We start from the raw sequence: 144,179 nt of genomic DNA on the forward strand, positions 1-144,179 counted from the left end.
CCTCTGCCATCCTGCTGCTCTGTTTTTCCTAACTGCCCCCAACATGGCTGAGGGATGTGATGAGAGTCCACTCCCCTTCAGTGAGGCTGAAGTGGACATTTTAGCTGGGGGGTGCAGAAGGCTGGCCTGGTTTGTAGTGGGTACCTTGGGTACTTACACCTTATACCAGGTCCAATTATCCCTTATTAGTGAAATATATTAGTGTTCTAGCAGCTTAGGCTGATATAGGTAGCTATAGCATAGCAGCTTAGACTGAACTAGGAGACATGCAAAGCTCATGCAATACCACTTACAGTTACACAGTACGTACATACAAGTAAAGACAATACTCAGTGTTACCAAAAATAAAGGTATTTATTTGGGTGACACAGTACCAAAAATATCTTAGAGACAATACTCCTTCTGGATGTAAGTAGTATACACAATATATACACTAGACACCAACATTAGACCAGTAAATAGTCATAGAGCAATGCAAACAATAGGAAATGCTATAGATTGCAATGGGAGAAAATAGGTCTAGGGGCAATACAAACCATATACTAAGAAAGTGGAATGCAAATCACAAATTCACCCCTAGACAAGTGTAGTGTGTGCAGAATTGCTGGGAGAGTAAGAATACAGTGAAGGTAAGTAAATTACCCCACACCAGAGCCCGGAAAAGCAGGAGTAAAGTACTGCAAGTTTCCTTAGGACACACTACACCTCATGATTGGGATTATGCAGAAACCAACCAAGTCTGCAAACAACAACTGCTGGCTTCCTGGACCTGAAGACCTGCAAAAGAAGGGGACCAAGTCCAGAAGTCAAAAGAATTTCCAGGAAGGACAGGAGCCCCTGCCAACCAGAAGAGGGTGCAACAGAAGAGTCCACGGTTAGTCAAAGACTGCAGGTATGCACCCTAGGAACGTGAAAATGGATGCAGATGTGACTTTGTGTTGGAAGTTACCAGCAAGCCTTGGCTACAACAAAAGTGTGTTTTGCATCAAAATGGCACTGGCTGTACCCAGGAGGGACCTGGAGGCCTCAACTCTGTGTACGGAGGAAGAGGGAGCTTTCAGCACTTTAGAGAGCCCTCAGGATGCCAGGCAGCACCCACAGGAGTCCCAGGACATGGGGACAAAAAAAGGTGCAAAATGCAGTTGATGCAGCACTACAAAGGGAGGTCCCATGCCGCCGGAGAACAACTCAGCGAGTTGAGCGTCACAGGATGGAGTGCTGGGGACCTGGGTCAGGCTGTGCACAGAGGCCTCTGGAGGTGAAGAAACATAGTACAAAGGGGTACCTTCACTCTCAGGGAAGGCAAGGCTTACCTCCTCCAAATTGCATCAGCTGGAACTCAGGACAGGCTATGTTGAAGGGGTCCAACCTCTGTGTCCTTAGGAGCAGGCTTGTCGCTGTGAGAGGAGTTCAAGGGTACGGGTCGTCATCTTAGAAGGTGCCTGCTGGAGCAGGGGAGTGACTCCGTCACCCCACAGGAGATTTCTTCGGTCCTTCTGGTGCAGGATGAAGACAGGGAGTCCTCAGAGGTGCACACTGTGGAAACTGTTGCAGTTGATAGCTGGAGCTGAAGTTGCGGAGGAAAAGTATCCCTTGTGGATACTTTGTTGCTGTTACAGCGGTTCCTGGAGCAGGCTGCGGTTGATCTGAGGTCAAAGGATGATGAAGTAGTTGCAGAGGATTCCTGAAGGAAATTTGCAAGCAGAATCTGCAGGAGAGACCCTAAATAGCCCTTTTCCCACCCCAGTGGCCCTAATAAGCTTTTCCTCACCAATATTGACCTATTTCCTACCCCTTAAACCCCCCGTCCTTCACCTCGGGCCAGGGTGGCCAGATCGCAGCCCAGCACATCAGCCACCCAGTCCACGGCCACTATGGTTTCTGCAGCAACTGCAGGTGTGAGAGGCTCCAAGGATGCACCCGTCAGCCCAGCCAGTGTGCCAGCACCACCTGCCAAGGCCAAGAAGGATCCGCCACCTAGCATGGGCAAGAAGGGGACACCAGCCAGCAAGGGGAAGGAGGCACCACCAGCCAGCAAGGGCAAGAAAAAGACACTAGCTGGCAGAAGCAAGGAGGCACCACCATCTGCCAGGGGCAGGAAGGGGCACACAACACCAGCCATGGCACCTTAGCCGTCAGAGGCTGCAGGTGAAGGCCTGTAGGCTACCACCACCACTGCCAGCACCGCCACCTGCACCGTGGCCAACAGCGCCACCTGCACCACAGCCAGCACTGCCACATGCACCGCCGCCAGCAGCACCACTGCCAGCAGCAGCCCCAGTGGGCAGCCGTCCGAGGCTGCAGGTGAAGGCCTGGAGGTTACCACCACCACTGCCAGCACCACCACGTGCACCGCGGCCAGCACCTCCACATGCTCCATCGCCAGCAGCACCACTGCCAGCAGCAGCAGCCCCAGTGGGCAACCGTCCGAGGCTGCAGGTGAAGGCGTGGAGGTTACCACCACCACTGACAGCACAGCCAACTGCACCGCGGACAGCACCGCCACCTGCAGCGCAACTGGCATCCACTGAGCAGCCATCACCACCGGCGAGCAGTGTGAAGTGGTGACTACACGGGCTGCAGTGCATCCTGGCCCCTGCAACACCTGTCGGTATGACACCCAGGTGAGAGACTGTGACCTTGCCCCATCCAGGATGAAGCACACTGAGTCGTTTCCCTTCAGTGTTTTGTTTCCGCTGTGCTTTTGATGGCATTGGTACCGCCCCGGAAAAGGTGGCAGATAGGGGTGTTGTAATGCTGTGGGCGGTACATTGTCTTCCACCTGGCTGTTGGCGGTTACCGCCGCAGTGTTTGTTGCTACCGCTGTGGTCGTTGGTGTGTTAAAGTGGCTGTTTGTGTTGGTGGTTTCCGTCGTGGTCATGATTCCATTTTTTTTACCGCCAGCCTTTTATCACCGACCACCTGGATTGTAATGAGGGCCAAAATATCCACTAACTGTGCAAATGATGGATTATCACCGTGACGTGTCTCTGTTTTCATGGGATGGATTATGTACCACCTGACCAAAGAGGTGGAAACAGAGAATTAAGGTCACGTCAGAAAGAGGCTGCATGGATTTGTCGTTTACGCTCGGTTGAATTGGGCCATAATACGGATGCTGAATTACATTTTTTGGGGAAAATTTTATTTGTGCTATCTTATACTCAATGTAATAGGAGAAGATGATCTTCACAAGTAGTCATCTGGTCAACATAAATATGCAATAACTGGGGGCTGATGACCATTTAGGTCAATGAGTGTGATTCGAGACTGAGGTTTTATCTCGTATGATAATGATGATCATATAGGTGGGATTATTATAAAAATATGAATGAGTTATAGGTTGAAGATTATTGGCAAGTAATGGTATGAAGAAATAGGAATTTTTGTGAGAAGTAAATGGTTATTGTCAGGATACTTCTATTCGATTTCCTCAGAAGCAGAAGACAACTCCTCAGTCCCGACCCGAGCTACTCACAACGAATATTAATCCTTCGTGCTGAGTACCCCGGAGGGGGAAAGGGGAATGGGATGGTAGAGAGACTGCCACAGAGATGATGAACGCCAGTACTCAGTCTGCCTCTTCACATCTAAGATTGGATACAGCACCTGCAAGAGTCACAGTCGCAATTACTAGGGACATACAACATCAGTTTTTTCACTTTCTACTCTCAACACTTAATTCTCTTTAATTCTATTATTTCTTCACTCACCCTGAGTTCTCTGTAGCCTTGCTTCTCTCTATAAATGATAGCTCTTCTTTAAAAAAAATGCTTATTACTGATTCTAAGAACTTCTCAACCTTTGTTAGAGATTGGTTTTAAGTTGCTATATATATATATATATATATAGTTGGTGATAATGCGTTCTTCAAATCAGCTGATGTTATTTAATTTCTCTTGTCTTATTGTGACTTCTGTCAATACTTGTATTTGTAAATGCTTGTTTATTAAAGTTCGTTTCTCCTTTCTTACTTTGACATTTGTTGATAACTTGTATTTGTAAATGCTTGTTTATTACAGTTAGTTTCTCCTTCCTTACTTCGACATCTGTCGATAACTTGTAGTTGTAAATGCTTGTTTATTTAAGTTCGTTTCTCTTTTAAACTCTGTTTTGGTTTATTACCATTGAATTTGTAAATGCTTATTTGTTAACAGTTCGTTTCTCCTTTAAACTTGGCCTTTGTTTATAACCTTGACATTTGTAGATACTTGCTCTTTTAAAGTTCGTGTTTTCTTTGACTTTAATATCTTAAACAAGAACCTTGTAAACATAAGGTTAATTCATACATTAACTCTGTAGCCTTGCCGACTTCCACGGGAATGGTCTACTATCAAACTCTTTGAATAAACCTTCACTATATTTATCTTTTTTCTGTAAAATAATCTTCAAGTGTAATTTTACCTCACAGGAGTTTCTGCTCTGAAGCGCGCTCTCTCTCCACACAGCTGATTCCTGTCAGACCTCAGTTGAAGTGCAAGGCTTCCAGCTGGAGAGCTCGTAACCTAGCAACCAACCGATTGCAAGACTAGAACTGTAACTAACCTTCAGGACTCACAGCGGCCATCTTGGATCTTCTCTTCTTGATTCTTCCTTTGAAATAAGTGCAAGATTACTCTGCAAACCTTCTTCCAGTTTGGGCTTTGCTGTCTCCACTGAGGATATCTCTTTGCTTTTCTCATGCACTTCTTTGTTTTGACTTGGCATGTTTGTGTGGTCATGACAGTTATATATGATATTTTGATTCTCTTTCCCTAATTTGTTTTGTTATATAAAGTGGCGAATGATTCAACTAGCTGTATTTACAATATTAATGATCTTTAAAGAAATTTGTGAAACCAGAGTGTATAGGAAGATGTTGTATCTTTTTAATAAAGCAGCTGTCGTAAATAATTTTGTTTATAAGGAGGGATAACCCTCAGCACAAATGATTGGGGCCGTCGTCATGGTGGCTCCTTACTCGGAGCGAGGATGTTGGTAGTTTTTAATATATTGGTGCAAGAATGTTTTGACTATTAGTATTGGCGAAACAATCCAGTCAGCTTCGTTTGTGATATCAAAATTCAGGAACGCTTATAAACAGTGAGTTTTTATGAACAGGCTTGTTCTTTATATCCAATTTGACGGTCGCAATTATTGCAGCATCTAGTTAATTATACAATTTTGGCAGGCGCGATTGTTGGACTTATTGATAGTGTCATCAAATGTGTTATGCGCAATGAGAAGTGAATCTAGTTAGTTATGGCGGTGGTAGTAATTTACTTAAGAATACATAGAAAAAGTGAGTTTTGGTGAATGTGTTTACTTTTCAAGGTGGGTGTGAATTTTATCGTAATTACAATTTTCGATACACGTGAATTGCAAACTTGACGTTGGTTCCTGTAAATGCGCTAATATATAATGTTAAGTGAATTTGGTTGGTTTTGTTTGCTACATCTATTATATTTAAGAACATTTGCAATAAGTGACCTTTTAAGAATAGGTTTACTCCTTTCCAATATGGCGCTCGTGAATACTATTGCATTGAGTTAGCCTTAACTTTCGGTATATGCGATTGGTGATCTTCCATGATGGTGCTCTTCTGATTTGACTGGCTACACCGGGGCATAGGACGGCGGGGTATTTAAACTCAGTGTTGCGCATGGTGTTTTTTCGACATATTTCATGCATATGGATACCGCTGCATCACTTAAACTATGGAGGAATAAGACGTATTTATACTATGATTTTGGTACACAACATTATGGTGTCTGGTTATGGCATTTTATGCATATCATGAGAGGTTTGAGTACGTATCAATGCTATACTTGTTATTTGCTTTCCTTACTTCACTCATGCCGATATTTTGTATTTCTCAATTTGTGGGGATCTACGAGATATTTGAATGATAATGGTGTTATATATTATGGGATGCCGAAGTGTGGCACCTTCATTTTTGGAAACGATGAGGAGTTTGATGTTCTATGTGCGGTTTGTCTGTCTCATTCTGCATATGCTGATACTTTGCATTGATTAATTAGTGGAGACTTGTGGGATACTTGAATGATAATGTTGGATTGTTACAAGATGTGTACATCTTATTCGTAATGGCAAATTCTTGAATATGACTTGGAAATGAGGATTGTTTTTTTTATAAATAGGTGATATAAGATTCTTTTCCCTTTATATTAGACTTGTATACTGGAGGTATGAATGATCTAAGAACGGCGATTAAACTAATCAAACTTGAGGCCTTTTGTTTAGGTAGATTTAATGAAATTGCTTTTAACTATGAATTACAAATTGGTAGGTGTATGAGTAGTAGGTGAGTCTTTTTGCTACATATTTATAAGGGTAAATGAATTGTGTTATATTAAGGTTGGGTGTATTTTATAGGATTTAGAAAGGTGATTTTGGGGGGGGCTTTACATACAATATTTTTTAAATATTTTGTAAGCGTATATTTTTTCATATATGTGTTTTTTGGGGGGTATTCTATGATGATATATTTATTTGTATCTGTGTCTCTGCTTGTGGATGTTTTTGTATGTATTATATATATATTGTGCATGTATTATTCCTATGTTTTTTATATGTGTAATTTTTCACACGTAGTTCAAATATTTGGATATGAGTGTTTTTTTATGAATTATTACAGTCCCTTGACAGTTTCTTCTCTTTCAAAGAATGGTATACATTTATGTATTTATTACAACATTGTGGTTTACTGTTTGTTTATATAAATGTGTATTTGTGTGTTTTTCATACTGTCATGTATTATACTGAATGTGTGTCACATGTGCTGTATTACAGCCCTGAAGAAGTCCTATGTGAAAGGACAAAACTGATGTTGTTGTGAATTCATGTATTATTGGACAACTGAGAGGAAAGAAAGAAAAAAGATTAAAAAGAAGATTTGAACAACTATTAATCAAAGAATTGGGCATTCTATTTTATTGGTGGTGGTGCACTACCTTTGTTCTATACTGTATTGTTCCTTTAGTGTTAAAAGGAGTACACCCTGGCAGCAGGCATTGGTTTAAGTGCACACAAGAAGGATAGATTAACAAATTTCTTTTATAATCTAAGATGCTTGGTCCAGTGCGCTGATTTGTAGCCTGCTGCCTCTCTTTGGATGAATACTGCTGACATATAATCCACAGTTTAGGAGCATATGCATTTGCTAAAGTACATTTTAGGTATACTTACTAGTGTCCGACATCTTCCCAGTGTGTGGTGCCTGACCAGATGTCACACCCATACATGTAGCATAGATCTCTGCAGGCTGTGTATATCTGGACAATGTCACAGTGCCTACTATAATATGTGTGTTCGTTGTTTACATTCTAGTTGACAGATATGATACACAACATTTCCTAGTTCATTTCACAGGTTTGGCACTGTTTATATATTCTATGTAATATATCTATAGGTTGACTGATTACAATGAAGGAGTTAGGGCCCTCTCCTGGCCATTTTTACGTACCAGTTTGTGTTGGTGATGGTGATGGTGATGGTGTAGGGGCCTCTGTTCCAGTGTGTGACTGTACTTTGGCTGTATGCAGCAACAAAAGAGAAAGGTCATCAGAATCAACCAGGTTATTTGAATTTGTGCAACCTGTCACATATGTACACAATTACACCTACATGCTAACAGCAGTGGTAAGTTAACATGGGACATTATCTATTGTTATTTACCAATGTTAAATGGATGAGGCAGAAGGAATGGCCCAATCTTTGGGACTGAGGAATTGGAAGTTACCATTGGTACCACAAATGATTCTGGGACTTGTACTGCAATAGACTAAATGAGACACATCAGGGTCTGACTGTAGGAGGCTGGCCTGGCTTATAGTGGGTACCAAGGGTACTTACACTCTGTGCCAGGTCCAGTTATCCCCTATTAGTGTAGAAGAGGTGTTTCTAGCAGCCTAGGCTGATAGAAGGTAGCTATGGCAAAGCAGCTTAGGCTGAACTAGGAGACATCCAAAGCTCCTACAATACAACTTCTATCATATGCACAATATCATAAGAAAACACAATAAACAGAGTTACTAAAAATAAAGGTACTTTATTTTTATGACAATATGCCACAAGTATCTCAATGAGTACCCTCAGTAAGAAGGTAAGTATTATAACCAAGATATACATACACAAACCAAAATTAGGTAAGTAATAGCAAGAAAAGTAATGCAAACAGTGTAGAATTACAATAGGTTGCAATAGGAGCACATAGGGATAGGGGCAACACAAACCATATACTCCGAAAGTGGAATGCGAACCACAAATGGACCCCAGACCTATGTGAGCTTGTAGAGGGTCGCTGGGACTATAGGAAAATAGTGAGGGTTAGAAAAATACCCCACCCCAAGACCCTGAAAAGTAGGAGTAAAGTACACCTACTACCCCCCAGAGAGCACAGAAGTCGTGATAGGGGGATTCTGCAGGAAGAACAAACACCAGCAATGCAACAACAGTGGATTTATAGACCTAAGTACCTGTAAGACAAGGGGACCAAGTCCAACAGTCGCGACATTGTCGAGAGTGGGAAGGAGCCCAGGAAATGCCAGCTGAAGATGCAAGGAAGCTGCCTCTGGTTGGACGAAGCTTAAAGTTCTGCAAGAAAGAAGAGGACTAGGGACTTCTCCTTTGGAAGACGGATGTCCCACGTTAGGATGAAGCTTGCTGCAGTGTTTCTGTGCAGAATGACTACCAACAAGCCTTGCTAGCTGCAAGAGTCACATTAGAGGTTTTTGGGTGCTGCAAGGGCCCAGGAGGGACCAGAATGTCGCCACTTAGGGGAGGAGTCAGAGGGGTTGTCCAGCAATTCGGGGAGCCCTCACAGAAGCAGGCAGCCCCAGCAGAAGTACCCCAACAGGCACTTAGAAAAAGAGTGAACTGGAGTCCACGTGAAGGTACACAAGGGAGTCCCACAACGTCTGATGCCAACTCAGTGAGCTGGGCACTGCAGGACACAGTGCTGGGGACCCAGGCTAGGCTGTGCATTAAGGAAATCCTGGAAGAGTGCACAGGAGCTGGAGCAGCTGCAAATCACGGGGAACACAGCTTTGCAGGCTAGCGTGGGGAATCAAGGACTTACCTCCACCAAACTTGGACTGAAGAGTCACTGGACTGTGGGAGTCACTTGGACACAGTTGCTGTGTGCCAGGGACCACGCTCGTCAGGATGAGAGGGGACCCAGAGGACCGGTGATGCAGTCTTTTGGTGCCTGCGTTAGCAGGGGGAAGGTTCCGTTGACCCACGGGAGATTTCTTCTGAGCTTCTGGTGCAGGGTGAAGGCAGGCTACCCCCAGAGCATCCACCACCTGGAAACAGTCAAGAAAGCCGGCAGGATGAGGCACTACAATGTTGCTGGTAATCGTCTTGCTACTTTGTTGCAGTTTTGCAGGCGTCCTGGAGCAGTCAGCGGTCGATCCTTTGGTAGAAGGTGAAGAGGGAGATGCAGAGGAACTCTGATGAGCTCTTGCATTCGTTATCTGAAGAATTCCCCAAAGCAGAGACCCTGAATAGCCAGAAAAGGAGGTTTGGCTACCAGGTTAGGAGGATGGGCTACCAAGAGAGGTAAGAGCCTTTCAGAAGGAGCCTCTGACGTCACCTGCTGGCACTGGCCACTCAGAGCAGTCCAGTGTGCCAGCAACACCTCTGAATCCAAGATGGCAGAGGTCTGGGGCACACTGGAGGAGCTCTGGGCACCTCCCCTGGGAGGTGCAGGTCAGGGGAGTCTCCAGTTTCACGCCAGAGCAGGACTGGTGGATCCCTGAACCGGTGTAGACTGGCTTATGCAGAGATGGGCAGCATCTGTGCCCATCAAAGCATTTCCAGACACTGGGGGAGGCTACTCCTCCCCAGCCTTTCTCAGCTTTTCCAGAGGGAGAGGGTGTAACACCCTCTCTCTGAGGAAGTCCTTTGTTCTGCCTTCCTGGGCCAGGGCTGCCTGGACCCCAGGGGGCAGAAACCTGTCTGAGGGGTTGGCAGCAGCTGCAGTGAAAACCCCGGAAAGGCAGTTTGGCAGTACCCGGGTTCTGTGCTAGAGACCCCGGGGATCATGGAATTGTCTCCCCAATACCAGAATGGTATTGTGGTGACAATTCCCTAATCTTAGACATGTTACATGGCCATGTTCGGAGTTACCATTGTGAAACTACACGTAGGTAGTGCCCTATGTGTAGGGCACGTGTGTAATGGTGTCCCCGCACTCACAAAGTCCGGGGAATTTGCCCTGAACAATGTGGGGGCACCTTGGCTAGTGCCAGGGTGCCCACACACTTAGTAACTTTGCACCCAACCTTCACCAGGTGAAGGTTAGACATATAGGTGACTTATAAGTTACTTATGTGCAGTGTAAAATGGCTGTGAAATAATATGGACATTATTTCACTCAGGCTGCAGTGGCAGTCCTGTGTAAGAATTGTCTGAGCTCCCTATGGGTGGCAAAACACCCTGGGTACCTCAGTACCATATACAATGGAATTGTATGGGTGTACCAGTATGCCAATGTGAATTGGTAAATTTAGTCACTAGCCTGTTAGTGAGAAATTTGGAAAGCAGAGAGAGCATAACCACTGAGGTTCTGGTTAGCAGAGCCTCAGTGAGACAGTTAGGCACCACACAGGGAACACATATAGGCCACAAACTTATGAGCACTGGGGTCCTGGCTAGCATGATCCCAGTGACACATAACAAACACACTGACAACATAGGGTTTTCACTATGAGCACTGGGCCCTGGCTAGCAGGATCCCAGTGAGACAGTAAAAACACTCAGACGGATACTCACAAACAGGCCATAAGTGGGGATAACAAGGCTAGAAAGAGGCTACTTTCCTGCACTGACTCACTATGCAAATTGCACATACTTAGGACAACATTCATGGCCACATTTGAAAAGTATCACAGCCATTAATCAGTTAGTGTCAGTGTTAGTATCATTACATATTATTGGGGTTGCTTGATGCCGGTATCGAAGGAGTATGGGTCCGTCGGGATTCCTTTGGACAAGACACTGAGATGCCTAGCACTTTGGATACATGAACAACACCTGGTACACACAAATTACCTTGTGAATTTAGAAGCCAATACAAGATTTGATATCCCAAATGGAGGTTAACTCTTACAGACTTTTAGTGACTTTAAAAGAAATTGCGGATTCTTATCTTGAGTAAAAAGCCTTGATAAAGTCCCTCATAGGACGAAACACGTGTCGGCTGAACTTGGTTGAACTTTGCAAGCAATTCCACTGTGGGATGAAAAGTTTTCCGCATCAAGTTATTAGATTGGCTGAATACCGTTCACACAATTGATTTTACTTTCATAAATATGACTGTTCAGGGATAAATTGTTTTTTTGGATTCAATTGTGTAATTTGTTACATTTTCATAATACGGAGTGACCCATTAAGTCATTTGTTAAACTATTCTAGCTCTTTTTGTATATGATTGTGAATTTCATACAGACTACAATGTGTGCTGTGTACATTGATATTTGATAATCAAATAATTATTTTATTTAGATCTGCCACATACCGCATTTATATTGCATATCTAATTATATTATGCACCTTAGCTCATTTTTACATCATAGTTTAGGGGTTTGTGAATACAGTACAATTGATAGCCCATGTAACATATATATGTGTGCTCCATTCTTATCTTTTGTGAGATCATTACATATTACCTGGCACCACATTGAGGACATTACTCACAGGCAGCCATGGATCAGGTGAGGGTCTATGGCGGAGAGGACATCCTTCTCAAGTGGGGTGGGTTGGAGGCGGGGTCTAGTTCATCCCCCTGGAAGTGCTCTGAACAATTCTATCCTGCTGTATTTCTCCTTCGCCCTCATCTTCTCATCCTTCCCCTTCTTTTTAATATCAGTGACAGTCTGTATATCCTCCCCCAGTGCAGTGACTGTAATGCCGCGCTCTGACGTGGCGTCTCTTTCTGTCCTCGCTGGTGGAATGTGCTACCGATATTCCTCCTTGCGTTGCAAACACTTCCTTCTGGTTGTGCTGTTCGCTCCTGTTCTTCGTTCCTGCTTTTTTGCCTTGGGAGATTTTTGCCTGTTCTTTGTTCATGCTTTTGCCTTGGGAGATTTTTGCCTGTTCTTTGTTCCTGCTTTTGCCTTGGGATATTTTTGCCTGTTCCTTTTTTCCTGCCTTTTACCCTGGATATTGCCTTTTTTTGTTTGTTTCCTGTTGTCAAGTCCTGTTTTTTCTTGTTTTCCTTCAGGAGTTCCTGTTAGAGGTTTTTTCCCCAGTGTTGGGGTTTTTTCCCTCTGGGACTCCTTCTGGAGGGTATGGTCTGCTTTGGCGTAGCCTGTCAAGCGGCACCGTGGCTACTAGAAGGGGTCACCCTTATCTGGGGGTATCCAGGACCTGTAGAAGACTTGGTGTATTTGCCAATCCGAAATCCAGAGGTGAGAAGTCCAGCGCAATACGTAACAGTGACAGCCATTGGCAACTGCTGCTGTCATATGGCTGCCTTTTGTGAAGTACTGCTCCTGTAGGGGGGAGACCATGCAGTCGTTTGTAGTTCCTCACTATACATTTAAGGCTCATGGTGGTCTCCTCCTCTGTGTAATTTTACTTTCTCCTGAAAGGTAACATGTCTTCAGCAGACAGGCACATTGTAGTTGTGGAAAACACAGAACCTTGAATGTGTGGTGCTTTTATCTGCTTTTTGGTGCAGAGTTGCAGATGGTATTAATAGTGTGTAGGTTTGTGTGCACTTATAATGTTTCTGGTCCGAGTGCGAAAGATCCCCCGAGTGCGGATGATCCTCCCGGAATGCAGATAATCCACCCGAGTGCGGAAATTCTGCACTCCGTGGATTATCTGCCCGAGTGTGCATAATCCACCACAAGTGTGGAAAATTCGCCAGAGTACAGATATAAAGATACTACTTGTAACTTACTAAATACTGAAAAGTCCTAAACTTAGATTTTTGTTCAAGACTTAGACCAAAAGTCTAAGTTTACCTTTGTGAATCAGGCACTATGAGATAAAAAAAAACAAAAAACTAATATACCTATCCTGAAAGACTATTGACGCAATTACCCTTGTTTACTTGAACTGTTTATCGTTGTTATGGAATAAGGCTCTCAGGAGAAAAAAATTAAGGAACATATTATCCTGCAAGCTCCCTGGATGGTGTAGAGGATTGATAATTTATGGTTAGAATTTAACGTTTAGATTTATAACAACAATGCATGTACTTTGTGAAGATTATTGAGCGATAGTAATATATTTAGCAATACGTTTTTTGCATCTATTCTGTATTTTAATAGCTGAACAGATTCCTTCAGAAGATTCATTTTAAGTCACCTTCTGGAGTAGATTTTATATTTGATGACAAAGGTGATGCACCAGCTCAGTATGACATAGTAAACTGGGTTATCTATCCTAATGGAACCACCAGAAATATCCAAGTTGGCACTTTTGACCCATTGGCTCCCCCTGGTCATCAACTTTTCATCAACAAAAGCTTGATCAGCTGGCACTCTCTGGAGTTCAATCATAATCAGGTCAGTTTGAAACGTTTACTTCCTACATACCTGCACAAGCCGTAACATAAATACAAATTTTGCCATGTTTCATGAAGTCTACTTTCTCAGGACATTGAATTTTGCCTCCAAAGTATTTTAGCCTAAAGTGATAAATTTTTTATGTATTTTATAAAGCGAGTCCTTAGAACAACCTCCCATAAGGTAGATTTAAGTTTGTATGCACAGTGGCAGATTTTGTACTGCTTTGTTTCAGAATTTATACTACGATTTATCGTAAAATATCCGGTTCACCCAGCAAGTATATCACTCAAGTTTTACAGCTGATTGATGCAAGACTAAATCAAAAGAAATTCTACCATTAGTACATCCCCAATTTTTTGGCAGATGGTCCTTCACCAGAAACCTTGAGCTGTTAAGGTTGTAGCCTTAATTAAATTCTAGATCGAATGTTGTAATGTTTTTTTATTATAGACTTCCCCAGTTGCAGCTGCTGCAACAACTAAGGTGATGGAAGAAATTCTTAAATGAATTCAGCCATTAGCAATCCCTTGGGGTGCATAACAGTGCATTATTTTTCACCTATTCTCTGGACAGAGACCAGATAGTGCCTATGTGTTGTTTAAGATAATGGACACCATGTTCACCCGGCCAGATTTCTGCAGCTAAAACTAAAAAAAGAGGTCTAAGTAGACCCAAACTGATCTGTATTGCTTGTGTTTCTGTTTAGGGGAGACCTGGCAGATAGGGATGGATGCAGTGGTGGCTGTCACAAATCTCAAGGGAGGGGTGTAATTAAAATAATAATTTTAAAAAATCATACCTGTTTCCTCCACCACTTGCTGTCTCACTCCTCTTCCTCTCCTGAAGGTGTCCCAGCAGTCCCTGGGACACCAGCACAGGCTCCTCAAACAATCCTGTTGCTGCTCTCATGCCATACCTAGCATGAAAGCAGCACTAGGATTGCTCTGAGTGGCTTGGTCTGTGCAGTTCTCCAACCCAGCTGTGTTACACAGCCAGGTTGGAGAAACCTAAGTGTGCATGTCAGTTTGGCCAGCCTAAGATGTCCGGGCAAACTGACAAGGGCTCTTTGTTCACTCCACTCCACTCCTCCTCCTCCTCCCTCCCATGACCCAGCCCCACCCCTCTCTGCACATGCTAAGCCAGCAGCTGAAAAATAAAATGATAGTAAAATATTGTTTTATTTTTCAGATACTGGCTGTTAGCCAGGGGGGCGATGCTCCTTCGTCATTGCAAAGGAGATGCCCCTGGATGGATGGCTCTTAATGGAGTCATTGCAGTCTGATTTGCATATGGCTGGTCTCTGTCTAGAATAGTATCAGGGTGTGAAACGATCGATGAACTGGAATGGGACCGACAGCGATTGCTTTTGGCTGAGAATAATTTAACAGCTTATTCTTTGTTACCTTTCTTGCCCCGAAGTGTTTTGGCAAATTTTTGCCCCAAGGATTAGATGAAGAGATTAACTCTCTTTCAAGCTCTCTGGCAAACACATTGATGCAGTAGGAATGTTTTGCATACAGTTTCAATATTCACATTTATGTACACTGGTTCACAATGAAAACCAATACTACAAAAGCTGCCTTATATGTGCGAAAAAAAGAAACTTTTTTAATCCTTTTTCATTTCTGACCTTAAACTGATTACTAGCTAATGTATGTTTGTAATGATTATTTCAACATTATTTAGCATTTGAGAAATGTTTGTATTTTACCTGAATTGAAGTGTAGCCCATCTACTGTATGGGGAAATGTGCCTTTGTCTGGATAGCATTTTGATGATTTATCACTGTAGACCTCTAATGGGGATAGGCGGTGGGTACATCATCCCTAAAGACGGTCAGGGGCACCAGAAAAAGAGCTTTGAGCTCTCTATGTTGTTGCGTGAATGAAGAGCTTGTGCAGTCCTGTCGTGGCACACACATTCTTAACTCAAATAGAGCAATTGTTACAGCACAATAAACTGATGTTACAAATGGCTTCCTTTATAGATATGACCCTCTGCTGATCTACACTTTAAAGTTAAGTTTGACCCCCCCCACAACCAAGAATCTGTGTTCTTGTGCATAGGCTTCTCCAGGGTGACAAAGCTGTCATTGTCATGCTCGGTCTGAGTCTACTACACTGCTTTAAACAGCCACAACACCAGAATATCACCTACATTAGCAGCCTATCTGTCTGAACTGTGGGTACCCATCATTGTTTCCATGACCATATTTGTCTCTTCTAAGAAGTTTCAGCCTTTTACAATTCTCTTGTCACTTCCTAAAACTAATCTTTCCTCCTCATCTCTTCTTCACAGACTCCCCCCTCTGTCTGCAGTAAGAGCTGCCCCCCTGGGTACCGGAAGGCTCCCATAGAAGGGAAGCCCATCTGCTGCTTTGACTGTGTGACATGTGCAGAGGGAGAGTTTTCAAACTCCACTGGTGAGTGAAGACTTTATGTATGATACTGTTTGTGAGCCATTAAGGACAAGCGCATTAAGTATAGGAGAGAATCTTTCAGAAGAAGTGTTCATGTTATCTGCCCGGCTGGTTGAGTGTTTGTGTGAGTGCTGACCCACCACAGCAGTTCTTAACTTGGGGCTTGAGGACCTTGGGGTCTGTGAGGCTTACTCATGGAGTCCTCCACTGTTTAGAAAATTACATAATATCAGTATGTCAATCAAGTATAAATACATAATACATATACATAAACAAGCACACTGGACAGCTGAGAATTCTAAAGTGCTCTGTTAATATGGAGGAATTTAAATCTGAGGTTACAAATTAAGTAGGTAACCTTAGATCAATTTAGGAGAGCTGTACAACAAACAACACTTAGAAAAATATTAAGTGGCCTCAATCGAAACACTTGTATACACCACCAAAAGGAGAACATTCATTAGGAACAAAAACAACAAAGTGATGTGCCCGAGTCTAACACACTACTTTAGAAATAAAACAAAAAAGGCAAACATGAAGACTTCGAGATCAGATGAATGTGAAATAAAATTAGAAAAGTGGGAGTTGTTTGTGATATTTTGTCAACTTCATTTGTGGTAGAGAGGATGCCCCATCCATGGTCCAAGTCCTATTTCCTAGTCCCACCCTTGACCGATTATTTCCAGGGTGCTCAATTACAGAGTCTGTGACATTGCTTTACGTATTTCCCTATATCCAGATTCCACCCTTCACATGCAGGAGGCTACAAAAATGTTTTTACCCATCAGAAAGATACTTCAAGATACTTCAAGCTCTGAATACATCATACAGCATGATGTATCGTGCTCATCCCAGAATAAATATGGCGGAGAAAGCCCATATATTTACCGACCCATAATAGGCAATGAAGGTGCTGAAAATCTGTCCTGGCTCCCACTCAGTTAAGGTAGGAGATGGGGCAGCTGTGGAGCACTCTGTGCTGTAGAATAATGAATAATTGATCCTGGAATGTTTTGGTTCTCAATTTCATTTTACATTTGTTTTGGCTGACATAGAAAAAAGATGGGTTCTTGCCTTTATTGTACACACAAACGCTCTAGAATCTTTGCAATGTATCCTGTTTAGACTCTGACTTCAACTGTTGCTCGCACATATTCTTAGGCTCACTGTAGCGACAAAGTGTAGGAGGCTGGACTGGCTTGTAGAGAGTACCAAGGGGTACTTGCACCTTGCACCAGGCCCAGTTATCCCTTATTAGTGTATAGGGTGTCTAGCAGCTTAGGCTGATAGATAATGGTAGCTTAGCAGAGCAGCTCAGGCTGAACTAGGAGACGTGTGAAGCTACTACAGTACCACTTAGTGTCATATGCACAATATCATAAGAAAACACAATACACAGTTATACTAAAAATAAAGGTACTTTATTTTTATGACAATATGCCAAAGTATCTTAGAGTGTACCCTCAGTGAGAGGATAGGAAATATACACAAGATATATATACACAATAGCAAAAATATGCAGTATAGTCTTAGAAAACAGTGCAAACAATGTATAGTTACAATAGGATGCAATGGGGAAACATAGGGATAGGGGCAACACAAACCATATACTCCAAAAGTGGAATGCGAACCACGAATGGACCCCAAACCTATGTGACCTTGTAGAGGGTCACTGGGACTATTAGAAAATAGTGAGAGTTAGCAAAATAACCCTCCCCAAGACCCTGAAAAGTGAGTGCAAAGTGCACTAAAGTTCCCCTAAGGACAAAGTAGTCGTGTTAGAGGAATAATGCAGGAAAGACACAAACCAGCAATGCAACAACTGTGGATTTCCAATCTAGGGTACCTGTGGAACAAGGGGACCAAGTCCAAAAGTCACAAGCAAGTCGTAGATGGGCAGATGCCCAGGAAATGCCAGCTGCGGGTGCAAAGAAGCTTTGACTGGACAGAAGAAGCTGTGGTTTCTGCAGGAACGAAAAGGGCTAGAGACTTCTCCTTTGGTGGAAGGATCCCTCTCGCCTTGAAGAGTCGTGCAGATGTGGTTTCCCGCCGGAAGGACGCCAACAAGCCTTGCTACACGCAAATCGTGCGTTTGGCGTTTTTGGACGCTGCTGGGGCCCAGGAGGGACCAGGAGGTCGCAAATTGGACCTGCAGAGAGAGGGGACGTCGAGCAAGACAAAGAGCCCTCACTGAAGCAGGTAGCTCCCGGAGAAGTGCCAGAAACAGGCACTACGAGGATGCGTGAAATGGTGCTCGCCGAAGTTGCACAAAGGAGTCCCACGTCGCCGGAGACCAACTTAGAAAGTCGTGCAATGCAGGTTAGAGTGCCGTGGACCCAGGCTTGGCTGTGCACAAAGGATTTCCGCCGGAAGTGCACAGGGGCCGGAGTAGCTGCAAAGTCGCGGTTCCCAGCAATGCAGCCCAGCGAGGTGAGGCAAGGACTTACCTCCACCAAACTTGGGCTGAAGAGTCACTGGACTGCGTGGGTCACTTGGACAGAGTCGCTGGATTCGAGGGACCTCGCTCGTCGTGCTGAGAGGAGACCCAAGGGACCGGTGATGCAGCTTTTTGGTGCCTGCGGTTGCAGGGGGAAGATTCCGTCGACCCACGGGAGATTTCTTCGGAGCTTCTGGTGCAGAGAGGAGGCAGGCTACCCCCACAGCATGCACAAGCAGGAAAACAGTCGAGAAGGCGGCAGGATCAGCGTTACAGAGTTGCAGTAGTCGTCTTTGCTACTATGTTGCAGGTTTGCAGGCTTCCAGCGCGGTCAGCAGTCGATTCCTTATCAGAAGGTGAAGAGGGAGATGCAGAGGAACTCGGCTGAGCTCATGCATTCGTTATCTAAAGTTTCCCCAGAGACAGAGACCCTAAATAGCCAGAAAAGAGGGTTTGGCTACCTAGGAGAGAGGAGAGGCTACTAACACCTGAAGGAGCCTATCACAAGGAGTCTCTGACGTCACCTGGTGGCACTGGCCACTCAGAGCAGTCCAGTGTGCCAGCAGCACCTCTGTTTCCAAGATGGCAGAGGTCTGGAGCACACTGGAGGAGCTCTGGACACCTCCCAGGGGAGGTGCAGGTCAGGGGAGTGGTCACTCCCCTTTCCTTTGTCCAGTTTCGCGTCAGAGCAGGGGCTAAGGGGTCCCTGAACCGGTGTAGACTGGCTTATGCAGAATTGGGCACATCTGTGCCCAAGAAAGCATTTCCAGAGGCTGGGGGAGGCTTCTCCTCCCCTGCCTTCACACCATTTTCCAAAGGGAGAGGGTGTCACACCCTCTCTCAGAGGAAGTTCTTTGTTCTGCCATCCTGGGCCAGGCCTAGCTGGACCCCAGGAGGGCAGATGCCTGTCTGAGGGGTTGGCAGCAGCAGCAGCTGCAGTGAAACCCCAGGAAGGGCAGTTTGGCAGTACCAGGGTCTGTGCTACAGACCACTGGGATCATGGAATTGTACCAACAATGCCAGGATGGCATAGAGGGGGCAATTCCATGATCATAGACATGTTACATGGCCATTTTCGGAGTTACCATGGTGAAGCTACATATAGGTAGTGACCTATATGTAGTGCACGCGTGTAATGGTGTCCCCGCACTCACAAAGTTCAGGGAATTGGCTCTGAACAATGTGGGGGCACCTTGGCTAGTGCCAGGGGGCCCTCACACTAAGTAACTTTGCACCTAACCTTTACCAGGTAAAGGTTAGACATATAGGTGACTTATAAGTTACTTAAGTGCAGTGTAAAATGCCTGTGAAATAACGTGGACGTTATTTCGCTCAGGCTGCAGTGGCAGGCCTGTGTAAGAATTGTCAGAGCTCCCTATGGGTGGCAAAAGAAATGCTGCAGCCCATATGGATCTCCTGGAACCCCAATACCCTGGGTACCTCAGTACCATATACTAGGGAATTATAAGGGTGTTCCAGTAAGCCAATGTAAATTGGTAAAAATGGTCACTAGCCTGTTAGTGACAATTTGAAAGTAATGAGAGAGCATAACCACTGAGGTTCTGGTTAGCAGAGCCTCAGTGAGACAGTTAGGCACCACACAGGGAACATGTACATGCACACCTATGAGCACTGGGGCCCTGTGTGACAGGGTCCCAGTGACACATACATATAGGCCACAAACCTATGAGCACTGGGGTCCTGACCAGCAGGATCCCAGTGACACATAACAACCATACTGAAAACATAGTGTTTTCACTATGAGCACTGGGGCCTGGCTATCAGGATCCCAGTGAGACAGTGAAAACAGTGACAAACACCCTGACATACACTCACAAACAGGCCAAAAGTGGGGGTAACAAGGCTAGAAAGAGGCTACTTTCTCACACAACCCCCCCCCCAAACGAAGGACAATAAGGCTAACCTTGGCCAGTTGAGACTTTATTGTCTAAGTGGTGATAAGTAGAGAGTAGCTCTGCAATAGACTGGTTACTCCCTTTATCATCCACTATATGGTTACTTCCCTGTGGGGATGTAAACCACCCTGTTTGAAGTTTTTTAGCTAGGCAACAATGTGAAGATGTATTTTCAGAGTTTCTATCAGTAAGTTTTAGTTTAGAGCAGTGGGAATTGTCCACTGAACCTATTTGTAGTGATGGAAATGCCAGACAGGGATGCTGTCTCAGTAAAGCCATAGCTGGGCAAAATCTTTGTCCATATGGCTGGAAGAGAGAACAGGGATGCTGTTTCTCTTGGGTTGGAGCAGGGCAGGGATGCTGTCCTATCAGCTCCACACTAGGGCAGGGATGCTGTCCTAAGTGTTGTGAGGCAGTGCAGGGTTTCTGCACTAAAGTTTCTCTGGGAGGGTTGGAGGGATGCTCCATGTTAACTAAAATGGTGCTCTTTTTCTCACCAATGTTAGTTATCCCACAGAGAGGTACTTCCACCTCAGGGAGTACAGTTTTGCCAACTGATGATTCCCTTGGAACAGGTGCCACCCCAGGAGAGGTTTCTCCCACCACAGGAATGGTATCCTGAATGGTAGGGTGGTTAGGGGATACTGTGATACCCTTTTTACCTGTTGATGGAGAGGGATCCTGAGTTTTCAGTCCTTCTCTCCTTTGCTCTTTCATTTCAGTAGAAATGAGAGGGAACAATTCCTCAGGGATGCCCAGCATGGCTGCATGGGCATAAAACTCTACATCAGCCCAACCTGAGGCCTCTAGGTCATTACCTAAGAGACAGTCCACAGGTAAGCTAGGTGATACCACCACCTGCTTAGGGCCAGTAACTCCACCCCAACTAAACTGAATTATAGCTAAGGGAAGAAACTTAGTGGAGTTATGGACATCAATAATCTTATACTGTTGTCCAATGATGTGTTGTTCAGGAGGCACTAGGTTTTCAGTCACCAAAGTGAAACTGGCACCTGTGTCCCTGTAGGCCAAGGCCTCAACACCATTTATTGAAACTGTCTGCCTGTACTTATCCATTGTAAGGGGACAAGCAGCCAGTGTGGCAAGGCCAATGCCACTGGGTGTGACAGAAACTGTCTTGGGACTGATTACATCAGTTTCCACTATGGACCCATAAGTGAACCCAACTACACCCTTTGCTTGACTGTTGCCAGCAGTCCCACCACTAGTACCACTACTGCTAGGGGCACTAGAGCTTGATGTATTAGTGGTGGTAGGCTCAGGGGGTTTACCTGGACAGGACTTATCCCCTGGCCTATGGCCTCTGTTTTTACACACAAAGCACCAAGGCTTTTTAATGTGTGCAGGTTGGGAAGAAGAGGAAGAATTTGTTTTATCCCCACCCTCTGAAGAGTGTTTAAGATTTGAAGTGGGATCTTTGGTTTTACCCTTATCCCCATGCTTATCTTGAGATTTTTCACCATCTTTCTTCTTATTGCCATCTTTGTCACCCCCTGTATGAACTTTTCTGTTCACCCTTGTTCTGACCCATTTGTCTGCCTTCTTTCCCAATTCTTGGGGAGAGGTCAGATCAGAGTCTACCAGGTACTGGTGCAACAAATCAGACACACAATTATTAAGTATATGCTCTCTCAGGATTGTGTTATACAGGCTTTCATAATCAGTAACTTTACTGCCATGTAACCACCCCTCCAAGGCCTTCACTGAATGGTCAATGAAATCAACCCAGTCTTGTGAAGACTCCTTTTTAGTCTCTCTGAACTTTATCCTGTACTGTTCAGTGGTTAAGCCATAACCATCCAGGAGTGCATTCTTAAGAACTGTAAAATTATTAGCATCATTTTCGTTCACAGTAAGGAGCCTATCCCTACCTTTTCCACTAAATGATAGCCATAGGATAGCAGCCCACTGCCTTTGAGGGACATCCTGTACAACACAGGCCCTCTCAAGTGCAGCAAACCACTTGTTAATGTCATTCCCCTCCTTATAAGGGGGAACTATCTTGTGCAGATTCCTGGAATCATGCTCTTTTGCAGGATGACTATGGGGAATACTGCTGCTGCCACCATGGGTTTCTAAACCCAACTTCTGTCTTTCCTTCTCTAATTCAAAAGACTGTCTATCCAAATCCAGCTGTTGCTTTTTAAGCTTCAGTCTGGTTTGTTCCACCCTCAACTTATTGAGTTCCCTCTCTAACATTCTGTCATCAGGGTTGGTGGGAGGGACATTTCTAGAAACAGAGCTATGATGGGAATGAACAGAAGGAGACCTGTCCCTTACAGAAGCCAACTTAACAGCTTGGTTTACAGAAACATTACTACCAGTATGGTGAGAATAAATGCTTTTGCTATGATGCGAGACAACACTATTTATTTGGTGTGGCTCATCATCATTACCATCTATGCTAGATTGTCTAGTAATGGGCAGGCTATGAAGTTTCTTTCCTGAATCTTTTCCTGGGGGAGTCCCTGAATCAGATTGGGAACTATTAGGTACTTTTTCAACAGATGGGGCACCTATGGCCTTATCCTGTACTCTAAGCATGTTAATTAACAGTTCCAAGGCAGGATTCTTCCCTACACTCAAACCTCTCTCTATACAGAGACTCCTTGCTCTTTTCCAGCTAAGGTTGTCATATGCAAGTTTGGACAGATCAACACTTTGGCCTGTGGCAGACATTTTTTAGAGAGAGTTAAAGTGATAGAGAAAGAGACAAAAGTTTTCAGAACTTTTTGGAAAGACAGAAAAAAAACTTTTTAAACTTTTAAGAACTTTTTGAAAGTTTAGGAGTACTTTTCAGCACTTAGAAAAGAGTGAAAAGAGGAAATGCAAAACTTTTTAGCTATGTGTATATACACTGACCTTGTTTTGTATATTTTTCTCTTATGAAAAGTACAATGACAAGAGTGGTAAGTAGTCTCAAGCACTTATCCCACCACTGCACAACCAATGAAGGAGGCTGGACTGGCTTGTAGTGAGTACCAAGGGGTACTTGCACCTTGCACCAGGCCCAGTTATCCCTTATTAGTGTATAGGGTGTCTAGCAGCTTAGACTGATAGATAATGGTAGCTTAGAAGAGCAGCTCAGGCTGAACTAGGAGACGTGTGAAGCTACTACAGTACCACTTAGTGTCATATGCACAATATCATAAGAAAACACAATACACAGTTATACTAAAAATAAAGGTACTTTATTTTTATGACAATATGCCAAAGTATCTTAGAGTGTACCCTCAGTGAGAGGATAGGAAATATACACAAGATATATATACACAATAGCAAAAATATGCAGTATAGTCTTAGAAAACAGTGCAAACAATGTATAGTTACAATAGGATGCAATGGGGAAACATAGGGATAGGGGCAACACAAACCATATACTCCAAAAGTGGAATGCGAACCACGAATGGACCCCAAACCTATGTGACCTTGTAGAGGGTCACTGGGACTATTAGAAAATAGTGAGAGTTAGCAAAATAACCCTCCCCAAGACCCTGAAAAGTGAGTGCAAAGTGCACTAAAGTTCCCCTAAGGACAAAGTAGTCGTGTTAGAGGAATAATGCAGGAAAGACACAAACCAGCAATGCAACAACTGTGGATTTCCAATCTAGGGTACCTGTGGAATAAGGGGACCAAGTCCAAAAGTCACAAGCAAGTCGTAGATGGGCAGATGCCCAGGAAATGCCAGCTGTGGGTGCAAAGAAGCTTTGACTGGACAGAAGAAGCTGAGGTTTCTGCAGGAACGAAAAGGGCTAGAGACTTCTGCTTTGGTGGACGGATCCCACTCGCCTTGATGAGTCGTGCAAATGTGTTTTCCCGCCGGAAGGACGCCAACAAGCCTTGCTACACGCAAATCGTGCGTTTGGCGTTTTTGGACGCTGCTGGGGCCCAGGAGCGACCAGGAGGTCGCAAATTTGACCTGAAGAGAGAGTGGACGTCGAGCAAGACAAAGAGCCCTCACTGAAGCAGGTAGCTCCCGGAGAAGTGCCAGAAACAGGCACTACGAGGATGCGTGAAACGGTGCTCGCCGAAGTTGCACAAAGGAGTCCCACGTCGCCGGAGACCAACTTAGAAAGTCGTGCAATGCAGGTTAGAGTGCCGTGGACCCAGGCTTGGCTGTGCACAAAGGATTTCCGCCGGAAGTGCACAGGGGCCGGAGTAGCTGCAAAGTCGCGGTTCCCAGCAATGCAGCCCAGCGAGGTGAGGCAAGGACTTACCTCCACCAAACTTGGGCTGAAGAGTCACTGGACTGTGGGGGTCACTTGGACAGAGTCGCTGGATTCAAGGGACCTCGCTCGTCGTGCTGAGAGGAGACCCAAGGGACCGGTGATGCAGCTTTTTGGTGCCTGCGGTTGCAGGGGGAAGATTCCGTCGACCCACGGGAGATTTCTTCGGAGCTTCTGGTGCAGAGAGGAGGCAGGCTACCCCCACAGCATGCACAAGCAGGAAAACAGTCGAGAAGGCGGCAGGATCAGCGTTACAGAGTTGCAGTAGTCGTCTTTGCTACTATGTTGCAGGTTTGCAGGCTTCCAGCGCGGTCAGCAGTCGATTCCTTATCAGAAGGTGAAGAGGGAGATGCAGAGGAACTCGGCTGAGCTCATGCATTCGTTATCTAAAGTTTCCCCAGAGACAGAGACCCTAAATAGCCAGAAAAGAGGGTTTGGCTACCTAGGAGAGAGGAGAGGCTACTAACACCTGAAGGAGCCTATCACAAGGAGTCTCTGACGTCACCTGGTGGCACTGGCCACTCAGAGCAGTCCAGTGTGCCAGCAGCACCTCTGTTTCCAAGATGGCAGAGGTCTGGAGCACACTGGAGGAGCTCTGGACACCTCCCAGGGGAGGTGCAGGTCAGGGGAGTGGTCACTCCCCTTTCCTTTGTCCAGTTTCGCGCCAGAGCAGGGGCTAAGGGGTCCCTGAACCGGTGTAGACTGGCTTATGCAGAATTGGGCACATCTGTGCCCAAGAAAGCATTTCCAGAGGCTGGGGGAGGCTACTCCTCCCCTGCCTTCACACCATTTTCCAAAGGGAGAGGGTGTCACACCCTCTCTCAGAGGAAGTTCTTTGTTCTGCCATCCTGGGCCAGGCCTGGCTGGACCCCAGGAGGGCAGATGCCTGTCTGAGGGGTTGGCAGCAGCAGCAGCTGCAGTGAAACCCCAGGAAGGGCAGTTTGGCAGTACTAGGGTCTGTGCTACAGACCACTGGGATCATGGAAATGTACCAACAATGCCAGGATGGCATAGAGGGGGCAATTCCATGATCATAGACATGTTACATGGCCATATTCGGAGTTACCATGGTGAAGCTACATATAGGTAGTGACCTATATGTAGTGCACGCGTGTAATGGTGTCCCCGCACTCACAAAGTTCAGGGAATTGGCTCTGAACAATGTGGGGGCACCTTGGCTAGTGCCAGGGGGCCCTCACACTAAGTAACTTTGCACCTAACCTTTACCAGGTAAAGGTTAGACATATAGGTGACTTATAAGTTACTTAAGTGCAGTGTAAAATGGCTGTGAAATAACGTGGACGTTATTTCGCTCAGGCTGCAGTGGCAGGCCTGTGTAAGAATTGTCAGAGCTCCCTATGGGTGGCAAAAGAAATGCTGCAGCCCATAGGGATCTCCTGGAACCCCAATACCCTGGGTACCTCAGTACCATATACTAGGGAATTATAAGGGTGTTCCAGTAAGCCAATGTAAATTGGTAAAAATGGTCACTAGCCTGTTAGTGACAATTTGAAAGTAATGAGAGAGCATAACCACTTAGGTTCTGGTTAGCAGAGCCTCAGTGAGACAGTTAGGCACCACACAGGGAACATGTACATGCACACCTATGAGCACTGGGGCCCTGTGTGACAGGGTCCCAGTGACACATACATATAGGCCACAAACCTATGAGCACTGGGGTCCTGACCAGCAGGATCCCAGTGACACATAACAACCATACTGAAAACATAGTGTTTTCACTATGAGCACTGGGGCCTGGCTATCAGGATCCCAGTGAGACAGTGAAAACAGTGACAAACACCCTGACATACACTCACAAACAGGCCAAAAGTGGGGGTAACAAGGCTAGAAAGAGGCTACTTTCTCACACAAAGTCAATGTGAAGTTTATGCTGTTTCCTTTGCTATAAGATGTGCTGTGCAAATGCCTATTGAAACTGATTACACGGTCTTTGGGTTATGTAGTTTGGGCAGAAAATTAAAGTGCTTTGGGGGTACTGCTTCCTATGTAGATATGGCCACCACTACCCTTTGCATGAATATTGGGCTTGACTCTATATATGACTGTTGTATGTTTGCTTGAATAGAGGAGCAAGTGTGGTATTCCCTGTTAGTTGGGTTTACAGTGTGGGAGAGGGAGAAGCAACATATTAGGGAAACTGGTGGAGAAAGGATATGTTGTTTTATGATGTAAGGGCTGAGCTACTGAGGAAAGTACTAGAGTGGGCAATTGTGCATGAGCAGGTCACATGGGGTTAGTAAATCCAAACTTACACAATTGACTTGGAAAATCTAGACAGAATGTAGTGATTTAGTCTATTTAAAAAGGTATGAGTTCATCTCTCCATGAGTCTGCTAGCATATGTTTAGAGACACAAGGGTCATCTCTTCTTTCAGCTCTCAAGGGGCTGAAAAGGGGTGGATTGTGTGGGTGGTGGACATCCTTTTTGCTCAAGATGGCACCTATGTGATAGCACTGTGAGGGACTGAGGCAGGTGAATGGCCATGATTTCTACTTACAGCCCTAATTATGACAACCCACATTTGTTGGTGACCTTCAATGAGTTGCTACCAATTTCTAATGCAATCCATTATTTTGAAGGGAGGGGGTTTCAATTGTGTCTTGCACGCTGAACTCAATAGAGCTACTGACCCTCCTAGAAAATAATCAGCAAAACTGTTGATCAACATGCTCTCCAGCCACTGTGGGATAACCCAATGCTCCCTGCAATCTTTCAAGATAGTATCTGTAAGGGCTGATCAAGCCTCAGAGTCTCTTGTTTAGGACATATTTATGATTGCTGCGGCTTCTGTACAGTTCAGGACTTGCAAACTCAGTTGGAGATCCCTTCTCATTTCTTTCTTAATTACAGATCTGGGACTACTTTTTGGTGGGCTGTAAGCTAACAACTTTACCTGTCCACTCTGCTGTACATTCATGTTTTTTAAATGCCCAGTGGGAGTTTTTAATTAGCAGTGTATACCATAGTTTTTGTCAATACCAGGTAAATGATAGCTCTCTGCATGGGGATTAATGGAGTATAATTCTAGGACAGACTATCACTCCCTCAGATATTTTGGCAGCATGGGGCATTCTTGAGGGACTTGTGTTCTTAGTTAACTTAAGGACCTACCAATTCAAGACTATAGGTATGCTGTATCATACATCCAGTAGGATTATGTGATGGGCTCAGAATAATATTATGGATAAGACTAAGGGGGTCATTTCAACATTGGCGGTAAAAGGCGCTTACCGCCGTGCAGAAGACCGCCAATACACCGCCGCGGCCGCGGAATTCCGCCACAACCTTTGTGACACACATCTCGGAATCCGCCAAAATTCAGACACCCACACAAGTCCGCCACACCAAAGGTCAGTGTTAAACTGGCGAAAACAAAACATCCACCTCCACGCCAACAGAAACACGCCCATGCTATTACGATCCAAGAATCCACTCTCAAAATACACACAAATCTCCAAAACACCGCCACATTGGACATTTCAAAATACACACACCTGATACACATAGAAGCAACACTCCCACACACCCAACACAATATAAAACACACACCCACATCACCCACAAACCCCTATGACCAAAAAATAGAGACGAAGGCCAGAGAGAGAGCACAGAATAGACAATCTCACCACACAGAGGCACACAACACCATCACCCACACAACATCCACGAACAAAACACCACACACCACTACACATCACTACACTCATCACCACATACACCACCTCACACATCACACACACCACCCCATGGCACGCCAAAGACACCCCCGCTTTTCCGAGGAGGAGCTCAGGGTCATGGTGGAGGAAATCGTACGGGTAGAGCCACAGCTATTTGGATCACAGGTGCAGCACACATCCATAGCCAGGAAGATGGAGCTATGGCGCAGAATAGTCGACAGGGTCAACGCTGTGGGACAGCACCCAAGAAATCGGGAGGACATCAGGAAGAGGTGGAACGACCTACGGGGGGAGGTGCGTTCACCAGTCTCCAGGCACAACATCGCGGTACAGCGGACTGGCGGCGGACCCCCGCCTCCTCCCCCACAACTAACAACATGGGAGGAGCAAGTCTTGACCATCATGCATCCAGAGGGCCTCGGAGGAGTTGGTGGAGGAATGGACACTGGTAAGTCTAATCTTAACTATCATGTCCCCCACCCTACCTGCATGCTATCACACACCCCCACCCTCACCCCCTTACCTATCACTCCAACACATCACTAATGTACTAATAACACAAACCAACCATCCCAACACCAAGCCCTGCATGACACAACTAAGCATGGTCACCCCTCACCAAAGCATGCTCCCTGCCCATACCTAGAACAACCCCCTAACCATCATCACACAAGCCCCCACACAGGAATGCTAGCACTGGGGTACACAAACACCCACCCATTGCACACCATGACACACACACATGCAATAATCATGCTCTTATGCCCCTGCAGAATCACGAAGGACCGTCACCACACCGAAGGGTCCAGACATCTCCACTCCACCCACAGAAGAGGCCCACAGTGACGATAGCAGCTCTGCCCTACTGGAGCCTGATGACCAGCCCGAACCATCGTCGGCCTCGGGACAGTCGGTTCCCCTTGCACAGGCACAGCCCAACACTGACCTTCCACCCTCTGGTAACACCAGTACAGCACCCACCCAGCGGGCCCAAACCTCCGTACCCAGGACAGGTCAATCAGCTGTGTGTCCACCACTACAGGGAACCCAGGATAACCCACCACCCCAACAACAACAGGGACCTGGGGGCAGTGGTAGTGGGCACACGGTCCAGGGGACGGAGGCACAGGAACACAGGGGAACTGGGAGGGCTGCTGTGCGACAGGGGGCGGACAGGCCAAGGGAACCCACTCTCCACGAGGCCCTCTCCTCCATCGTGGGAGCATACCACCACTCCCAGGAGACGATGGCGACGGTCCTGGTCAAGTTTCAGGAGACCCAGCGCCTGAAGGAGGAACAGTATTTGGGCTTCAGGGAGGAGCTCAGGACCATCAGCTCCGCCTTGGGCACCATCGTAGGGGTGCTGAAGGACATACAGCAGACCTTGAGGGACACCACGGCACTCCAAGGGGCCCCTGACACTAGCCAGGACGATGAACTGCCCACCACCTCCGCCGGCGCTAGTGGACAGGACGCCCCGCCACCTGACCACCACACCAGCACCCCACCCCCTATAGACGGACAACCACCACGCAAATGGTCCCTGAGATCCAGGAACAGGACAGAGCAAGATGGAAAGACCCCCGCCAGGAAATGAGACCACCCTGATTGTCCCCCCACGTCCCACTTTGTTACCCTGTCCATACTTAAACTGCCCCAGCTCCACTTCCTATGCCCATATGGGCAGTGCACCTGTGAGACTAATAGACTGGACTCTGCCATGGACATTCCTCCACCATCACCCATCACCATTTTACAACCCCCCTCCATTTTTGAGCACTTAAATAAACACCCTTGAACCACAAAACATTCTGGAGTCAGTCTATGATTTTGTAAAAAGTATTATCAATGACAGTGTCAAAATGCTTTTTTAGTTGTTAAGGCAACATACCAATGTCACACATCACAAGTCCTTGAAGGATGCATGCAGATGAAACACGTTGGTAACCACACCTGTGAGACCGTAATGGAAAGGAACAACTCAGTTACCAAATAATCCCTTTAAATTACACACAGGATAGAGTAAGACGTGTGACAGTGAATGTAATGTTGAAAAGGAAATTCTTCTCACCTGTGTGTCACTGGAAATATTGCTGTATGACTGACTCCCTGTTGTCGTTGTCTTCTTCCTCAGCTTCCTCCTCATCACTGTCCACAGGATCCACAGGCTCCACAGCTGCCACAACACCGTCATCTGGACCATCCTCCTGCAGAAAAGGCACCTGGCGTTGCAAAGCAAGATTGTGAAGCATCGAGCAGGCGATGATGATCTGGCACACCTTCTTCGGTGAGTAGAATAGGGAACCACCTGTCATATGGAGGCACCTGAACCTGGCCTTCAGGAGGCCGAAGGTGCGTTCGATCACCCTCCTAGTCCGCCCATGGGCCTCATTGTAGCGTTCCTCTGCCCTGGTCCTGGGATTCCTCACTGGGGTCAATAGCCAGAAAAGGTTGGGGTAACCAGAGTCCCCTAATAGCCACACACGGTGCCTCTGGAGTTGACCCATCATATCAGGGATGTTGCTACTCCGCAGGATGTAGGCATCATGCACAGAGCCAGGGAACATAGCATTTACCTGGGAGATGTACTGGTCTGCCAAACAGACCATCTGTACATTCATGGAATGATAACTCTTCCGGTTCCTGTACACCTGTTCACTCCTGTGGGGCGGGGGGGCAGAGCTACATGGGTCCCATCAATAGCACCTATGAATTTGGGGATATGTGTAGGAGGCTGGCCTGGTTTGTAGTGGGTACCAAGGGGTACTTACACTCTGCACCAGGTCCAGTTATCCCTTATTAGTGTAGAAGAGGTGTTCTAGCAGCTTAGGCTGATAGAAAAGGTAGCTTAGCAGAGCAGCTTAGGCTGAACTAGGAGACATGCAAAGCTCCCACTATACCACTGGTGCCATATGCACAATATCATAAGAAAATACAATACACAGATATACTAAAAATAAAGGTACTTTATTTTTATGACAACATGCCAAAAGTATCTCAGATAGGGAGCCCTCACAGAAGCAGGCAGCACCCACAGAAGTGCTGGAACAGGCACTATGAAGAAGAGTGAACCGGAGCTCACCCGAAGTCACAGAAGGAGATCCCACGACTCCGGAAGACAACTCAGGAGGTTGTGCACTGCAGGTTAAAGTGCCGGGGACCCAGGCTTGGCTGTGCACAAAGGAAATCCTGGAAGAGTGCACAGGAGCCGGAGCAGCTGCAAATCATGCGGTACCCAGCAATGCAGTCTAGCGTGGGGAGGCAAGGACTTACCTCCACCAAACTTGGACTGAAGAGTCACTGGACTGTGGGAGTCACTTGGACAGAGTTGCTGAGTTCCAGGGACCACACTCGTCGGCACAAACAGAGTATAAATATGCCCCTAAGTCTCTTCCTACAACTAGTTGTAACTGTTGTCCAAACCTTACCAGCTCACTAGCAGTACCTCACCAGAAACACAATAGTAAAAAGTGATTTGTAGCAGTCGCTTACGCATGGACTCAAAGTAAGATATCTCAGGGTTGTCATGGTTAAACGGAAATTACCCTTTTCTCACAGATGTATTATGTCTCATACAAACAAAGACAATAACACAGATGCAGTGAAGTTATAATAGTTTTTATTTAACATAACTGCCATTTGCGATAAGTTGCATGAAATGCAATGATTAGGATAATGAATATACCAAGCAACAGTATTGTGAAGAAGAGAGTCATGGTTATAAAGACCCCCACCATTTTTGCAATATATGAAAGAAATAGATATATATATATGTACAAGATGGAATATGCCCTAATACCCTAATGGGAATAGGCCTAACCTCCTACCTAAAGGAGAGCTGGGTTTACTAAACCTAATCTGCCAAAGCAAGGTCCATGAGAGGAGCCCCCAACCCTCGCTACCTTGGAATGAGGTCTCTATCTCAGACTCCGTAGGGACACGAAGACTGGGTCAGCGTCAAGACGACTGCAGCATCGGTATCAGCGATGGTGGCGATGCCCTCTGGTCGGAATCCCTCTGATTATCTGTCTAAAGTGTGATGTATTTATACAGATCTACAAGGTCCCCTGACGTAGGTGTAATTCAAAACAATAGATAACAGGCATGCTTGGGACGGCAATTAATATCAACAATCCCTTGAAAGTATAGAGAGGGAAAATCCCTAAGTGTGAACATCTACTGTTTGTTTGTCTTTCGTGCTTGATCTTGACGCCTTGGCGCAGTGACACTGATAATAAGACTCATAACAAGTGGCCTAACTATAAACAAGGCCGCCATCTTAAAGGAAAAAATAATTAAATGGACTAAGACAGAGCAAGCTAAGTAGGTTAAAAGTCACTAGGTGACGGGGGCATGAGTTTACAAGCCTACGGCTAAGCTAACCCCTGTTATCCCGTTAAAACAAACTAGGATTCACTACACCCTCCCCATTGCCGTAACAGGTATGATGAAGGCACATGAACCCAAAAGCTAAAAAAGCTGCTTCTGAACTAAAAACCATAGGTAAAACAAAAAATACAAGCTAATAAATGTAGCTAATAACAAAAACAAAAATAATTGCTGTGTGTTAAAATACGTTAAAAAATACATACAGAGATGTTAATATCAATTATGACAAGTACAGCAAACGTTTAGTATAATTGCATATTTTGGAACCGGGAAATGGTAAGCAAATTCATCGAATTATGTGTTATACGCAGGATCTTGAAAAATGTCATTGAAGTCACCTGGCAAGGACCTCAAAAATGAGTCAACATCGTCCGAAGTGAAATCTATTGCTGGACGGACAAACGGATCCACAGAGCAGAAGTGAGCCACATTAACCGGTGTATCGATATTCGCTGCAGTGTCCTCATCCATGTTAGATCTTATAACAGAAGGCTCATAGGTGACTTCACGGAGCAACCTCAATCTCAATGGGCATGACCGTGTATGAACCCTCATCGGGGACATCAGCAGTTCGTGGTCCACAGGAGATGTTGGTGCAACAGCGAGACAGACCATAGGCAGATGTTCAAAGAAACACCATATGCAGCGGAAGACCGGTTGTACACACCAGAGTAGAGGCCGGAATGACAACGACCAGTCAAACTCCAGTTCCACCAGCAAAGGTGTACCGAAGATCCGAACCATGCGCTCACGGCACAGCGGGGTTGATGGGAGCGGCTCCATTGCTCTGTGTTGCTGGAAAAAAACAACCACCGCGAATCAGAAGAAATAGCAGTAGTAGTCCGCCAATTAAAGCCAAAATAATTGGAAAGCCACCAAACACACTGGAAAAGAGAGAATGGATGGCTGATGGGATGACTCCGAAGATAGTCTGGAAGATGGACACAAAACCAGACCCGACAGCCTTAAAGAAATGAACAATCCCAGTGGTGCTCGAAGCATTGAATATTCTGGATACCAGCTCTCCAAAGTGTTTGGGGAAATCGGTATTTAAAAGGGATTGTATCTCGGCTGATGATCTCGCAATCTGGAGAGCATACCTCTCTTATGCGGATGTCAAGGCGACCTGTTTCTGAAACAATAGCGCCTTCAGTCTACTCAACTTGTCATAGTTCACATTAATAGTATCTATGTGGGGCCACATTACAGATACTTTTATGTCTTGTGTGGGGGGAAACAAAACATGTCCACAACACGTAACGACCTTCGTGACTGAGATTGCGTAGGCAATTCCAGGTCGTAAGCCGCAACAGCTTTCATTGTTCAGTAGAACATAACTTCCATTGGAAAGTACATGAAAGACTGGACGAATCAAGGGGACGGGAGTACCCTTCAGAAAACAGGCCAAATTCGCGACCCCCGCATTGCAAAGACCGTGAAGAGACACCTGTTTGCATATCATAGAATGACGAACAGCAGTCTCACATTCACTTCCGCTAAGAAAGACCTCCTGTTCACCGTTCAGACATTTATAGTCAAAGGGCAACTCCCACTCTTCCTTAATAAAGCTATCTCCTAGCTGTTCATATCGTCCCACTGCAAGATGTTTCAGGCAGCTCGAGAAACGAAAGGTCGAAATCGGTAAATTAATAATGCCGTGTAAGAGCCAGATAGTTGAAGGACTCTCTGCTACCGTAAAGGGCAACTTATCCAACTTTTCTACTTGAAGCAGGGTGAACCGAGCCTCCCTTTTAGCTATTGTCTCTTGTTCCCTGGAAAAATTAAAAGTAGTGAATAGTTCACTCCCATTAATGTACTTCCATGGAATGTGGCCATTTTTCAGTGTCTGTAATGTCCAACCCAGCTGCATGATGGAAGGTAGCTGTGTTTGCCCATGATATAACCGGGACAAGTCAGTCTGAGTGATATAAATTGCAGACGACACTATATTTGATAGTGAATAAATCCTGTTGGACAGCGTGTTCATGCCATTGTCGACAACAGTTAATGTTTTTTCCAAATTCTCCTTATCTAGTTGCCTTAAACGTGCAGCAGCCTCAATCTGGGAAAGTTTCCAAATTTCATTGTACATAGCATATAAAAAACATTTCGAGCGTTGTTTACTACGACCTAATAGGAAATCCTGTAGGTCTACACTGTCATAAAGAGTGTTTAGGTGTTGCTTAACCGTTGTTAAAGTGTTTGTCTGCACCCATTGCTGGCACAGCTTACCCACACTGTATGTTGCAATTATACCTGTATGTTGACCTGAGAGAAAGCGAGGGTCAGGCCTGTGAATGGAAAAAAACCCTGAAGAGTTCAAAAAACACCTTTGACACTCATCAGTGTCGGTGGGCCATACCAACCACCCGCCAGGACGGGAAAGTGAAGAATTATAGGTACCATCCTTAACCATTGCATCTAGCTTGTCTTCTGAGACATTAAGAAAGTGTTGCCAATCTTTAAATTTAGTCGGAGTAGGGATACTGGGCGTGCTCAGCTCCTTAATTTTTGCTAACCCCAGACAAGATGTCTGCTCAATATTGTCATTTAAGAAAATCATTTGCACAGGAATCAGGCATGCTCGAAACAAAGCCTCCCTACCCTGTATTTGCCAATCCTGTGTCCCCCATACACTTTTCAAGTCAATAGTATCTTTCCAATATTCGTAACTCTCAAGCAAGTGCCGGAAAACAAAGCGATCTGAATAAATCAAATTTCGTATCTGTTAGCAAAAGTTTTCTAATTTGTGCCGGAGGTATTTTAAAATAATACAACTCTGCTTTCTTTGTATCATGCCCAGAAAAGTATGTAAATTTATCGCTGTAATACTTTGGACTCCCCACCTGTGGTGTTTAACAGTGTTCCCATTGTGTGTAGTTCAAGAGAGGCCTATATCTAGTTGCACGGTGTAGGTAGTAATGTCCCCAATTGTTATAGCAGAACATTTCCCCATAATTCATTGTATAATCATATACATCATCACTTCCAAAAGCGGAATAGTCCTTCATTTCAGCTAGCATCGAATCAACTGTTTGGACATCCCAATCATCAGAGACAACATTAGGTGTAATAACATCAGACATTGAAATTTTGAACACGTATGGTATTTGAATTATCTCTGTAGGCCCGTATATATCGAACGGAACTTTGTCCCACACAATCCCATCAGTTATCGGAATAGCTGTAATATTGACAGGGGACAAATCACGTCGGACCTTATGTGAAGAATGATGTGGTGTTAAAATTTCTTCAACAGGCTCCACAGAGGAGCGATCAGCAATATAGTGACCATTGATTAGTAAAAAGAAAACAGTCACAAAACCAATCTTTAAAAATAATGCAATAAATGTCAAACAGAACCATAGATAGTTCCATGGGTAGATCAAATAGTTATTTTTAAGCCATCGATACAGTTTGCTACTTCTCGAGAGTTTGTCAGTCTCAGTTGAGGATGAATCCGAAGAAAAATCATCAATGTCTACGAAATAGCCAGAGGAAGTCTCTGCAAACACAGGACCTGCTGCATTCTGATCCACCGCTCGTGGAGGGTCTTGATAGACAACATCATTAGTCGTGGAAGTGTTCGTGTAAAATACTGCCAAATCTTGAAGCGGGGTGGTCACTGAAGTTGTGACTGGAACTAGCAAAAGTTCATGTTCCGCCCTCCCCATGGTTGATGAAGTGTCTGGAACAGCAGTGGACATAGTTGCATAGTCAGTAGCAGAGATGTTCATCCTACTATGTAGAGGGATGTCCTGTTGGGTAGTGTAGGAGGCTGGACTGGCTTGTAGTGAGTACCAAGGGGTACTTGCACCTTGCACCAGGCCCAGTTATCCCTTATTAGTGTATAGGGTGTCTAGCAGCTTAGGCTGATAGATAATGGTAGCTTAGCACAGCAGCTTAGGCTGAACTAGGAGACGTGTGAAGCTACTACAGTACCACAAGTGTCACTTGCACAATACCATAAGAAAACACAATACACAGTTATACTAAAAATAAAGGTACTTTATTTTTATGACAATATGTCACAGTATCTCAGAGTGTACCCTCAGAGTGAGGATAGCAAATATACACAAGTTATATGTACACAGTACTAAAAATATGCAGTATAGTCTTAGAAAACAGTGCAAACAATGTATAGTTACAATAGGATGCAATGGAGACACATAGGGATAGGGGCTGAAGAACCAGAACCTTATGGGCCTGGCGGCGCAGGGTACGCCTGAAATCTCCTTGGATTCACCTGCCTCAACTAACAGAGACACGGGACACTCTGTCAGGCGTAAAAGATCAGATTTTATTAGCTGCAGCTAGTACAGTTGTCCAAGAAGTACACAAGGTATGTTCTCAGGAGACTGCCACTTTACTTTGTGGCGCACAATCTTATATACCGTATAAAAACCATTTATTAACTACATACACTCCCAGAACACATAGAAAGGAGCCAGTAAGAATAATGTAAAGATAGAACAGAGCCAATAGAAATGTCGGAAAACAAGACAGCACCAATAGAAGGAATTGGAAAACAAAGTATCAAGTGACTTAAGGTTGCCTCCCCTCCAGCTGTGTTTGTCACCCCTCCCTTGAACTAATTCATTAACCGATCCACAACGAAGTTGCATGTGGTGCGATAAGTTTGTGTGCGTTTGGAGGACAGTTGTGAAATGAGAGAATACTAGCAAAGGACAGCGAAGGCCAGATGATAAGATAAGATCGGCGGAGAATAGTGTGAGCCTACAGATAGTTGAAACAAGGATTAGAAAACCAAACAGGGATTAGTGTCTCAGTCAGACCTTAATACCAGCCTTGTAAAGATAGAGGCAGAAGGCTGTTTTGAACACCATGTTGCAGAATAAGCAGAAAAGGCAGAATGGACTTCGTTCGCTGTGCTGCCTGAGTGAAGGCAACATAAAATGGCGGCGGGCCACAAAATGGCGGGTCGATACGATCGTATTAAAAATCGAATTTCCTCAGACCCTCCTTTTGCCAGAACTCAGGCAAGATACACAAACTCATGTTAATCTGAGTCGATGTCTATGGCCATGAGGTCATCAAGCTGTTGCTGTACCATCATTTTGATATTCTCTGCTCTTTGTGACTTGGGTTTGGGAATACATGCAGTAGCACATAGGTTGCAGATGGCAGGACCGCAGTGCATACAAAGACAACAAGAGAATATAAAAGCTAAAATTACTCCAAAGAATGTCAATACCTTCCAACCCCATTTGGACAGTAATCCCCAAAACCACTCTGAAAAGGACCAATCTCCTTCGTCCTGATGAATCGACTCGGAGATTATGTGTAACTTAGAGATAGCTTGGTATACTGTCGGAGCGTCATTAGGTATGAAAATACAGCAACTTGATCTGATCAATTTGCATACTCCACCACGGTCCGCAAGAACAAAGTCTAAGGCAACACGGTTCTGCAAGGTCATAAGACGATCAGCCTGTAGTTCAGCTGTAATGTTACTTAAAGCTCCTACAGTGATGTCTATGGTGGTTTCTACGACACGAACCAATTGCCTTATATTTCTGCTGTTGGCCATTGGACCCCAGAAGGGAAGAAATCCTTTGAGGAAATCTCCTCCCTCTTGTCCTGCTGTGTCTTTCGAATCCACAATCCCTCTGCCATATCTATTTTTATGATGGTTCGCAGGAGCGGTGTATGTAGGGGGAAGAAGAAAGGCTATATAACAAGTACCAGAGAAATCAGCTGGCAACCATGTATAAGCCCTATCGTGGCAAACGAAGTATGTACCTTGAGATGGTACTAACGGCGGTGAATTCAGGGCTGAATAAACATATGTATGGGAACATAAACTTTCTCTTTGTCCGGTGTTTGGAGTTCTACCATTTATTTGCAGACAGAAATTTCCTTGTTGGGGTATGACCCGTATCGGAGGAGATTTTCCTTGCTTAACCTTATCATTGAGGCTGGAAATGTAATTAGTTATGTTCCAATTGGTATATGCTTTTCTTTCATCTATGGAAGCTTCACTTTTTTCCATGATTTTAGCCATAGCTACCATTCCCTTTATCAATAAACTATGACTGAAATCTGAACCAACACTATGTGAACTGACAGGTTGTTTAATTTTACTTTGATATGCATTATTGAAAATGACAAAATAAGCCCAAGCGGAACCTTCATAGGAGAATGGAAGAACTAAATATGGCATTCCTTTTTCTACCGTATGTGGTATGAGTCCACACACCCAACAGTCAGTTGTATTGATCACTAACTGATGTTGATGTAATAACTGGACGAAGGAATTGTTAAAGTATTCAGTTCTTCTGATGAGTACATTGGACTAGTCATTTTCTGTCCTAGAGTGAGGTATACACCAGAAGGTGAACAATATATCGTAGCATGCATTCTTTTTAATAGATCTAAACCCAACAGATTTTCACCACAACCATTCGTCAGAAGAAGCGGAGCTTCTAAATCATAAGGGCCTATTGAAACAGGCAAAGGGAAAGAAACTGGATTGCGAACAGGGGCGCCAGAAAATCCTACAGATACATTCGTTAAGCCAGACAAAGGTGCGCCAGGGAGTTTAGAATGAATGATAGAGCTTCTCATGGCACCAGTATCTAAAAGAAATGGCTCTGAAACACCCATTGTAGTGACATTAACATAAGGTCCATTCTGATCCACTGGAATTGACGTAACCCCCTTACTTTGTCCATGGCTGTCCTATTCAAAATGAAGACTTTCATTCCCTCCTTCAATATACTGATCCTCACTGTAATACTGTGTAGACCTAACATTTTGCTGGTCAAAGTAATTTCCGGAATTTGGAGGAACAAAAGAACGCTGCTCTTGGGTTAACACACCTCGACCTCTACCTCTATTTGCTGACTGAGGACCACCACGACCTCGTGAAGCAGATGTTGCTCCATTACGCTGCAACAATGCCGGACAACTGTTCTTAAAATGACCTTCCTCCCTACAATAAGCACATTGATTGGGACCTAGCAAAGGTCTTTGAATGAATGGTTCAGGCTTTTGATACAACCTCTGAAACTGCGGAGGCTGTTGAAACTGAGGCTGAACATAACGAGGAGGATAAGCCTGTTGCAAGAGAACTTTAGTTTTTAATTCTTTCGTCTTTTTCTCTTGTTTTTCCCTTTCTTCTTTGTCTCTATTTTCATAATATTGTGCAGTAGCCAATATCTGGGCGGAAGAAGAAACTGCCCATGAACTCTCGGAGTCTTTTAGCTTGTGTGATAGTTCAGGAAGCAAGTTATATACGAACTTATCCACAAATAATCGCTGTCCCCCTTCTGTAGCCATATCTTGACCACTGTGATCAATGAATGTCTCCTCGAATCGGGTAAAGAAATCGGAAACACTTTCATCTTTCTTTTGTTTACATGCTGCTAGCTTATCCCAATTAACTCTCAAAGCAGGCATCATTGTTTTCATTAATGTAATAATCCTACCAGGGAGTTCTGAGATCAAAGCGTCGGGCTTTGCACCACCTACTTGACCTCTATCTGCGGCAATAATAGCGTTCCAATCGCCGCCTAATTCTTGAGCGTGATCCTCTCTACGAATTTTAGCCCATATTGTCTGTGGAACTACATTTCCCATCAACATGTCAATATCTGCTAGATTCATAGTACATGCATCAACTGTTTGCGACAACTCTTTATAGTAACCAGCAGGATTTTTGCGTGGATCTGGGAGTGACTGTTTAAGTGCTAAAACTTCAGACCTTTTCCAGGGGACATGTACCCATATGCGCTGAAAATGCTCAGGAATAGCTGGATTAGCACCTGCTGCTGCAACTTCTTCCTTCCATATTGGAGAAACCTCTCTCATGGGATAGTTTTTCAGTGCTGTCCTAACTGAAGGATCAGAATCAGGAAAAGTCTGTGAGAACAATAGGGATCTGAAAGAAATAAGTGTTCTGACAGCGTTTTCAACCTTAGGACCCACAATAAGTCCTTTGTCAAAGTCAGCCTGAACATCTAACAGATCCTGTGGGACCGAACCCAAATTCATATCCTCCCATTCTTTAGCGAGAGTATCGCACATAACTTTAAAAACATATCTCTGCGTAGGTGCATTCCATTGCAGAAAGGTGGACATAATATCAGACGTACTATATTGAGGACCCTTCTTGATCCATCTACAAGCAAGTGAGTCCAATTTTTCTCGCTCTTCGGAGTCTGGGAATTGACTACGAGACTGTCTTCGAGAAAAAGCTGGAGACACATTTAAAGCTTCAAAGAAAGGTGATAAGAGACCAGAGACAGTATCTGCAAATCGCTTACGCATAGATGGAGAATTTGACATAAGGATAGGGGACAAGGTATTAGGTGAATTAACTAAAGGAGCATTAGGAATTGCCAAAGGAGCAGAAGGCAAAGGAGTTAAAGGCAAAGCTGGCATAGGCAATACTTGAGGAGGCAAATGTGGAAAAGCTGGAGCAGGCGGAAGCACAACTGGCGGCTGAACAGGCTGTAACATCGGGGGTGCATTAGCACCTTGTACATAGGGCGGAGGCAATTTCAATAAGTGGGACATTAAGGGATCTTCCTCAAAATCTTTTCTCTTATCAAGGGAAGAGATAGGCAACGTCGGATAGCATTTATCTATTGCCATTCGATGCTGTCTGTCTGAAATTTCCATTGCATTATCTATTTCATCATCTTTGAATTGCTGAGCAGCCTGTATAATCGTCATTCCCTGTGTTTTCCTATCTCGTTTCGCTTGTTTAATTTCTCTCTGTTTGGCTTCCTTACGCCAAAGGCGAAAAGAGTCAAACATTGCCGGCCGGGCTTTTCTTTTAAATAACGTTGCTTCTAAATTATCTAGCACATCAGTTTCGAAACTACCATTTTCTGGCCATTTTAAAACACCATCTTTCTTTGTATATCGGGTCCATGTCTTATTAAAGGCAATAGGACCAACACCATGTTTAGAATAGAGCTCATATGTGGGAGTTCCAACCGAAGGAATCGGACAGGAGTCCTCAAGCTGGGAGTCCCTATTACAACCAAAGCAACAAAGTTTTCCAAACTTAGTCAGACCAGACATCTCACGATTTTTACTGGCTGTTCACAAACATCAAGGGGGTAAAACTTTCAGTTTACACAGCACAAATGCACTTACCCCTCGGCTTTGGCCACTGCAATGGCCAAATCTAAGGACCTAAGGACAAAACAAAGACCAAAATTTGTGGGCGCGACCCACCAAATACTTAACTAAGGATGTCTTCTTACACCAACAGAGGCCCGTCTATTGTCTCGCTTTACCATACATCATCAAAGAAAGGGCCAAGGCAGGGCGGCAGTCAGGGCAGCAGTCGTCAGTAGCCGTCAGGAAGGAGTAACCGCGCTGAAAAAGACCTTCGGACCACTTCGACATACAGGGGTCGCTTGACGTGGCTCGCGATTCCTCCAGAATTTTCTTGCGGGGTTCCTCACGACCTTCAGGCAGAACCGGTACCGCTGAAGCCGCCCCACGTTGGGCGCCAGTTGAAGAACCAGAACCTTATGGGCCTGGCGGCGCAGGGTACGCCTGAAATCTCCTTGGATTCACCTGCCTCAACTAACAGAGACACGGGACACTCTGTCAGGCGTAAAAGATCAGATTTTATTAGCTGCAGCTAGTACAGTTGTCCAAGAAGTACACAAGGTATGTTCTCAGGAGACTGCCACTTTACTTTGTGGCGCACAATCTTATATACCGTATAAAAACCATTTATTAACTACATACACTCCCAGAACACATAGAAAGGAGCCAGTAAGAATAATGTAAAGATAGAACAGAGCCAATAGAAATGTCGGAAAACAAGACAGCACCAATAGAAGGAATTGGAAAACAAAGTATCAAGTGACTTAAGGTTGCCTCCCCTCCAGCTGTGTTTGTCACCCCTCCCTTGAACTAATTCATTAACCGATCCACAACGAAGTTGCATGTGGTGCGATAAGTTTGTGTGCGTTTGGAGGACAGTTGTGAAATGAGAGAATACTAGCAAAGGACAGCGAAGGCCAGACGATAAGATAAGATCGGCGGAGAATAGTGAGCCTACAGATAGTTGAAACAAGGATTAGAAAACCAAACAGGGATTAGTGTCTCGGTCAGACCTTAATACCAGCCTTGTAAAGATAGAGGCAGAAGGCTGTTTTGAACACCATGTTGCAGAATAAGCAGAAAAGGCAGAATGGACTTCGTTCGCTGTGCTGCCTGAGTGAAGGCAACATAAAATGGCGGCGGGCCACAAAATGGCGGGTCGATACGATCGTATTAAAAATCGAATTTCCTCAGGGCAACACAAACCATATACTACAAAAGTGGAATGCGAACCACGAATGGACCCCAAACCTATGTGACCTTGTAGAGGGTCGTTGGGACTATTAGAAAATAGTGAGAGTTAGAAAATGAGCCCTCCCCAAGACCCTGAAAAGTGAGTGCAAAGTGCGCTAAAATTCCCCAGAAGACAAAGAAGTCGTAATAGAGGAATAATGCAGGAAAGACACAAACCAACAATGCAACAACTGTGGATTTCCAATCTAATGTACGTGTGGAACAAGGGGACCAAGTCCAAAAGTCACAAGCAAGTCGGAGATGGGCAAATGCCCAGGAAATGCCAGCTGCGGGTGCAAAGAAGCTTCGACTGGACAGAAGAAGCAAAGGTTTCTGCAGGAACAAAAAGGGCTAGAGACTTCCCCTTTGGTGGACGGATCCCTCTTGCCTTGGAGAGTCGTGCAGAAGTGTTTTCTTGCCAAAAGGACGCCAACAAGCCTTGCTAGCTGCAAATGGTGCGGTTAGCGTTTTTGGACACTGCTGAGGCCCAGGAGGGACCAGGAGGTCGCAAATTGGACCTGGAGAGAGAGGGGACGTCGATCAAGACAAGAAGCCCTCTCTGAAGCAGGTAGCACCCGGAGAAGTGCCATAAACAGGCACTACGAGGATGCGTGAAACGGTGTTAACCGAAGTTGCACAAAGGAGTCCCACGTCGCCGGAGACCAACTTAGAAAGTCGTGCAATGCAGGTTAGAGTGCCGTGGACCCAGGCTTGGCTGTGAACAAAGGATTTCCGCCAGAAGTGCACAGGGGCCGGAGAAGTTGCAAAAGTCGCGGTTACCAACAATGCAGTCTGGAGTGGGGAGGCAAGGATTTACCTCCACCAAACTTGGACTGAAGAGTCACTGGACTGTGGCAGTCACTTGGACAGAGTTGCAGGATTCAAGGGACCTCGCTCGTCGTGCTGAGAGGAAACCCAAGGGACCAGTAATGCAGCATTTTGGTGCCTTCGGTTGCAGGGGGAAGATTCCGTCGACCCACAGGAGATTTCCTCGGAGCTTCTGGTGCAGAGAGGAGGCAGGCTACCCCCACAGCATGCACAAGCAGGAAAACAGTCGAGAAGGCGGCAGGATCAGCGTTACAGAGTTGCAGTAGTCGTCTTTGCTACTATGTTGCAGGTTTGCAGGCTTCCAGCGCGGTCAGCAGTCGATTCCTTATCAGAAGGTGAAGAGAGAGATGCAGAGGAACTCGGATGAGCTCTTGCATTCGTTATCTAAAGTTTCCCCAGAGACAGAGACCCTAAATAGCCAGAAAAGAGGGTTTGGCTACCTAGGAGAGAGGATAGGCTACTAACACCTGAAGGAGCCTATCACAAGGAGTCTCTGACGTCACCTGGTGGCACTGGCCACTCAGAGCAGTCCAGTGTGCCAGCAGCACCTCTGTTTCCAAGATGGCAGAGGTCTGGAGCACACTGGAGGAGCTCTGGACACCTCCCAGGGGAGGTGCAGGTCAGGGGAGTGGTCACTCCCCTTTCCTTTGTCCAGTTTCGCGCCAGAGCAGGGGCTAAGGGGTCCCTGAACCGGTGTAGACTGGCTTATGCAGAATTGGGCACATCTGTGCCCAAGAAAGCATTTCCAGAGGCTGGGGGAGGCTACTCCTCCCCTGCCTTCACACCATTTTCCAAAGGGAGAGGGTGTAACACCCTCTCTCAGAGGAAGTCCTTTGTTATGCCATCCTGGGACAAGCCTGGCTTGACCCCAGGGGGGCAGAAACCTGTCTGAGGGGTTGGCAGCAGCAGCAGCTGCAGTGAAACCCCAGGAAAGGCAGTTTGGCAGTGCCAGGGTCTGTGCTACAGACCACTGGGGTCATGGAATTGTCCCAATAATGCCAGGATGGCATAGAGGGGGCCATTCTATGATCCTAGACATGTTACATGGCCATATTCGGAGTTACCATTGTGAAGCTACATATAGGTAGTGACCTATATGTAGTGCATGCGTGTAATGGTATCCCCGCACTCACAAAGTTCAGGGAATTGGCTTTGAACAATGTGGGGGCACCTTGGCTAGTGCCAGGGTGCCCTCACACTTAGTAACTTTGCACCTAACCTTTACCAGGTAAAGGTTAGACATATAGGTGACTTATAAGTTACCTAAGTGCAGTGTAAAATGGCTGTGAAATAACGTGGACGTTATTTCACTCAGGCTGCAGTGGCAGGCCTGTGTAAGAGTTGTCAGAGCTCCCTATGGGTGGCAAAAGAAATGCTGCAGCCCATAGGGATCTCCTGGAACCCCAATACCCTGGGTACTTTAGTACCATATACTAGGGAATTATAAGGGTGTTCCAGTAAGCCAATGTAAATTGGTAAAATTGGTCACTAGCCTGTTAGTGACAATTTAGAAAGAAATGAGAGAGCATAACCACTGAGGTTCTGATTAGCAGAGCCTCAGTGAGACAGTTAGTCACTACACAGGTAACACATACAGGCACACTTATGAGCACTGGGGCCCTGGTGAACAGGGTCCCAGTGACACATACAACTAAAACAACATATATACAGTGAAAAATGGGGGTAACATGCCAGGCAAGATGGTACTTTCCTACACAACCCCCCCCCCAAACGAAGGACAATAAGACTAGCCATGACCTGATGAGTCTTCATTGTCTAAGTGGAAATATCTGGAGAGTCCATCTGCATTGGAGTGGCTACTCCCAGGTGTATTATTCCACTGTATAGTCCATTCCCTGTAGGGATAAGGACCACCTCAACAATTTAGGATTTTCACCTTTCATTTGTTTTAGCCAAAGTAGAGGTTTGTGGTCTGTCTGAACAATGAAGTGAGTGCCAAATAGGTATGGCCTCAACTTCTTCAGTGCCCAGACCACAGCAAAGGCCTCCCTCTCTATGGCAGACCAACGCTTTTCTCTAGGGGTCAACCTCCTACTAATAAAAGCAACAGGTTGATCCTGGCCCTCAGAATTAAGTTGTGATAGGACTGCCCCTACTCCTAATTCAGATGCATCAGTTTGGACATAGAATTTTTTAGAGTAACAAGGGCTTTTCAGGACAGGTGCAGAGCACATGGCCTGCTTCTGCTCCTCAAAAGCTTTCTGACAGTTTGCTGTCCATAATACCTTTTTAGGCATCTTTTTGGAAGTGAGGTCATTAAGAGGGGCTGCAATGGAGCCATAGTTCTTAATGAACCTCCTGTAATACCCAGTGAGGACTAGGAAGGCTCTCACCTGAGTCTGTGTGGTAGGGGGAACCCAATCAATAATTGTTTGGATTTTCCCCTGTAGTGGTGCAATCTGTTCCCCACCAACAAGGTGTCCCAGATAAACCACCTTACCCTGCCCTATCTGGTACTTTGAAGCCTTGATAGTGAGGCCTGCCTTCTGCAGGGCCTCCAAAACTTTCCATAGGTGGACCAGGTGATCATCCCAGCTGGAGCTAAAGACAGCTATATTGTCCAAATATGCTGCACTGAAAGCTTCCAGCCCTTGCAGGACTGTGTTCACCAACCTCTGAAAAGTGGCAGGTGCATTTTTCAAACCAAAAGGCATTACAGTGAACTGGTAATGTCCTCCAATGGTTGAAAATGCAGTCTAAGGTTTAGCATCTTCTGACAATTTGATCTGCCAATACCCTGCAGTCAAATCAAAAGTGCTTAGATACTTGGCAGATGCCAGTGTATCTATGAGCTCATCTGCCCTGGGTATAGGGTGAGCATCAGTTTTGGTTACAAGATTGAGACCTCTATAGTCTACACAAAACCGCATTTCCTTCTTTCTATCTTTGGAATGGGGTTTTGGTACAAGTACCACAGGAGAAGCCCATGGACTTTCAGAGTGCTCAACCACTCCTAGTTCCAACATTTTCTGGACCTCTTGCTTTATGCAGTCCCTGACATGGTCAGGCTGCCTATAGATCTTACTTTTGACAGGCAAGCTGTCTCCAGTATCTATAGTGTGCTCACACCACGAAGTGGTACCTGGCACAATAGAGAAGAGTTCAGAGAATTGATCTAGGAGATTTATGCAATTATCTTTCTGCTCAGCAGTAAGACAATCAGCCAAAACTACACCTTCCACAAGAGCATCTTGTTCTGTGGAAGAGAAGAGATCAGGTAGAGGATCACTGTCTTCTTCCTGTCTCTCATCAGTTGCCATGAGCAGGGTGAGATCAGCCCTGTCATAGTAGGGTTTCAGGCGGTGCACATGGAGCACCCTAAGGGGACTCCTTGCAGTGCCTAAGTCAACCAAATAGGTGACTTCACCCTTTTTCTCAACAATTGTGTGGGGACCACTCCATTTATCTTGGAGTGCTCTTGGGGCCACAGGCTCCAAGACCCACACTTTCTGTCCTGGTTGGTACTGCACCAAAACAGCCTTCTGATCATGCCATTGCTTCTGGAGCTCTTGGCTGGCCTGAAGGTTCTTACTGGCCTTTTTCATGTACTCAGCCATCCTTGATCTGAGGCCAAGTACATAATCCACAATATCCTGTTTAGGAGCTTTTAAAGGTTGTTCCCAACCCTCCTTTACAAGTGTGAGTGGACCCCTAACAGGCTGTCCAAAAAGAAGTTCAAAGGGGCTAAAGCCCACTCCTTTCTGGGGTACCTCCCTGTAGGCAAAAAGGAGGCATGGTAGAAGGATATCCCATCTCCTGCGGAGTTTTTCAGGGAGACCCATAATCATGCCTTTGAGAGTTTTGTTAAATCTCTCAACCAGTCCATTTGTTTGTGGATGATAGGGTGTGGTGAACTTGTAAGTTACCCCACACTCCTTCCACATGGCCTTTAAGTATGCAGACATGAAATTGCTTCCTCTGTCTGATACTACTTCCTTTGGGAAGCCCACCCTGGAAAATATTCCCAGGAGGGCCTTTGCCACTGCAGGAGCTGTAGTGGTCCTTAAAGGAATAGCTTCAGGATATCTTGTGGCATGGTCCACTACCACCAAGATTAATCTATTGCCTGAAGCAGTAGGAGGGTCAAGGGGGCCAACTATGTCAACCCCTACCCTTTCAAAGGGAACCCCAACCACAGGCAGTGGAATAAGGGGTGCCTTTGGAGTGCCACCTGTCTTGCCACTGGCTTGACAGGTTTCACAGGACTTACAAAAATCTTTTGTGTCCTCAGACATCCTAGGCCAATGAAACAAAGGAACAAGCCTGTCCCAAGTTTTCATTTGTCCTAGGTGCCCAGCTAGGGGAATGTCATGTGCCAGTGTTAGGAGGAACTTTCTGTACTCATGAGGAATCACTAATCTCCTGTTAGCTCCAGGTTTAGGATCCCTATGCTCAGTGTACAAGAGGTTGTCCTCCCAGTAAACTCTGTGAGAGTCACTGACATCCCCATTAGCCTGTTTGACAGCTTGCTGTCTCAGACCCTCTAATGTGGGACAGTTTTGCTGTGCCACACTCAGCTCCTCTCTGGCAGGCCCCCCTTCACCCAAAAGTTCAGCAGTGTCTGCTTGAAGCTCCTCTGGTGTAGGTTCTGCACAGGGAGGGAATTCTTCTTCCTCAGAATTAGAATCCACTGTAGAGGGAGGGATAGTAGGAAGTGGTTTGCTTCTACTAGCCCTAGCTTTAGGGAGCACTTGGTCCATTGTTCCAGGATCCAAGCTTCCCTGTCCTTTTTGCTTTTTGGCCTGAGCCCTTGTCAAAGCAAAAATATGCCCTGGAATGCCCAGCATTGCTGCATGAGCCTCCAACTCCACATCTGACCAAGCTGATGTCTCCAAATAATTTCCTAGTAGACAGTCTACAGGTAAATCTGTGGCTACCACAACTTTCTTTGGACCAGTAACCCCCCCCCAGTTGAGATTAACAACAGCCATGGGGTGGCTAAGTGTGTTGTTGTGAGCATCGGTTACTTGGTACTGGTGACCAAGTAGGTGTTGTTCAGGGTGGACCAGTTTCTCTATGACCATAGTCACACTGGCACCAGTGTCCCTGTAGGCCTGAACCTCAACACCATTTATTAGGGGTAGCTGCCTGTACTTATCCATATTAAGGGGACAAGCAGCTAAGGTGGTTAATCAATAGCCCCCTCAGAGACTAACACAGCCTCTGTGGCCTCCCTAACAAGGCCAACCCCAACTAAGTTACCAATAGTGAGCCCAGCTACTCCCTTGGATTGGCTATTAGTAGGTTTGCTCCCACCACCACTGCTATTAGTAGGGACACTAGTTGTAGCAGTAGGGGTTGTAGTGGTAGGAGGCTTGGTGCTTTTCTTTGGACAACTGGAATCTGTTGCCCAATGGCCTTTTACTTTACAAAAATAGCACCATGGTTTCTTTTCCTTGTTCTGATTAACGGAGGATTTGGACCCACCAACCCCACCAGAGTGTTTTTGTGGGCCTGATGAAGACTCATTTTTAGATTTGTCCCCACCCTTGTCTGAAGACTTACCATCCTTCTTTTTGTTGCCATCTTTGTCACCCCCTGTATGAACTTTTCTGTTCACCCTTGTTCTGACCCATTTGTCTGCCTTCTTTCCCAATTCTTGGGGAGAGGTCAGATCAGAGTCCACCAAGTACTGGTGCAACAAATCAGACACACAATTATTAAGAATATGCTCTCTCAGGATCAAGTTATACAGGCTTTCAAAGTCAGTAACCTTACTGCCATTTAACCACCCCTCCAAGGCCTTCACTGAATGGTCAATGAAATCAACCCAGTCTTGTGAAGACTCCTTTTTGGTCTCTCTGAACTTTATCCTGTATTGTTCAGTGGTTAAGCCATAACCATCCAGGAGTGCATTCTTAAGAACTTGGAAATTATTGGCATCACTTTCTTTCACAGTAAGGAGCCTATCCCTACCTTTTCCACTAAATGATAGCCATAGGATAGCAGCCCACTGCCTTTGAGGGACATCCTGTACAACACAGGCCCTCTCAAGTGCAGCAAACCACTTGTTAATGTCATCCCCCTCCTTATAAGGGGGAACTATCTTGTGCAGATTCCTGGAATCATGCTCTTTTACAGGATGACTATGGGGAATACTGCTGCTGCCACCATGGGTTTCTAAACCCAACTTCTGTCTTTCCCTCTCTATTTCTAAAGACTGTCTATCCAAATCCAGCTGTTGCTTTTTAAGCTTCAGTCTGGTTTGTTCCACCCTCAACTTATTGAGTTCCCTCTCTAACAATCTGTCATCAGGGCTGGTGGGAGGGACATTTCTAGATACAGAGGTATGATGGGAATGAACAGAAGGAGACCTGTCCCTTACAGAGGCCACCCTAACAGCTTGGCTGACAGTGTAATGTGAGAGCACATCATCTGTATGATGTGACTCCACCTCAGTACCAACTATGCTAGACTGTCTAGTAATGGGAAGGCTAAGAAGTTTCTTTCCTGAACCTTTTCCTGGGGGAGTCCCTGGATCAGATTGAGAACCATTAGCTACTTTTTCAACAGATGGGGCACTTATAACCTTATCTTGTTCTCTAAGCATGTTAATTAACAGTTCTAAGGAAGGATTCTTCCCTACACTCAAACCTCTCTCTATGCAGAGACTCCTTGCTCCTTTCCAGCTAAGGTGATCATATGCAAGTTTGGACAGATCAACATTTTGGCCTGTGTCAGACATTTTTAGAGAGAGTTAAAGTGATAGAAAAAGAGAAAAAAAGCTTTCAGAACTTTTTAGAAAGACAGAAAAAAAACTTTTTAAACTTTTAAGAACTTTTTGAAAGTTTAGAAGTACTTTTCAGCACTTTAGAAAAGAGTGAAAAGAGGAAATGCAAAACTTTTCAGCTATGTGTACACACACTGAACTTGTTTTGTATATTTTTCTCTTATGAAAAGTACAATGACAAGAGTGGTAAGTAGTCTCAAAGCACTTATCCCACCACTGCACAACCAATGTAGGAGGCTGGACTGGCTTGTAGTGAGTACCAAGGGGTACTTGCACCTTGCACCAGGCCCAGTTATCCCTTATTAGTGTATAGGGTGTCTAGCAGCTTAGGCTGATAGATAATGGTAGCTTAGCAGAGCAGCTTAGGCTGAACTAGGAGACGTGTGAAGCTACTACAGTACCACAAGTGTCACTTGCACAATACCATAAGAAAACACAATACACAGTTATACTAAAAATAAAGGTACTTTATTTTTATGACAATATGTCACAGTATCTCAGAGTGTACCATCAGAGTGAGGATAGCAAATATACACAAGTTATATGTACACAGTACAAAATATATGCAGTATAGTCTTAGAAAACAGTGCAAACAATGTATAGTTACAATAGGATGCAATGGAGACACATAGGGATAGGGGCAACACAAACCATATACTACAAAAGTGGAATGCGAACCACGAATGGACCCCAAACCTATGTGACCTTGTAGAGGGTCGTTGGGACTATTAGAAAATAGTAAGAGTTAGAAAATTAGCCCTCCCCAAGACCCTGAAAAGTGAGTGCAAAGTGAACTAAAATTCCCCAGAAGACAAAGAAGTCGTAATAGAGGAATAATGCAGGAAAGACACAAACCAACAATGCAACAACTGTGGATTTCCAATCTAAGGTACCTGTGGAACAAGGGGACCAAGTCCAAAAGTCACAAGCAAGTCGGAGATGGGCAAATGCCCAGGAAATGCCAGCTGCGGGTGCAAAGAAGCTTCGACTGGACAGAAGAAGCAAAGGTTTCTGCAGGAACAAAAAGGGCTAGAGACTTCCCCTTTGGTGGACGGATCCCTCTTGCCTTGTAAAGTCGTGCAGAAGTGTTTTCCCGCCGAAAGGACGCTAACAAGCCTTCCTAGCTGCAAATCGTGCGGTTAGCGTTTTTGGTCGCTGCTGAGGCCCAGGAGGGACCAGGAGGTCGCAAATTGGACCTGGAGAGAGAGGGGACGTCGAGGAAGAGAAGGAGTCCTCTCTAAAGCAGGTAGCACCCGGAGAAGTGCCAGAAACAGGCACTACAAGGATGCGTGAAACGGTGCTCGCCGAAGTTGCACAAAGGAGTCCCACGTCGCCGGAGACCAACTTAGAAAGTCGTGCAATGCAGGTTAGAGTGTCGTGGACCCAGGCTTGGCTGTGCACAAAGGATTTCTGCCGGAAGTGCACAGGGGCCGGAGAAGTTGCAAAAGTCGCGGTTACCAACAATGCAGTCTGGAGTGGGGAGGCAAGGACTTACCTCCACCAAACTTGGACTGAAGAGTCACTGGACTGTGGCAGTCACTTGGACAGAGTTGCTGGATTCAAGGGACCTCGCTCGTCGTGCTGAGAGGAGACCCAAGGGACCGGTAATGCAGCTTTTTGGTGCCTGCGGTTGCAGGGGGAAGATTCCGTCGACCCACGGGAGATTTCTTCGGAGCTTCTGGTGCAGAGAGGAGGCAGGCTACCCCCACAGCATGCACAAGCAGGAAAACAGTCGAGAAGGCGGCAGGATCAGCGTTACAGAGTTGCAGTAGTCGTCTTTGCTACTATGTTGTAGGTTTGCAGGCTTCCAGCGCGGTCAGCAGTCGATTCCTTATCAGAAGGTGAAGAGAGAGATGCAGAGGAACTCGGATGAGCTCTTGCATTCGTTATCTAAAGTTTCCCCAGAGACAGAGACCCTAAATAGCCAGAAAAGAGGGTTTGGCTACCTAGGAGAGAGGATAGGCTACTAACACCTGAATGAGCCTATCACAAGGAGTCTCTGACGTCACCTGGTGCACTGGCCACTCAGAGCAGTCCAGTGTGCCAGCAGCACCTCTGTTTCCAAGATGGCAGAGGTCTGGAGCACACTGGAGGAGCTCTGGACACCTCCCAGGGGAGGTGCAGGTCAGGGGAGTGGTCACTCCCCTTTCCTTTGTCCAGTTTCGCGCCAGAGCAGGGGCTAAGGGGTCCCTGAACCGGTGTAGACTGGCTTATGCAGAATTGGGCACATCTGTGCCCAAGAAAGCATTTCCAGAGGCTGGGGGAGGCTCATCCTCCCCTGCCTTCACACCATTTTCCAAAGGGAGAGGGTGTAACACCCTCTCTCAGAGGAAGTCCTTTGTTCTGCCATCCTGGGACAAGCCTGGCTTGACCCCAGGGGGGCAGAAACCTGTCTGAGGGGTTGGCAGCAGCAGCAGCTGCAGTGAAACCCCAGGAAAGGCAGTTTGGCAGTGCCAGGGTCTGTCCTACAGACCACTGGGGTCATGGAATTGTCCCAATAATGCCAGGATGGCATAGAGGGGGCCATTCTATGATCTTAGACATGTTACATGGCCATATTCGGAGTTACCATTGTGAAGCTACATATAGGTAGTGACCTATATGTAGTGCACGCGTGTAATGGTATCCCCGCACTCACAAAGTTCAGCGAATTGGCTCTGAACAATGTGGGGGCACCTTGGCTAGTGCCAGGGTGCCCTCACACTTAGTAACTTTGCACCTAACCTTTACCAGGTAAAGGTTAGACATATAGGTGACTTATAAGTTACCTAAGTGCAGTGTAAAATGGCTGTGAAATAACGTGGACGTTATTTCACTCAGGCTGCAGTGGCAGGCCTGTGTAAGAGTTGTCAGAGCTCCCTATGGGTGGCAAAAGAAATGCTGCAGCCCATAGGGATCTCCTGGAACCCCAATACCCTGGGTACCTTAGTACCATATACTAGGGAATTATAAGGGTTTTCCAGTAAGCCAATGTAAATTGGTAAAATTGGTCACTAGCCTGTTAGTGACAATTTAGAAAGAAATGAGAGAGCATAACCACTGAGGTTCTGATTAGCAGAGCCTCAGTGAGACAGTTAGTCACTACACAGGTAACACATTCAGGCACACTTATGAGCACTGGGGCCCTGGTGAACAGGGTCCCAGTGACACATACAACTAAAACAACATATATACAGTGACAAATGGGGGTAACATGCCAGGCAAGATGGTACTTTCCTACAGGTAGTAAGAGGGGATTGGTAACCACCCAAGGGACCTCCTGGTCTACTGTGAAGAATCGGCCACATGGTGTAATTTGACATCATCAATGAAGATGAATCTATTCGATTTAGAACCAGACAATGGTGGAAGGATGACAGTCCTGGTGCCTTTTATTCCCAAGACCGGTACAGGTGCTCTGTATGATGGACCAAACTCTTTTTTCACAGTGATCTTCTCACGAACCAGATCCCCAATGTTAGGAATCCAGCCAGTCGAATTTTTCGCCAATTCCCTTATTCCTAAGGTGGCAGCACTTGCAGATGATTTATCATCACAAAATTGTTGAAGCTCCTGTAAAACAGTGAGACGTTCTTTTATGTCAAATGGTGTTTCTGCTGCCACCATACCAGGGGCATCAAGATCAGGGGCATACATAGGTATCCCAAAGAGAACCTCATATGGAGACCTTCCCCCCAAGGACCGTCTTGGCAGATTATTTAGTGCTCTCTGGACCCCATATAGGTGATGTAACCAACTGCGGCCTGAACCTAATACTCGAGCTGTTAAGGACTGCTTTAGATCACGATTCCGCCTCTCCACAACTGCATTTCCCTCGGGATGGTATGGTGAGGAGTAATGGAGTTCAACACCCATCGTTCTCATGGTATCCCTGAAAGCTTTAGAGGCAAATGCAGGGCCCTGGTCCGAATGGAATGCTGCAACCACATATGTACCGATAAAGATCAGCAAATCTTTTACAACAGTCCGGGCGTCAGCCGACCGCTGTGGCCATACCCACAGGAATCTAGAACAGGAATCCACAGCCACTAAAATGTATTTGTATGCACCATCAGGCTGTAAGGGACCACAATGGTCCAGGTACACACATTGGAGTGGTTTGTCTGACACTAAGAGGGATGTCTGCGGAGGGCGTTTGACATTTGAGCCCTTAATCTGCTGACAAATGTCACAGCAAAGGACATACTGTTTAGTCCGTCTGCATAGACCAGGCCACCAGTATCGTTGTTGTAGAATTGTTATAGTGGCCTGTATACCAGCATGTGCAGAAGCGACACCCTCGTGTGCGGCTGTAATCAGCTCTAATCTCTGGTCTTCATTGGGGATTACTCGATAACCTACCCCAGGAATCGTTGCATAACCAACATTCTGTGCACTGATATGGTAAGCATAGTTCGCAGGGTATCCTTTCGGAAGGGTCTTGCCTGCAGCCGAAGCTTTAACGGCAATCAGTATTTCATTATCCAACCTCGACCGAGAACGAGTCACTGAAGCCACAGAAGCCATAGCTACTGATGCTTTGGCTGCTTCATCAGCCAAGGTATTGCCGGCAACGTGTATTCCTACACGTTGGTGTCCTAATGTATGAACTACATGGACACATGGTAGCTTCTCCTTAAGATCAGCCACCCTTCCCCACAACACTTTGTGTTTAATGGTGTTCCCTTTAGAGTCTCTAAACCCGTTCAGTTTCCAATGATTGAGATAATCATTGTATGACTGGACGCAGTAATATGAATCACAGACTATCAAAGTCTGGGTTCCTGGCTCAGTATGTTCGAGCGCTAGAAGAAGAGCCTTAAGTTCGGCCAACTGGGCTGTGCAGTCCCCTAAGGTCTGCGTGTAGGTATTGTGAGGATGTAAAACTCCGTCTTCCATCACCCCACACACGGCTGCGCAAGCCGCCGAGTATTGATGTTTAGTACCTACAGCCGGTTGTGCCGACCCGTCAGTATAAATGATGGTATTATAACTATCTATTGGCAAGATATGTAGAGGAGCGGGGTACTCCTGTTGATACTGGAGAAAGTCTTGTGTCTGAATGTAGGAGGCTGGCCTGGTTTGTAGTGGGTACCAAGGGGTACTTACACTCTGCACCAGGTCCAGGTATCCCTTATTAGTGTAGAAGAGGTGTCTAGAGCTTAGGCTGATAGAAAAGGTAGCTTAGCAGAGCAGCTTAGGTTGAACTAGGAGACGTGTGAAGCTCCTACTATACCACTGGTGTCATATGCACAATATGATAAGAAAACACAATACACAGATATACTAAAAATAAAGGTACTTTATTTTTATGACAATATGCCAAAAGTATCTCAGTGAGTACCCTCAGTATGAGGATAGCAAATATACACATGATATATGTACACAGCACCAAAAATATGCAGTAATATCAATAGAAAGCAATGCAAGCAATGTACAGTCACAATAGATTGCAATGAGGGCACATAGGGATAGGGGCAACACAAACCATATACTCTAGAAGTGGAATGCGAACCACGAATGGACCCCAAACCTATGTGACCTTGTAGAGGGGTCGCTGGGACTGTAAGAAAACAGTGAGGGTTAGAAAAATAGCCCACCCCAAGACCCTGAAAAGTGGGTGCAAAGTGCACCTAAGTTCCCCAGAGAGCACAGAAGTTGTGATAGGGGAATTCTGCAAGGAAGACCAACACCAGCAATGCAACAACGATGGATTTCCAGACGAGAGTACCTGTGGAACAAGGGGACCAAGTCCAAAAGTCACGATCACGTCGGGAGTGGGCAGATGCCCAGGAAATGCCAGCTGTGGGTGCAAAGAAGCTGCCACCAGGGGGTAGAAGCTGTGGATTCTGCAAGAACGAAAAGGGCTAGAAACTTCCCCTTTGGAGGACAGATGTCGCACGTTGTGAAGAAGCTTGCAGAGGTATGTCCGTACAGAAAGGCCGCAAACAAGCCTTGCTAGCTGCAAGGGTTGTGGTTAGGGTTTCTGGATGCTGCTGTGGCCCAGGAGGGACCAGGATGTCGTCAATTGCGTGAGGAGACAGAGGGGGCATCCAGCAAGACAAAGAGCCCACTCAGAAGCAAGCACTACCCGAAGAAGTGCCAGAACAGGCACCATGAAGTGGAGTGAACCGGAGCTCACCCGAAGTCACAAAGGAAGGTCCCATGACGCCGGAGGACAACTCAGGAGGTGATGCACTACAGGTTAGAGTGTCGGGGACCCAGGCTTGGCTGTGCACAAAGGAAATCCTGGAAGAGTGCACAGGAGCCGGAGCAGCTGCAAATCACGCGGTACCCAGCAATGCAGTCTAGCGTGGGGAGGCAAGGACTTACCCCCACCAAACTTGGACTGGAGAGTCACTGGACTGTGGGAGTCACTTGGACAGAGTTGCTGAGTTCCAGGGACCTCGCTCGTCGTGCTGAGAGGAGACCCAGAGGACCGGTAATGCAGTCTTTTGGTGCCTGCGGTTGCAGGGGGAAGATTCCGTTGACCCACGGGAGATTTCTTCGGAGCATCTAGTGCAGAGAGGAGCCAGACTACCCCCACAGCATGCACCACCAGGAAAATAGTCGAGAAGGCGGCTGGATCAGCGTTACAAGGTCGCAGTAGTCGTCTTTGCTACTTTGTTGCAGTTTTGCAGGCTTCCAGAGCAGTCAGCGGTCGATTCCTTGGCAGAAGGTGAAGAGAGAGATGCAGAGGAACTCTGATGAGCTCTTGCATTCATTATCTAAAGAATTCCCCAAAGCAGAGACCCTAAATAGCCAGAAAAGGAGGTTTGGCTACTTAGGAGAGATGATAGTGTAGCAACTCCTGGAGGAGCCTATCAGAAGGAGTCTCTGACGTCACCTGCTGGCCCTGGCCACTCAGAGCAGTCCAGTGTGCCAGCAGCACCTCTGTTTCCAAGATGGCAGAGGTCTGGAGCACACTGGAGGAGCTCTGGGCACCTCCCCTGGGAGGTGCAGGTCAGGGGAGTGGTCACTCCCCTTTCCTTTGTCCAGTTTCGCGCCAGAGCAGGGCTGGGGGATCCCTGAACTGGTGTAGACTGGCTTATGCAGAGATGGGCACCATGTGTGCCCATCAAAGCATTTCCAGAGGCTGGGGGAGGCTACTCCTCCCCAGCCCTGACACCTTTTTCCAAAGGGAGAGGGTGTAACACCCTCTCTCTGAGGAAGTCCTTTGTTCTGCCTTCCTGGGCCAAGCCTGGCTGGACCCCAGGAGGGCAGAAACCTGTCTGAGGGGTTGGCAGCAGCAGCAGCTTCAGTGAAACCCCGGGAAAGGTAGTTTGGCAGTACCCGGGTCTGTGCTAGAGACTCGGGGATCATGGAATTGTCTCCCCAATGCCAGAATGGCATTGGGGTGACAATTCCATGATCTTAGACATGTTACATGGCCATGTTCGGAGTTACCATTGTGACGCTATACATATGTTGTGACATATGTATAGTGCACGCGTGTAATGATGTCCCCGCACTCACAAAGTTCAGGGAATTGGCTCTGAACAATGTGGGGGCACCTTGGCTAGTGCCAGGGTGCCCACACACTAAGTAACTTAGCACCCAACCTTTACCAGGTAAAGGTTAGACATATAGGTGACTTATAAGTTACTTAAGTGCAGTGGTAAATGGCTGTGAAATAACGTGGATGTTATTTCACTCAGGCTGCAATGGCAGGCCTATGTAAGAATTATAATAGCTCCCTATGGGTGGCAAAAGAAATGCTGCAGCCCATAGGGATCTCCTGGAACCCCAATACCCTGTGTACCTCAGTACCACATACTAGGGAATTATAAGGGTGTTCCAGTATGCCAATGTAAATTGGTGAAATAGGTCACTAGCCTGTTAGTGACAATTTGGAAAGAAATGAGAGAGCATAACCACTGAGGTTCTGGATAGCAGAGCCTCAGTGAGACATTTAGTCATAACACAGGTAACACATACAGGGCACACTTATGAGCACTGGGGCCCTGGCTGGCAGGGTCCCAGTGACACATACAACTAAAACAACATATATACAGTGAAATATGGGGGTAACATGCCAGGCAAGATGGTACTTTCCTACACTGAAGTCTTGGGTCAAACACATAATCAACATCAGTGGCGGTCAGAGACGTTGCCCATTGAATCCAACGTGGATGTAATGCCTTAGCGTTTGGAACGCTCCCTTTAGTGACAGCCACTAGGGCCGGCACCGGGGAGACAACAATAATGCGTTTCCCCTGGGCAAGTAGCCTCTCCTTTATGACGGCCATCTGAACTGCTGTCAGAATCTTTTCTGTAGGTGCAAAACGTTTTTCAGCATTGGAGTGCAAGTGTGATTTGTATGCTATCGGCACTGTGTCACCCTCATTAAAGGTGACGTAAGTAAACCCAAGGGCACCAGCAATAATTCTGATGACCAAATTTGCTTTATTGTCACGTGTATATAAGTGTCTAGCTTCTAGCATGTCCCGTTATATGTCCCTAAGAATGTGTGTGTGTTCAATCGTCCATCGTCTGCTAGAAAAGTTGGGCTGAATTAAGTCATAAAGTGGCTTGATGCGTTTTGCATAATCTGGAATGTATGTTCTGCCAAAATTAGAAAAACCCAGTAATTACTGTAATTTCTTAAGTGTGTTCGGTGGCTGTAGCTGAGCACACTTTTCTAGGAAGTGCGGGGCTAGACTCTTCCCCTCGTTTGATAGCTCATATCCCAGGAACAAAACACTAAGAAAGGCTATCTTGCTTTTTTTAAAATTAAATTTATAACCAAATTCTGCCAATCCCAAAATGATCCGATGGACCCTCGCAAGATGAATGTCGAGGGCGTCATCAGTGAGATAGATATCATCTACATAGGACAATGCATCGGAATCAAGCTCGTGCAAAATCAATGTCACATGGGCTGAAAACAGTCCTGGGCTATTTTTATAGCCTTGGGGTAAACGACAAAAGCGTTTCTGTAAGCCAAATGAAAATGCACTTAGGTCCCGACTTTCATGTGCTAAATTCTGGCAGAAAAACCCATTAGATATATCCAATGTAGTTTTATATTTTTTACGCACTATATTGTTTATCAGTGCTGTGCTGTGTGAATTTTGTATAGCATATGTGCGAGTATGACTATTTAAGTGTCTATAATGAACCACTATTCTATATGAATGATCTGGTTTCGCAACGGGAAATAATGGATTATTCATTGCCGATGTACAGGGCTCAATCACTCCCTGGTACTCAAGTTGTGACAGTATCTCCGTCACCGGAGGTTTTGCTTCATGTTTAACAGGGTATTGTGGTTGCAGGTGGGGCGTAGACCTAACTGGAATAACATGACACGGTGAGTCCTTGTCCCAACCTACATGATTACGGTATAATGCAGGTGCCTGCGCTAAAGCCCATTCAAGAGCATAGGCTTTTTTGACTGCCTCCGGAACAAGATCGGAAAAAGAAGGCAAAATGACATCTTCCCCATGTGGGAGCTTGCGGACATGTTCAGGTGGCCAGTCTCTCTCGGCCAACAGGATATCACTAGTAAGTTCATCCCAAAATATCACACTAATAATGCGTTCCACGTCTCCCTCTATCTGAATTGTTAAATCATAAACCCGATCGGGTGGTGTAGGAAAGCACCATCTTTCCTGCCATGTTACCCCCATATTTCACTGTATATATGTTGTTTTAGTTGTATGTGTCACTGGGACCCTGTCAGCCAGGGCCCCAGTGCTCATAAGTGTGCCCTGTATGTGTTACCTGTGTTATGACTAACTGTCTCACTGAGGCTCTGCTATTCAGAACCTCAGTGGTTATGCTCTCCCATTTCTTTCCAAATTGTCATTAACAGGCTAGTGACCAATTTCACCAATTTACATTGGCATACTGGAACACCCTTATAATTCCCTAGTATATGGTACTGAGGTACCCAGGGTATTGGGGTTCCAGGAGATCCCTATCGGCTGCAGCATTTCTTGTGCCACCCATAGGGAGATCTGACAATTCTTACACAGGCCTGCCAGTGCAGCCTGAGTGAAATAACGTCCACGTTATTTCACAGCCATTTACCACTGCACTTAAGTAACTTATAAGTCACCTATATGTCTAACCTTTACCTGGTAAAGGTTGGGTGCTAAGTTATTTAGTGTGTGGGCACCCTGGCACTAGCCAAGGTGCTCCCACATTGTTCAGGGCAAATTCCCCGGACTTTGTGAGTGCAGGGACACCATTACACGCGTGCACTATACATATGTCACAACATATGTATAGCGTCACAATGGTAACTCCGAACATGGCCATGTAACATGTCTAGGATCATGGAATTGTCACCCCAATGCCATTCTGGCATTGGGGAGACAATTCCATGATCCCCCGAGTCTCTAGCTCAGACCCGGGTACTGCCAAACTACCTTTCCCGGGGTTTCACTGCAGCTGCTGCCAACCCCTCAGACAGGTTTCTGCCCTCCTGGGGTCCAGCCAGGCATGGCCCAGGAAGGCAGAACAAAGGACTTCCTCAGAGAGAGGGTGTTACACCCTCTACCTTTGGAAAAAGGTGTCAGGGCTGGGGAGGAGTAGCCTCCCCCAGCCTCTGGAAATGCTTTGATGGGCACAGATGGTGCCCATCTCTGCATAAGCCAGTCTGCACCGGTTCAGGGATCCCTCAGCCCTGGTCTGGCGCGAAACTGGACAAAGGAAAGGGGAGTGACTACTCCCCTGACCTGCACCTCCCCTGGGAGGTGCCCAGAGCTCCTCCAGTGTGCTCCAGACCTCTGTCATCTTGGAAACAGAGGTGCTGCTGGTACACTGGACTGCTCTGAGTGGCCAGTGCCAGCAGGTGACGTCAGAGACTCCTTCTGATAGGCTCCTTTAGCTGTTGCTAGCCTATCCTCTCTCCTAGGTAGCCAAACCTCCTTTTCTGGCTATTTAGGGTCTCTGCTTTGGGGAATTCCTTAGATAACGAATGCAAGAGCTCATCTGAGTTCCTCTGCATCTCTCTCTTCACCTTCTGTCAAGGAATCGACTGCTGACCGCGCTGGAAGCCTGCAAAACTGCCACAAAGTAGCAAAGACGACCACTGCGACCTTGTAACGCTGATCCTGCCACCTTCTCGACTGTTTTCCTGGTGATGCATGCTGTGGGGGTAGTCTGCCTCCTCTCTGCACTAGAAGCTCCGAAGAAATCTCCTGTGGGTCGACGAAATCTTCCCCCTGCAACCGCAGGCACCAAAGAACTGCATCACCGTGACAAGCGAGGTCCCTTGAACTCAGCAACTCTGTCCAAGTGACTCCCACAGTCCAGTGACTCTTCAGTCCAAGTTTGGTGGAGGTAAGTCCTTGCCTCCCCACGCTAGACTGCATTGCTGGGAACTGCGTGTTTTGCAGCTACTCCGGCTCCTGTGCACTCTCCGAGGATTTCCTTTGTGCACAGCCAAGCCTGGGTCCCCGGCACTCTAACCTGCATTGCACAACCTCCTGAGTTGTCCTCCGGCGTCGTGGGACTCTCTTGTGCAACTTCGGGTGAGCACCGATTCACTCCACTTCATAGTGCCTTTTCCGGCACTTCTGCGGGTGCTACTTGCTTCAGAGTGCACTCTTTGTCTTGCTGGGCACTCCCTCTGTCTTCTCACGCAATTGGCGACATCCTGGTCCCTCCTGGGCCACAGCAGCATCCAAAAACCCTAACTGCGAGCTTTGCAACTAGCAAGGCTTGTTTGCGGTCTTTCTGCAAGAAACCACTTCTGCACGACTCTTCACGATGTGGGACATCCATCCTCCAAAGGGGAAGTTTCTAGCCCTTGTCGTTCTTGCAGAATCCTCAGCTTCTACCATCCGGTGGCAGCATTTTTGCACCCACAGCTGGCATTTCCTGGGCATCTGCCCACTCCTGACTTGATCGTGACTTTTGGACTTGGTCCCCTTGTTCCACAGGTACCCTCATCTGGAAATCCATCATTGTTGCATTGCTGGTGTTGGTCTTTCCTGCAGAATTCCCCTATCACGACTTCTGTGCTCATTGGGGAACTTAGGTGCACTTTGCACCCACTTTTCAGGGTCTTGGGGTGGGCAATTTTTCTAACCCTCACTGTTTCCTTACAGTCCCAGCAACCCTCTACAAGGTCACATAGGTTTGGGGTCCATTTGTGGTTCGCATTCCACTTCTAGAGTATATGGTTTGTGTTGCTCCTCTCCCTATGTGCCCCCATTGCATTCTATTGTGACTATACATTGTTTGCACTGTTTTCTATTGCTATTACTGCATATTTTGGTATTGTGTACATATATCTTGTGTATATTTGCTATCCTCATACTGAGGGTACTCACTGAGATACTTTTGGCATATTGTCATAAACATAAAGTACCTTTATTTTTAGTATATCTGTGTATTGTGTTTTCTTATGATATTGTGCATATGACACTAGTGGTACTGTAGGAGCTTCACTCGTCTCCTAGTTCAGCCTAAGCTGCTCTGCAAAGCTACCTTTTCTATCAGCCTAAGCTGCTAGACACCCCTCTACACTAATAAGGGATACCTGGGCCTGGTGCAAGGTGTAAGTACCCCTTGGTACTCACTACAAGCCAGTCCAGCCTCTTACAGGTGGGAGAACGCGGCCATCCGCTGTCTCAACCGCGATGTAATCGCTAGTTGCTGTTGCATCCAGATGATCTTTCAGACTCTGGCGACATATCGTGACCTCTGCCGCACTGTCCAACAGAGTCACGGCCCACTTCATGTTCCTCAACTGTGTTCTCAATACTACTGGCATTTTTAACAGTCATTGCTGCCACTTTCTTCTTTTTAAATTGTGTTTTTTGCTGAGAAGTCTTTTCTTCTGTTTCAATGGTAGACTGTGGCGAGTCTTTTTTCTCTTTCACGCATTCCGGACGTCGATCTTGACGGCCCCCTCTCTTGCTACGTTTATCCGGTGCGTCCTGAAAGGAACGAGAAGGATGTGAATCAGTATATCTGTCTGGAGTTCTCATGGTATCCCTATTTCTGAGATTATGGGGGTCATTCAGACCTTGGCGGACGGCGGAGGCCGTCTGCCAAGGTACCGCCGACAAATGACCGCACCGCGGTCAAAAGACCGCGGCGGCCATTCAAACATTTCCGCTGGGCCGGCGGGCGCTCTCCAAAAGAGCGCCCGCCGGCCCAGCGGAAATGCCCCTGCAACGTGGACGCCGGCTCAGAATTGAGCCGGCGTAGTTGCAGGGGTGCGACGGGTGCAGTTGCACCCGTCGCGTATTTCAGTGTCTGCAAAGCAGACACTGAAATACTTTGTGGGGCCCTCTTACGGGGGCCCCTGCAGTGCCCATGCCATTGGCATGGGCACTGCAGGGGCCCCCAGGGGCCCCCGGCACCCCCTACCGCCATCCTGTTCATGGCGGGTTTCCCGCCATGAACAGGATGGCGGTAGGGGGTGTCTGAATCCCCATGGCGGCGGAGCGCGCTCCGCCGCCATGGAGGATTCAATGGGGCAGCGGTAAACCGGCGGGAGACCGCCGGTTTACCCTTTCTGACCGCGGCTGAACCGCTGCGGTCAGAATGCCCTTGGGAGCACCGCCAGCCTGTTGGCGGTGCTCCCGTGGTCGGTGACCCTGGCGGTCACCGGCCGCCAGGGTCAGAATGACCCCCTATATCTCCTTTCGGAGTACTCCGGATGTGGAGAATAAGCTCTTTTATTTCTCCTGTCTTTAAAATATTTTTGTTTGTCCCAGCGCTTTTTAGAGCCCTCTTGTGCCTGCTTTGTACCTTTCTTATGGGTAGTACCAATTTTTTAGGTTTGGCACGTCCGCAATTTCATTTGTGTGAAATGTGTGTGTTCTTTGGTCAGCCTCAGGAAAGGTGACCCAACTGTAAAAAGTCCTGTTTGGTATGCTTCAGTCGCTTCTATAATCATAGTAACATCCCCGCCCTCTTCCGTAAGGCCATGCGCTAATAAATGTTGTGTAAGTGCATGTCTAGCATTTGCAGGAATGTCTATGGAATCAGCCATAGCTGTTTAGAGAAACGGAACACCAAAAACATGGGAATTTTTCCTTTTTATGAGTTCGAGCTCGAACAACCTACATCTTAATTAGGTGTTACCTGTTCAGCTGAGAAGAATTCTCCCAAAGACCACGGACGTCTCCGTATAATGGTACTTAGGGTACCTGTTGTCTGTGAGACAGTGATAGTCAGGGTATCCGTAAAATTAGTGCCTAAACACCATAGTTGGTGGCGCCATGTCGTAGTTTGGACTCTTGCTCTGAGCAAGACTGCTGGTCTCAGGATGACAGTACTTTCGTTTGTAGGTGACTAAGGGGGTCATTCCAACCCTGGCGGTCGGTGTTAAACCTGCGGCCAAACCGCAAACAGGCTGGCGGGGAAAAAAATGGAATTCCGACCCTGTCGGAAACCGCCAACAGAGACCGCCACATTACCACACTGCCCGCCACGGCGGCACAAACAAACAGCGCGGCGGTCACCGCCAACAGACAGGCGGGAGACAATGTACCGCCCACTGTATCACAACCTACCAATCCGCCACCTTTTCTGGGGCGGTAGCCCCGCCGATAAAAACACGGCGGAAACAGCCATTTTGAAGGGAAAACGCTCACCTCCATAAAGCCCACGAGGAATCAGGACAGCATGGAATCCGAACTCCACATACTCCCAGCGATTGTGTTCCTAGTCCTCTACCAGGAGCACGAACGCCGGCGCAGAAGACAACGGTGAGTACTGCACCTACGACACAGGGGAGGGGGGAGGAGAAAATATTACGGGTACACACATACGCGACACACCCACCCTCACCCTCACCCATACAACACACACATCAATGCGTAGCAACACATCAGAGTGACACCCCCCAAACCCCCCTGAAGAATGCAAACACAAAAGAAAATGATTATGAAGATTGGAATATACTGTATTACTGGCAAAAAATATAAATACACATCAAAAACTGTTATATACATAAATGTACAAGTCTGAGCATTGTAGCATGTATTGTCCGTGGACCACTGGGCCCAAATCACATGGGCAAATCCCACACAAGATACCTGACTCCAATGGAGACAACACTGCAGGGGCATCAGATAGCAAAACTACAGGCACCTCAGGGGGAAGGGAAGGGGGGCACCTCAGCCAGATGAGTGCACGACGCCAGATCCACGAGGGGCCTCCATGGCCACTGTTCAATCCTGGGGAGTGCAAAGCCACAGTCTCTCAAGTCTCTCCAGTGGGTGGTTTGCCCACTGTTCAATCCTGGGGAGTGCAAAGCCACAGTCTCTCAAGTCTATACAGTGGGTGGTTTGCCCACTGTTAAATCCTGAGAGTGCAACGCCACAGTCTCTCAAGTCTATCCAGTGGGTGGGTTGCCCACTGGTCAATCCTGGGGAGTGCAAAGCCACAGTCTGGATACAAGTGGATAACAGTCTCCACTGGTTCTGGAGGGGGCCTGGTGCCCAGACTGCTTCGTGCAGCCCTGCCCGACTAAGATGCGGGACAGCCCCTGCCGCTCATGGTTCAGCGGTGCTTGAGACGGCGGTGCCCAGTTCAGCGGTGCTTGAGACGGCGGTGCCCAGTTCAGCGGTGCTTGAGACGGCGGTGCCCAGTTCAGCGGTGCTTGAGACGGCGGTGCCCAGTTCAGCAGTGCTTGAGATGAAGGGCCCAGTTCAGCGGTGCTTGAGACGGCGGTGCCCAGTTCAGCGGTGCTTGAGATGAAGGGCCCAGTGCAGCGGTGCTTGAGACGGCGGTGCCCAGTGCAGCGGTGCTTGAGACGGCGGTGCCCAGTTCAGCGGTGCTTGACATGAAGGGCCCAGTGGAGCAGTGCTTGAGACGGCGGTGCCCTGTCCAGCGGTGCTTGAGACGGCGGTGCCCAGTTCAGCGGTGCTTGAGATGAAGGGCCCAGTTCAGAGGTGCTTGAGACGGCGGTGCCCAGTTCAGCGGTGCTTGAGACGGCGGTGCCCAATTCAGCGGATCTGGCCATGGCGTGGAGCTCATTTGCCACCTGTCCTGTGGCTGGTGGAGCCTTCCTGCCCACCTGTCCTGTGGCTGGCGGAGCCTTCCTGCCCATCTGTCCTGTGGCTGGCGGAGCCCTCCTGGGCTGCCGTGCCGGGCCTGTTGGTGGCCTCCTGCCCACCTGGGATGGGGCTGGCGGGGCCCTCCTGGCCAGCTGGGCTTATGGCGGTGTTGTCGGGCGTGCTGCCCTTCCCAGCCTTCCCTGATCGCCTGTGGCCCTTCCCCACCTTGGGCGGTGTGCCAGCTGTCTCCACACTTCCTGCCGGAGCCATGGTAGGGGTTTTTGTGCCTGGTGTTTTCACCCTCTCGCGCCAGCCACGGCCTATCTTTGATTGTTTCTCCGGGGTGGGCTGCCGTGCCTTGGCTCCGTACTGAACTGGGTGCCCTGGAGGGTGGGGGACTCCATAGTCCATGGCAGACTGTCATGACAGGGCCCGGTTTTGTCGTGGCTGAGGTGCTGACTGGAGTCCTATGACATGGACGGGGTGGGGGAGTTGGTGGAAAGAGGTTAAGTTTGGACAGGAAAAGCTTTTTAGGAGCAGTGGGACGGGTAGGTGTAGTGGGTATGGGAGAGGAGGAAGAGGATGTGGTTGTAGGAGTTTGAAGTCTGGTGTCTTTGGGTGCAGGTGCTTGGGCTGGAGGCTGTTGTGAGGTGGATGGCTGTTGGGTGGGTGGCTGCCTGCGTTTGTGTATCTTGGAAGAGGGGGTCACAGACACACTGGGAGAGAACACAGGGGACGGGTAAATGGCAGTGGAGGTGGTGACTGCACGTGTGCGGGGGGTTCTGGTGTGTGTGCTGGTGATGGGCGTAGTGGCTGAAGATGTTGTGCATGCAGGTGTGAGTGGAGACGTGACTGGGAGGGAGGAGAGAGACGAGCAGGAGGGGGACACAGTGGAGGCAGTGGGTGTTGGTATGTCTGTATGTGGATGTTGCTTGTGTGAATGCCTGTGTGATGTGTGGTGCTTATGTCTGGCTGAGCTTCCCTTGGGTGTTGAGGTGTGGGCAGGCTGGTCTGATGGTGTGTCTGGGATAGGCAGAGGTACAGATGATAGGATATGGGTGGAGGAAGTTGAAGGGGGGAGGCTAGAGACAGGGACAATGGCTGCCATCAGTGCTGAGGCCAGAGTGTTGAACGATCGCTGAAGGGCAGCCTGACCAGAATGAATGCCCTCCAGGTATGCATTACTCTGGTGCACCTCTCTTTCGACACCCTGGATGGGATTCAAAATGGTAGACTGCCCAACAGTGAGCGTCCTCAGGAGGTCAATGACCTCCTCACTGAGGGCAGCAGGGGTGACTGGGGCAGGGCCTGAGGTGCCTGGGGCGAAGGAGATGCCCACCTTCCTGGGTGAGCGGGCACGGGGCAAACGCTGAGGGGCTGCTGGGAGGGCGGTGCTGGTGCGCTGGGTGGCGGCTGTACCTGTTGTTGCGGGGGGCACAGATGTTGCCGCCACCACAAGGGTGTTCCCTTCAGAGGACGAGTCCGTGTCACTTATGTCTGCCCGAGTCCCTGCTGCGGAGCTCCCCTCGCCCTCCGTCCCACTGGTGAATTCTGAGCCCATTGCATGGCCCTCCATGGCCATGTGGGATGCAGCTCCCTCGTGCTCTGATGCCACTTCTCCTCCGCCTGATGATGCTAATGCACACATGAACAGGAAGACCACAAAAAAAGGGTGGGGGGAGAAAATAAAGACATGTTGAGTGCATGCATTGGAGACACCGTTGGCGGACAGGACAGACACAGAAGCCCCCTGCACTACGCCGCGCACTTGGGGTCGACTACTCAATCCGTGGGACATGGCCTACAAGCCTATGGACGAAATCTGCACACATAGATGACACAGGGCCATGAATAGCTGTACTTGGCACCCTACAGAGGTGGGGGCGGCGGCACAGGGCCATGCCTTACGGAGGGGCCTAGCCTACAGAAATCGCCCTGGCCTAGGGATACCCACAGCCCTCCTCCCCCACCCAGACACCTCCACTGCGCGCAAAGTCACCAGAATGAGAGTGTACACACCCGCTTGTGTCTGCTGTGATGTCCTCACGCGCCCATCCAAATCGGGGTAGGCCACCGCCAGGATCCGGGACATCAGGGGGGTCAAAGTCCGACTGGCACCCATCCCACGTTGGGAGCCCATCCCCAGCTGAGCCTCCGCCGTCTTCCTGCTCCAGCGTCGGATGTCCTCCCGTCTCTTCCGGCAGTGGATGCCCCGTCTGTGGTGGACCCCCAGGGTCCGGACGTCCTTGGCGATGGCACGCCAAATATCGATCTTCTGGTGGCCGCTGACCTATGTGAAATGTACAGGGGGAGAAAAAGAGTCATCACCTTCTGCACCCTCAATGTGAGTGGCCCACCATCCCTACCCTTGCCATGTGGCACATGCTCTCATCCGTCGTTTGATGCATGCCTCAATCGCTTCCCTCGCCACCATCTTTCATCCACCCCACTCAACACAGGCATTGGCCACAAAGCATGGTCCCAGTGTACTTACCTGTTGGTCTGGAGGACCGTAGAGTAGCGCATACTGGGGGAGGACCCCATCCACAAGTTTCTCCAATTCCTGAGCAGTGAAGGCAGGGGCCCTTTCCCCAGTCGCATGAGCCATTGTCTCTTCCAGACCGAGGTCACAGCAGCACTTGCAGTGTAGGTCCTCTCCTGTCGAAGATCAGCTATCGAGTGATTAAGCAGATAGAAAATGGCGGTCACGCCCGTGGCGGTGCGTACCGCAACCGCCGGCGCACATCGTCATTGGCTCCTGAGACCCATAGGGTTCAATGTTAACCAATGCTGCTTAGCGCCGCGGTCTTCGACCGCCTACCGCCACGGTGTGCCATGCCAGCGCAGTTACTTCACATCCCATTGTCACACTTCACAGGTCAGGCAGCCGCCATTTCAGGGGCCCACATGGCTTTCTTTCTACTGCGTCACACATACCTAGGCCTTGCATCAACACTCATACAAGCCATTCAATGGATTGAGAATCTTGTTATGTGCAAGCTGTGGTTACGTACCTGTGGGTTGATTGACTCTGTGCTCGCTGTTGTCCTTCATAGGCACCGTCCGCTGGGACATGCGAGGAGATGGAGGAATCTTCCCGTGTACAGACCGCTGGTGGACCTGTCGACAATGGAGGAAAGACATGTCATACTGACATACAGGCTTGACCGAGCCACTATTCATGAACAGTGTGCCCAGCTGGAGCCAGACCTGATGTCATCAATCCGCCAACCCACAGGGATCCCCCCTCTAGTGCAGGTGCTGTCAGTACTCCATTTCTTTGCAAGTGGGTCATTTCAAACAACAGTGGCCATATCATCAGGGATGTCCCAGCCTATGTTTTCCAAGGTGTTGTCCAGAGTGTTGTCTGCCCTGCTGAAACACATGCTACTGAGGTGGAACATTTGCCTACAGTGAAGGGTGATTTCAATGCCCTTGGACATATCCCCAACATCATAGGTGCCATTGATTGGACCCATGTGGCTTTAGTACCCCCCAGCAGGAGTGAACAGGTGTACAGAAACAGGAAGAGTTATCATTCGATGAATGTACAGATGGTGTGTTTGGCAGACCAGTACATCTCCCATGTAAATGCCAAGTTCCCTGTCTCAGTGCATGACACGTACATCATGCGGAATAGCAGCATCCCTTACGTGATGGGTCAACTCCAGAGGCACCGTGTGTGGCTAATTGGTGACTCTGGTTACCCCAACCTGTCATGGCTACTGACCCCGGTGAGGAATCCCAGGACAAGGGCAGAGGAACGCTACAATGAGGCCCATGGGCGAACTAGGAGGGGGATCGAGCGAACCTTCAGCCTCCTGAAGGCCAGGTTCCGCTGCCTCCATATGACAGGTGGATCCCTATTGTAATCACCAAAGAAGGTGTGCCAGATCATCGTGGCCTGCTGTATGCTTCACAACCTGGCTATGCGACGCCAGGTGCCTTTTCTGCAGGAGGATGGTCCAGATGGTGGTGTTGTAGCAGCTGTGGAGCCTGTGGAGAGTGAAGACGAGGAAGCCGAAGAGGACGATATAGACAACAGGAACACAGTAATACAGCAGTATTTTCAATGACACACAGGTAAGATTACAACCGGGCATATTACATATACTTAACCACTACTACCTCTCTACTGTCTGACCTTTTCCCCCAGTGTATGGTAACTGAGTTGTGACTTTCCCTTCTGATTTCAGAGATGTGGGCCCCACTGCGTGACATCTGCTTTGTTTCCCCATGGACTACAGCTGTGTGACAGTGGTATGTTGGCATCACAATGTAAATATGCATTTTTGGCACGGTAATGTCTAATACATTTGTACAAACTCACAGCCAGACTCCTGATTGTTTTGTGCAATAACTGTGTTTATTTCAGTGCTCTATATTGGTGGGTGGTTGCAAATCGGTGAGGGGTGATGGTGAAGGATTGTCCATGGCAGAGTCCAGACTATTAGTATCACAGGTGCATTGTCCAAATGCCTGTGGAAAGTGGAGCATGGGCAGTATAAGGATGGACAGGGTGTCAATGTGGGACAGTGGGATGACAATCAGGGAGGTATCCTTTCCTGGCGGGGGTCTTGGCATCTTACTCTGTCTTCTTCCTGGATCTCAAGGCCCGCTTGCGGGGTGGTTCTCCTTCTGCAGGGGGTGGGGTGCTGGTGGCCTGTTGGTCCTGTGGCAGGGCCTCCTGTCCACTAGCGCCGGCAGAGGTGGTAGGCAGTTCTTTGTCCATGCTAGTGTCAGGGGCCCTTTGTGGTGCCACAGTGTCCCGCAATGTGGTGACTACCTGATTCAGAGCCCCTACAATGGTGGCCAGGGCGGAACTGATGTTTCGTAGTTCCTCTTTGAACCCCAAATACTGTTCCTCCTGCAGAAGCTGGATCTCCTGAAACCTGGCCAGGACCGTCGCCATAGTCTCCTGGGAGTGGTGGTTGCCTCCCATGATGGAGGAGAGGGCCTCGTGGAGAGTGGGTTCCCTGGGCCTGTCCCCCCCCGTCGCACAGCAGCCCTCCCAGTTCCCCTGTTTCCCTGGGCCTCTGTCCCCTGGACTGTGTGCCCACTACCACTGCCCCCAGGTCCCTGTTGTTGTTGGGGTGGTGGGTTAACCTGGGTGCCCTGTAGTGGTGGACACACCTCTGATTGACATGTCCTGGGGACAGAGGGAAGGGCCCGCTGGGTGGGTGCTGTGCTGGTGTTCCCAGAGGGGGGAAGGTCTTCTATGGGCTGTGGCTGTCTGAGGGGAACCGACTGTCCCGAGGTCCCCGATGGGCCGGGCTGGTCATCTAGATCCAGGTCGACAGAGGTGCTGTCCTCACTGTGGGCCTCTTCTGTGGGTGGAGTGGACATTTGTGGACCCTCCTGCGCGGTGACGTGGCGTTCGGGTCCTGCAGGGGTATAAAAGTATGGTTATTGCATCTGTGTGTGCCATAGCGTGTAATGGGTGGGTGCCCGTGTACCCCAGTGCTGGCATTCCCGTATGGGGGCTTTTGTGACGGTGGTTTGGGGGGGATGGGTATGTGCAGTGGGCATGCTTTGGTGATGGGTGTCCATGCTTTGTGGTCGCATGCAGGGCTTGGGGTTGGGATGGGTGGGGTGTGATGGTGAGACATTTGCAAGGAGTAGGATGTGATGGGGGTGAGGGTGAGGGTGGGGGTATGAGTTGGAATGCTGGTGGGGTGGGGGGGGTGAAGTAGTGAAGATTTGACTTACCAAAGTCCATTCCTCCAGATACTCCTGCGAGGCCCTCAGGATGCAGGATCGGCAAGACTTGCTCCTCCCATGTTGTAAATTCTGGGGGAGGAGGTGGGGGTCCGCCGCCAGTCCGCTGCACCGCGATGTTGTGCCTGGATACCATTGAACGCACCTTCCCCCGTAGGTCGTTCAACCGCTTCCTGATGTCGTCCCTATTTCTTGGGTGCTGTCCCACAGCGTTGACCCTATCTACTATTCTGCTCCATAGCTACATCTTCCTGGCAATGGTGGTGTGCTGCACCTGTGTCCCGAAGAGCTGTGGCTCTACCCGTACAATTTTCTCCACCATCATCCTCCGAGAACCTGGGATGTCTTTGTGGTGCCATGGGGTGGTGTGGGTGATGTGTGGGGTGGATTGTGTGGTGATGTGTATTGGTGTGTTGTGTGAAGTGCGTGGTAATATTGCTGGGTGAAAGTAAAATGCGCGTCTGGGTGCTCGTTCTCTTTTTCTCTGTGCGTGGTCCCGATTCTGTAGGAGTGGGGGGTTGTGGGTGATGTGAGTGTGTGTTTTATATTGTATTGGGTGTGTGGGAGTGGTGTTTGTATGTGTATCAGGTGTGTGTATTTCGAATTGTCCAATGTCGCTGTGTTTTGTAAATGTGTTTGTATTTTGAGCGCTGCGGTGTGTACCGCCAATAGAATACCGCGGTTGAAAGACCACCGCGTGGATTCGTGTGTCGTGATAGTGTGGGCGTATTTCTGTTGGCGTGACGGTGGAGGTTTGGTCATCGCCAGTTTCTCGCTGCCCTTTGGTGTGGCGGGCTTTTGTGGATGTCTGTATTTTGGCGGTTTGCCTGTTGTGGGTCAGAATGACCGTGGTGGTTTACCGCGGCCGCGACGGTATGTTGGTGGTCTTCTGACAGCGGTAAGAGGCTTTTACCGCCAAGGTTGGAATGACCACCTAAGTCTCTTCCTACAACTAGTTGTAACTGTTGTCCAAACCTTACTGGCTCACTAGCAGTACCTCACCAGAAACACAATAGTAAAAGGTGATTTGTAGCAGTCGCTTACGCATGGACTCAAAGTAAGATATCTCAGGGTTGTCGTGGTTAAACGGAAATTACCCTTTTCTCACACATGTGTTATGTCTCATACAAACAAAGGCAATAACACAGATGCAGTGAAGTTATAATAGTTTTTATTTAACATAACTGCCATTTGCGATAAGTTGCAAGAACTGCAATGATTAGGATAATGAATATACCAAGCAACAGTATTGTGAAGAAGAGAGTCATGGTTATAAAGACCCCCACCATTTTTGCAATATATGAAAGAAATAGATATATATATATATGTACGAGATGGAATATGCCCTAATACCCTAATGAGAATAGGCCTAACCTCCTTCCTAAAGGAGAGCTGGGTTTACTAAACCTAATCTGCCAAAGCAAGGTCCGTGAGAGGAGCCCCCAACCCTTGTTACCTTGGAATGAGGTCTCTATCTCAGACTCCGTAGGGACACGAAGACTGGGCCAGCGTCAAGATGACTGCAGCATCGGTATCAGCGATGGTGGCGATGCCCTCTGGTCGGACTCCCTCTGATTATCTGTCTAAAGTGTGATGTATTTATACAGATCTACAAGGTCCCCTGACATAGGTGTAATTCAAAACAATAGATAACAGGCATGCTTGGGACGGCAATTAATATCAACAATCCCTCGAAAGTATAGAGAGGGAAAATCCCTAAGTGTGAACATCTACTGTTTGTTTGTCTTTCGTGCTTGATCTTGACGCCTTGGCGCAGTGACACTGATAATAAGACTCATAACAAGTGGCCTAACTATAAACAAGGCCGCCATCTTAAAGGAAATAAATAATTAAATGGACTAAGACAGAGCAAGCTAAGTAGGTTAAAAGTCACTAGGTGACGGGGGCATGAGTTTACAAGCCTACGGCTAAGCTAACTCCTGTTATCCCGCTAAAACAAACTAGGATTCACTTCACTATCAGAAGGGGTCTCTGACGTCACCTGCTGGCACTTGGCACTCAGAGCAGTCCAGTGTGCCAGCAGCACCTCTGTTTCTAAGATGGCAGAGGTCTGGAGCACACTGGAGGAGCTCTGGGCACCTCCCCTGGGAGGTGCAGGTCAGGGGAGTGGTCACTCCCCTTTCCTTTGTCCAGTTTCACGCCAGAGCAGGGCTGGGGGATCCCTGAACCGGTGTAGACTGGCATATGCAGAGATGGGCACCATCTGTGCCCATCAAAGCATTTCCAAAGGCTGGGGGAAGCTACTCCTCCCCAGCCCTGACACCTTTTTCCAAAGGGAGAGGGTGTAACACCCTCTCTCTGAGGAAGTCCTTTGTTCTGCCTTCCTGGGCCAAGCCTGGCTGGACCCCAGGAGGGCAGAAACCTGTCTGAGGGGTTGGCAGCTGCAGTGAAACCCCGGGAAAGGTAGTTTCGCAGTACCCGGGTCTGTGCTAGAGATTCAGGGGATCATGGAATTGTCAATTCCATGATCTTAGACATGTTACATGGCCATGTTCGGAGTTACCATTGTGACGCTATACATAGGTAGTGACCTATGTATAGTGCACGCGTGTAATGGTGTCCCCGCACTTACAAAGTCCGGGGAATTTGCCCTGAACGATGTGGGGGCACCTTGGCTAGTGCCAGGGTGCCCACACACTAAGTAACTTAGCACCCAACCTTTACCAGGTAAAGGTTAGACATATAGGTGACTTATAAGTTACTTAAGTGCAGTGGTAAATGGCTGTGAAATAACGTGGATGTTATTTCTCTCAGGCTGCAGTGGCAGGCCTGTGTAAGAATTGTCAGAGCTCCCTATGGGTGGCAAAAGAAATGCTGCAGCCCATAGGGATCTCCTGGAACCCCAGTACCTGGGGCACCTCAGTACCATATACTAGGGAATTATAAGGGTGTTCCAGTATGCCAATGTGAATTGGTCAAATTGGTCACTAGCCTGTTAGTGACAAATTGGAAAGCAAAGAGAGAGCATAACCACTGAGGTTCTGGTTAGCAGAGCCTCAGTGAGACAGTTAGTCATCACACAGGGAACACATACAGGGAACACTTATGAGCACTGGGGCCCTGGCTGGCAGGGTCCCAGTGACACATACAACTACAACAACATATATACAGTGAAATATGGGGGTAACATGCCAGGCAAGATGCTACTTTCCTACTATATGTTCAAGGGCACAGAAGTCACCTTTCACTGTAGCCAAATCTTCCACCTCAGGGAAAATGATGTATCTCCTTACGTGTTTCAGCAGGGCAGACAACACTCTGGACAGCACGTTGGAAAACATAGGCTGGGACATCCCTGATGCTATGGCCACTGTTGTCTGAAAAGCCCACTAGCAAGGAAATGGAGCACTGACAGCACCTTCACGTCAGGGGGGATTCCAGTGGGATGGCGGATTGGTGACATCAGGTCTGGCTCCAACTGGGTACATAGTGCCAGTGATGATCAATTGGCGCTCCTCCATTGTCAACAGGTCCACCAGCAGTCGGTACACCAAAGGATTCCGCCATCTTCTCAATTGTCCCAGCTGACGGCGCCTAGGAAGGATAACAGCGAGGATTGAGTCAACTTTTTCCCAGGTATGTACCCACAGTTACACAGAACACGACACCAAACACAAAACCCTTCCTGTATGTGTGTTAAGTGTAGGCCTAGCTATGTGTGACGCAGAAGTAAATGGAGCCATGTGGGCCCCTGAAATGGCGGCTGCCTGACCTCTAAACTGGGACAATGGGATTGTGGGGTAACTGCGTTGCCGTTGCACACCGTCGCTGTAGGCGGTCGTAGACCGCGGCACAATGCTGCATTGGTCCCAGGAGCCAATGAGGAAGTGCGCCGGCGGTGATGATACGCACCGCCGCGGACGTCACCGCCATTTTCTATCAGTTCAATAACTAGATACCTGATCTTCGACAGGAGAGGACCTACACTGCAAGTGTTGCTGTGACCTCGGTCTGGAAGCGACGATGGCTGCTGCGTCTGGGGAAAGGGCCCCTGCCTTCACTGCTCAGGAGTTGGAGAAACTGGTAGACGGGGTCCCCCCCCAGTACACGCTACTCTACGGTCCTCCAGACCAACAGGTAATTACACTGGGAGCACGTTGTATGGGCTAGGCCTGTGTGGAGACGGCTGGTTGGAAGAGGGAAGGGGGCAGAGTTCAGGGAACATTAATGCATGTGAATGAATGTGCCACATGGCTAGGATAGGGAGGGGGGCCACGCACATTGACGTTGCGGTTGCTAATGACTTCTCTTCTTCCCTTGTGCATGTCATGTAGGTCAGCGCCCACCAGAAGAAGGACATTTGGCGTACCATCGCCAAGGACGTCCGGACCCTGGGGGTCCACCAGAGACGGGGCACCCACTGCCGGAAAAGATGGGAGGACATTCGCCGCTGGAGCAAGAAGACGGTGGAGGCTCAGCTGGGGATGGCCTCCCAACGTGGGAGGGGTGCCCGTCGCCCCATGACCCCCATGATGTTCAGGATCCTGGCGCTGGCCTACCCTGAGGTGGATGGGCGCTTGAGGGCATCACAGCAGACACAAGGGGGTGAGTACAACATCATTCTGCGGACTTTGCGCGTAGTGGAGGGGTCTGGGTGGGGGAGGAGGCCTGTGGGTGTACCTAGGCCAGGCAGAAATAGGTAGACTAGGCCCCTCTGTAATGCAGGCCATGTGGCACCCTACCCCACAGCAGTAGAGTGCCAAGTACAGGTATAGATGCCCCTGTGGAATCCATGTGTGCAGATGTCCACCATAGCCATGTAGGCCAGATCACAGGAATTGCATCTGTAGAGGCCAGAAGCACGGCGTAGTGCAGGGGGCTGCTGTGTCTGTAGTGTCCGCCAACGGACGCGGTATGCCATGCACTCAACCTGTCTTTCTTCTGTTTCCCCCCTCCCTTTTTGTGCTCTCCCTGTTCTTTTGTGCAGCAGCATCATCAAGCGGAGGTACAGTGGCACTGGAGAACGAGGGAGCTGCATCCCACATGGCCATGGAGGGCAACACCACGGACTCTGAATGCACCAGTGGGATGGAGGGGAGCTTCATGTCGGCCACCGGATCACCAACCAGCGACACGGACTCGGCCGCCGATGGGAGCTCCCTTGTGGTGGCGGCACCATATGTGCGCCTCACTTCTACAGGTACAGCCGCCACCTCCCCTACCAGCACTGCCCTCCCAGCAGCCCCTCAGCGTTCGCCCCGTGCCCGGTCACACAGGAGGGTGGGCATCACCTTCGCCCCAGGCACCTCAGGCCCTGCCCCAGTCACCCCTGCTGCCCTCAGTGAGGAGGCCATTGACCTCCTCAGGTCACTCACTGTTGGGCAGTCTACCATTGTGAATGCCATCCAGGGTGTGGAAAGGGAGTTGCAACATGGTAATGCATTCCTGGAGGGCATTCATTCTGGTCAGGCTGTCCTTCAGTGAACCCTGCAATCTCTGGCCTCAGCACTGATGGCAGCCATTGTCCCTGTGTCTAGCCTCGCCCCTCCAACCTCCTCCACCCAGACCCATTCCCCTGTACCCCAGCCTATCCCAAACACACCATCAGACCAGCATGCACACACCTCAACACACAAAAGTAGCTTAGGCAAACATAGGCACCACACAACCCACAGGCACACACGCAAGCATCACCCACTTGCAGACACAGCAACATCCACTGCCTCCACTGTGTACCCCTCCTCGTCGTCTCCCTCCTCCCTCCCAGTGTCGTCTAGACTCTCACCTGCATGCACTACATCTACAGGCACTAGGACTTGCAGCAGAACACCCAGCACCACACCCCGCTCACCTGCACTCACCACCTCCACTCCCATTTACACGTCCCCTGTGTCCTCTCCCAGTGTGTCTGTGACGCCCCCTCCCAAAGTACACAAACGCGGGCACCCACACACCCAACATCCATCCACCTCACGACAGCCTCCAGTACCTGCACCTGCACCCAAAACACCTAAAGTGACACCTCCTACAACCACCTCCTCTTCCTCCACTCCCAGACCCCCTCCAACTACCCATCCCAGTGTTCGTCAGAAACTGTCCCTGTGTAAAGTTTACCTTTTTGCCCCCCCCCCTCCAATTCATCAGTCCCGTCGTAGCGCCTCAGCCAAAAAGCCTACAATACCAGTGGTGCCTGTTCAAGGTGTGTGGAGTGCACCGGCCACCAGGGCAGGCAGTGTGACCCGGAGCCAAGGCACTGGCAGCCCACCCCCTGTAAAGGCTCTGAAATTGGAAAGTGGCCGACGGGACCCTGTGAAGACTCCTGGAGGCAAAACAACTCACACGGGTTCCAGGGGGATTGCAGAGTCAGCTGTGACTCCACCAAAGGTGGGGAAGGGCCAGAGGAAGTCGGCACAGCCTAGTGTGAGCAGCACGGCGGAGAAGGGCGGCATCCTTCCCGGCGGTCGGGACGCCACCGCCAGCACTGTCGTCACTGGTCAGGAGACCACCGCCGGAGTCATTGCCCAGGAGGGCCCAAGTATTGTCACTGGTCAGGAGACCACCACCACCGCAGGAGTCAGTGCCCAGGAGGGCCCAAGTGTCGTCACTGGTCAGGAGAACACCGCCGGAGTCATTGCCCAGGAGGGCCAAAGTATCGTCACTGGTCAGGAGACCACCGCCACCGCCGGAGTCAGTGCCCAGGAGGGTGCAAGTATCGTCACTGGTCAGGAGACCACCGCCGGAGTCAGTGCCCAGGAGGGCCCAAGTATCGTCACTGGTCAGGAGACCACCGCCACCGCCTGAGTCATTGCCCAGGAGGGCCCAAGTATCGTCACTGGTCAGGAGACCACCGGAGTCAGTGCCCAGGAGGGCCCAAGTATCGTCACTGGTCAGGAGACCACCGCCACCGCCGGAGTCATTGCCCAGGAGGGCCCAAGTATCGTCACTGGTCAGGAGACCACCGCCGGAGTCATTGCCCAGGAGGGCCCAAGTATCGTCACTGGTCAGGAGACCACCACCACCGCCGGAGTCATTGCCCAGGAGGGCCCAGGTATCGCCACTGGTCAGGAGACCACCGCCGGAGTCATTCCCCAGGAGGGCCCAATTATCATCACTGGTCAGGAGACCACCGCCGGAGTCAGTGCCCAGGAGGGCCCCGGCTGCCACAGCCCCGCTGGGCAATGAGGGAACGTCATGCCACACACCAATGCACAGTCCAGAGAACGTCATGCCACACACCAATGCCCAGTCCAGAACCGGCATGATAAAGCACCGCTGAACAGTCCAGAACCGCCATGGCAAAGCACCGCTGAATAGTCCAGAACCGCCATGGCAAAGCACCGCTGAACAGTCCAGAACCGCCATGGCAAAGCACCACTGAACAGTCCAGAACCGCCATGGCAAAGCACAGCTGAACAGTCCAGAACCGCCATGGCAAAGCACCGCTGAACAGTCCAGAATCGCCATGGCAAAGCACCGCTTAACAGTCCAGAACCGCCATGGCAAAGCACCGCTGAACAGTCCAGAACCGCCATGGCAAAGCACCGCTGAACAGTCCAGAACCGCCATGGCAAAGCACCGCTGAACAGGGCATGCACCGGAGAAGAATGAAAAGTCCGCCACATCAAGCATCGTTATCCCATGTGCAGGTGGGACAGTGACGGGACAGGAACTTCCACGGGGAAACTAATCCAGTCTGGGCACCAGTCCCCCTCCAGAACCAGTGGAGGCTGTTATCTATTTTGGAAACTGTGACTTTGCATGAAATAGTGGGCAAACCACCCACTGTAGAGACTTGAGAGACTGTGGCTTTGCACTCCCCAGGATGGAACAGTGGGCAAGCCACCCACTTGTTAGACTTGAAAGACTGTGGCTTTGCACTCCCCAGGATGGTACAGTGGGCAACCCACCCACTGTAGAGACTTGAGAGACTGTGGCTTTGCACTCCCCAGGATGGTTCAGTGGGCAACCCACCCACTGTAGAGACTTGAGAGACTGTGGCTTTGCACTCCCCAGGATGGTACAGTGGGCAACCCACCCACTGTATAGACTTGAGAGACTGTGGCTTTGCACTCCCCAGGATGGTACAGTGGGCAAGACACCCACTGTAGAGACTTGAGAGACTGTGGCTTTGCACTCCCCAGGATACATCAATGGGCATGGAGCCCCGTCGTGGATCTGGCTTTGCACTCCTCCGGCTGAGGTGCTCCCCCTTCCCTTCCCCCTGAGGTGCCTGTAGTATTTTTATCTGATGCCCCGGCAGTGTTCTCTCCGTGTGTGGACAGGTATCTTTTGTGGGCCTCGCCCATGCATTTTTAGACTAGTGGTGCACGGTCATTTATATGTGCATATCTGCACTACTTCTCAGAATGTATATACTTTTGTATGATTTTCTAATATATCTGTATATTTTTGAGACATGTACATTGATACATTACAATGTTTGGACTGATTTCGTTTTGTCTTTGCATTCTTCCGGGGGGTTGTGGGTTGTTACTGTATTTTTGTGAATGCATTGGTGTGTGTGTTGTAATATGCGAGGGTGGGGTGGGGGTGTTGAGTGTGTGTCCCCCTAACTTTTGCCTCCCCCCTCCCCTATGTCATAGGTGCAGTACTCAACGTTGTCGTCACTGGCGCAGGCGTTGCTCTTCGTAGATGAGTAGGAATACAAGGGCCGGTAGGATTTGGAGTTCCGGCTCCATGGAGTCCTCCTTCCTCGTGGGATGTGTTCAGGTGAGCGTTTTCCCATTGCAGTAACTGTTTCCGCCGTGTTTTTATCTACGGTGAATCCGCCCCGGAAAAGGGGCGGATTGGCAGGTTGTGATACTATGGGCGGTACATTGTCTTCCGCCTGTCTGTTGGCGGTGAGCGCTGCGCTGCTTGTCTGTACCGCCGTGGCGGGCGGTGTGTTAAAGTGGCTGTCTTTGTTGGCGGTTTCCGCCAGGGTCATAATTCCCTTTTTTTGTCCATGGGCCTGTTTGCGGTATTACCGCACCTTTAACACCGTCCGCCAGGGTTGTAATGACCCCCTAAATGCTCTAAATGTGGATTCCCAGCAGCAGATTTAGTACATATGTTCACATCATGTCCTAAATGATTTGGGCCAAAATGAGTCTTCTGACTAGGCTATGTTTTAGAGAGGATGTGCACTTCACTAATAAGGAAATAATTATGTTGGGATTCAGAGTCTGAGCAGATGTGAGTTCCAGTAGGTTGTTCTCTACTGTTATTATAACAACCAGGGTTTGTATCGGTTTGTACCGCCTCCTGCGGTTGGTGAGTGATGGGCAACTCTTAAGCGGGTTTATGAGCTTGAACTAGCTTTAGCTAAATCAAGGGGTATACCAGCAAGTATAAAATTTAGTCATATTTGGTCCAGTTTTAATTGGTGGCTCCAGTTGGTGTCGCAGGTGCAATTCCTAAGTTATAATGTAAATATTGTATTAGACAGCTTTATGTCTTTTTTGTGTTTTTTTCCCTCTGTGGTGTATTTATTTTAATGTTTTGGCTTTCAAATGTAATTTTTTGATGCTCAATTGTTTCTTTGCAAAAAAAGAACTAAAAAGCTGCTTGACGCAATTGCCATCACAATTTTCTGTTTGGCTGAAGGTGCATTCCCATTCAAAACATTAAAAGCATCAGCTGTAGGCATATCTTCAGATGCTACTTATAGCATCTTCCCCAGTCTGGGTACCTGCCAATGAATAGCCACACACGGAGCAATGTGTTACACATCTTCAATCTTCAATGTGTAACCACAAACTCAACAATCTAAACCTGCATTCACTGCACCACATTCTAACACTTATGTCATCATGCTACGGAGTCCTTTCAGATCCAAAAAGGTTCCATTATACATTCTCACAAGACACAACATCTTTCTCTTTGTTGAATATTTTTTTTTTGAATTTTCACAAGATATACACATCATAAATCTTCAAAGAGTCTTCTTGGTTCATTTATGACTCATCCAGATTGTGTCTTTAGACTTGGAAATCAATAATCAGAGTGTCCATGAACTACTTTGGTGATGTTGGAATAAAGGCAGTCTGGGTTTCACCAAGGGCTCTCTCTGATCCAGTCTCTACATTGACATTAATGTCTGACGAGCGTTGAGCTACATGTTTGAAGTGCAATGAATGTCGTATGAGAGATTTTCCTGGACCTTGGGCAGTCACCATGTCCCCTTTGGTGGTTACAGCTTGGAATGGCTCAGCATCAAAAAGGAGTATCAGATTTACATTGCCACAAGCACTTGATCTCCTCACTTGAAAACAATGTTCTTTGCATGTCATTTCCTGTTTATGATTCAAGTCTGTTGTGCATATCTCTACATCATTAATGGATCTACTGTTGGTCCTCTGAGGTAACTTGGTCTTCAAGACTCTGCTGAACATCAACGTTGTAGGGCTTTCACCTGTGGTTGAGGGATTGCGCCACTTTATAACCCTTTGCGCTACATTATACCTGCACCACTCATAATGTATGCAAAGGGGGCGTTCCTCCATTAGGGGGGGCAAACAAATGGCGCAAAGAAATCTAAAAGGAGGCCTGCCACTGTTTTCAATTGGCCTCAATGGGCTTTGTAGGATTATCATCAACATTTTTTATGCTAATCCTGCAAAGTTCGGAACTAGTATTAAAATGTTTGACGCTAGTTCCCCTAACTACCGCCATGGTATGGCACATCTTAGATATGGCGCACACATGGTGGCGTTAGGAGGGCACAAGAAAAGTTAAGCTGCACTGGGTGCAACACCACTTTTCTTAAATCATGGCCTAAGGGCCACATGTACAAAGGTTTTTTCTTGTTGCAAACGGCCCGATTCACAGAATGCGGCGAGAAAAAAGCATTTTGCGATGTACAGACCCTTTTATGCGATTCGGTTATCTATTTACTGAATCGCAAAAATGCTTTGCGAGTCGCAATTAGGAAGGGGCGTTCACTTCTTAATTGCGAGCCGCAGTGCAATGTAGGATTGTTTTGTGACCGTGAATGCGGTCACAAAACAATCGCAGTTAGCACCAATTTCAAATTGGTGCTAATCCATTCACGAAGGGGTCCCAATGGGACCCCTTCCCCTTTGTGAATGGTAACAAAATTAGTTTTTCAGAGCAGACAATGGTCCCACGGACCACTACCTGCTCTGAAAAAAGAAAACTTTTCATTTTTGTTTTTGGAATGCATCCTGTTTTCCTTTAAGGAAAATGAACTGCATTTAAAAAAAACTGCTTTATTTAAAAGCAGTCACAGTCATGGTGGTCTGCTGTCTTCAGAAGGCCACCATCCCTGTGAGTGCAGCCATTCCCAATGGGGTCGCAAATTGCGAACTACCTCATTAATATGAATGAGGTAGGTCATTTGCGACTCCATTGGGAATCACAAACAGTGTGAAGTACACTGTTGTACATATATGTTAGAACGGACATCCTTAGGGTGGTCACCCCTAACTTTTTGCCTGCCTCCCTCTTCTTTCTGGACACTGTTTTTGCTGGTTTTAGGACTGCTAACCAGTGCTAAAGCGAATATGCTCTCTCCCTTAAAACATGGTGACATTGGTTTATACCCAATTAGCATATTTAATCTACTTGTAAGTCCCTAGTAAAGTGCACTACATGTGCCCAGGGCCTATAGATTAAATGCAACTTGTGGGCCTGCAGCATTGATTGTGCCACCCACCTAAGTAGCCCTCTAACCAGGCCTCAGGCCTGCCATTGCAAGGCCTTTGTGTGCAGTTTCACTGTCACTTCGACTTGGCATTTAAAAGTACTTGCCGAGCCCTAAACTCCCCTTTTTCTACATATGTCACCCCTAAGGTAGGCCCTAGGTAATCCATAAGGCAGAGCAGGGTGCTATGCAGGTAAAAGGCAGGACATGTACCTGAGTAGTTTAAAGGGCCTGGTAGTTAAAACTCCAGGCCTGCTGTGAGGCCTGCTCCTTTCATAGGCTAACATTACGGCTACCATCATAGACTGTCTGAGTGGTAGCTTCTGATCTGAAAGGAGTAACCGGGTCATATTTAGTATGACCAGAATGGTAATACAAAATCCTGCTGACTGGTGAAGTTGGATTTAATATTACTGTTTAAGAAATGCCATTTTTAGAAAGTGAGCATTTCTCTGCACTTAAATCCTCTGACCCAAACACCAACTTCCGAGGGACCCTCGTCTGAACGCCCCCAACAACAATTCAGCGACTCCATCACCGACATCATCAGCATGCAGGCTCGCGCATCCATTGACTACATACTCCTCTGGGACTTATACTTCCACTTTGAGAACACCAACAACAACACTGCCACCCTGCTCGACAACCTCTCCAACCTCGGCCTTAAACAGTTTGTCACAACACTGACCCACTCCTCAGGACACACACTCAACCCTATTTTCTCCACCAGCAATCACGTCTCCTTCAGCCACACCACCGAACTCAACTGGACAGATCACCGCTGCATCCATTTCTCCTTCAAGACACCCACAACACACCACCACCCACAACGGATCCCCCACCACATTTGGAACAAGGTCACCGAAGACCAAATTATCGTGACCCTCTCCCAGAACCCACCCATCGACACCACCAACACTGATGCAGCTGCCTGAAACTTCAGGCAATGGGTCGACACCTGTGCCAATACTCTCGCCCCAATCAAGAATCCTTCCAACAGATGCACCGACAGAAAGGCCTTCTGGTTTACCGCCGACCTCCACAAATCTAAGCAATCCTGTTGAATACTCGAAAGAAAGTGGGGCCAAGATCAGACTCTGGACAACCACACAGCCTTCATAAACGCCATCCGCAGACACCACCAACTCACCCGAGCCACCAAGAGAACCGTCTTCAAAGACCGAATCAACAACAGCACACACAGCCACAAGGAGCTCTTCAACGTCGTGAAGGAACTCTCAGCCCCATCTCCAACGTCAACAACATCCCGCCATCCCAAGACCTCTGCGACTCCCTAGCCTCCTACTTCCACCGCAAGATTTCAGACATCAACGACAGCTTCAACACTCAGACTCCCCCGGCAACCACCAACACCACTGACTCACCCCCAACCAACCTCATGCTCTCCTAGACCCCCGCCAACAACAACGACACCATCGAAATCATGAACACCATCCACTCTGGCTCTCCATCTGACCCCTGCCCTCACCACATCCTCAGAAAAGCAAGCTCTGTCATCACACTCCAACTACAGAAGATCATCAGCTCCTTCGAGTCTGCCACATTCCCGGAGAGCTGAAAACACATCAAGATCAACACCCTCCTCAAAAAACCCAAGGCGGACCCAAAGGACCACAAGAACTTCCGGCCTCTCTCCCTGCTCCCCTTCCCGGCAAAAGTCATTGAGAAGGCTGTCAACAGACAAGTAACCTGCTTCCTCGAGGAAAACTGCACCCTGGACCCTTACCAATCCGGATTCCTCAGCAACCACAGTACCGAAACCGCCCTCAGCGCCACCACCGACGACATCAGAACCATACTGGACAATGGCAAAACCGCGGACCTCATCTTCCTGGACCTCTCGGCCGTGTTCAACACCGTCTGCCACCACACCCTATGCTCACACCTCAGCAATGCAGGAATCCGCAAAAGAGCCCTGGACTGGGTCACCTCCTTTCTCACCAGCAGAACCCAGAGAGTCCGCCTCCCCCCATTCTGCTCTGAGGCCACCGAAAACATCTGCGGCGTACTCCAGGATTCGTCCCTCAGCCCGACCCTCTTCAACGTTTACATGGCCCCACTCGCTAACATCGCCCGATCCCACAACCTCAACATCATCTCATACACCGATGACACCCAGCTGATCCTCTCCCTCACCAAGGACTCCGCCAAGACCTACCTCCACGAAGGAATGAAGGCCATCGCCGAATGGATGAAGAGCAGCTTCCTAAAACTCAATTCCAACAAGATGGAAGTCCTCATCTTCGGCTCCACCGCCTCCGCATGGGATGACTCCTGGTGGCCTCCCACTCTCAGAGCCACTCTGACTCTCACCGACCATGCACACAACCTAGGTTCATCTTGGACTCCTCATTATCCATGACCCAGCAAGTGAATGTCATCTCCTCTTCCTGCTTCAACACCCTCCGCATGCTCTGAAAGATCTACAAATGAATACCCACCAAAACCAGAAGAACAGACACCCAAGCCCTCATAAGCAGCAAACTGGACCACGGCAATGCCCTGTACGCAGGTACCACGGACAAATTCCAGAAGAGGCTGAAATGCATCCAGAACGCCTCCTCATGCCTCATCCTGGACATCCCCTGCCACTGCCACATCACAGACCACCTGAGAAACCTGCGCTGGCTCCCAGTCAACAAGAGAATCACCTTCAAACTCCTCACCCATGATCATAAAGCACTGCACAACACCGGACCAGAATTTCTAAACAAACTGCAATGGACAAGAATACCTAAATAGATGGCTCTCCTTCTACACCCTGACCCGGCATCTCCATTCCGCCGACCTTGCCCTCGCAACTGTCCCACGAGTCTGCAGAACTACAACTGGAGGTAGATCATTCTTTCATCTCACTGCCATAACGTGAAACACTCTTCCCACCCACCTGAGCCAGACCAAAGACCTGCTTGCCTTCAGGAAACTTTACAAGATCTGGCTGATCAAGCAGTAGCAGCACCTCCCCCCTTCTCCCACCCCTCCTCAGCACCTTGAGACCCTCATGGGCAAGAAGTGTACTTTACAAATTCCTGATTGATTGATTGATTGATTGTGCCTTATAATCCACGTCTGGATGGTTAGTTGACAGCTCCCTTGTGCATTCCACTCAGAAAAACCTCAAACGCAGGATGCTCAGTCACACTTGCACACAACTGCATATTGAATGGGTCTTCCTGGGCTGGGAGGGTGGAGGGCCTGACACTTATATGTCAAAGGACAGTAGCCTGCCCTTCACAAAGGACTGCCATACCCACAACTGGGACCCTGGCAGACAGGGTGGAACTGAAAGGGGACCTTGTACACTTCTAAGCCATTCTTTGAGGTCGCCCCCCACTTCAAAGGCACATTTGGGTATTTAAGCAGGGTCTCCGACCCTACCAACTCAGACACTTCTGGACAAGATACCACTGAATTAGAAATCCTGAACCAGAACCTGCAACCTGCCCAGAGGATCTGCCTGGCTGCCAAAAGGACTCACCTGACTGCTTTTCTGCAAATTACTGCTGCCCTGCCTATCCTGAGAAGTGCTCTCCAAGGGTTTGGATAGAGCTTGACTCCTGTTCCCTGAAGTCTCACCTGACGCACAGCCTGCAAGAAGCGACGCACAGCCTGCACTGCGCTGAAAAATTTACTGCACGCTGAACCGGAACAATGCAGCCCGACTTTGCCGAGAAGATTGACGCAACGGCAGTGTTGCGACCGAAAATTCGATGCACGCCCCACTGGATCGACACAAAGCCGAACCGGAACGATGCAGCCTGACTTCCTGAGAGGAATCAATGCAATGCATGCCGTGCTGCAAAAATGTCCACACATTGCCCACAGGATCAACTCAGCCCCTGTGACTTCGTCCTGCAAGTGCTGGATTTGAATGCATCGTCCCAGGGGCGTCCGAAAACCCTGCAACCCGAAAAGGATCCAACTCTGCATGCTGGAAATCAACACAAAGTCTTCACTGCATGAAAAATAAACGAAGCATCATCTTTGTGCGGCCCGAGAAATCGAAGCACACCTCCCCGTTATCCACACATCCCCTCCTCTGCGGTCCCTTGCGGGGAATTTGAATGCAAACCAGATACTTTGTGCTTGCAAGAGACACTTGTTGCTTTTTAAGAGACCAAAGACACTTTATATAATTTTTACAGTGATATTTCAACGTATAATTATTGCATCTTGATTGTTTTGACCTGCATCTTATCAGATAAATATTATATATTTTTCTGAACACTGTGTGGTGTATTTTTTTGGTGTTATACTGTGCATGACTTATTCCACAAATACTTTACACATTGCCTTCTAAGTTAAGCCTGAGTGCTCAGTGTCAAGTTACCAGAGGGTGGGCACAGGATAATTTGGATTGTGTGTGACTTACCCTGACTAGAGTGAGGGTCCTTGCTTGGACAGGGGGTAACCTAACTACAAACCAAAGACCCCATTTCTAACAATATAGTTTTGGGGCTCGCAATTTGCGACTCACAAATTATTTGCAAAACTCGGGGTCGTACATCTGGCCCTTAGTCTATAGTACTGAAACAGAGCAATGTGTTCAGAAAAGGTTGTAATGCACCTGCAATTCTCTTTGAGTTTCAAATGATTATCCACTTTAAGTCAAGGCGAGAGAAGACATTTGCACCTTTCAATTGGGTTATTATATCAGCAATCTATGGACCAGGATGTAGTTCTTTTTCAATTGCCTTGTTCGTTTGATGTATATCCACGGAGATGCGTACAGCTCCCTCACTGTCCTTTTTAGGCACCTCCACTATGGGAGAAACGTATGACGTCGGGCAAGTAGAACACTCAATAGTATCAAGCTTCTATAATCGTTTGGGTTCTATTTAACAGCTTCTTGTAAATTAAATGCAATTCTTCTGTGTCTCTGAGCAACAGGTCCAACATCTTCATTGATATGCATTTGTTCACAGTCTTAAGGTTTCCTAACTCATGAAATAATGAAGGGAACTGACTCACCATTTTGTGATGAGCACTCATAATGTATTTCACCAATATCAGACACATGCCAGTAGCCATGCCTAAACTGAGTAGACAGGCATTTGTTACTGTACCATCAAGTATGTGAATGAGCATGTTTGTGTTTTTTGTGTTTCACAGTCGCTATGAAAGAATCTTTACGTTTTAGAGGCGTTGATGCAGCCCATGTGTACACTTTTGTTTTCAGTGGTGTCATATGGTAATCGCGATAGTTCATTATATTTCTCCTCAGGCATAATATTTGGTGATTCACCAATGTTAACGATAATAGGTAATGCACAACTATTTATTTTCAGTCTAATCTTTGGACAATGTTTGAATGACTTGGGTGCTTTCTCATGTCGACTCTTCTTTTATTGGTATTTCTCTTCGCATGCAGCTAGACCAACATGTGCATGTTTCTAAGAGGTAAACATTGACATTGCACAATCATGTTCTTCACTTCTACATGATAGTGACAAACATTTGACGATGATTTAGATACTGATCAACTTAGTTTGGTGTTGATTTGTCTCAACTGGTGTGGTCGCTTGGCCTTGTGGGTGCATGCTGAATGTCGATTCTAGAATGTTTGGTCGGCCATTTTGTCTTGTCACCGTGAAGCACTTACTTTTTCCTTCGCCTTGCAAACTGTCACAAAATGGTTCTATTAACCACAACTTTTGCATATCTGTCCGATGGTGGGAAATTTACTTTCGTGTGGAAACAGCAATCTACATCTGAGGCAATTTCTTTTTCCATGGAGACATCACCTTGTGTCCTTCAGCTTTGAGTTTTTGCTATCTTTTCATGTTCTTGACTGAATCACTTTGGGTACCTCAGGCCTCCATGACAGCATCTTGTTGATCACCATGCTCTCCTGCTCGGGCACCCTTGAGAACTCACTTCAGACTAAGAGTTTCCCTCAGCATTTGCTGTCTCAATGAATGTGACAGGCATCCATCAATAACTCTGAAACACATTGCTTCTTTATCATTAAATTCATTATAACTGCAGTGTTTTATAAGTGTATCTAGTTTCTCAACAAATGTATCTATGGTTTCACCAACCCTTTGCTGTTCTTGACTGAAAATGTACCTCTTGCAATCTACATTCTGCACTGGATTGAATCTGAGATTCAAGGCTTCTTTGGTTTGACAGTACATACCTGTTTCAGCTTTGGGCATTTTCTTTCTGATTCCTTTTATACCATCACCATCAAGATGTATGAGGTACTTGATAATCTTTTTGTTATCTGTTTCTTCTAGTGCATCAATTAAATCATCAAATGTCTCTTTTCTTTTTGGTGGTATCGAAAGGTGTGATAGTTTCAGTAAGGCGGCAGCATTGTAACTGTTCACAGGATTGGCTGACTCTGCAACTGGCGATCTGAAGGGCTGCACTTGTTGGTCTTGGTGAATTGGTTCATGCATACAATCTCTGAGGCCCCATGATGTGCTGGCCTCTGGATTGCCTTTGACAGTCTGTGGAACTGTAGCCTCTTTCTCGGTCTTCATTGGATCTCTTCACTTTCTGGAGACTTCTCTAGTTGTGCTAAATTGCCATCTAGCAGCTTTGGAAATGTGCTGCTTCAAGTGTGCGGCAACTCCATAAGCACAACCCTGTGCTTTTTCTTGGGCCACCTTGCTCGCCCCTGAGTTCGTTAAGCTCTTCTTTTCGAGGCTTAGGTAAATATAACTACAATATGCTTCATTATCAATTGTTCTGTCAGCTAGCACTCTTTTCTGTATCAGTTTGTGACTGCCTTCAGTGGTATCACTCCATGCACTTGTAGCTTTATATTGTGTTGTAGCACAGTACCTTTCTGTATAACCTTGCTTGTAGTTTCTTGGCCACTGATGCCTAGACTTCTCAACCATCAGTTTGGCCCTTGATGAAGCCACATGTGGCACGCACGAGCAGCCTGCTTTGGCCACAGCAAACTCTCCAGGAGAGCACTGTTGATCTTCATGTTAGGTATCCCTTGTCTTGTGGTCAGTTGTAACGTCCTCCCCAGCCTGGGTACCTGCTTATTAATACCCATACACAGAGCTGTGTATTACATGTCTTTATTTTTCAGCGTGAAACAGCAAGCTCAACATTCTAAACATGCTTTCACGACACCACGTTCCAACACTTTCAACATTGTGCTAAGGAGTCCTTCAGGATCTAAAAAGGCTCCATCATACATACTTGCATGGCATGAAATTCCCTTCTGGAAACTGCATGTCAAAGCAAGTTGAAGCATCAGGGGTGTGTGTGTGTGTGTGTGTGTGTGTTTATGAATCACCCGGAGAGGACTAGATGGTGCAGCAAGCCTTGAGGCGAAAAGTGAACGATTGACCGCAGCAGCCTTCACATACTGAAGAAGTGCACATTTTATGCAGGTTATGGTTATGGGTCTGGTCCCGTCTTTTAAATATCTTTGCAACCCTCATGCAATGTATGTGTTCCTGTGAGTAAGGTCCAGATAAGTTCTCAATAAATTAATCCATGCTCATTCCTTCGTAGCTTGGCTGTGAGCATACAGGCTTAACTTAGAATACTGACATGTAAAGCATTTAAAAACACTCGTATAGTAAATAGGTAAGAAAAAACTCACAATAAAACACCAATGTTTAACAATAGGGAATAGTTGTATGATTGAAATGACACCAAAACTACGAAAATCCAATGTAGGGAACTGGAGATATGAATTTCTAAAGATTAAAAATAAAACTAGCACTCAGAAGCAAATAGAACTCAAAGGGTTAAAAAAAGGTTGCACCGTACAGGGACAAAGTTCAGAGTTCAGGCCACGCATGATGTAGCACTTTTACACTTACTTCCAGAAGTATTCCTTAATGTAGGAAAGTTGTCCAGAGCACCAGTCAAGGGTTCAGAAGCTCTGGTTTGCCTTTTGGGATCTGGGACTGCAATTGCCACAATGGACCTGGTCAATCCAAGTAAAATCCAGGTGAAGCTTGTTAGCTGAAGTTGTCCTTGTTGTTGATGTTGCAGGTAGCCCTTCTGAAATGGTTCTACCTATTTTTGATCAGGGAAATCACTCCTTATTCCTTAAGACAGGCAAAGTCCTTTTGTTGTGAAGCCTTGTGAGTGCAGCAGGTTTGGTAATTTTGAGTGCAATCCATTTTTGTGCAGTCCAAGGGTCCAGCAGGACAATCCTTCTACAGATGTTTCATTTGGGTTTTTGACGATCTATAACAACAGTCAAGGGTTCAGAAGCTCTGATTTTCATCTTGGTGTTTTGGACTATAATTCCTAATATGCACCTGGTCAAATCTTTTAAAGTCAGGGTGGAGCTGGTCAGCTGGACTTGTCTTGATAGAGTTGAAGCTGGTGATTTATTGAAGCTCTTTTATACATATTGGTCTCAGGAAGTCCACTCCTTAATCCCTTTGAAGCCAGGCAAAGTCCTCTTTTATGAAGCCCAAATTGTGTAGCAGGTGCAGTCCTCATGAGCGCAGTCTCCTTCAGGTGCAGACTAAGAGTTCAGTAGGGCAGTCCTTCTTCTCTTGGTATTTCCAGGAAAGGATCTGAGTTGCGGGAAGCTCTCACATATTTTTCCAGGTTTCTGGGCTGGCAGGCAGGGGCACCACTGATTGAGCTGTCACATTGTGCGATGACCACTTTCTTAGAAGTGTGGCACATTTTTGTTCCAGAAAGCACTGTTTCACACAAATTCAAAATGGAGAAAATCTCTCCTGGAGGTTCAGGTCTGGCTAGGCTCACCCACACGAATGGCTAACTTTCCCTTCACTCCCCTTTCAGACCCTCTCCTAATTGAATTACAGGGGCTCCCACCTGCCTGGAGGTGCAGGACATCAAGGATGGATTTGGTTTCTGTCCTAACTGTCGTTCTCCCTTTGAAGACCAGTTTGGCTACCCTTCCTGTCCTTGCATCTGCAGGCAGTAAGTCTCTTCCTACCAGATGTTGTCTCAGCCAAGGCAAATTCACACCTCAACTAAACAGCTCAGCCTATCCAGGGCTGACCAATCAGATGAGGCTGCTGCAGGGCTTATTTTAGGTAATTTTAGGAAAGTGTTCTCAAACTCTTTCCATGTAATAGTTTAATGAAACCAACCTTAGCAAGTTTTGTAGTTCTTTTAACTATTATTCTGACACTTTGAATCACTGCCCTAGTTTATTCTATTCAAAAGAAAAGATAGACTTTGATAAAGTTTAATAATGCGTTAACATGTTAGACTATGGAGCTAGCAGTGCTACAATGGTAAAAAATGAAATTGGCAGTTTTTCCCTCAAAAGGGCAAATAAAACATCTCTTATAATGTCCCTGCTTATAATCACAATGCACCCTACACTTGGGGCACTTAGGTAGACCTTAGGGTTGACATACGTAACTTTGGAAGTAGTTTAAATTCAAAAGTTGAATTTGGACACATTTTTATTTTAAAAGCAGCTTGCAAGGCAGGGCTGGCTTTTAAAATGACAGTAGGCACCACAGCAGTGCATATATAAGTTAATTCAATATACTGGGCCTCTAAATCCACATACCTCTATACAGAAAGATCCGAGATACAGGTGTCCTTATCTGTCATTAGACACTATCTTTTTTATTGATGATGAACTGTAAGGGAAATGAGTGGAGCTGAGGACTATAGATTTGCCAAAACTGGCATATTGTGTAAGTTAATGGAACTAAAAGGGTCTTGTCCACAAAGAAGGGCTTTAAAAACTCTACTTCATTGTGCTACTCTTAGATTTTCAGGAGTACATTTCAGTGTGAAATTTACCCATCTTCAACAAACACAGAGTGGAAAAGCTGTATGAATAAATAAGGTAAGAATGTGCATGTTACTTTTCACTTTTAACATTGAACATTTTACATTTAATTTATTTTTTATGTTTATGTTAATTTATGTTTTTCCTCATTCACTTGAAAATGGGAAGGTTCCTGTAGGAACTTTTTGACATGGTAACCCCCACTTTTTCTTCACTGATAGTCAATTGGTAGTGTAATGGGTCTCTGATTACCAGGCCCCAGTGCCAGTGCTCGTTCCTAAAAACAAGGCAAATCTCAATTGTAAACTAATTGGCAAGGACATTAGCTCCCCTGTACCTCCCTAGTAAACACTTCGGGGGTCATTAGCCGCCAAGCGGTAGCCGCCGTGCGGCCGCCAATGTGACCGCACTCCCGCGGACCCCATTACGACATCCCCGCTGGGACAGCAGGCGCAAATCAAGTTTAAGCCCGCCGGCCCAGCGGGGATGAGGCTGCAACATAGGAGCCGGCTCCTAATGGAGCCGGCGGTGTTGCGGCCGTGCGACGGGTGCAGTTGCACCCGTCGCGCTTTTCACTGTCTGCTATGCAGACAGTGAAAAGCTGCCTGGGGCCCTGTTAGGGGGCCCCTGCACTGCCCATGCCAGTGGCATGGGCAGTGGAGGGACCCCCAGTGGCCCCAGGACACCCCTTACCGCCAGCCTCTTCCTGGCGGTGCAAACCGCCAGAAACAGGCTGGCGGTAGGGGGGTCATAATCCCCTGGGCAGCGCTGCTTGCAGCGCTGCCCTGGCGGATTATAACCGCCGGGGCTAAAACGGCGGAAAACCGCCGGCCCCGGCAGTGCGACCGCCGCGCTACCGCTGCGGTCGTAATAAGGATCTCCGTACCGCCAGCCTGTTGGCGGTACGGACGCAACATTACCCCTGGCGGTCTCCGACCGCCAGGGTCGTAATGACCCCCTTCATGTTCTATCTGTGAGTCACCCCTATAGCAAGCCTTAGAGTCCTAAGGCAGTGTGAATCATAGCACCTGTGAGGGCACAATTGCATGAGCAGATACACTCCTGCAATGCCTTGTTCCATTGATACGCATTGCAAGTGTTCAGGAAGCCATGTTGAGACCATGTACTGGGCACTTGTCATTATGAGATACCCAGCTACATGATGGGTTCACTGAAGATTCTGGTGTTTGTTATGAAACATCTCGGCTTAATAAATCCATACTGATGCCAGTATCAGGTTTATTGTGACATGTATCCAGAGGAAACCTTAGAGGTACCCCTCAAAACAAAGTCCTGTAGTGTGCTGGGTGACTGGTATAATCCTGCCTGCCACCACAGGCAGCTTTCTGACCTCCAGCATGGGACTGTCAACACTTTTAGAGGCCAGAAACAATGCCTGCTCTGCAGAAGGTGTTATCACCTCTTCCAGCATGGTGGCAAGAAATATAGCATTTCTGTGCCAGAGGCTTCAACTGAAGACATGGCTTTTTTAAACCACCTCACCGGAATACGCTACACTCCCTCCCCAAGCACCTTGAGACCTTACTTGGTGAGTAGCTGCACTTTACAAGCAATGATTGATTGATTGACACCTAAGGTTGACCACCTGAAGTGGATAGTCGAGAAAGGGTTTCAACATCTTTTTTTTGGTGAAACTGGGAAAACTGGATCAGATTTATGCCCAGGACCCATAGGGGGTACAGTCATTCCATGGAGCAAGTAGCCTAATTGCTCCTACCATTCACTCCCCTAAATGCCCTTATAATTGGTATTTAGGGTCCCCCTGACACCAGCGAATCAAATAAATCAATCTGGAAACAAAAGAAGGACAAAGAAGTGTGGTCACCATGAAAACTGAAGACCTGCAATGGACTTGGTGCCAAACCATGCCTTGCTGCTGGAACCTCGACAATTGCACTGACCCAACTTGTCTAAAAGCTGTGCATCCTCCCAAATCCTTGGAGAACCGGCCACCTCTTCACCAGCCAGCTAGCATCTCCCTTGGGGAGCAGGAGCCCTCACCCTGCATCTGCAGGCACCTACCGCTTCTGTCCGGTGTAGGAAAGTACCATCTTGCCTGGCATGTTACCTCCATATTTCACTGTATATATGTTGTTTTAGTTGTATGTGTCACTGGGACCCTGTCAGCCAGGGCCCCAGTGCTCATAAGTGTGCCCTGTATGTGTTACCTGTGTGATGACTAACTGTCTCACTGAGCCTCTGCTAACCAGAACCTCAGTGGTTATGCTCTCTCTTTGCTTTCCAAATTGTCACTAACAGGCTAGTGACCAATTTCACCAATTCACATTGGCATACTGGAACACCCTTATAATTCCCTAGTACATGGTACTGAGGTACCCAGGGTATTGGGGTTCCAGGAGATCCCTATGGGCTGCAGCATTTCTTTTGCCACCCATAGGGAGCTCTGACAATTCTTACACAGGCCTGCCACTGCAGCCTGAGTGAAATAATGTCTACGTTATTTCACAGCCATTTACCACTGCACTTAAGTAACTTATAAGTCACCTATATGTCTAACCTTTACCTGGTAAAGGTTGGGTGCTAAGTTACTTAGTGTGTGGACACCCTGGCACTAGCCAAGGTGCCCCCACATTGTTCAGGGCAAATTCCCCAGACTTTGTGAGTGCGGGACACCATTACACGCGTGCACTATACATATGTCACTACATATGTATAGCGTCACAATGGTAACTCCGAACATGGCCATGTAATATGTCTAAGATCATGGAATTGTCATCCCAATGCCATTCTGGCATTGGGGAGACAATTCCATGATCCCCTGAGTCTCAAGCACAGACCCGGGTACTGCCAAACTACCTTTCCCGGGGTTTCACTGCAGCTGCTGCCAACCCCTCAGACAGGTTTCTGCCTCCTGGGGTCCAGTCAGGCTTGGTCCAGGAAGGCAGAACAAAGGACTTCCTCAGAGAGAGGGTGTTACACCCTCTCCCTTTGGAAAAGCGTGTCAGGGCTGGGGAGGAGTAGCCTCCCCCAGCCTCTGGAAATGCTTTGATGGGCACAGATGGTGCCCATCTATGCATAAGCCAGTCTACACCGGTTCAGGAATCCCCCAGCCCTGCTCTGGCGCGAAACTGGACAAAGGAAAGGGGAGTGACCACTCCCCTGACCTGCACCTCCCCTGGGAGGTGCCCAGTGCTTCTCCAGTGTACTCCAGACATCTGCCAACTTGGAAACAGAGGTGCTGACTGGCACACTGGACTACTCTGAGTGGCCAGGGCCAGCAGGTGACGTCAGAGACTCCTTCTGATAGGCTCTTACCTGTGTTGCTGACCTATCCTCCTTCCTAAGTAGCCAAACCTCCTTTTCTGGCTATTTACGGTCTCTGCTTTGGGGAATTCTCTAGATAAAGAATGCAAGAGCTCATCTACATCTCTCTCTTCACCTTCTGCCAAGGAATCGACCGCTGACTGCTCTGGACGCCTGCAAAACTGCAACAAAGTAGCAAAGACAACTACTGCAGCCTTGTATCGCTGATCCTGCGGCCTTCTCAACTGTTTTCCTGGTGGTGCATGCTGTGGGGGTAGTCTGCCTCCTCTCTGCACTAGAAACTCCGAAGAAATCTCCCTAGACATATAGGTGACTTATAAGTTACTTAAGTGCAGTGGTAAATTGCTGTGAAATAACATGGACGTTATTTCACTCAGGCTGCAGTGGCAGACCTGTGTAAGAATTGTCAGAGCTCCCTATGGGTGGCAAAAGAAATGCTACAGCCCATAGGGATCTCCTGGAACCCCAATACCCTGGGTACCTCAGTACCATATACTAGGGAATTATAAGGGTGTTCCAGTATGCCAATGTGAATTGGTGAAATTGGTCACTAGCCTGTTAGTGACAATTTGGAAAGCAAAGAGAGAGCATAACCACTGAGGTTCTGGTTAGCAGAGGCTCAGTGAGACAGTTAGTCATCACACAGGTAACACATACAGGGCACACTTATGAGCACTGGGGCCCTGGCTGGCAGGGTCCTAGTGACACATACAACTAAAACAACATATATACAGTGAAATATGGGGGTAACATGCCAGGCAAGATGGTACTTTCCTACACAACCCCCCCAAATGAAGGACAATAAGACTAGCCATGACCTGATGAGTCTTAATTGTCTAAGTGGAAATATCTGGAGAGTCCATCTGCATTGGATTGGGTACTCCCAGGTCTATGTTCCACTGTATAGTCCATTCCCTGTAGAGATATGGACCACCTCAACAATTTAGGGTTTTCACCTTTCATTTGTTTTAGCCAAGGTAGATGTTTGTGGTCTGTCTGAACAATGAAGTGAGTGCCAAACAGGTATGGCCTCAACTTCTTCAGTGCCCAGACCACAGCAAGGGCCTCCCTCTCTAGGGCAGACCAACGCTTTTCTATAGGGATCAACCTCCTGCTGATAAAAGCAACAGGTTGATCCTGGCCCTCAGAATTAAGTTGTGATAAGACTGCCCCTACCCCTAATTCAGATGCATCAGTTTGGACAATTAATTTTTTGGGGTAACTGGGGCTTTTCAGGACAGGTGCAGAGCACATGGCCTGCTTCAGCTCTTCAAAAGCTTTTTGACAATTAGCTGTCCACAATACCTTTTTAGGCATTTTCTTTGAAGTGAGGTCATTAAGAGGGGCTGCTATGGAGCCATAGTTCTTTATGAACCTCATGTAGTACCCAGTGAGTCCTAAAAAGGCTCTCACCTGAGTCTGAGTTGTAGGGGGAACCCAATCTATGATAGTTTGGATTTTCCCCTGAAGTGGTGCAATCTGTTCTCCACCTACCAGGTGTCCCAGATAAACCACTTTCCCCTGCCCTATCTGGCACTTTGAAGCCTTGATAGTGAGGCCTGCCTTTTCCAGGGCCTCCAAAACTTTCCACAGGTGGACCAGGTGATCATCCCAGGTGGAGCTAAAGACAGCTATATCATCTAGATATGCTGCACTAAAAGCCTCCAACCCTTGCAGGACTGTATTCACCAACCTCTGAAAAGTGGCAGGTGCATTTTTCAAACCAAAAGGCATTACTGTGAATTGGTAGTGCCCTCCAATGGTTGAAAATGCAGTTTTTGCTTTAGCATCCTCTGATAACTTGATCTGCCAATACCCTGCAGTCAAATCAAAGGTGCTTAGATACTTGGTAGATGCCAGTGTATCTATTAGCTCATCTGCCCTGGGTATAGGGTGAGCATCAGTTTTGGTTACCTGGTTGAGACCTCTGTAGTCTACACAAAATCTAATTTCCCTTTTCCCATCTTTGGAATGAGGCTTTGGTACAAGTACCACAGGAGAGGCCCATGGACTTTCAGAGTGCTCAACCACTCCCAGTTCAAGCATTTTCTGAACTTCTTGTTTTATGCAGTCCCTGACATGGTCAGGCTGCCTATAGATCTTACTTTTGACAGGCAAGCTGTCTCCAGTATCTATAGTGTGCTCACACCAAAAAGTGGTGCCTGGCACAGTAGAAAAGAGTTCAGAAAACTGACCCAGGAGATTTATGCAGTGGTCTTTCTGCTCAGCAGTAAGACAATCTACCAAAACTACACCTTCCACTAGAGCATCTTGTTCTGTGGAAGAGAAGAGATCAGGGAGAGGGTCACTCTCTTCTTCCTTTTCCTTCATCTGTTGCCATGAGCAGGGTGAGATCAGCCCTGTCATAGTAGGGTTTCAGGTGATTGACATGGAGCACCCTAAGGGGACTCCTGGCATTGCCCAAGTCAACCAAGTAGGTGACTTCTCCCTTTTTCTCAACAAGAATGTGGGGACCACTCCATTTGTCTTGAAGTGCTCTTGGGGCCACAGGCTCCAAGACCCACACTTTCTGCCCTGGTTGGTACTGAATCAGAACAGACTTCTGGTCATGCCATTGCTTTTGGAGCTCTTGGCTGGCCTGAATGTTTTTACTGGCCTTTTTCATGTACTCAGCCATTCTGGATCTTAGGCCAAGTACATAGTCCACTATGTCTTGCTTAGGAGCTTTTAAAGGTTGTTCCCAACCCTCCTTTACAAGTGTTAGAGGACCTCTTACAGGGTGTCCAAATAGAAGTTCAAAGGGGCTGAAGCCCACTCCTTTTTGGGGTACCTCCCTGTAAGCAAAAAGGAGGCAAGGTAATAGGACATCCCATCTCCTCCGGAGTTTTTCAGGGAGTCCCATTATCATTCCTTTGAGAGTTTTGTTAAACCTCTCAACCGGTCCATTTGTTTGTGGATGATAAGGTGTGGTGAATTTGTATGTTACACCACATTCCTTCCACATGGCCTTTAAGTAAGCAGACATACAGTTGCCACCTCTGTCTGATACCACCTCTTTTGGGAAGCCCACCCTGGAAAAGATTCCCAGGAGGGCTTTTGCCACTGCAGGAGCTGTAGTGGTCCTTAGAGGAATTGCTTCAGGATATCTGGTGGCATGGTCCACTACCATCAAAATAAACCTATTGCCTGAAGCAATAGGAGGGTCAAGGGGGCCAACTATGTCAACCCCTACCCTTTCAAAGGGAACCCCAACCACAGGCAGTGGAATAAGGGGTGCCTTTGGGGTGCCATCTGTTTTGCCACAGGCTTGACAGGTGACACAGGATTTACAAAATTCCTTTGTGTCCTCTCACATTCTAGGCCAATGAAACAAGGGAACAAGCCTGTCCCAAGTTTTAATTTGTCCCAAATGTCCAGCCAAAGGAATGTTGTTGTCTAGAGTTAGGAGGAACTCTCTGTATTGCAAGGGAATGACCACTCTCCTGGCTGCTCCAGGTTTAGTGTCCCTTGTCTCAGTATACAAGAGGTTGTCCTCCCAGTACACTCTGTGAGAGTCACTGACATCCCCATTTTGCTGTTTGACAGCTTGCTGTCTTTGACCCTCTAGTGTGGGACAGGTCTGATGTGCCACACTCAGCTCCTCCCTGGCAGCCCCCCCCCACCCAAAAGCTCAGCAGTGTCTGCTTCCAGCTCCTCTGGTGAAGGTTCTGCACAGGGTGGAAATTCTTCTTCCTCAGAAGTTGAATCCACTGTAGAGGGAGGGATAGTAGGTAGTGATTTACCTTTACGAACCCTAACTTTAGGGAGCACTTGGTCCATTGTTCCAGGATCCAAGTCACCCTGTCATTTTTGCTTTTTGGCCTGAGCCCTTGTCAAAGCAAAAATATGCCCAGGAATGCCCAGCATTGCTGCATGAGCCTTCAACTCCACTTCTGCCCAAGCTGATGTCTCTAAATCGTTCCCTAGTAGACAGTCTACAGGTAAATCTGAGGCAACCACAACTTTCTTTGGACCAGTAACCCCCCCCCCAATTTGAGATTCACAACAGCCATGAGGTGGCTACGAGTGTTGTTATGAGCATCAGTTACTTGGTACTGGTGACAAAGTAGGTGTTGTTCAGGGTGGACCAGTTTCTCTATTACCATGGTAACACTGGCACCTGTGTCCCTGTAGGCCTGAACCTCAACACCATTTATTAGGGGAAGCTGCTTGCACTTATCCATATTAAGGGGACAAGCAACCAAGTGGCCAAATCAATGGCACCTTCAGAGACTAAAACAGCCTCTGTGGTCTCCCTAACAAGACCAACCCCAACTAAATTGCCAAAAGTGAGCCCAGCTACTCCCTTGGATTGGCTATTAGTAGGTTTGCTCCCACCACCACTGCTATTACTAGGGGCACCAAGTGTAGCAGTAGGGGTTGTGCTAGTGGGAGGCTTGGTGCTTTTCTTTGGACAACTGGCATCAGTTGTCCAATGGCCTTTTACTTTACATAAATAGCACCATGGTTTCTTTACTTGATTAGAAGAGGATTTGGACCCACCACCCCCACCAGAGTGTTTTTGTGGGCCTGATGAAGACTCATTTTTAGATTTGTCCCCACCCTTGTCTGAAGACTTACCATCCTTCTTCTTGCCGTCCTTGTCACCACCTGTATTAACTTTTCTGTTCACTCTTGTTCTGACCCATGTGTCTGCCTTCTTTCCCAATTCTTGGGGAGAGGTCAGATCTGAGTCCACTAGATATTGGTGCAACAATTCAGACACACAGTTATTAAGAATATGCTCTCTCAGGATTAAGTTATACAGGCTTTCATAGTCAGAAACTTTACTGCCATGTAACCACCCCTCCAAGGCCTTCACTGAATGGTCAACAACGTCTACCCAGTCTTGTGAAGACTCCTTTTTGGTTTCTCTGAAGTTGATCCTGTACTGTTCAGTGGTTAAGCCATAACCATCTAGGAATGCATTCTTAAGAACTGTAAAATTATTGGCATCACTTTCCTTCACAGTAAGGAGCCTATCCCTACCCTTTCCACTGAAAGATAGCCATAGGATAGCAGCCCACTGCCTTTGAGGGACCCCCTGTACAACACAGGCCCTCTCAAGTGCAGCAAACCACTTGTTAATGTCATCCCCCTCCTTGTAAAGGGGAACTATCTTGTGCAGATTCGTAGAATCATGCTCTTTTACAGGATTACTATCTGTAATACTGCTGCTGCCACCATGGGGTCCAAACCCCAACCTCTGCCTTTCTTTTTGTAAGTCAAATTCTTCCCTGTCTAGATCCAGCTGTTGCTTTTTAAGCTTCAGCCTGGACTCTTCCACTCTCAATCTATTGAGTTCCCTTTCTAACACTCTGTCATCAGGGTGGGTGGGTTGGGCATGCTTAGACACAGAAGAATGGTGTGAATGGACAGAGGGAGACCTGTCCGCAACAGATGGTGTAGAGGCTGGACTGGCTTGTAGTGAGTACCAAGGGGTACTTACACCTTGCACCAGGCCCAGGTATCCCTTATTAGTGTATAGGGTGTCTAGCAGCTTAGGCTGATAGATAATGGTAGCTTGGCAGAGCAGCTTAGGCTGAACTAGGAGACGTGTGAAGCTAGTACAGTACCACAAGTGTCACTTGCACAATATCATAAGAAAACACAATACACAGTTGTACTAAAAATAAAGGTACTTTATTTTTATGACAATATGCCAAAGTATCTCAGAGTGTACCCTCAGAGTGAGGATAGCAAATATACACAAGTTATATGTACACAGTACTAAAAATATGCAGTATAGTCTTAGAAAACAGTGCAAACATTGTATAGTTGCAATAGGATGCAATGGGGACACATAGGGGTAGGGGCAACACAAACCATATACTCCAAAAGTGGAATGCGAACCACGAATGGACCCCAAACCTATGTGACCTTGTAGAGGGTCGCTGGGACTATTAGAAAATAGTGAGGGTTAGAAAAATAGCCCACCCCAAGACCCTGAAAAGTGAGTGCAAAGTGCACTAAAGTTCCCCCAAGGACATAGAAGTCGTGATAGAGGAATAATGCAGGAAAGACACAAACCAACAATGCAACAATGATGGATTTCCAATCTAGGGTACCTGTGGAACAAGGGGACCAAGTCTAAAGATGCCCAGGAAATGCCAGCTGTGGGTGCAAAGAAGCTTCTACTGGACAGAAGAAGCTGAGGTTTCTGCAGGAACGAAAAGGGCTAGAGATTTCCCCTTTAGTGGACGGATTCCTCTCGCCGTGGAACGTCATACAGAAGTGTTTTCCCGCCAAAAGAACGCCAACAAGCCTTGCTAGCTGCAAATCATATGGTTGGCGTTTTTGGACGCTGCTGTGGCCCAGGAGGGACCAGGAGGTTGCAAATTGGACCAGGAGGTAGAGGAGACGTCGAGCAAGACAAGGAGCCCTCTTAGCAGCAGGTAGCTCCCGCAGAAGTGCCAGAAACAGGCACTACGAGGATGCGTGAAACGGTGCTCACCCGAAGTTACACAAAGGAGTCCCACTTCACCAGAGACCAACTTAGAAAGTCGTGCAATGCAGGTTAGAGTGCCGTGGACCCAGGCTTGGCTGTGCACAAAGGATTTCCGCCAGAAGTGCACAGGGGCCGGAGAAGTTGCAAAAGTCACGGTTACCAACAATGCAGTCTGGCGTGGGGAGGCAAGGACTTACCTCCACCAAACTTGGACTGAAGAGTCACTGGACTGTGGGAGTCACTTGGACAGAGTTGCTGGATTCAAGGGACCTCGCTCGTTGTGCTGAGAGGAGACCCAAGGGACAGGTAATGCAGCTTTTTGGTGCCTGCGGTTGCATGGGGAAGATTCCGTCGACCCACGGGAGATTTCTTCGGAGCTTCTAGTGCAGAGAGGAGGCAGACTACCCCCACAGCATGCACCACCAGGAAAACAGTCGAGAAGGCGGCAGGATCAGCGTTACAGAGTTGCAGTAGTCGTCTTTGCTACTATGTTGCAGTTTTGCAGGCTTCCAGCGCGGTCAGCAGTCGATTCCTTGGCAGAAGGTGAAGAGAGAGATGCAGAGGAACTCTGATGAGCTCTTGCATTCGTTATCTAAAGTTTCCCCAGAGACAGAGACCCTAAATAGCCAGAAAAGAGGGTTTGGCTACATAGGAGAGAGGATAGGCTAGCAACACCTGAAGGAGCCTATCAGAAGGAGTCTCTGACGTCACCTAGTGGCACTGGCCACTCAGAGCAGTCCAGTGTGCCAGCAGCCCCTCTGTTTCCAAGATGGCAGAGGTCTGGAGCACACTGGAGGAGCTCTGGACACCTCCCATGGGAGGTGCAGGTCAGGGGAGTGGTCACTCCCCTTTCCTTTGTCCAGTTTCGCGCCAGAGCAGGGCTAAGGGGTCCCTGAACCGGTGTAGACTGGCTTATGCAGAAATGGGCACCAAATGTGCCCATGAAAACATTTCCAGAGGCTGGGGAAGGCTACTCCTCCCCTGCCTTCACACCATTTTCCAAAGGGAGAGGGTGTAACACCCTCTCTCAGAGGAAGTCCTTTGTTCTGCCATCCTGGGACAAGCCTGGCTTGACCCCAGGGGGGCAGAAACCTGTCTGAGGGGTTGGCAGCAGCAGCAGCTGCAGTGAAACCCCAGGAAAGGCAGTTTGGCAGTACCAGGGTCTGTGCTACAGACCACTGGGATCATGGGATTGTGCCAACTATGCCAGGATGGCATAGAGGGGGCAATTCCATGATCATAGACATGTTAAATGGCCATATTCGGAGTTACCATTGTGAAGCTACATATAGGTAGTGACCTATATGTAGTGCACGCGTGTAATGGTGTCCCCGCACTCACAAAGTCCGGGGAATTGGCCCTGAACAATGTGGGGGCACCTTGGCTAGTGCCAGGGTGCCCTCACACTAATTAACTTTGCACCTAACCTTTACCAGGTAAAGGTTAGACATATAGGTGACTTATAAGTTACTTAAGTGCAGTGAAAATGGCTGTGAAATAATGTGTGCATTATTTCACTCAGGCTGCAGTGGCAGGCCTGTGTAAGAATTGTCAGAGCTCCCTATGGGTGGCAAAAGAAATGCTGCAGCCCATAGGGATCTCCTGGAACCCCAATACCCTGGGTACCTCAGTACCATATACTAGGGAATTATAAGGGTGTTCCAGTATGCCAATTTAAATTGGTGAAATTGGTCACTAGCCTGTTAGTGACAATTTGTACAGAGAGAGCATAACCACTGAGGTTCTGGTTAGCAGAGCCTCAGTGAGACAGTTAGGCACCACACAGGGAACACATACCTATAGGCCACAAACTTATGAGTACTGGGGTCCTGACTAGCAGGGTCCCAGTGACACATAACAAACATACTGAAAACATAGGGTTTTCACTATGAGCACTGGGCCCTGGCTAGCAGGATCCCAGTGAGACAGTGAAAACACCCTGACATACACTCACAAACAGGCCAAAAGTGGGGGTAACAAGGCTAGAAAGAGGCTACTTTCTCACAGATGGCACTCTAACATCCTGGCCTAAAGGAGTAATCTCACTACTGTGATGAGAACTCACATCAGTACCAGCCCTGCTAGGTGGCCTGCTCCCAGGGGAGGTGCAGGTCAGGGGAGTGGTCACTCCCCTTTCCTTTGTCCAGTTTCACAACAGAGCAGGGCTGAGGGATCCCTGAACCGATGCAGACTGGCTTATGCAGAGATGGGCACCATCTGTGCGCATCAAAGCATTTCCAGAGGGTGGGGGAGGCTACTCCTTTTTCCAAAGGGAGAGGGTGTAACACCCTCTCTCTGATGAAGTCCTTTGTTCTGCCTTCCTGGGCCATGCCTGGCTGGACCCCAGGAGGGCAGAAACCTGTCTGAGGGGTTGGCAGCAGCAGCAGCTGCAGTGAAACCCCGGGAAAGGTAGTTTGGCAGTACCCGGGTCTGAGCTAGAGACTCGGGGGATCATGGAATTGTCTCCCCAATGCCAGAATGGCATTGGGGTGACAATTCCATGATCCTAGACATGTTACATGGCCATGTTCGGAGTTACCATTGTGACGCTATACATATGTCGTGACATATGTATAGTGCACGCGTGTAATGGTGTCCCCGAACTCACAAAGTCCGGGGAATTTTCCCTGAACAATGTGGGAGGACCTTGGCTAGTGCCAGGGTGTCCACACACTAAGTAACTTAGCACACTACCTTTCCAGGTAAAGGTTAGACATATAGGTGATTTATAAGTTACTTAAGTGCAGTGGTAAATGGCTGTGAAATAACGTGGACGTTATTTTACTCAGGCTGCACTGTCAGGCCTGTGTAAGAATTGTCAGATCTCCCTATGGGTGGCACAAGAAATACTGCAGCCCATAGGGATCTCCTGGAACCCCAATACCCTGGGTACCTCAGTACCATATACTAGGGAATTATAAGGGTGTTCCAGTATGCCAATGTGAATTGGTGAAATTGGTCACTAGCCTGTTAGTGACAATTTGTAAAGAGAGAGCATAACCACTGAGGTTCTGGTTAGCAGACCCTCAGTGAGACAGTTAGGCATCACACAGGGAACACATACCTATAGGTCACAAACTTATGAGCACTGGGGTCCTGGCTAGCAGGGTCCCAGTGACACATAACAAACATACTGAAAACATAGGGTTTTCACTATGAGCACTGGGCCCTGGCTGGCAGGATCCCAGTGAGACAGTGAAAACACCCTGACATACACTCACAAACAGGCCAAAAGTGGGGGTAACAAGGCTAGAAAGAGGCTACTTTCTCACACAACCCCCCCCCCCTCAAACGAAGGACAATGAGGCTAACCTTGGCCAGTTGAGACTTTATTGTCTAAGTGGTGATAAGTATAGAGTAGCTCTGGAATAGACTGGTTACTCCCTTTATCATCCACTATATGGTTACCTCCCTGTGGGGATGTAAACCACCCTGTTTGAAGTTTTTTAGCTAAGCAACAATGTGAAGATGTATTTTTCAAAGTTTCTATCAGTAGGTTTTAGTTTAGAGCAGTGGGAATTATCTACTGAACCTATTTCTAGTGTTGAGAATGCCAGACAGGGATGCTGTCTCAGAAAAGCCATAGCTGGGCAAAAACTTTGTCCATATGGCTGGAAGAGAGAACAGGGATGCTGTTTCTCTTGAGTTGGAGCAGGGCAGGGATGCTGTCCTATGAGCTCCACACTAGGGCAGGGATGCTGTCCTAAGTGTTGTGAGGCAGTGCAGAGTTTCTGCACTAAAGTTTCTTTGGGAGGGTTGGAGGGATGCTCCATGTTAACTAAAATGGTGCTCTTTTTCTCACCAATGTTATTGGTACTTTCACCTCAGGGAGTACAGCTATGCCAGCTGATGATTCCCTTGGAACAGGTGCCACCCTATGAGAGGTTTCTCCCACCACAGGAATGGTATCCTGAATGGCAGAGTGGTTAGGGGATACTGTGATTCCCTTTTTACCTGTTGTTGGAGAGGGATTCTGAGTTTTCAGGCCTTCTCTCCTTTGCTTTTTCATTTCAGTAGAAATGAGAGGGAACAATTCCTCTGGGATGCCCAGCATGGCTGCATGGGCATAAAACTCTACATCAGCCCAACCTGAGGCCTCTAGGTCATTACCTAAGAGACAGTCTACCGGTAAGCTAGGTGATACTACCACCTGCTTAGGGCCAGTAACCCCACCCCAACTAAACTGAATTATAGCTAATGGAAGAAACTTAGGGGAGTTATGGACATCAATAATTTTATACTGTTGTCCAATGATGTGTTGTTCAGGAGGCACTAGGTTTTCAGTCACCAAAGTGATACTGGCACCTGTGTCCCTGTAGGCCAAGGCCTCAACACCATTTATTGAAACTGTCTGCCTGTACTTATCCATTGTAAGGGGACAAGCAGCCAGTGTGGCAATGCCAATGCCACTAGGTGTGACAGAAACTGTCTTGGGACTGATTACCCCAGTTTCTATGATGGACCCATAAGTGAACCCAACTACACCCTTTGCTTGACTGTTGCCAGCAGTCCCACCACTAGTACCACTACTGCTAGGGGCATTAGAGATTGATGTATTAGTGGTGGTAGGCTCAGGGGGTTTACCTGGACAGGACTTATCCCCTGGCCTATGGCCTCTGTTTTTACACACAAAGCACCAAGGCTTTTTAAATTGTGTAGGTTGTGAAGAAGAGGAAGAATTTGTTTTATCCCCACCCCCTGAAGAGTGTTTAAGATTTGAAGAAGGATCTTTGGTTTTACCCCTATCCCCATGCTTATCTTGAGATTTTTCACCATCTTTCTTCTTGCCATCCTACTTTCTCACACTTCCTAAGTAGCCAAACCTCCTTTTCTGGCTATTTAGGGTCTCTGCTTTGAGGAATTCTTTAGATAAGGAATGCAAGAGCTCATCAGAGTTCCTCTGCATCTCTCTCTTCACCTTCTGCCAAGGAATCGACCGCTGACTGCTCTGGACGCCTGCAAAACCGCAACAAAGTAGCAAAGACGACTACTGCAACCTTGTATTGCTGATCCTGCGGCCTTCTCGACTGTTTTCCTGTTGGTGCATGCTGTGGGAGTAGTCTGCCTCCTCTCTGCACTAGAAGCTCCAAAGAAATCTCCTGTGGCTCGACGGAATCTTCCCCCTGCAACCGCAGGCACCAAAAGACTGCATCACCGGTCCTCTGGGTCCCCTCTCAGCACAACGAGCGTGGTCCCTTGAACTCAGCAACTCTGTCCAAGTGACTTCCACAGTCCAGTGACTCTTCAGTCCAAGTTAGGTGGAGGTAATTCCTTGCCTCCCCATGCTAGACTGCATTGCTGGGTACCGCGTGATTTGCAGCTGCTCCGCCTCCTGTGCACTCTTCCAGGATTTCCTTTGTGCACAGCCAAGCCTGGGTCCTCCACACTCTAACCTGCAGTGCACGACCTCCTGAGTTGTCCTCCGGCGTCGTGGGACCTTCTTTTGTGACTTCGTGTGAGCTCCGGTTCACTCTTCTTCGTAGTGCCTGTTCCGGCACTTCTGCGGGTGCTGCTTGCTTGTGAGTGGGCTCCTTGTCTTGCTGGGCACCCCCTCTGTCTCCTCACGCAATTGGCGATATCCTGGTCCCTTCTGGGCCACAGCAGCATCCAAAAACCCTAACTGTGACCCTTGCAGCTAGCAAGCCTTGTTTGCGGTCTTTCTGCATGGAAACACCTCTGCAAGCTTCTTCACGACAATTGACATGTGTACGTGCACACAGCTAATGTAGATCTTATCATTAGGATGTAGACTTATTTATCACTAACAGTATTTTTGAACAGTTAAGTGAGCAAACACCTGTTGTGAGCCTGATCCTAAAAAGTAAATGTTTCTGTAAACGTTTTATGCAAACTCAAATGGCACTTGTGCCAGAGGATGTGCAGCTTTTGCTTAATGCATGTTATTTTTTCCACGCACCCTCAGTCACACCTTATTTTTTTATTGATTCCATTAACAGTGGCAAAAGTAACTTTAGTTTATGTGAATATCATGTGCACACTCAAAGACTTTTCCACGCCTGGGAGTTCCTGGAGATATTACAATTATTTACCATTATATATCACTTTGTCCTTTAATAAGAAACTATTGTTATAGAGCAGGCAGTGACAATGTTATGATACTATTACCATTTCAATCATAAATGAGACAAATGTTTTTTCTTTTAGACATGGAAAACTGCCTGAAATGCTCAGATGACCAGCAGCCCAATAAGAGGAAGGACGGCTGCATCCAGAAGGAAGTGGTTTATCTTTCCTATAATGATAGCCTTGGTGTGAGTTTAGTCTCCATATCAATTTGTTGTTCCATAATCACAGCTGGAGTGTTGGGAATCTTTCGAAGATACCGGGACACGCCAATAGTCAAAGCTAATAACCGAGATCTCAGCTACACCCTCCTTGTATCTCTAATGTTAGCCTTTCTCTGCTCCCTCCTTTTCACTGGACGCCCTACGCCATTGAACTGTTTGACCCAACAAGGTGCATTTGGGATTATTTTTACTGTTGCTGTCTCTTGTATACTGGCAAAAACCATCACTGTTGTCATTGCCTTCAATGCCACAAAGCCAGGAAGCAGGTTAGGCAGATGGCTGGGACCTCGGGTATCTGCCTCTGTGGTCATCTTGTGCACAATGGGTGAAGTACTAATTTGTGCCACTTGGCTGCTCACCTCTCCACCTTATCCAGACACTGACACACAGTCTGAAACTGGCAAGGTGATCCTGCTGTGTGCCCAGGGTTCTACCGCTGCCTTCTACAGTATGATTGGTTACATGGCCCTGTTGGCCTTTATAAGCTTCACTGTTGCCTTCCTAGCCAGGAACCTGCCTGATAGATTCAACGAGGCCAAACTCATCACATTCAGCATGCTAGTGTTCTGCGCTGTCTGGGTGTTCTTCATCCCAGCCTACCTCAGCACCAGAGGCAGGAATATGGTGGCCGTGGAGATCTTTGCTATGTTGGCTTCTGGTGCTGGTTTGCTTGGCTGTATATTCATTCCCAAGTGCTACATCATTCTGCTCAGGCCCAATTTAAAAACAAGAATCTCTAGTGGATAGGAGCAATGTATAGCCAGAAACATAGTTTCAAAGAAGTGTTCTTAGCTCTTTAAAATACTATGTACAACAATGTATGAGTTTATATACAGACTGAATGTTACGAGCCCCATAAGTTAAACAATTGATATGTTTTGAAAGAGTCCTGCAAAATTCATTTCAAATTCTTTAATGTACTTTCAAACTATTTTGTTAGGTCACTATCAAAATGTTTGATTCCCACTGTCCATACATTTAGGACCTGGCTTAATCTAAAACAGAATATTATGATCCTGCAGTGCATATGGCTTGTAGTTTACAGTGGAGGTTGAGATGTGGTAACTCCACCCCCACTACTAGCAAATCACACACTGATCACACAAAAATAAGCTAGTGTGCATGTTGCCTGATTATGGAATGTCCAGCCAGTGAGGGAAGATGATGGTGTGGTGGCTCTGAGACCCTCCAGTTTATTCTGGCAGTATCCCTGTTTTTCCATTCCTGAATGTTAGGATGTTCCCAAGATTACCCTCATCTACTGTATACATGTGGCATGCCAAGAGGAAATCCCAAGAAACCGTTAGAAATGGCATGTTGCTTCTGAGATATTGTGAGTTTAATTAGATATTTTAGATTTATAGGTGATGTGTTCAAATACTTTTTGTATTTGCTGGTTCTTTTCATTGACATTCTCCATTTTCCTTCACTGTACTTCAAGAATTGTAATTTCTGTTTCCTGAATTGTTGCATCCAATCTGACCATCCCTGTGGGAGACTTAGAGGTGTTGTGAGGCTGAGAGGACACCTGCTGTAAAGGCTCCATAAGTTGAACTGTTTCACAGACAACAGATGGTCCAAGTGTAGAGTAGCACAGTTCTGACTGGAAGGAGTCTAGGTTAAAGTTATTTTGGGGTCTAATGAAAAAAGAAATTGATAAAAAAACAAAGCACTTAACTTCAGGGACATTTCTTTAGAGGAACGTGACAGATCTGGTAGATTCCAACCCTGTACAGAAATTTATCTTCATACTATGTAACTCTTTCATTTTTTGTTTCTGTAAAACCAATCCAAAGATATAAACCGTCACACCAGGACGATGACTCGCACATAAGAGCATATTTAAGTGCCCCTAGCTCCATTCTAACGCCACATTAGCGTAATTGTTTTATGCTAATGTGGCGTTAGAAGGCCAAAAACGCCGTGCCATATTTGCAAAGTGGTGCAATGAATGCATTGCGCCACTTCGTAACCTTTTATGCTACATTATCCCTGCTCCAGGTATAATGTATGTAAAGGGGGCATTCCCCGGTTAGGGGGGCGGAAAAAATCGCGCAAGGACATTTAATAGATGGGGAACATCCTGAACAACGAGGTGTAAACCACTACTTGCCTGAACCACTACTGCTAAACAACTAAAAGTCTCTACAATGAAGTAATAAACAACTATTGTCTAAACAACGATTTTGCCTGAATAACGATTGCCTGACCACCGAATTTTAAGTTAAGTTTTTCTTTTTTTTAATGGTTTATTAGTTGTTTATATATATATATATATATATATATATATATATATATGTTGTTTAGAATTTTCCGCTAATGTTAAAAAGGCCTTTTCCATGTGCCATATTTACAAAGTGGTGCAAAGCATGCATTGCACCACTTTGTAACCCCTTGTGCCACTTTATGTCTGTGCCAGGCATAATGTATGCAAGAGGGCGTTCCCACACAGGGAGGGCCTAAAAAAATGGTGCAGTGAAATCTACAAGATCATAATGCAACCTTTTTTCCGTCATTTTTAACTTCTGCTTGTGGCAAGCGTTAAAGTGATGGTCCCATAGTAATCTTTGCTTTGATGCACTAGCTCCATAACTTATGGTGCTAATAGAGGAAAGCACCACAATAGCGTCATGAATTATGATGGTATTAAGGAAACAACTGTCAAGGTGTGCCATATTGTAAATACGGCACAGCCATGGTGTCATAGGTGGGGCGGGGATGACTCAAGAAAAGTGGCACATCCGGACGGATGCGCCACCTTCTTGTAAATCTGGGCCAAGGTCTTTAACTGACAAGAACTGTTGTTGAGTAAATGCATGAAACACATAGCATTTGTGTGGGTTTTGTTATAATCAAGTTTGTGATAAAATACATAGGTCATTCTCTGTTTGGACTGGTTGGAGCCTCCTATTTATGTTATTACTGTAGGTGGTGATATAAACAACCACCATGTTTTCCTGGTGTTCCACAGAGGCTAAAAACACTGGCTCATGCCATGAGATGTTACAAAATAGAAATAACATCCTCATGAAGAAGGATGCAAATATATTATGGGTCCTGCAAGAAAATCAAGGAAAATATTACCGAAAGAAAATAACTTGTTGTACTAAAGGATATTCTTTACTGTTGATTCTTTGCTTGAACCATGCTCAAAAGCACTTCTAAAGGCGGGGTGGTGAGGAAACCAGCTTTATTATTGCAAGCATGAAAAATAATTTTGCAGAATTGAGACTGTGCTCTGTCATACTCAATGTCATAATAGTGCAGTGCAAAGTAGTGCTGTGTAGCTCAGGTAGCAAATAGATTGAACATGAGGCTTAGGAACATACTGCCTTTGCACTGCTTTCTACTGATGTGGGTCATCAAATAAAATAAATTGTCACTGATACTAAATTTAGAGTTCATATTAACATGAAGACTTGTGTTTCATCTAAGAACAAGACTGCACAATGTCTCCTCTTCCATGGAAGGGGGAGGAGGTAGAAAGAATGCAGGTAACTGAAATGTTTAGTGAAAGGTAGATCTCAAGCAGCAACCACAATCTTTGTGAGGGGGAACCACAAAAGTCAGTAAATTAACCTATGCTTAACCCTCTGGCAGCTTGGCACAAAATCAGTCAGGGTTTCCTTAGAGGCACTGTGTTAAATATTTATGCAGGACACAACCAGTAACAAAGTGAAAACACGGATCAAAAAGCCAATTTAGAAAAATATAAAAAAAAATTAATAAATTAAATAAAGCCAAAAAAGACTAAATTGAATCAGTAGAAGCAGAGCTTTGCGTTTTTAAAGTTTTAAGTTAGAAATAGAGCCAAAAAGAACATAGTGCCAACCACATGTATCAGTTCACACAAGACTTGGGCAAAGTCAAAAGTTAAGGCTGACCGTGATTGAGCGCAGTTCAGACACATGAGGTGGAATGGACCTAGTCTGGGCTTACGTTCGAACTTACAAGAATTTCCAAAGACAAATTTCCAGTAAATTAACAATCAGCTGGCAAGGTAGTGGCGGTGTCTGAGGAGGAGGCTGCGTCGTCGGCAAACTGCTGTGCCAAGTCACTTTTTTGGAAGTTGAAAATCTCTAGTGAGACTAAGCTTAAGGCTATCGCTGATGAGGACTCCATGAAACTGAATACCCATCCCAAGAGGAACCACTGAACAGGATTTGTTGCTGCAGAAAAGAACATAGCAGGAATTCCCGGAAAGTCAGGTTTACTATTGATGCAATCCTTCTGAATCCACGAGCAGGTAGGTCCTGATCACAGGCCAGTTATCACACCACTTTTTAGTGGAAAATATTCTGAGTACCAAGTTTTGCTGTTTGTGCTGATTGGGCACTTTTAGCATCACTGTAGGAGGCTGGACTGGCTTGTAGTGAGTACCAAGGGGTACTTGCACCTTGCACCAGGCCCAGTTATCCCTTATTAGTGTATAGGGTGTCTAGCAGCTTAGGCTGATAGATAATGGTAGCTTAGCAGAGCAGCTTAGGCTGAACTAGGAGACGTGTGAAGCTACTACAGTACCACTTAGTGTCATATGCACAATATCATAAGAAAACACAATACACAGTTATACTAAAAATAAAGGTACTTTATTTTTATGACAATATGCCAAAGTATCTTAGAGTGTACCCTCAGTGAGAGGATAGGAAATATACACAAGATATATATACACAATAGCAAAAATATGCAGTATAGTCTTAGAAAACAGTGCAAACAATGTATAGTTACAATAGGATGCAATGGGGAAACATAGGGATAGGGGCAACACAAACCATATACTCCAAAAGTGGAATGCGAACCACGAATGGACCCCAAACCTATGTGACCTTGTAGAGGGTCGCTGGGACTATTAGAAAATAGTGAGAGTTAGCAAAATAACCCTCCCCAAGACCCTGAAAAGTGAGTGCAAAGTGCACTAAAGATCCCCTAAGGACAAAATAGTCGTGTTAGAGGGAAAATGCAAGGAAAACACAAATCAGCAATGCAACAACGATGGATTCCTGACTGAGGGTACCTGTGGAACAAGGGGACCAAGTCCAAAAGTCACAAGCAACTCGGAGATGGGCAGATGCCCAAGAAATGCCAGCGGTTGGTGCAAAGAAGCTCTTACTAGTCTGAAGAACTGTGAATACTGCAGGAACGACAACGGCTAGAGACTTCCCCTTTGGAGGATGGATCCCCCACGCCTTGGAGAGTCGTGCAGAAGTGTTTTCCCGCCGGATGGACGCCAACAAGCCTTGCTACACGCAAATCGTGCGTTTGGCGTTTTTGGACGCTGCTGGGGCCCAGGAGGGACCAGGAGGTCGCAAATTGGACCTGCAGAGAGAGGGAACGTCGAGCAAGACAAAGAGCCCTCACTGAAGCAGGTAGCACCCGGAGAAGTGCCAGAAACCGGCACTACGAGGATGCGTGAAACGGTGCTCGCCGAAGTTGCACAAAGGAGTCCCACGTCGCCGGAGACCAACTTAGAAAGTCGTGCAATGCAGGTTAGAGTGCCGTGGACCCAGGCTTGGCTGTGCACGAAGGATTTCCGCCGGAAGTGCACAGGGGCCGGAGTAGCTTGCAAAGTCGCGGTTCCCAGCAATGCAGCCCAGCGAGGTGAGGCAAGGACTTACCTCCACCAAACTTGGGCTGAAGAGTCACTGGACTGTGGGGGTCACTTGGACGGTGTCGCTGGATTCGAGGGACCTCGCTCGTCGTGCTGAGAGGAGACCCAAGGGACCGGTAATGCAGCTTTTTGGTGCCTGCGGTTGCAGGGGGAAGATTCCGTCGACCCACGGGAGATTTCTTCGGAGCTTCTGGTGCAGAGAGGAGGCAGGCTACCCCCACAGCATGCACAAGCAGGAAAACAGTCGAGAAGGCGGCAGGATCAGCGTTACAGAGTTGCAGTAGTCGTCTTTGCTACTATGTTGCAGGTTTGCAGGCTTCCAGCGCGGTCAGCGGTCGTTTCCTTATCAGAAGGTGAAGAGAGAGATGCAGAGGAACTCGGCTGAGCTCATGCATTCGTTATCTGAAGTTTCCCCAGAGACAGAGACCCTAAATAGCCAGAAAAGAGGGTTTGGCTACCTAGGAGAGAGGAAAGGCTACTAACACCTGAAGGAGCCTATCACAAGGAGTCTCTGACGTCACCTGGTGGCACTGGCCACTCAGAGCAGTCCAGTGTGCCAGCAGCACCTCTGTTTCCAAGATGGCAGAGGTCTGGAGCACACTGGAGGAGCTCTGGACACCTCCCAGGGGAGGTGCAGGTCAGGGGAGTGGTCACTCCCCTTTCCTTTGTCCAGTTTCGCGCCAGAGCAGGGGCTAAGGGGTCCCTGAACCGGTGTAGACTGGCTTATGCAGAATTGGGCACCTCTGTGCCCAACAAAGCATTTCCAGAGGCTGGGGGAGGCTACTCCTCCCCTGCCTTCACACCATTTTCCAAAGGGAGAGGGTGTCACACCCTCTCTCAGAGGAAGTTCTTTGTTCTGCCATCCTGGGCCAGGCCTGGCTGGACCCCAGGAGGGCAGCTGCCTGTCTGAGGGGTTGGCAGCAGCAGCAGCTGCAGTGAAACCCCAGGAAGGGCAGTTTGGCAGTACCAGGGTCTGTGCTACAGACCACTGGGATCATGGGATTGTGCCAACTATGCCAGGATGGTATAGAGGGGGCAATTCCATGATCATAGACATGTTACATGGCCATATTCGGAGTTACCATGGTGAAGCTACATATAGGTAGTGACCTATATGTAGTGCACGCGTGTAATGGTGTCCCCGCACTCACAAAGTTCAGGGAATTGGCTCTGAACAATGTGGGGGCACCTTGGCTAGTGCCAGGGTGCCCTCACACTAAGTAACTTTGCACCTAACCTTTACCAGGTAAAGGTTAGACATATAGGTGACTTATAAGTTACTTAAGTGCAGTGTAAAATGGCTGTGAAATAACGTGGACGTTATTTCACTCAGGCTGCAGTGGCAGGCCTGTGTAAGAATTGTCAGAGCTCCCTATGGGTGGCAAAAGAAATGCTGCAGCCCATAGGGATCTCCTGGAACCCCAATACCCTGGGTACCTCAGTACCATATACTAGGGAATTATAAGGGTGTTCCAGTAAGCCAATGTAAATTGGTAAAATTGGTCACTAGCCTGTTAGTGACAATTTGAAAGTAATGAGAGAGCATAACCACTGAGGTTCTGGTTAGCAGAGCCTCAGTGAGACAGTTAGGCACCACACAGGGAACATATACATGCACACCTATGAGCACTGGGGCCCTGTGTGACAGGGTCCCAGTGACACATACATATAGGCCACAAACCTATGAGCACTGGGGTCCTGACCAGCAGGATCCCAGTGACACATAACAAACATACTGAAAACATAGTGTTTTCACTATGAGCACTGAGGCCTGGCTATCAGGATCTCAGTGAGACAGTGAAAACAGTGACAAACACCCTGACATACACTCACAAACAGGCCAAAAGTGGGGGTAACAAGGCTAGAAAGAGGCTACCTTCTCACACAACCCCCCCCCAAACGAAGGACAATAAGGCTAACCTTGGCCAGTTGAGACTTTATTGTCTAAGTGGTGATAAGTAGAGAGTAGCTCTGCAATAGACTGGTTACTCCCTTTATCATCCACTATATGGTTACTTCCCTGTGGGGATGTAAACCACCCTGTTTGAAGTTTTTTAGCTAAGCAACAATGTGAAGATGTATTTTCAGAGTTTCTATCAGTAAGTTTTAGTTTAGAGCAGTGGGAATTGTCCACTGAACCTATTTGTAGTGATGGAAATGCCAGACAGGGATGCTGTCTCAGAAAAGCCATAGCTGGGCAAAAACTTTGTCCATATGGCTGGAAGAGAGAACAGGGATGCTGTTTCTCTTGGGTTGGAGCAGGGCAGGGATGCTGTCCTATCAGCTCCACACTAGGGCAGGGATGCTGTCCTAAGTGTTGTGAGGCAGTGCAGAGTTTCTGCACTAAAGTTTCTCTGGGAGGGTTGGAGGGATGCTCCATGTTAACTAAAATGGTGCTCTTTTTCTCACCAATGTTAGTTATCCCACAGAGAGGTACTTCCACCTCAGGGAGTACAGTTTTGCCAACTGATGATTCCCTTGGAACAGGTGCCACCCCAGGAGAGGTTTCTCCCACCACAGGAATGGTATCCTGAATGGTAGGGTGGTTAGGGGATACTGTGATACCCTTTTTACCTGTTGATGGAGAGGGTTCCTGAGTTTTCAGGCCTTCTCTCCTTTGCTTTTTCATTTCAGTAGAAATGAGAGGGAACAATTCCTCAGGGATGCCCAGCATGGCTGCATGGGCATAAAACTCTACATCAGCCCAACCTGAGGCCTCTAGGTCATTACCTAAGAGACAGTCTACAGGTAAGCTAGGTGATACCACCACCTGCTTAGGGCCAGTAACTCCACCCCAACTAAACTGAATTATAGCTAAGGGAAGAAACTTAGTGGAGTTATGGACATCAATAATCTTATACTGTTGTCCAATGATGTGTTGTTCAGGAGGCACTAGGTTTTCAGTCACCAAAGTGAAACTGGCACCTGTGTCCCTGTAGGCCAAGGCCTCAACACCATTTATTGAAACTGTCTGCCTGTACTTATCCATTGTAAGGGGACAAGCAGCCAGTGTGGCAAGGCCAATGCCACTAGGTGTGACAGAAACTGTCTTGGGACTGATGACATCAGTTTCCACTATGGACCCATAAGTGAACCCAACTACACCCTTTGCTTGACTGTTGCCAGCAGTCCCACCACTAGTACCACTACTGCTAGGGGCACTAGAGCTTGATGTATTAGTGGTGGTAGGCTCAGGGGGTTTACCTGGACAGGACTTATCCCCTGGCCTATGGCCTCTATTTTTACACACAAAGCACCAAGGCTTTTTAATGTGTGCAGGTTGGGAAGAAGAGGAAGAATTTGTTTTATCCCCACCCTCTGAAGAGTGTTTAAGATTTGAAGTGGGATCTTTGGTTTTACCCTTATCCCCATGCTTATCTTGAGATTTTTCACCATCTTTCTTCTTATTGCCATCTTTGTCACCCCCTGTATGAACTTTTCTGTTCACCCTTGTTCTGACCCATTTGTCTGCCTTCTTTCCCAATTCTTGGGGAGAGGTCAGATCAGAGTCTACCAGGTACTGGTGCAACAAATCAGACACACAATTATTAAGTATATGCTCTCTCAGGATTGTGTTATACAGGCTTTCATAATCAGTAACTTTACTGCCATGTAACCACCCCTCCAAGGCCTTCACTGAATGGTCAATGAAATCAACCCAGTCTTGTGAAGACTCCTTTTTGGTCTCTCTGAACTTTATCCTGTACTGTTCAGTGGTTAAGCCATAACCATCCAGGAGTGCATTCTTAAGAACTGTAAAATTATTGGCATCACTTTCTTTCACAGTAAGGAGTCTATCCCTACCCTTTCCACTAAATGATAGCCATAGGATAGCAGCCCACTGCTTTTGAGGGACATCCTGTACAGCACAGGCCCTCTCAAGTGCAGCAAACCACTTGTTAATGTCATCCCCCTCCTTATAAGGGGGAACTATCTTGTGCAGATTCCTGGAATCATGCTCTTTTGCAGGATGACTATGGGGAATACTGCTGCTGCCACCATGGGTATCTAAACCCAACTTCTGTCTTTCCTTCTCTAATTCTAAAGACTGTCTATCCAAATCCAGCTGTTGCTTCTTGAGCTTCAGTCTGGTTTGTTCCACTCTCAATCTATTGAGCTCCCTTTCTAACAATCTGTCATCAGGGTGGGTGGGAGGGACATTTCTAGATACAGAGGTATGATGGGAATGAACAGAAGGAGACCTGTCCCTTACAGAGGGCACCCTAACAGCTTGGCTACCAGTATAATGTGAGAGCACCCCATTAGTATGGTGTGATTCAACCTCTGTACCAACTATGCTAGACTGTCTAGTAATGGGCAGGCTGAGAAGTTTCTTTCCTGAACCTTTTCCTGGGGGAGTCCCTGGATCAGATTGAGAACCATTAGCTACTTTTTCTACAGATTGGGCACTTATGGCCTTATCCTGTACTCTAAGCATATTAATTAACAGTTCTAAGGAAGGATTCTTCCCTACACTCAAACCTCTCTCTATGCAGAGACTCCTTGCTCCTTTCCAGCTAAGGTGATCATATGCAAGTTTGGACAGTTCAACTTTTTGGCCTGTGCCAGACATTTTTAGAGAGAGTTAAAGTGATAGATAAAGAGAAAAAAAAGTTTTCAGAACTTTTTGGAAAGACAGAAAAACTTTTTAAACTTTTAAGAACTTTTTGAAAGTTTAGAAGTACTTTTCAGCACTTAGAAAAGAGTGAAAAGAGGAAATGCAAAACTTTTTGGCTATGTGTATATACACTGACCTTGTTTTGTATATTTTTCTCTTATGAAAAGTACAATGACAAGAGTGGTAAGTAGTCTCAAAGCACTTATCCCACCACTGCACAACCAATGTAGGAGGCTGGACTGGCTTGTAGTGAGTACCAAGGGGTACTTGCACCTTGCACCAGGCCCAGTTATCCCTTATTAGTGTATAGGGTGTCTAGCAGCTTAGGCTGATAGATAATGGTAGCTTAGCAGAGCAGCTTAGGCTGAACTAGGAGACGTGTGAAGCTACTACAGTACCACTTAGTGTCATATGCACAATATCATAAGAAAACACAATACACAGTTATACTAAAAATAAAGGTACTTTATTTTTATGACAATATGCCAAAGTATCTTAGAGTGTACCCTCAGTGAGAGGATAGGAAATATACACAAGATATATATACACAATAGCAAAAATATGCAGTATAGTCTTAGAAAACAGTGCAAACAATGTATAGTTACAATAGGATGCAATGGGGAAACATAGGGATAGGGGCAACACAAACCATATACTCCAAAAGTGGAATGCGAACCACGAATGGACCCCAAACCTATGTGACCTTGTAGAGGGTCGCTGGGACTATTAGAAAATAGTGAGAGTTAGCAAAATAACCCTCCCCAAGACCCTGAAAAGTGAGTGCAAAGTGCACTAAAGATCCCCTAAGGACAAAATAGTCGTGTTAGAGGGAAAATGCAAGGAAAACACAAATCAGCAATGCAACAACGATGGATTCCTGACTGAGGGTACCTGTGGAACAAGGGGACCAAGTCCAAAAGTCACAAGCAACTCGGAGATGGGCAGATGCCCAAGAAATGCCAGCGGTTGGTGCAAAGAAGCTCTTACTAGGCTGAAGAACTGTGAATACTGCAGGAACGACAACGGCTAGAGACTTCCCCTTTGGAGGATGGATCCCCCACGCCTTGGAGAGTCGTGCAGAAGTGTTTTCCCGCCGGATGGACGCCAACAAGCCTTGCTACACGCAAATCGTGCGTTTGGCGTTTTTGGACGCTGCTGGGGCCCAGGAGGGACCAGGAGGTTGCAAATTGGACCTGCAGAGAGAGAGAACGTCGAGCAAGACAAAGAGCCCTCACTGAAGCAGGTAGCACCCGGAGAAGTGCCAGAAACCGGCACTACGAGGATGCGTGAAACGGTGCTCGCCGAAGTTGCACAAAGGAGTCCCACGTCGCCGGAGACCAACTTAGAAAGTCGTGCAATGCAGGTTAGAGTGCCGTGGACCCAGGCTTGGCTGTGCACGAAGGATTTCCGCCGGAAGTGCACAGGGGCCGGAGTAGCTTGCAAAGTCGCGGTTCCCAGCAATGCAGCCCAGCGAGGTGAGGCAAGGACTTACCTCCACCAAACTTGGGCTGAAGAGTCACTGGACTGTGGGGGTCACTTGGACGGTGTCGCTGGATTCGAGGGACCTCGCTCGTCGTGCTGAGAGGAGACCCAAGGGACCGGTAATGCAGCTTTTTGGTGCCTGCGGTTGCAGGGGGAAGATTCCGTCGACCCACGGGAGATTTCTTCGGAGCTTCTGGTGCAGAGAGGAGGCAGGCTACCCCCACAGCATGCACAAGCAGGAAAACAGTCGAGAAGGCGGCAGGATCAGCGTTACAGAGTTGCAGTAGTCGTCTTTGCTACTATGTTGCAGGTTTGCAGGCTTCCAGCGCGGTCAGCGGTCGTTTCCTTATCAGAAGGTGAAGAGAGAGATGCAGAGGAACTCGGCTGAGCTCATGCATTCGTTATCTGAAGTTTCCCCAGAGACAGAGACCCTAAATAGCCAGAAAAGAGGGTTTGGCTACCTAGGAGAGAGGAAAGGCTACTAACACCTGAAGGAGCCTATCACAAGGAGTCTCTGACGTCACCTGGTGGCACTGGCCACTCAGAGCAGTCCAGTGTGCCAGCAGCACCTCTGTTTCCAAGATGGCAGAGGTCTGGAGCACACTGGAGGAGCTCTTGACACCTCCCAGGGGAGGTGCAGGTCAGGGGAGTGGTCACTCCCCTTTCCTTTGTCCAGTTTCGCGCCAGAGCAGGGGCTAAGGGGTCCCTGAACCGGTGTAGACTGGCTTATGCAGAATTGGGCACCTCTGTGCCCAACAAAGCATTTCCAGAGGCTGGGGGAGGCTACTCCTCCCCTGCCTTCACACCATTTTCCAAAGGGAGAGGGTGTCACACCCTCTCTCAGAGGAAGTTCTTTGTTCTGCCATCCTGGGCCAGGCCTGGCTGGACCCCAGGAGGGCAGCTGCCTGTCTGAGGGGTTGGCAGCAGCAGCAGCTGCAGTGAAACCCCAGGAAGGGCAGTTTGGCAGTACCAGGGTCTGTGCTACAGACCACTGGGATCATGGGATTGTGCCAACTATGCCAGGATGGTATAGAGGGGGCAATTCCATGATCATAGACATGTTACATGGCCATATTCGGAGTTACCATGGTGAAGCTACATATAGGTAGTGACCTATATGTAGTGCACGCGTGTAATGGTGTCCCCGCACTCACAAAGTTCAGGGAATTGGCTCTGAACAATGTGGGGGCACCTTGGCTAGTGCCAGGGTGCCCTCACACTAAGTAACTTTGCACCTAACCTTTACCAGGTAAAGGTTAGACATATAGGTGACTTATAAGTTACTTAAGTGCAGTGTAAAATGGCTGTGAAATAACGTGGACGTTATTTCACTCAGGCTGCAGTGGCAGGCCTGTGTAAGAATTGTCAGAGCTCCCTATGGGTGGCAAAAGAAATGCTGCAGCCCATAGGGATCTCCTGGAACCCCAATACCCTGGGTACCTCAGTACCATATACTAGGGAATTATAAGGGTGTTCCAGTAAGCCAATGTAAATTGGTAAAATTGGTCACTAGCCTGTTAGTGACAATTTGAAAGTAATGAGAGAGCATAACCACTGAGGTTCTGGTTAGCAGAGCCTCAGTGAGACAGTTAGGCACCACACAGGGAACATATACATGCACACCTATGAGCACTGGGGCCCTGTGTGACAGGGTCCCAGTGACACATACATATAGGCCACAAACCTATGAGCACTGGGGTCCTGACCAGCAGGATCCCAGTGACACATAACAAACATACTGAAAACATAGTGTTTTCACTATGAGCACTGAGGCCTGGCTATCAGGATCTCAGTGAGACAGTGAAAACAGTGACAAACACCCTGACATACACTCACAAACAGGCCAAAAGTGGGGGTAACAAGGCTAGAAAGAGGCTACCTTCTCACAATCACTCCACTGGGTGGTGTGACTTCAGGCAGTCTCCAGATGCAGGGTTCACGTTGTTGGAGCTTTTTGTAACACTGCAGCTCAGAACAGGAGGCCAGGCAACTAGCCCTTGGAGTCACTCTGATAGCCCTGAGACCAAGCAGCAAGGCAAGCCTCAAGCAGCAAATCAGTCCTCTGAAGGTAAAAGACAGGGTTCAAGCAGCAAGGCTGTTCTCTGAGGTACAAAGCAGGGCTCCGGCAGCAGGGCAGTCCTCAGAAACACAAGGCAGTCCTTCTGGGAGTCCTCCGCAGGTCCAGGAGTGCAATGAAGAGCTAGTTTGAGGGTCACATTGTTGTGTAGCCATTTTAGTTATAGCTCCATGCACGTTAGTTTAACACACTAGGCCGCTGTGCACTTTGACCTTGATATATTTTATTCGGCTTCGCATTATCATTTTTACAATAACCAGTTTTACGGTCTTGTTTTATTTTCATCTATCTAACTGTTTTGCTTAGCCCAGCACTGTGTTCTCAAACAAGACATTCTTGATCACTTTATGCTTCAGTCAAGGTCACAGTTTGGTACATTGCCATTGAACGTGGTAGAAAATACACATCCTTACATAGGGACATCAGCTGTGTTATTATAAAAACACTTCCTAGTCCCATTACACGTTAAGAGGGAGATTCCAGCCAGGGAACCACGACTGTATGCTGATCGCTGAATGCTTTGCTGCAGATACTAACGCAGGCTTCAGGCCTTTGCTCAGGTATGAGGGTTGATGTCCTCCCGGGGGAACCTGAAAGGCAGAACTAGAGCTTAACATGCTGTGCTCAGATTATGACTTAGACAGGAAATAGTCCATAGGTTCTAGTGACAATATGATTGCGTTATTCTTATGCTTCACTCTCATCGTCACCATTTTAATATTGTCATGTTGTGTCGTCCTGGTTATTGCAGCTCACGCTTTGCTATATATATATGATGCAGTTGTTTTATTAAACCAGTCTTTAAAACGTATACTGCTTTTTATTGTCATTTATATATGAGACCGAATTGTGAATGAGAGAACCGGATGCGACCTGAGTGACCACGACTTCCCTGAGAAGTACAATATGTCATGCGCTCGGCTGCCCAATCATAACTACCTCTTGGGAGAGATGAGGCACTGCTAGTTGCGGGAGCAAAACCCGGATTTAGAGCAACAAGTGTCACCCATAGTGGGTTAGACTCAGTCTCTCACACCGTGGACGATCTTGCTGCTCAAAATCCAATAGTCTCATTAGAATAATGAGAGCCTATGCGACATGGTGCCGCCAACGTTTGGTCAGGCTCTAATTTTCGGCTCCTCCGGAGTATCTCAGTCTCATTATATATGATGACACCTCAATGCCATATGCGGAGACGTCCGTGGTGCTGAGGATTTCCACCACAGCTGTGTAGGTAATCCTACTACAACTGGTGGTTGTTCAAGCTTGAACTTTAAAAGGGAACCCCATTTCGGTGTGCCTTCTATGAACTCATAGTGTTACTATCATGGCGAATCCCCAACGTGTACAAATAGCTGTTAACATGAGACAACCTCTCACAGCACACTTACTAGCAAATGGCCTAACGGCCCAGGGAGGTCGCGTCACATTTGTGGTGGACGCCCATGCAGCTTATAGAACAGAACGTTTTTACTCTTGGGTCATATTTCCAGCAGTTGATGGGAACACAAATACATTTCATCAATATAAACCTGCGAACGCGCCTGGACAATACAGAGCGCACGCATATTTAGAGATACCTCTATCTTATCAAGAACATAATAATTGGCTTGATGGCTCGCTACCCCATACAATATTACCAGTAAATTTAGGTCAACTAAGTAATGACGGTCCTACCTGGCCTTTATTTGCCACCTATACACCACATCCTGCGGTTGGAAATTTAGAAGTAGCAGAGGTTCGTTGCTTATATATTGAATTAATAGCAATATATAGACGATTAGTACAATTCGTGATGCAAACATTAAATACAAACCCAGCTCGTGCTGCTCCAGCTCATCCACATGCAGTAACGCCAGGTATAAATCCTGCAACTGTACATTCCATTGTGGGTAAAGTACCCGCCAAACGAGAGGAAACTCCGTTTTGGTTAGAGCAGAAAATTAATACGCTGGAGGCTTCCCCATACGGGACCTCAGGATAAACATAGAATATTAACAATGTGTTTGCCCTTCGGGATGGTCCCTACAATAGAAAACTGTAATACATGTGGCACGGTATTTGCCGCGCTTTACACAACCGCACATGGCACACCGACACTAGCAAATATACCGTAAGTGCTGAAACAAATTCAAGATGAATATGGGGCTGCCCCGGCCCAATATTTGGGGATGCAATTGATGGGCAATTTTGCCACAGTGTCCTCAATCATTTTAAGTAACCTTAAAGGGGAAGCAGTCGCACTTGCAGTGCACATGCGGCTTCGTGATGTTCCACAACGAGATCGAGAACGAGAGCAGCCTAAAATAATAGCGGAGATCTATTCAAGTATCGGTCGAGATAGCCTAGGTGCCATACCACACAAACCTCAATTTCAGGGTAAATCAAATTATGATACCCCCAAGCAAGCACCTGATGTTATTAAGAAACGGTGGGATAAAAAGCAACAAACGCCTAAGAAAGAAAGGGGAGAATCTCCGCGTATGGAGACCCCACAGAATAGGTATAATCTCAGAAATAGAGATAATATCAAAACGCCTAATCAATATACTGATACACACCAATCTCGTTCCTTTCAGGACTCATCGGAAAAGAGAAATGAGAGAGGTGGGCGATCAGAGCAAAGAACAGAGTACGTTTAACCGAGACAGGAATCACAACGCACTTCAGAGGTTTCTGTTAAAATGGAAGAGAAACCCGCCCAACAAAAACAACAATTTAAAAAGAAAAAAGTGGCAGCGGTCGCAGTCCGACATGCTACACAGGAAGAGGGTCCTCTTGAAGAACAAGAATTGGGCTCTATCCTTGCTAGACAGCGCAGCAGAGGTCACAATATTTCACCGGAATCTTCTACGCATCTGGAGGTGAAAGCAACTGATGACTTTATAGAAGTAGAAACAGCAAACTTGCGTGTCTTCAAGCCTGATAGGGTATACAAAGTAACGCTACAGTTAGAAGGAGACATTGAACGCACAAGAGACGCAATCTTTTGGGACTGCATAGTAAAAGTATATGATGTCTTGTAGGCCGAACAAGATTGGCCGCCTGACTTTGTCTGTACCTGCCCATATGGAGAACATGTCATTGAGCCTTCCTTCTCGCCCCTTGTTCCAGAGGAACTAGCTGAATCCTATTCTATTGAATGGGCTCTAGCACACCTGCATTATACAGAAATCACGTAGGATGGGATAAGGAATCCCCTTACCATGTAATTCCCATTAAAAGTGAACCTCAGCCACAACCGCAGTATCCTATAAAACATGAAGCAAAAGCACCAGTGAGAGAAATACTCACGCAATTAGAGTACCAGGGTGTGATTGAACCCTGTGTCTCACCAATGAATAACCCTTTATTCCCCGTAGCTAAACCAGACCATTCGTACAGAATAGCCTTTGACTACAGACATTTGAATAGTCATACACGTACCTATGCTATCCAAAACTCACATGGCACAGCACTAATGAGCAACTTAGTGCGTAAAAAATACAAAACAACACTAGACATTTCCAATGGGTTTTTCTGCCAGAATATAGCACCTGAGAGTAGAGACTTAAGAAGTTTTAGCGCACTAGGCTCCCAGAAAAAAATCTGTTGTTGACCTCAGGGGTATAAGAACAGCCCAGGACTGTTTGCGGCTTGTGTCACTGCTATTTTGCACGAGATCGACCCCGAAGCATTGTCCTATGTAGATGATATATATCTCATGGATGATGAACTACTAAATTTAAAACGGGTAGTCCGCATTTTTGTAGGGTTTGCCGAATTTGGCTACAAATTTAACTTCAGAAAAATAAAAATAGCCTTCCTCAGCGTCCCCTTTTCTAGGATATGAGCTGTCAAGTGAAGGGAAGAGCCTAGCGCCACAATTCTTAGAAAAGTGCGCACAGTTACAACCACTGAATATGATTAAAAATACTAAAGGATTTCCTAACAAATATCATTATCATATGGGAAGTATGCTGAACGCTGAAGTTAAGATACCAGTTGTAGGTGTACGAGACATCCCTAACAAAGACATAAGACCCCAATTGATTAAAGCAGCGCATGAAGGGGTGGCATCTGCACATGCTGGTGTGGCGGCTACCATTTCGATCTTGCAGGCCCATTATTGGTGGCCAGGTCTCTACAAAGAGACTAAGCAGTATGTCCTTTGTTGTGACATCTGTCAACAAATCAAAGTTTCCACTGCCAAGCGCCCACCACAAACACCCCTTTTAATTTCAAACAAACCATTACAATGTGTGTATTTGGGCGACTGTGGTCCCCTATCACCTAATAGTGCATACAAATATATATTAGTTGCTGTTGATCCATGCTCCGGATTTGTATGGATGTGGAAACAATGCTCGGCTGACGCTCGGACTGTTATTAAAGATTTGTGAGTCTTTCTCGGTACAAATGCAGTTGCGGCCTTCCATTCGGACCAGGGCCCTCCATTCGCCTCAAGGGCATTCAGGGACACCATGGCTTCGTTGGGGGTCCCACTCCAGTAATCGTCTCCTTTTCATCCTGAGGGAAATAGTGTCATGGAGCGATTAAACCACGATTTAAAGCAATCCTTAACAGCCAGAGTCTTAGGTACAGGTCGTAGTTGGCTTAATCACCTGTATGGAGTCCAGAGAGCACTAAATAACCTGCCTAGAAGGTCCCTGGGGGGTCGTACTTCATATGAGTGCCTGTTCGGAACTCGAATGTATGTTTTGGATCTTGATGGTCCTGGCGTGGAGGCAGCAGAAACACCTTTTGTCATAAATTAAGGTTTCACTGTCTTACAGGAATTGCAACAGTTCTGTGACGATAATTCTTCTAAAAGTGCCACCTCCACAGGAATTAAGGATGTGCCTGTAACATCTACCGGCTGGATTCCCAGAGTTGGGGATCTTGTACGTGAAAAAGTCGCTGTGAAAACGGTATTTGGCCCTTCTTATCGAGCACCAGTCCCTGTACTAGGGACACACAGTACCAGAACTGTTATTCTACCACCGTTGGCAGGTGCCAAAGAAAATTGTTTTGTCTCTATTTACAATGTCAAACTACACCATGTGGCCGTTCCTACACAGCTGACAAAGAGGAACATCCAGTAGTTCCCAAATCCCTCTCACTACTGGCGAAGAAGGTCCTCTACAAGTTGTTTACACCATCACCGACGCCTATTCGAGCTTTGGGAGGGTGGAAGATGATCTTGCATTAGTTCCACTAACTTCAACTAACTTAGAATCATTTGACCAAGTCAACTCGACTTCAAGCCAAACGGATGGTGCTGTCTATAGTGTGCCACCACAGGAAACACCGACTCCACCACTGACAACGGCTCCGCCATTTGCACAAACTGCCTCTGGTTATTTTGACGACTTCAACAATGATTTCTCAGACTCATTCACCTCTTCGACAGATGATTTGTCAAGTGCACGTAAGCTAACAAACTGGCTTAAAGAAACATATTTTATTTTTCCATGAAATTATCTATGGCTCTCTTTGACTGCCCTAGCCTTTCTCCTTTGGATTGGTTTTGTCATTACCTTTTTCTTATTAATACATGGTCATTTTCTTCCTGAGTGATCAACAGTTGAACTGGTGGAGGAGGTTTTGAAACCACATTTTTCATCACAAAGTCCGCAGAGACTTATCCTTTGTGAACATTTCCGCAGTACCAATTCCTGATGGGATTGTTTGGGACAAAGTAATGTTTGATATATATGGTCCCACGGAAATTATTCATGTACCGTATGTGTTCAAATTATCAATGAATGTTATAGTGATACCAGGCATTGTATCTGATGACTGGGATGTGAAAACAGTTGATTCTATGATGACTGAATTGCAATATTATACTGTCTTTGAAAACGATGATGTTTACCAATTTAAAGAAAATTATGGTGATAAGTTTTGCTATAATTACTATGGGCACCATTTCATACATAGAGCGAGCAGTCCCAAAACTGTATTTAATTACACGCAATGGGAACATTGTTCAACTCCACCGCAAGGGAGTTCTAAAACATGTTCTGAAAAGTTTGCATATTTTTCTGGACATAATCAAAAGAATGCTGAGTCATATTATTTTAAGGTACCACCTACTAAGAAAATACACATGTTATTGACCAATACGAAATTTATATATTCAGAATACTTTGTTTCCCGGCTATCAATAGAAGGCTATGATTATTGGTCCAAATCAATTGATCTGAAAAGTGTCTGGGGAACAAACAATTGGCAAATTAAGGGAAAAGAAACATTGTTTAGAGCATGTCTTATTCCTGTTCAAATGATCTTTTTAAATGAAACAGTGCAACAAACAAGTTGTTTAGGCTTAGCAACATTCATGGAATTAAACATGCCCAGTATAGCTGCCTCCGCAAAGTTTTACAAATGGCAAAAATATACGAATGCAACTGAAGATGAGCTCAATGAGTGGGTCCAGAATGGCACGTTTAATGCTTCACTGACACGTCCAGGTGGGTGGTTATTGTGGGCAATGGATACTAATGGGTGTCATCAACGTTTTATTAACTCCTCTGGGGGTTTAAGGACGAGTAGGCCAGACCCTCGCTATATGTCCCCAGAACATGCAGATATCATTACAACATATAGGGTAGGAAAATTATGCCAACCGTGGATAAAATCATCCTCACTGAATGCGGTTAGAGAACACCTCAATCTCCTGTCTAACTCTACTGACTTACAAGATTTCTTGTCAGGCCCTAGAACACCTCGTAAGAAGCGTTTTTTATAGGCAGTATATAATGAGATTTGGAAACTTTCCCAACAAGATGCTGCTGCCCGGTTAAGGCAAATAGACCAGGAAAATGTAAAAAAGGCATTAGCTGTTGTTTATAATGGGATTAACACCTTGTCCGTCCGAATATATATAATTAACAACATTGTCTCTTCTGCTATAGACATTATACAATCTGATATGTTTTCCTTATATCATGGACAGAGTCAGATCAGGTCCATTATGCAGTTGGGTTGGACGCTTCAAATATTGAAGGCAGGTCGCGTTCCATGGCAGCACGTCAGTGCAAGGGAGATATTTTCTTCCTTTAATCTAACTCGACAACAACAACTAATGGCTAAGAAAGAAGCGACTTATGTCATGCTTAACATTGAGAAATTAGAAAAGTTGCCTTTTACTGTGGCCGAAATACCATTAGCTGAGTGGTTAATAAATGGGGTTATTAATCTGCCTATTTCCACACTACAATTCACCTCTTGTTTAAAGCACATTCCGGTAGGCAGATATGAAAAGCTGGGAGATAGTTACATCCATGAGGTGTGGGAGCTTCCCTTCTTGTACAAATGCTTCAATGGCATGAAAGAGGTCTTTCTTAGCGGTAGTGAATGCGAGACTTCAGTCAGCCATTCGATGAGTAGCATTTAATTCACAGGTCCTAGGTACATAGAGTACCACTTTATTAGAGAGTTATACACGCATTTAATGAGTAAAGCCAATAAAAATGAATTACAACAAAACAATTAGGTGAGAAGTCAAAAGGCTGACAGGTCTAACATACCCTCATAGCTCGTTTTACCCTTAGAGGCTGATTTAAGGGCCCCTAGTGCCTCCTTGTGCAACATTGATGCTGATGTGACCCACTGAGGCCAAAATCGCCTCACCAAATTTACAAGGTGGCAACATTTTGAGGCTAGTTCCTGTTAAAAATGGGGTCTCGGGTTGGCAGTCAGTTTGCACTCTATATAAGCAGGGACCTTCACTCTAGTCAGGGAAATGGACAAACACACTTAGATAACTCCCACTCACCCCCTTCGCAGCTTGGCACAAGCAGTCAGGCTTATCTCAGCAGCAATGTGTAAAGTATTTGTACCAATACACACAGTAGTACCGTGAAAACACTCCAAAATTAACACCACACTAGTTTAGAAAAATTGGTAATATTTATCTAAATCAAACAATACCAAAACACCAAAAATCCAACATACACAAGTCAAGATATGAATTTTCAAAAGAGTAAGGGGGTCATTCCGACCCTGGCGGTCATGGACCGCCAGGGCCGGGGACCGCGGATGCACTGCCAACAGGCTGGCGGTGCATCCAGGCCAATTCTGACCGCGGCGGTAAAGCCGCGTTCAGAAAAGGGAAACCGGCGGTTTCCCGCCGGTTTTCCCCTGGCCTGAGGAATCCTCCATGGCGGCGCTTCAGGCAGCGCCGCCATGGGGATTCCGACCCCCTTCCCGCCAGCCTGGTTCTGGCGGTTTTGACCGTCAGAACCTGGCTGGCGGGAACGGGTGTCTTGGGGCCCCTGGGGGCCCCACAAAGATTTTCAGTGCCTGCATAGCAGACACTGAAAATCTCGACGGGTGCAACTGCACCCGTCGCACCCTTTCCACTCCGCCGGCTCCATTCGGAGCCGGCATCCTCGTGGAAGGGGGTTTCCCGCTGGGCGGGCGGCCTTCTGTCGGTCGCCCGCCCGCCCAGCGGGAAACACAGAATTACTGCGGCGGTCTTTTGACCGCGCGGCGGTATTCTGACGGCGGGACTTTGGCGGGCGGAAAGTCAGAATGACCCCCTAAGAGTCTTACTTCAGGGAAAACAATAGAAACTGTGATTTTACACAAAGTACCTGGTTTGCGCAAGAAATAAAGCTGCATGGGTAATCATGCATCAGAAAAGTCAGTGATAGGTTGATTCCTTACTCGCAAGTGAGGCCATGCGTCATGTCTTCTCTAGTTGGGTAGGCAATGCGCTGTTTTTCTCCCTCGTGAGAGAGCGATGCATCGATTTCCGGACAAGGCATCTCAGATCTGTGCAGAGAAATCCGGTTGCATGGTGTTACAAAACCACGCTGCATGGGGGTTGCGTCATTATCATCAGCCATAAGCAGGTGTTGTGCTGTTTCTTCAGCCACGATTTGTCGATCTCCCAGCCATGGTGTAGGAGGAGCGTCGATTTTAGCCATTAAGCGGGTGGCGCGTCGTTTATCAAGCACATTGCAGATGGTGCGTCAAAAATTTCCCTGTATGGCGTTCTATGCATGGATTTCAGCTCTTGTTCTGCCAACTTCACCTTTCAAGGGTCCAGGGAGTGAATAGGGCACCACTTGGCAGTGCAAGAGTCTCAGCAGCGAGTCCAGGTGCTGGCAGAGGAAGTCTTTGATGGCCCTGAGACTTCAAAACAGGAGGCAAGCTCAGTTCAAGCCATTGGAGATTCTTCTTTAGGCAGGAATGCACAACAAAGTCCAGTCTTTGTCCCCTTTCACAGGCAGAAGCAGCAACTGCAGGATAGCCCAACAAGGCACAGTCACAAGTAGGGGCAGCACTTCTCCTCAGCTCTTTAGCTCTTCTCTTTGGCGAAGGTTCCTCTTGGATCCACAATTGATCGAAAGTGTAGGTTGGGTCCTCTACTTATACTCCTTTATGCCTTTGATGTAGGCAAACTTCAAAAGAAAGTCTGTGTTGTTCACAAGATCCTGCCTCGCTCAGGCCAGGGCCCAGACACACACCAGTGGGTTGGAGACTGCATTGTGTGATGGCAGGCACAGCCCATTCAGGTGTAAGTGACCATTCTTCCCTCTACTCTTTCTCAGATGGCTCATCAGAATATGCAGGCTACACCCCAGCTCCCTTTGTGTCACTGTCTAGAGGAGATTCACAAACAGCCCAACTGTCAGTCTGACCCAGACAGGGAATCCACAAGCAGGCAGAGTCAAAGAATGGCTTAAGCGAGAAAAACGCCTACTTCCTAAAAGGGGCATTTTCAAACCAAGAATCTAATAACCAACTTCACTAAAAGATGTACTTTTAACTTGTGAGTTCAGAGACACCAAACTCCTAATTTCTATCTGCTCTCAAAGGGAATATACACTTTAAGAGTTTTTAATGGCAGCCCCCATGTTAATCTATGAAAGAGATAGGCCTAGCAGCAGTGAAAACAAATTTGGCAGTATTTCACTCTTAGGACATGTAAAACACATACATAAATGTCCCACCTTTAACATACACTGCACGCTGCCCATAGGGCTACCTGGGGCCTACCTAAGGGGTGCCTTACAAGTATAAAAAGGGAAGGTTTAGGCCTGGCAAAAGGGTACCCTTGCCAGGTCAAATTGACAGTTTAAAACTGCACACACAGACACTGCTGTAGCAGGTCCGAGCCATGTTTACAGGGCTACTAATATGGGTGTCACAACCAGTGCTGCAGGCCCAATAGTAGTATTTGATTTACAGGACCTGGGTACCTCTAGTGCACTTTACTAGGACTTACTAGTAAATCAAACATGCCAATTATGGAGAAGCCAATTACACATACACTTTATACAGGAGCACTTGCACTTTAGCACTGGTCAGCAATGGTGAAGTGCCCAGAGTACCAAACTCAGTAAAAACAGAGTCCAGTACATAGTCAAAACATGGGAAGCAGAGGCAAAGAAGGCAGGGGAGACCACGCCAAGGGTGCCAGGTCTAACAGTTCCCCTAACTACCCCCATTGTGCGCCGTATCTTAGATACGTCACACACATGGTGGTGTTAGGTGGGTTCTAAGGGGTGCAAGGAAAGTGGCGCTGCACTGGGTACAGCGCTACTTTTCTTAAATCAGGCCCTTAGTGTTTACTGAATCCTATAACCTTAATGTCCTCCACCTGCACCCGATGCAATGTCATAGTATTAGGGTATGTCATTCCTTGTCCTGCTAAACCTTGCTCTGTAACACGTCCTGCATTGTTAAGTATTAAGGCCCAGATTTATACCATGTTTGCGCTGAATTAGTGTCAATTCTTTTTATGCTAATTCAGCACAAACTTAACTCCATATTTATATTTTGACGCTAAACTCGTCTAATGTCAAAATATTGGAGTTAAAGTCATTTTTTGCTAGTGGGAAACTACCTCGCGTCAATGAGATGCAAGGTAGGCATTCCTGGGCAAAAAATTACTCTAAGGCCCTAGCGCCTTGTTTATCCTCCTGTGCAGAAATGGTGCACGAGTGTAAGGCGGGCCTAAATAATGGCGCTAAGCTTGCTTAGCGCCATTATTTAACGCCTGGGTCAGGTTTTAGGGGACCTGTGGGCCTATTTCCATGGTAGAACACCATTGAATAAGCCCACAGGTGCCCTCCCTAGGCCCCAGGGACACCCCCACCCAAACCAGAGGGACAGCGGAGGATGAGGACCCCATCCCAGGTAAGTATATGTAAGTAGAGGTAAGTATTTTGTTCATTTTATTAAAGTGCCATTGGGAGCCCTGAAATGGGCCTCCCTACATGGCAATGGGTGCAATGGCCATGCCCAGGGGAGCCTTGTCCCCTGTGCTGGCCATTGTGGTGGTGGGCATGACACCTGTCTTTTCTAAGACAGGAGTCATGTGGTATGGTAGGTTTTGCGTTGAGAAATTATGCTAGGCAGGTTAGAGTCATTTTTTTTTACTCTTACCAGCCTAACATCATTTTTCTGTGCAAAAGCCCCTTCCCCCATACCGCCACCCCCACCCGGCTAACGTCATTTTCCTTGACATTAGCCCACCCTAAGCACCTTGCGCCATTCCTTAAATATGGTGCCGGGCTGGTGCTCTGGATTGGTGCAAGCCGGTGCTCTACTTTTTGACCCAAAACTGTATTAGCGCAGTTTTTAGTGAAAAAGTATACATTTGGGCCTAAGTTATATAAAACGTCTTAGATACTTTATTTACATTTCGTGCAGTCATATTGCAACTCCAGTACCCTCCATTAGAGAACCCAACTTTCCTAATCCCCTGGGGAGACTTAAGGTGAATTTTAAAACTGTCTTCTGGAGGCTGCAGCATTTCCTGCAGTCACCACAACACTCTCAGGTAGTGTTGGTGGTGACTCTGCCCGTCCAAGGGCATGCCACAATCACATATGCACCTGCCTTGATGTCATGAAGCTCAGCCAACAATATTAGAGGTGAGAACCAGCCCCAGTATAAGCCACAAATAATCTCATGAGCCACATACAATATCATTCCAGGCAGATTTTGAGGGGCCCAGATAGGAGGCTGCATCGGTGTCAACACTATAAAGAACCTAATTTAACTGCCTGATACCAACTTAGATAACTGCTGCTAGTTTGGGCCTTTCATTTCTGAGCGTGTGAAGGAGCTGCTCTTGTACAATTACAGGGAGTTTGTTTTAAGACAAATTGAATGTTGAAATGTTATGTACTGAAGCGTTTTAGATATCTTTAAAATAGCAATTGAGTGCCCTGTACCCAGACACAATTATGAGTCAGCCAATCAAGAGCATTGGCACAAAAAATCTTTGGCTCATGGGAAGCATGTATGTTGTAAACCTTTGTTTTCAGGAACCGTGTTTTTGAGTTGTTGGTCTTATTCTGAAGCAAAGAACCTGCAAGCATATGTTTGCTCATGAAACTGATAAAGACTTGAGAGAGAATTCTTGTTGGTTAAAAAACTCTGCGATAAGAAGTGCTTGATCATAGAATAACTTCTATTGGGAATTAGTTGAAGCACAACGAGGAGTGTGCTGCCTAACACCTTGCTTTGTGCTTTGACTGATACAAGCTGAAGGGGAGAGGTTTCATTTCTATCCTCCATTATCAGATGGAGGTTTGAAATTATTATTAAAAATGATTTTTTCTCTTGCCTTGTGGCATTGGGGGTCTAGACTTTATTGTGTGCCCTATTGGGCTGATTTGCACATTTTTTGGTTTGTTTTGTTATTGGTGGCCAGTCCTCGCCTCCAGGAGTATTGTTTTCAGGCTTCCTGACCTCTAAAGGGATGCTGGATTTGTATTGCTCTTTGCACCAGACTTGTCCTAAGCTTGGGTTCCCAGTACTGTCTTCTGCTTGGGGATGTCTAGACAGTCAACCAGCAGAACTATCTCCCTGCCACACTCTCATAATCCCACAGCCTCCTGGCTTTTTGAAGTGTACCTGTCTAGAGACAGACCACATACACCACATACACCCTAATGAAACCCTCCAGGGTCCCCCAGAAAGTTAATTTTCCAATTGCTTCTCAGGTGACATAAAGGGGCTGGTAGAACTGTGGGAGCAGAACCCCAATAATGAACTGTACCACAATATTAAGATCACCCCAAAATTACCTCAAAGGGTTCCACACCGCAAACCTTGATTTATTTGCAGAAATGCCACTATGTCCTGACATCAGATCATCAAAACAAATCAGTAATAATTTAGAAACTCAATAAGTGAGTTCTAGACTATGGTCAACTTTAAAAAGGATTTCTTACAAATATTTAGAAAACAGGTAGTTCAATTGTCATGAAGACAGGGAATCAAAATACGATAAGATAAGACCCCCAAATCCCATGGATACAACAAGATTAAAGAGAATAAGCATGAATGAAGAAATAAACTACAAGCACCATAAAGGTAGCAAGCAGCATCAGAGTAAATGGACAAAATGTCAAGAGGTGAACAGTACAGGGGATATTTATCAAGGGGTTGTGCTAGCCTTGCGTCACATATTGTAACACCAGGGAGATTATAGTAATAAGCCATAATCAAAAAATGACACAGCTGCACAAAAGAAAACTTTTGTAAGGACTGCATGGGGCAAAAGCTGCACTGACTCCAGCTCCATCATGCAGAAGGTCAAGTATGCTGTATAGGCTCTCCCATGCATCATCCAATACAACCATAAAGCAGTGGTATTTAGGAGTAGAGCACTGTGTCATGCATCATGGAGTAGTGCAACACAATGATAGAAATGCCCATCCTTGCTGTGTATCGGCAACCCAGGCTCAGAAAAGTAGTCAGACAAACTCCTCACCATCACAGTACACTCTGGCAAGCTCACCTGCGCCACGGAAGTCATTCTACTACAAGTGGTAGTAGCTAGGAGACCACCATATAGGCAGTGAAGGAGGAAGGAATGTGTTTTCCAGCAGTGCATATTCCTTATTGACCTCATGGAGGAGGAGATCATACAGTTTTTGCCTGTGTGTTCATGTTGCAATATGTGCTTTTATTCACAGCAAAGGTGTGTCATCGAGGGACACTCTAGTGGATGGAGTCTCATAAGAATCATTTTCCATTCTTCTTGTAATTGGAAGCCCACAGGAAGAAAAGTGCACTGGGGCAGTAAGAGGATGCCTGGATTTGTTACTTGCCCACAGGCCTATAGGAACACAAGAGAAAGTGTCATTATCAACACAGTTCATTAGAACATCCACCCACTGTCTGGGCATTTTATACTGTTGACTATCACTTGTTCCAGACTGTGGTTATGCCTTAACAGAATGTCAGAATGTTGGAAAATGGGTTTTTGGTAAGGGCAGGTAAGTACCTACACTTAGCAATCACCCACTAACCTCCACTTAGGTCCAGTTAGGTCTCAGTAAATTAAACCCAACTCAACCCTTGGTAGCTGGGCAACGAGCGACAAGGCTTAACTTAGGAGACAAAGCGTAAAGCGTTCAAATATCACAAAACAGCCATTAAATAAAACACAGGAAACAGTTTAAAAACCCAAAACCACTTTATAAAAATTGGTAGTATTTTTAGCTTTACAATGATGCCAAAACAAATAAAATCGGATCTGAGTCGCACGAGCCCTCGGTGGAGACTTTTACCTTCGGACTTAGTCGTTTTTTCGAGGTGAAAATCCTTCGACCGGGGCAAACCTGAATCTTGATCCGACGTCCTTGGAGCCCTCTTCGATACACTGCCTGGGAGGTCCTGGTCAACTTCCTACGTTCGGACTTAGTCACTTTTTGGGACATTTTCTTCACCGGGTTGAACCTGCAGGTCAGGCCGGGTCGCGGTTGAGGCAAGCCGGAAAGTGTTGCTGCGGCGGGTTGGTCCCTCTATGGAGCTTTTTTCCAAAAGTTCTCCAAACTTCTCCAAACTTCTGGATCTTCTTCCAGATGCTCTTTTAAGGTTCTTTTGAAGTCCACAGTTCACTCCAAGGTTCCAGAAAATCTGAGCTGCTCCTTGAGGGTGCAGACTACAACTCCCAGAATGCACCCGGCGCAAGCTCCTTTTTGGCCACTGGACAGTGGTCAGCTGGTTGTTTTCTTCAGGAGTTGGTGCAGGGGACTCTGGTTAGCAAGTTTTCACCTGCAGCAAACAGGGAGTCCCTCCTTGAACCAGTTGAAGTCAGGCAAATTCCTTCTTGTGGTGAAGCCCAAGTGTGCAGCTGGTACAGTCCTCCAGAGTGTAGGGTCCAGGTGTAGGCCAGGGGTCCAGCAGGGCAGTCCTTCTTCTGTAGTTCTTCCTTGTTGGAATCTGATAGCGATCTGGTAGGGAACTAATTGTCTGGGTTTGCAGGATGTGAGGCTGTTACTGGGTTGCTCCAAAAGTCCTTCCCTGCCTTTGAAGACCAGTTTGGCAGCCCTCCCCCCTTCCTGCTTCCCCAACTGCTGAGGGAAGATCTCCTCCCCCGGGCACACCTCTTTGTGTTGAGCCAGGCCACTTCACACCTCATCAAGGCAGCCTGGTCAGGCTGCCAGAGGCTGGCCAATCAGAGCAAAGCAGCAAAAACACTGCAGGGCTGAAGTTGGCAACTTTTCAGGTAAAGTTTAAAACTCCTTACCTGAACCTGGAAGTTGTGGAATTTATTATACCAATTAATTTGATACCAAACTTGTGGTATCTGTTAAATAAGGGGACTTTTAAAATTAAAATAAAGTCTCCCCATTCTAGCCTATGGAGGCCATTTACTACAATGAGGGAAAACTGAATTTGGCTGTTTTACCTCACCAGGGCTTAAAAAACTATTTTATAAGGTCCCTGCTTATAGGGCAGTGGTTTCCAACCTTTTGACTTTTGTGGACCCCCATATTATGATCACCTGAACCCGGGGACCCCCACTGAATCATTATTGGAGACTAGGGACCCCCCACTAAGTCATTACTGAAAACTGGGGACCCAATCTGTTAACAGTGTTTAATGTTCTAAGCAGTCGCGGACTCCCGGAGGAATCTTCGCTGACCCCCAGGTGTCCCCGGACCACAGGTTGGGCACCAGTGCCCTAGGGGCACATAGGGCACACCTTAGGGGTAACTTATATGTAAATATGAGGTAGTTTAAGGCTTTGGAACTACTTTTAATTCCAAAGTCGAACTTGCATGCAACTCTAATTTAAAAGCAGCCAGCAAGGCAGGTCTGCCTTTAAAATAACACTGGGCACCTCAGCAGTGCACCTATGCTGGGGTCCCTAAACCTACATGCCCTACCGTATACTAGGGACTTATAGGTAGGTTGACTTAGCCAATTATAATTAGCCTAATTTGCATACTGATTTTAAACAGAGCACAGGCCCTGGGACTGGTTGGCAGAACCCAGGGCACCATCAGAGTCAGGAAAACACCAGCAAAAAGTGAAAAATGGGGGCAAAAAGTTAGGGGGCCTCTGCAATCATCCCTATTTTCTCACACTGATCATCTCAGCAGTGACTGGATGGTTAGGTCATGTGGGGTTATGCAGTTCCGTCCCTGGCCTTAAATCCGCCCCACCAAAATTAACCTTTCAATTCTTTGGGCTCTGTTGTCAATGAAGCAATTCGTGTACGAAGCTCCCATAAGGATGGCTCACTCTAGATTGCAATTTCCATACTCTTGGCACTGGTGGTGCCAAAGCTGAAAACTTGTTTGAGCAAGGAATGAAGGAGACCACTTTAATGATCTCCACAAGTATGCCACTGGTCAGTGTAGCCAGACCTTTAGACAAAGTGGTAGGTGTCCTGGGTATAGGGCAGGAGGGTGGTTCCCAATATCATTGCAATGATCTCCACCTTGGATCTCTATGGGAATAGCAAAAGGAGATGGGGGTACTGCTTATCTTAATTTTTTCTATAGTTATGGGTTAGTTGCAGTCGTCGGACACCCTCGGTCTTCCTGTTTCCCATCAACAAAGTCTCGCTTCTTCAAATAAGGTGTCATTCTCAGCTATAGTGCAATTGTCCCCAGGGCTCTTTCTAATTTTGGGGATTTTGCTCTTGCTATGCACCAGCTCTGTTGTCTTACCATTCCCACCTGTAGCTAAGGCATCTGAGGCTAAGGTGATAAACTGCTGTCAACTGTTCCCTCTTCTTTTTTGTTGAGCACCTGTGTAAGATCACAGAGCACACCTTCAGTATCAACCTATATTGACATTAATCAAAGAACAAAGAAAAAAATATATAAAGCTTCACACACAATGACACCAGGATAAAATAAACTAAAAGAAACATAGTGGGATTAGCTATAGACCATTAAAGCTAGGTCGCCCTCGTAATTACAGGGGAAAATGCTTGATTTAAGGCAAAATTAAGACTATAAATTTCACTGTGAAGGAGGGGGCACAGTTTACTTCACATAATAAGCGGAATCAGGGCCCAAACAAGCACAAAATCACAAGACAGAAAACTTAAAAATAAGTAATTTAAAAGTCAAAAAGTAAGAGAGAAAGGTAAGAAGAGAATAGTGAATGAAGGGGGCCAGCACAATACCTCCGTAAATTAGTTAATAGGTTGGCCGGTTCAGCATCAATCAACAGTCTTAACAGCTACATACACAGATTGTATACAATTAGCAGAGTCCTGGTTTATAATTCCAGCAGAGAATGGTACCTTTCAATACTTCTAGTAGGTCTGGATCAAACAGCCGGGAGCCAACGAGGGTGCCCCAGGCCAGCCTCCTCTGGGTTCTGACAGGCGCATACAGGCCCTCTGTAGGCTTGGTCTTTGCCCGGGCACATCCCATGCTGCAGGAGTAGTTGCAGGGATTTTAAAGCACCTTGCAGTGCGAAAGCATGACATGGATGACCCCCCTCACACAAGGAGTATTGGTGCCTGCTGTCCACGACCCCTGACGAGCCAGAGTTCTGTGCCATGCTGCAGGAGTAGGTGCAGTGATTTTAAAACACATTCTGGTGTGAAAGTGTGACAAGGGTGGCCTCCCCTGCCTCATGGGATACTGGTGCCTGCTGTCTGCGGCCCCTGTCAAGCTAGGGGTCTGCCCCATCATACAGTTCTACAGACTGAAGGGGAAGTCCATCATGAAATTGCTGGAGAAGATAACGTCAAGTGTTATGCCAACAACTACACAGACCTATGCCATCCCAGAACACGTAAAATTGATGGCTGTGCTCATCATATTAGCATGAGGATACTTCCAAATCACATCAGTCAGGTTGGGTGGCATTTAACAGGGAGCATTTTCTGCCTTTTTCCCATCTGTTTTGGATGTCATCATAAAACTCACACCCAGTCCCTTAGCTTCCCCCAAACTATCCAACAAGAAGCAGACACCAAGCCAGGATTCTACTCCATTGCTGGATTTCTGTATGTGCTTGGTGCCATAGATTGCACACATGTCCAATTTGTGCTCCCTGCAGCGACATTGCACCTCTATAGAAACCACAAGCACAACTACTCGATAAGTGCACAGGTGATAGTTGACCATCATGGAATGTTCATCAATGTCCTTGGAAAATTTCCAGAAAGTGCACATAAAGCGTACATCTTCTGCCACGGTAACATCAACGAGCTGTTTCATAATGGCTGTGAGAAAACAGGGCCGATTGCAGAGGCCCCCTAACTTTTTGCCCCCATTTTTCACTTTTTGCTGGTGTTTTCCTGACTCTGATGGTGCCCTTGGTACTGCTAACCCTGTGCTCTGATTAAAATGAGTATGCAAATTAGGCTAATTATAATTGGCTATATCAACCTACCTATAAGTCTCTAGTATATGGTAGGGCATGTAGGTTTAGGGACCCTAGCATAGGTAGTGCACCCATGGGTGCACTGCTGAGGTACCCAGTGCCATTTAAAAGACAGGCATGCCTTGCTGGATGCTTTTAAACTAAAGCTAAATGCAAATATTTGTATATATAAGTCATCCCTAAGATGTGCCCTAAGAGTCCCTGGTGTTGGGTGCCATGTAACCATGAGCAGGGACCGTATAGAATTTTTTTAATAAGCCCTGGTGAGGTAATAGCCAAATATGAGTTTCCATCATTGCCGTGAATGGCCTCCATAGGCTGAAATGGGGAGACTTTATTTTAATTAATACATTCCCCATAAGACCCAGATATCTTGGGTTTGGTGTCAAATTAATTGTTATAATAAATCCCACAACGTACCATTGTTGGATTTAATATAACTAGTTAAGGTGCAGAGTTTTAAAACTCTGCCTGAAAGTTGCCAATTTCAGCTCTGTGGTGCCCTTCTCTGATTGGCCAGCCTCTGGCTGCCTGGCCAGGCTGCCTTGATGAGGTGTGAGAGATCTGCCTCAACAGATGGTGAAACAGGATGGGAGGAGAGCAGCCAAACAGGTCTTCAAAGGAGGGAAAAACATTTGAAACAGCTCAGGACCTCCCCCATTTCCTGCAAATGCAGACAACCAGGTGCCCTCTTGATTGGAGTAGGAGAGGGAAGAAGAAGGGTGTGTTAAGGATTTTTAGCCACACCAGTGGGTGAGCTCAGCTAGACTATCTCGTAGGCTCTCATTATTCTAATGAGACTACTGGATTTTGGGTGGCAGAATCGCCCGTGGTGTGGGGGAGACTGAGTCTGACCCACTGCAAGTGACACCTGTCGCTCCATTCCTGGTTTTGCTCTGGCCAACTAGCAGTGCCTCATCCCTACCCAAGGGCAGGGATGACTGGGCAGTCGAGCGCATGATATAATTGGTTTCTCACGAAGCCGTGGTCACTCAGGTCTCATCCTTTTCTCTCAGTTACCTTAGTCTCATATATAAATGACAAACAGAGGCAGTATATGTTTCAACAATGATTTTAATAAAATTACTGCATCTTAGATAGCAAAGCGTGAGCTGCAATAATCAAGATGACACAGCATGACAGTATTAAAATTGTGACGAGGATAGTGAAGCATAGAAATAACGCTATCATATTGTCACTATGGTCAATAGACTAACTCCTACCTAGGCTATGATAGAGCACAGCATGTTAAGCTCTAAATCTACCCTTCAGGTTCCCCTGGGAAGACATCATCCCCCATACCGAAGCAAAGGCCCGTGGTCTGTGTTAGCATCTGTAGTGAAGCATTCGGCAATCAGCATGCGGTTGTGGTTCTCTGGCTGGAATCTCCCTCTAACGTGTAAGAAACAAGGAAGTGTTTTTAAAACAACACAGCTGATGTTCTGAGAAAATGTCCCTATGTAGGGATGTGTGTTTTCTACAAATTTTGGAGACTAAACTTCTACCACGTTCACCGGCAATGTACCGTGCTGTAGCCTTGGAAGAAGCACAGAGTGAGCAAGAATGTCTTGTTTGAGAACAGAGTTATGGCCTAGACAAAAACAGATAAACAGAAAATAAGACCGTAAAAGTGGCTATTGTAACGATAAAATAAAGCTGAATAAAATATATCTAGAGTGCACAGTGACCTGGCCTAGTGTGATAACATAACGTGCCTGGAGCTATAGCTAAAAAGGTTACACAAAAAGACCTAACCTCCAAAATTCAGATTCTGCCATTTTGGATTTTTAAGGAATGTTGCTTCCTGGGATTGATTTTTGCACACTTCAAATGAAGTGGTCACCCAAGAGGGTGGTGCACCCACACCTCAGATCCCTTCAAGGAACAAGACAAAGAAGGAGTGCCCTGCTGGTCCCCTGACCTGCACCTGCTGTAGGAGGCTGGCCTGGCTTATAGTGGGTAAGTGATGGTACTTACACCAGTGTCAGGTCCAGTTATCCCTTATTAGTAGATTAGTAGTGTTCTAGCAGCTTAGGCTGATAGAGGTAGCTGTAGCAGAGCAGCTAGGCCGAACTAGGAGACATGCAAAGCTCCTACCATACCACTTATATAATATAGCACTATATCATAAGAAAACACAATACTCAGAGGTACTAAAAATAAAGGT

At 47.0% G+C, this 144,179-nt stretch overlaps 1 protein-coding gene across 1 annotated transcript; it reads left to right on the forward strand.

The window, feature by feature from the left end:
* The first annotated feature begins 5,910 nt into the window (after positions 1-5,910).
* LOC138278819 (vomeronasal type-2 receptor 26-like) lies at positions 5,911-110,374 on the forward strand. The gene is made up of 3 exons (XM_069219329.1): positions 5,911-5,970; positions 15,822-15,945; positions 109,485-110,374. The coding sequence occupies exons 1-3, from the start codon at positions 5,911-5,913 to the stop codon at positions 110,372-110,374; spliced, it is 1,074 nt and encodes a 357-aa protein (XP_069075430.1).
* Positions 110,375-144,179: the final 33,805 nt, after the last annotated feature.

The sequence above is a fragment of the Pleurodeles waltl genome, unplaced genomic scaffold (genome assembly GCF_031143425.1).
Source record: "Pleurodeles waltl isolate 20211129_DDA unplaced genomic scaffold, aPleWal1.hap1.20221129 scaffold_65, whole genome shotgun sequence".
Taxonomy (NCBI): Eukaryota; Metazoa; Chordata; class Amphibia; order Caudata; family Salamandridae; genus Pleurodeles; species Pleurodeles waltl.

Excerpts from the sequence above, each read along its gene's own strand:
- LOC138278819 (XM_069219329.1), top strand. The coding sequence starts at position 5,911 with ATGCCGAAGTGTGGCACCTTCATTTTTGGAAACGATGAGGAGTTTGAT. Across the intron at positions 5,971-15,821 it reads AGTTTGATGTTCTATGTGCG|ACTCCCCCCTCTGTCTGCAG; the intron begins GTTTGTCTGTCT and ends TCTTCTTCACAG. Across the intron at positions 15,946-109,484 it reads AGAGTTTTCAAACTCCACTG|ACATGGAAAACTGCCTGAAA; the intron begins GTGAGTGAAGAC and ends TTTTTCTTTTAG.